Below are 143,301 nucleotides of genomic sequence, written 5' to 3' on the forward strand. Positions count from 1 at the left end.
GCCGTCGCGGTACTCTCAGTGACAGACTATCGAGTATAGAGCTGAGCGGCTCTATAGTCAGGTATAACAAGGAATAGGCTCAACGTGTATATGCACATGACATATGAGTATAGAAAATGGTAAATCATACATCATGCCATATAATAATGCCAAATAAATGCAACATATAAACATGTATACTCGCTGGCAATCTCAGTCAATGTGTACGTACCTCTAGGCTAGTTCAAGTAAAGTAGATCCTAGGTTCCAAGCCTATATTCAAAAGTTCACCGTATCACTACACAAGTTCTATAAGCCTTAACTAATCTAATAAGTACTCCCAAAACTTAAATCGATTCCCGGACCATACCTTCGTTCGAAGTAAGCCCTTTGAAGACGCTAGTCCCGGATGACTATAACCACAACTTGGTTATTCCAGAACTTCGATTATAACCGATAGGGCCCTCAAGTGTATATATCACACTATATAACTGAAGAAGGAAACTCGGAAATTCGTAATTGAAAATGAACTCTGAACGGCCCTATTTATAGCCAAATTTCTCGGCCAGGATCGGAACTTCCGATTTTGGAATCGGAGCTTCCGATCCAGCTCATTGCGTGCATGTCTGCCACGCCAGGATCGGAACTTCCGATCTACGATCGGAGCTTCCGATCTGCTCTATGATCGACACTTGTCAAAACTCGCGACTGAGTCATCGATCATTTCTGGCAGCTGGGGATCGGAACTTCCGTTCCAGGATCGGAGCTTCCGTTCCGATCGGAGCTTACTATCTGGGATCGGAGCTTACTATCCGGCCCAAAATTAAAAAGCCCAAATTTTACTTCTGAAGTCCAATAACACTCCGAAATTGGTTAAATACCAACCCTTAATCATGTTTAACAAATTATTATCTTAAAATGGTATCTGGGTTACTACATTCCCCCCACCTTTAGATATTTCGTCCGCAAAATAACATCTAAAGACAATAAAGATAACAATATGAAACATCAAACCATGGCTTATTACAACAACTGTAAGTACATCTTACATTGTAATCAAAAATACAAAGCAAACAACTCAGGATATTCTGCTCGCATACGACTCTCAGTTTCCCAAGTTGCTTCTTCAACGCCTCGACGCTGCCACTGTACCATCACAAGTGGTATAGTCTTGTTCCGAAGAACTTTCTCCTTCCTGTCTAGGATACAGATTGGTCGTTCAACAAAAGACAGATCTGGCTCTAGCTGAATATCAGTAGACTGAATCACATGAGATTCATCAGCTATGTACTGTCGAAGCAACGACACATGAAAAACATTGTGTATACTGGAAAGAGATGGCGGTAAAGCCAAACGATAAGCAACATCTCCGATCTTTTTCAGTATCTGGAAAGGCCCAATGTAACGAGGAGACAACTTGCCTTTCACATCGAATCTCATCACCTTCCTGAAAGGTGATACTCGCAGAAAAACATATTCACCAGGCTCAAACTGAAGTGGCCTGCGGCGAATATTCGCATAACTGGCTTGTCTATCTTGAGCAACTTTGATCCTATGCTTGATCAAATCTACCTTGTCTACAATCTGCTGCACCAATTCAGGACCCTCGACTTGCCGTTCCCTGACTTCATCCCAGAATAACGGAGTACGACACCGTCGACCATACAATGCCTCGAAAGGTGCCATATCAATACTACGATGATAACTGTTATTGTAGGCAAATTCAATCAAAGGTAACTGATCCTGCCAAGATAAGCCAAAATCCATGACAGAAGAACGTAGCATATCCTCCAGCGTACGTATAGTGCGCTCTGACTGCCCGTCAGTCTCCGGATGATACGCCGTGCTCAAACTCAGAGTGGTACCCAACGCCTGCTGAAAACTACCCCAAAAACGTGAAGTAAATCGCGGATCTCTATCACTGACGATACTCACTGGAATCCCATGTAATCGCACAATCTCCTGGATATATAAACGTGCCATGCGATCATAAGAATACTTCCGGTTATAAGGAATGAAATGTGCTGATTTTGTCAAACGGTCAATGACAACCCAGATAGCATCACACTGACGTGAAGTCATAGGCAAGTGGGTAACAAAATCCATAGTCACGTGCTCCCACTTCCATTCGGGAATCTCAAGATTCTGCAGTAATCCACCTGGTCGTCGATGTTCAGCCTTGACCTGTTGACAAACCAAACATCTCGAAACAAATTGATACACACTTCGCTTCATCCCCTTCCACCAGAATCTAGTTCGCAAGTCCTTATACATTTTCATACTTCCAGGATGAACTGATAATCGACTCCTGTGAGCTTGAGATAGAATATCATTCCTGAGCTCCGCAACATTAGGTACAACCACTCTATTGGATAGGCACAATAAACCATCTGCCTGAAAATGGAATCCAGATGTATTAACTCCATTGGCTAGACGTGCCAATCGCTGAGTCTTAACATCAGATATCTGAGCATCTCTGATCCGAGAATACAATGTTGGCTCAGATAGAATAGTATACAAACGAATCCCATTCCTCCCTTTCTTGTGCTTGAGCGTAAAACTCAATGAACAGCACTCTTGAATCATATGAGATATTTCATTAGTCTGAAGTGCAGACAGTCTCACCTGCCGACTCAAGGCATCAGCAGTAAGATTAGCAGAACCTGGATGATATTTGATTTCACAATCATAATCCTTCAGGAGATCCATCCAGCGTCTCTGTCGCATATTCAACTCTGCCTGAGTGAATAAATACTTCAAACTCTTGTGATCCGTAAATATCTCAAATTTCTCGCCATAAAGATAATGCCTCCAAATCTTGAGCGCAAATACAATGGCGGCTAACTCGAGATCATGCACTGGATAATTACTCTCATGCGACTTCAACTGTCGAGAAGCATAGGCAATAACATGTCCATGCTGTGTCAAAACACATCCTAACCCCTGACCAGAGGCATCAGTATAGACAACATAACCTCCTGATCCAGAAGGTAGAGCTAGCACAGGTGCAGTAGTAAGACGTCTACGCAGCTCGTTAAATGACTCCTCACAATCCGAGGACCAAATGAAGGCAACATCTTTCCGTGTAAGCTGAGTCAAAGGCCTTGCCAACCGTGCAAAATTTTCGATAAATCGACGGTAATATCCAGCTAGACCCAAGAAACTACGAATCTCAGCAACCGTCGTCGGTCGAGACCAGTTCAGCACTGCCTATATCTTACTAGGATCAACAGATATCCCTTCATTAGAAATCACATGATCGGGAAATACTACCCGATCAAGCCAGAATTCACACTTGCTCAATTTCTCATATAGCTGCTTATCTCGTAACGTCTGTAGAACAATCCTCAAATGTTGTGCATGCTCATCCTTGTCATGAGAATAAACAAGAATATCATCTATGAAGATGATGACAAATCTATCCAGATAATCTCGAAATATCTGATTCATCAGATTCATAAAGACTGTCGGTGCATTCGTCAAACCGAATGGCATCACCAGAAACTCATAATGCCCGTATCTGGTCCTGAAAGCAGTCGTAGATATATCTGAGTCTCGTACCCGCATCTGATGGTATCCAGATCTCAGATCTATCTTCGAATAAACAGAAGTACCATGTAGTTGATCGAACAGATCATCAATCCGCGGTAAAGGATACTTATTCTTGATGGTGACGATTCAACTGCCTGTAATCAATACATAATCGCATCGATCCATCCTTTTTCTTGACAAACAAAACAGGTGCTCCCCACGGAGAAACACTCGGACGAATATATCCCTTATCAAGCAGATCTTGCAACTGCTGTTTCAATTCCCTCATCTCGGACGGTGCCAGACGATAAGGTGCTCGGGATATAGGCGTAGTTCCTGGTACTAGATCAATACCAAATTCAACCTCTCGAACCGGAGGAAAACCAGGAATCTCATCAGGGAATACGTCAGGAAACTCGCTGACAATCGGTAGCTGATCAATACCCGAACTACTCGCAGACATATCAACCGCATAGATGAGGTAGCCCTCCCCACCTGACTCCAAGACATGACATGCCTTCAGAGCCGAAACAAGTGGCATCGGAGGTCGCGCACCCTCACCATAAAAGTACCAGCTATCACCCTCAACGGGATGAAACTGTACCAGATGCTGATAACAATCCACAGTAGCGTGATACAAAATCAGCATATCTATACCCAAGATACAATCAAAATCCGTCATCGCTAATATCATCAAATTAGCCGATAACACATTACCCTCAAATTCCAGAAGACAACCCATCACTAGACGCTTAGTTACTACCTCCTGCTCCAACGGAGTAGATACAACTAAATCCATATCTAATGATACGTAAGGTAATCTATGTCTCTTAACAAAGCGACTAGAAATAAAGAAATGCGATGCTCCAGTATCAATTAATACAAGTGCAGGAATACCACATAACAAGAAGTTACCTGCCAACATGCGATCGCTTCCCTCAGTAGCCTGCTCCTCAGACAGAGCAAACACCTGCCCTTGAGTCTGGGGACGATAACCAGAAGAACTCTGTGGTGCTGGCTGCTGACGTGGAAAAGTAGAAGCCTGAGATCCAACCTGGGATCCCGATCCACTAGCAGAACCCATGCGCTGAGGACAATCTCTCCGCAGATGTCCCTGCTGACCACAAATATAACAAGCCCCAGTAGCTCTACGACATGAAGCTGCAGGATGCTTCCCACCACAGTGGCTACAAAACTCCTCCTTCTTATTCTTCTTCCCAAAGCGGAAACTACCTCGTGAACCACGAGAACCAGACGAAGTAGTAGGAGTAGAAGAAGACGTAGGTACAGATGGCACAACAGATTGAGCTCGAGGCTCAACAAATCCACTAGGCTGTGCTGGCATCAACAATTGTGCACGCCTGTTGCTGGTCTCCACAAGACGGCAACGGTTCACTAAAGTCTCAAAAGATACCGGGTCATCACAGACGACAACCTGAGAGTAGATATCTTGGTTCAAACCTTGTAGAAAGATATCATACTTCGATGCATCACTCTCATTAATATGAGGACTGAAAGGTAGCAGATCAAGAAATCGCTGCTGATACTGATCAATAGTCATTGATCCTTGCCTCAAAGTAAGAAACTCCATAGATCGTGCTTGGCGAACTGCCGGAGGAAAATACAATTTCTGAAACTCCCGACAGAAATCCCCCCAAGTCACCTGTCCTCTCTCAGTATGTGCCTGAGCAATCTTGGCATCCCACCAAAAACGTGCTCTATCCTCTAGAACGAATTCTAGAACTTCCAGTTTCTGCTCCTCAGTACACTCGAAAGCTCGGAACGTGCTCTCAAGTTTAGACATCCAGCTTCTAGCTTGTTCAGAATTCTCGCCTCCCACTAAGGGTTTCGGTCCTACCTGCATGAACTTATTAATAGTATAGCGACGTCGACCCTCATGAGGACGATGTTGATCATCCTGATGATGATGGCGACGATGATGATGACCACCTCCCTGACCAACACTACCGTGACTCTCGTCAGCCATATCCAGAAAAGAATTGCACATTAAAATCCCAAATGCGCAAGAATTACTCAAGACTAAACTAAATCCCAAGTACTAATCCCAAAATATAAGCATGCTCTGATACCAAAAATGTAGTGACCCTGCATATAATCACCTACTAACTGGCAACTAAAAGCATCCATTAAACTTAATACAACAAAATACTTAACAGAGTAAAACGTGCGGAAACATAATCCATAATTTACATATCAGCTTAGTAAATTATCCAGGCTTAATACTGTAGTGGTACAACCAAATCGAAAACTTAAACAGTAAACATTATACAACTATATCGAATCCTGCTGTATAATAAAATCCTCAAGGCTCCTGCTCCCTAGTCCTGCCTTGAACTACCAGATCCGTCCATCCTGCGACCTGCCCCATGGAATAGGGTGTCCAAGATATTAACTAGGACGTGAGCGCTAACGCCCAGTACATAGACATGAGTAAACATATGTATATAATGCATGCAACATGATGACTGGTACAGGGTCATCTGAAAAATCATGCTCAGAACCGGTGCCATATGAGTGCTGCCACCAGAGTAGACAGACATAAATGCCCCCACCGTCGCGGTACTCTCAGTGACAGACTATCGAGTATAGAGCTGAGCGGCTCTATAGTCAGGTATAACAAGGAATAGGCTCAACGTGTATATGCACATGACATATGAGTATAGAAAATGGTAAATCATACATCACGCCATATAATAATGCCAAATAAATGCAACATATAAACATGTATACTCGCTGGCAATCTCAGTCAATGTGTACGTACCTCTAGGCTAGTTCAAGTAAAGTAGATCCTAGGTTCCAAGCCTATATTCAAAAGTTCACCGTATCACTACACAAGTTCTATAAGCCTTAACTAAGCTAATAAGTACTCCCAAAATTTAAATCGATTTCCGGACCATACCTTCGTCCGAAGTAAGCCCTTTGAAGACGCTAGTCCCGGATGACTATAACCACAACTTGGTTATTCCAGAACTTCGATTATAACCGATAGTGCCCTCAAGTGTATATCTCACACTATATAACTGAAGAAGGAAACTCGGGAATTCGTAATTGAAAATGAACTCTGAACGGCCCTATTTATAGCCAAATTTCTCGGCCAGGATCGGAACTTCCGATTTTGGAATCGGAGCTTCCGATCCAGCTCATTGCGTGCATGTCTGCCACGCCAGGATCGGAACTTCCGATCTACGATCGGAGCTTCCGATCTGCTCTATGATCGACACTTGTCAAAACTCGCGACTGAGTCATCGATCATTTCTGGCAGCTGGGGATCGGAACTTCCGTTCCAGGATCGGAGCTTCCGTTCCGATCGGAGCTTATTATCTGGGATCGGAGCTTACTATCCGGCCCAAAATTAAAAAGCCCAAATTTTACTTCTGAAGTCCAATAACACTCCGAAATTGGTTAAATACCAACCCTTAATCATATTTAACATATTATTATCTTAAAATGGTATCTGGGTTACTACAATGTGTGCTTGGCAACAGGTGAGGCAGGACCGATTCAGAGATCGCATGGCTAGATGGTCGAGTTGATAGAGTGAGGCCTTGGTGTTTTAGAAGTCGATTATGTAATCGAACTTGTTATGTTTTGTATTCGGATTATAATAGCTAGAACCGATGCATGTTCTATCCTTTTGAGCATTGATCAACTGTAGAACTTCATGTCTTATTTGGAGAGATTGTGATTTAATGCATGATTATGTTTTGATGAAAATTTGGGAGTTGTATTGCTTGATTTCGGCTCTGTAATTGCTGAAGTTTTTCTGGTGTAGCAGAGCACGGAGCCCGTGCCACTTTTGTGTAAGGGTCTGTGCCTACTCGCATTTCAGAATCTTGGTTTTTTTGTGCATGCACGGACCCCGTGCGCTTCATGTGTAAGGGTCCGTGTAGGCTGGCAGAGAATTGGATATTTTTGATGTTTTGCACGGACCCCCTTCCGGACTTGACCCGGGGTCCGTGTGTTCTTGAAATTGTAGGCACGGACCCGTGCACGGATGTGTGCACGGGGTCCGTGCATGTGTTTATAAAAAAAAAATTCATTTACTTGTAATCTTATATGATTTATTATTGTTTATCCTGAGATTAGATGATTAGAATTGAGGTCTCACAGTTTTGATGACTTAAGATTATTAAATTTAAATTCTACATAAATACGTCTTTTAAAACTTTAGTTAACTTTCGAGAGTAATTACTATCGAGAGTTTTTTTTTTTTTTTTTTATAAAAGTGACTTGGTAATTAATCAAAACAACTTTCAATTGTCATCACTCAATCATACTAATATATATAATAAAAAAAGCCTCTCAAAAGTTTAAACAAGGCAAATGCTTTTAAAGTAGGTGAATTGGTGTCTGAATGTGTATGTATACATATAAATGGTCAATTCTAAAATTATGCAAATTTGTTCTAATTGTGCCACCGTGAATTTGCATCTAAATGGTTAACTAATTTAAATAAGAATCACAATACAAATTTTATTTTAGTGTTAAATATTTAAACTGAATATGCTACAGGTTAGTGAATGTTACATTAAATTATTAGTTACAAATTATAGTAAAAGAAGCTTAACTTGAGATCTAGAAAATTTTATAAATATTATATTTAGTGTATGTTTGGATTAGTATCCATGGGAGATAACGTTGTTTATAGATATTGATATTGCTCAATATTTCAGATTTAATTAGCCTTGCCGTCATTTTTCTGAATGGCTAATTAGTAAAGTTGCAGTAGGGAATTTCTTTCACTTTATTTAAATTTGATTTGTCTAAAGATTAATTAGTATTGATTGTTTAAGATTAAATGTTAAATTATGCATAAATATGTCTTTTGAAACTTTAGTTAAACTTTTGAGAGTAACTATCGAGAGTTTTTGATAAAGTTTGATTGAGTGATGGGAAATTGGAAGTTGTTTTGATTAATTATCAAGTCTTAAAATTAATTATTTTGCTGAATGGCTAATTACTAATGAGTTGCAGTAGGAAATTTCTTTTCATTTATTTATTTAAATTAAATTAAAGCTTTGGCGTTCGGGTTATTGATCCTCTGGATTTCACCGTCTTTATTAATTTTATTTATTATTTATATTTTGATTGTAGCAAATTATGAATGTCGATAAGAAAGCCGCTTCAATGTCTAATTTGACCGACTCGAAAAGAATCAGAAGAATACAAAGCACCAACAAGAAGTGCTATGGACATTGGGAGCCTTTTCTCTTACTCCATTGGAGCCACATGTGTTTTCTTTCGTTTACTTTTGGATTTTATTTTATTAATTCTGAAACGGTGAGAACTATAGTGAAACCAACCAATTCTGAATCGGTGAAAACTAACGTAAACGGTGAAAACTAATCCAAAAGACCAAATTAATTCACATTTCAATATCTGCCACTAAAATAATCGAAAAACAAACCAAAAAAATGTGAGAATTAAAGTTCTGGTTCTTAGACAAGGAAATCAAACCTCCACAATGCAAGGTTCAACAACAATCCGAAAGATGATATTCATGGATGATGAAGTAAGTTTTCAAATAATAGAAGAAAAACTGCTAATTGTTTAGCGTGAAGTTATTAATTTTATATCTTTTTAATTTATTTTTTATTTATTTATTTTTTTAAAAAAATTGTATCTTTCTACGTATTGATTGATATTGATTAGGATCAATCACATTTTGTAAATTATGATGATTTGATTAATTCAAATACCAACTTAAGTTTTCTTTTAAATCGAGAGAGGGAGACAAAATATTTAAAAATGACCACTCAATTATGTAAATGAATGTGACATGGTCTGTAGCACAACCAACATCTTTATGAAAATTCCTCGTACGTAAAAACGTACTGAAAAATATCATATTATACCTATTGTATTAAATTAAAATTACTGAATTTTCTTGTGTTTTCTGCTTGAAGGGTACAATGATTCATGTTATAATGTTTTCAAACATTATCCAACTATTTGAAGATCAAATGAAGATCAACAAGACTTATATCATCGAGAACCCGATTCTCCAACCAATAAATACAAAGTACCCAAATGTTAATAAAATCATTGAATTACGGCTGCACAAGGAAACAACCGTAAGCGAGGCACAACCACAATTTACATGTGACAGCTTGAAATTCGAATTTAAAGAGTTTGCTTATATAAATAAAAGCAAATCCAGCCACTGATAATTAATATGGTAAATGTCGCTGCAATTATTCTTTTAAATATATGAGAAAAATTATGAGTTTGTTTAAAGTCTATTCAATTTTATGTGTTATTTTGATAAAAGTCCGACAAGTTACCCGTTATTCAAGAGCAGACAATATCAACTTTGGTTACAAAAGGGAAATAATTCTGATGAACACAATGTAAGTTCGTAAAATATAATTACCTAATTCAACATTATTATTTCTATATATTGTTTTTTTCAGGCTCCAAACTATCATAATAAACTTATGGGATGATCTCGCATTGAATGAAGGAAAACTTCTAGAAGAAATTCGTATTCAGAACTCAATCGTTGCCTTCTGAAATCTTAAAATGAGTTTATATAATGGTATTGCCATAAAATTTTGTATCATTCACTTGTGTTATGTTCATGAATAATTTGAGTCATCCTCTTATTAATAATCCAGGATTTCCTAAGTTACAGTCAACATTTACAAGTGGAATGCTACAGAACCCAAAATACAGCGAAGCAAAAAAAAAAAAAAACTTATGATACAAAAAAATCATTGTTTTTTTTCACTTAAAATTATTTTCTGCTACTTAACAAATTTTTTTTGGCATATGTTGGAAATTATTGTGGGAAAACATGATTTAAATATACTATGGGCGGAAAAATCAATCAAGGAATGCGAGAAAATCAAACTAAAGCAATTGGTGGATAAAAATGATTCTTTGAAGCAGGTACAAACATATTAAAGCTCGGTATATCATTTTCAAAATAGATTTTCATAAGATAATGGTACTAAATATATAATATAAATATAAATATAGTATAAATAAATTAAATATGTTCATGTAAGAGAATTTATGTAATCAATAAATACTGACAGTTTTATTCTTTTTGACAGGCCATGTATTACTGCTTTAAAGAAAATATATGTGATATTGAAAATCAATCAAAACCAAGGTATGAAGCATGTGCCAATTGTCTAAAAGCAATCACTAAAACAACAAATGAAATCAGTTGTGAAAATTGCACAAACCAAACTGTTCAGGTTGTGCAAAGGTAAAATCATACATTCATATGTTGTATTGATGTTAAAAAATATATGCCTATACTTTGATACAAAGTGAATCGCTACATGTATCGTCTAATAATGATTGTGCAAGATAATGACAATTCAGCAAGACTTACGTTATTTGAAGATGTCGTTTCAAATTTTAATGGTTGCTTTATGACGGAATACATTGAATTACTCAATAAGGTATACATAATTCCTACCAAAAATCCAAATCTCAAGTTTCAAATTTAGTGTTTACTAAACTCTCCATTCAATTTATTTAGTGATCTATCCATTGAAATTATATAATTACAGGAACTGGTTGAAATAAAATTATTATTGCTCTTGACAACACAATCAACACAATCAAGGGAGAGCATATGTTTCTTTTCAAGATGGATCAAGAAATTCATAAACAGAAAAAGACCATGTCTATAGTAGTGGAAGGCTCCTAAAAGCCGTTGTCAGAAATCTTCGACACAAAATATCTAAAGTCGAAAAGGTGCAAACCAGTTGCAAGGATCTCAAAACGAAAAAAGAGAGAGATCCATTGAAATCTACAAATAAGCAAGATGATGTGAAAGAATCAAAAGAACCAAGATATAAAACCATTGACATCGAAGATGACAATAACATATTTGTATTTACTCAAAGAATAAGACGGCTATTGAATCAAAGAAACGAAACAGGAGTTAAAGTTATTAATGTGTAAAAGGAAAAATATTGATTTGTTAAATTTTTGGCATGTGTAGTATTATTTTAATAATTCTTTCTGAATAAAACTATTTTAAATAAATGAATGATTCTTTCAAAATATATATTTTTGACATTAGTGGTATTAATGAATGATTATTTCAAAAAAAAAAATTTATTTTCGTCGCATTTCTTTCATATATTTTACATGTGCAGCGTACGTGTTTTTTCTTAGTATCTTAAAAAACACACAAATAAAGAAGCTATACATTTAACATAATTAACAACAAAATTATATGTTTTTTTTCACGTTTTCAGACCTAACCCAAGTACTTTTTGTTTTTAAATCGCCAAACTATATATTATTTCTGTTTGTGCAAATATAAAATAAAATTATAGACCAATAAAAATGAATTTTGAGATCTAATTCAAGTTATTTACAGAAAAAAATTGTATAGAATTATATTTGTCTAACATATTCTCCTATCGTCTTAATTATATCTAGAGTTATTTCTCTTTCACATGTAATTGAAAAATCTAAGTTTACAAATAAACATTTCATTTACCGTCATGTAATTCATTCAAAAAAATAATTTTACATTTTCTAAGAATGATTAAAATTCATTATAGCCTCACCTTTATTTTACTGAATGACTAATTATAACTAAAATTCATTACAGACTCACCTTTATTTTACTGAATGGCTAATTACTAATGAGTTGCAGTAGGAAATTTATTTCCAATTATTAATTTAAAATTTTGATTGATTTGTCTAAAGATTAATTATTAGTTTAGATTGTTTAAGATTATTAATGTTAAATTCTAGTCTCACCGTCATTTTCCTCAATGACTAATTAGTAAAGTTGCAGTAGAAAATTTCTTTCCATTTATTTAAATTTGATTTGTCTAAAGATTAATTAGTTTTGATTGTTTAAGATTATTAAATTTAAATTCTACATAAATATGTCTTTTAAAACTTTAGTTAACTTTCGAGAGTAATTACTATCGAGATTTTTTTTTTTTTTTTTATAAAAGTGACTTGGTAATTAATCAAAACAACTTCCAATTGTCATCACTCAATCATACTAATATATATATAAAAAAAAAGCCTCTCGAAAGTTTAAACAAGGCAAATGATTTTGGAGTAGGTGAATTGGTGTCTGAATGTGTATGTATACATATAAATGGTCAATTCAAAAATTATGCAAATTCGTTCTAATTGTGCCACCGTGAATTTGCATCTAAATGGTTAACAAATTTAAATAAGAATCACAGTACATATTTTATTTTAGTGTTAAATATTTAGACTAAATATGCTATAGGTTAGTGAATGTTACATTAAATTATTAGTTACAAATTATAGTAAAAGAAGCTTAACTTGAGATCTAGAAAATTTTATAAATATTATATTTAGTGTATGTTTGGATAAGTATCCATGGGAGATAACATTGTTTATAGATATTGATATTGCTCAAGATTTCAAATTTAATTAGTCTCACCGTCATTTTTCTGAATGGCTAATTAGTAAATTTGCAGTAGGGAATTTCTTTCACTTTATTTAAATTTGATTTGTCTAAAGATTAATTAGTATTGATTGTTTAAGATTAAATGTTAAATTATGCATAAATATGTCTTTTGAAACTTTAGTTAAACTTTTGAGAGTTACTATCGAGAGTTTTTGATAAAGTTTGATTGAGTGATGGGCAATTGGAAGTTGTTTTGATTAATTATCAAGTCTTAAAATTAATTATTTTGCTGAATGGCTAATTACTAATGAATTGCAGTAGGAAATTTCTTTTTATTTATTTATTTAAATTAAATTAAATAAATAAATTATTAGTGAATATTTTATTTATTTAAATAAAAATCACAGTACATATTTTATTTTAGTGTTAAATATTTAGACTAAATATGCTATAGGTTAGTGAATGTTACATTAAATTATTAGTTACACATTATAGTAAAAGAAGCTTAACTTGAGATCTAGAAAATTTTATAAATATTATATTTAGTGTATGTTTGGATTAGTATCCATGGGAGATAACGTTGTTTATAGATATTGATATTGCTTAAAATTTCAGATTTAATTAGTCTCACCGTCATTTTTCTGAATGGCTAATTAGTAAAGTTGCAGTAGGAAATTTCTTTCACTTTATTTAATATATATAAATATCATACTAATATATATAAAAAAAAAGCCTCTCGAAAGTTTAAACAAGGCAAATGATTTTGAAGTAGGTGAATTGGTGTCTGAATATGTATGTATACATATAAATGATCAATTATAAAATTATGCAAATTCGTTCTAATTGTGCCACCGTGAATTTGCATCTAAATGGTTAACAAATTTAAATAAGAATCACAGTACATATTTTATTTTAGTGTTAAATATTTAGACTAAATATGCTATAGGTTAGTGAATGTTACATTAAATTATTAGTTACAAATTATAGTAAAAGAAGCTTAACTTGAGATCTAGAAAATTTTATAAATATTATATTTAGTGTATGTTTGGATTAGTATCCATGGGAGATAACGTTGTTTATATATATTGATATTGCTCAAGATTTCAGATTTAATTAGCCTCACCGTTATTTTTCTGAATGGCTAATTAGTAAAGTTGCAGTAGGGAATTTCTTTCACCTTATTTAAATTTGATTTGTCTAAAGATTAATTAGTATTGATTGTTTAAGATTAAATGTTAAATTATGCATAAATATATCTTTTGAAACTTTAGTTAAACTTTTGAGAGTAACTATCGAGAGTTTTTGATAAAGTTTGATTGAGTGATGGGCAACTGGAAGTTGTTTTGATTAATTATCAAGTCTTAAAATTAATTATTTTGCTGAATGGCTAATTACTAATGAGTTGCAGTAGGAAATTTCTTTCCATTTATTTATTTAAATTAAATTAAAGCTTTGGCGTTCGGGTTATTGATCCTCTGGATTTCACCGTCTTTATTAATTTTATTTATTATTTATATTTTGATTGTAGCAAATTATGAATGTCGATAAGAAAGCCGCTTCAATGTCTAATTTGACCGACTCGAAAAGAAGCAGAAGAATATAAAGCACCAACAAGAAGTGTTGTGGACATTGGGAGCCTTTTCTCTTACTCCATTGGAGCCACAGGTGTTTTCTTTCGTTTACTTTTAGATTTTATTTTATTAATTCTGAAACGGTGAGAACTATAGTGAAACCAACCAATTCTGAATCGGTGAGAACTAACGTAAACGGTGAGAACTAATCCAAAAGACCAAATTAATTCACATTTCAATACCTGCCAATAAAATAATTGAAAAACAAACCAGAAAAATGTGAGAATTAAAGTACTGGTTCTTAGACAAGAAAATCAGACCTCCACAATGCAAGGTTCAACAACAATCCGAAAGATGATATTCATGGATGATGAAGTAAGTTTTAAAATAATAGAAGAAAAACTGCTAATTGTTTAGCGTGAAGTTATTAATTTTATATATTTTTAATTTAATTTTTTTTAATTTATTTTTTTAAAAAAAAAATTGTATCTTTCTACGTATTGATTGATATTGATTAGGATCAATCACATTTTGTAAATTGTTGATTTGATTAATTCAAATACCAACTTTAGTTTACTTTTAAATCGAGAGAGGGAGACAAAATATTTAAAAATGGCCACTCAATTATGTAAATGAATGTGACATGGTCTGTAGCACAACCAACATCTTTATGAGAATTCCTCGTATGTAAAAACGTACTGAAAAATATCATATTATTATACCTATTGTATTAACTTAAAATACTGAATTTTCTTGTGTTTTCTGCTTGAAGGGTACAATGATTCATGTTATAATATTTTCAAACATTATCCAACTATTTGAAGATCAAATAAAGGTCAACAAGACTTATATCATCGAGAATCCGATTCTCCAACCAATAAATACAAAGTACCCAAATGTTAATAAAAGCATTTAATTACGGCTGCACAGAGAAACAACCGTAAGCGAGGCACAACCACAATTGACATGTGACAGCTTGAACTTCGAATTTAAAGAGTTTTCTTATATAAAAGCAAATCCAGCCACTGATAATTAATATGGTAAATGTCGCTGCAATTATACTTTTAAATATATGAGAAAAATTATGAGTTTGTTTAAAGTCTATTCAATTTTATGTGATATTTTGATAAAAGTCCGACAAGTTACCCGTTATTCAAGAGCAGAAAAGATCAACTTTGGTTACAGAAGGGAAATAATTATGATGAACACAATGTAAGTTCGTAAAATATAATTACCTAATTCAACATTATTATTTTTATATATTTTTTCTTCCAGGCTCCAAACTATCACAATAAACTTATGAGATGATCTCGCATTGAATGGAGGAAAACTTCTAGAAGAAATTCGTATTCAGAACTCAATCGTTGCCTTCTGAAATCTTAAAATGAGTATATATATATATATTGGTATTGCCATAAAATTTTGTATCATTCATTTGTGTTAGGTTCATGAATAATTTGGGTCATCCTCTTATTAATAATCCAGGATTTCCTAAGTTACAGTCAACATTTACAACTGGAATGCTACAGATCCAAAATACAACGAAGAAAAAAAAAATAAACTTATGATACAAAAAAATCATTGTTTTTTTTCACTTAAAATTATTTTCTGCTATTTAACAATTTTTTTTTCATATGTTGGAAATTATTGTGGGAAAACATGATTTAAATATAATATGGGCGAAAAAATCAATGAAGGAATGCGAGGAAATCAAACTAAAGCAATTGGTGGATAAAAATGATTCTTTGAAGCAGGTACAAACATATTAAAGCTCGGTATATCATTTTCAAAATAGATTTTCATAAGATAATGGTACTAAATATATAATATAAATATAAATATAGTATAAATAAATTAAATATGTTCATGTAAGAGAATTTATGTAATCAATAAATACTGACAGTTTTATTTTTTTTGACAGGCCATGTATTACTGCTTTAAGGCAACTATATGTGATATCGAAAATCAATCAAAACCAAGGTATGAAGCATGTGCCAATTGTCTAAAAGCAATCACTAAAACAACAAATGGAATCAGTTGTGAAAATTTCACAAACCAAACTGTTCAGGTTGTGCAAAGGTAAAATCATATATTCATATGTTGTATTGATGTTAAAAAATATCTGCCTATACTTTGATACAAAGTGAATCGCTATAGGTATCATTTAATAATGATTGTGCAAGATAATGACAATTCAGCAAGACTTACGTTATTTGAAGATGTCGATAATGATTGTGCAAGATAATGACAATTCAGCAAGACTTACGTTATTTGAAGATGTCGTTTTAGATTTTATTGGTTGCTTTATGACGGAATACATTGAATTACTCAATAAGGTATACATAATTCCTACAAAAAATCCAAATCTCAAGTTTCAAATTTAGTGTTTACTAAACTCTTCGTTCAATTTATTTAGTGATCTATCCATTTAAATTATATAATTACAGGAACTGGTTGAAACAAAATTCCTATTGCTCTTGACAACACAATCAAGGGAGAGCATGTGTTTCTTTTCAAGATGTATCAAGAAATTCATAAACAAAAAAAAACCATGTCTATAGTAGTGGAAGGCTCCTAAAAGCCGCTGTCAGAAATCTTCGACACAAAAATATCTAAAGTCGAAGAGGTGCAAACCAGTTGCAAGGATCGCAAAACGAAAAAAGAGAGAGATTCATTGAAAACTACAAATAAGCAAGATGATGTGAAAGAATCAAAAGAACCAAGATATAAAACCATTGACATCGAAGATGACAATAACATAATTGTATTTACTCAAAGAATAAGACGGTTATTGAATCAAAGAAAGGAAACAGGAGTTAAAGTTATTAATGTGTAAAAGGAAAAATATTGATTAGTTAAATTCTTAGCATGTGTAGTATTATTTTAATAGTTTTTTTTGAATAAAACTATTTTAAATAAATGAATGATTCTTTCAAAATATATATTTTTGACATTAGTGGTATTAATGAATGATTATTTCAAAAAAAAAAATTATTTTCGTCGCATTTCTTTCATGTATTTTACATGTGCAGCGTACATGTTTTTTCTTAGTATCTTAAAAAACACACAAATAAAGAAGATATACGTTTAACATAATTAACAACAAAATTATATGTTTTTTTTTTTTTCACGTTTTCAGACCTAACCCAAGTACTTTTTGTTTTTAAATCGCCAAACTATATATTATTTCTGTTTGTGCAAATATAAAATAAAATTATAGACCAATAAAAATGAATTTTGAGATCTAATTCAAGTTATTTACAGAAAAAAATTGTATAGAATTATATTTGTCTAACATATTCTCCTACACATATTCTCCTAGCGTCTTAATTATATCTAAAGTTATTTGTCTTTCACACGTAATTGAAAAATCTAAGTTTACAAATAAACATTTCATTTACCGTCATGTAATTCATTCAAAAAAAATAATTTTACATTTTCTAAGAATTAATTAACTTGGGTATATTAATGAAAAATACTAATAATGCTATTTAATTTGAACAATCTAAAAAAATCTATATATATTTAAGACGAAAAGACTAATCCAATGACACGAAAGTAACTTGATTTTTGTCGGTGTATGTTTGTGTGCGCCTACACACATTCACACACACATATATATATATATATATATAATGAGTTTTAATATGATGAACAATTGAACAATAACTATAAACATCTATTTGAGCATCGATTGAAGTGACCCAAGTACTTCGATATGTGGACGTTTACTCGGTCGATAGTCACTATATCAAATCTTTATATATCTTATATATATGTGTGAATATATATGTGTGTATGTATGCATATATGGGGGGTATGGTGTCTGCAAAAATGGAAAGATGCCTGCGTGAATCGGCCACTGAAATTGATGGTATTAATTGAAATGAATGGGAGTTTGTAAGTGAAAGAGACGAGTCCATCGCAACTGTGGCACTGAAAAACATGCTCTCTTTCATTAACATTTATATGCTCTCAGACCTCTTCCCCTAAAGGACTCTTACTACCTCACTCTTTTTTCTTATAAACAATATTTTATTCACATATACTTTGTCTCTATGCATTTGTCTATTTATGCGTACATCTTACATAAGTTCAAATTGGCCATGAATTTTGAACCTTAATTAATATGTATATTTCAATGGAATATCATGAATTCGAACCCATGATAAATATATATATGTACTTGTGGTTAATGTTACAAGAATCATGGGTATGAATTGGCGTGGGGCGTGACACAAATTCTTGAATCAGAAAATTTGAAATGTTGAAGAAATAATTTTGAAAAAAATATGTATAGAAAATGAGTATTGTGTGGGTACAATATATAATAATGAATTATTATGTATCATCATCATATGTATGTGATAATAGTTATGGGAATGCCTGGGGTTGGGACAGGGGGTGTCACCTTCACATTTTTCTGACCACCTCAGCCAACAAAGATCTTCTAATAGTCCAAATACAAAATCTATCACACCCAAAAGTCGAGAGTAGACCAAATAATGTATTCAAACCTTATTCTCCATTATTATTTTATACTAGCTATGGTTCCCACGCAACATATTTGAATTTGTAATATTTAAATTTTACGATGTGTTAGTAAGATATAACATAAATTATATTTATAAATTTTTTTAAAATTATAAAAAAAGATAAATGTTTGCATAATTTTATAAGAAATAAGAAAAATAAAAATAAATCATAATTGGAGTGGTGGGCCGTGGATGAAGGCGAAAGTGGTGGAAGGAAGAAAATGGGTTTGTGGTATTTTATAATTGGTTTTTTTAATGTTAAATTTTTATCATCCCCTTTTTATTTTCAAGAACATGGCAAAACAAATAATGACATTTTTGCCCAATCACATTTTAGACCAAATTCAGTTAGTCTAACGAGTTTGTGCATTATAAAATAGTAAATATATATATATATATATATATATATATATATATATATATATATATAAATAAATATTTTTTCTTTAATTTAACTGTAATTTTTGGTATACCAAAACTATGTTGCATTATAGCCAGATTATTCCGCAGCTAATCGAAAAATTTCATGCTACTCATCTTCAGACATTATTTTAAAATTCTACCTAAGGATAGACATTATATTTGACGGAGTATGATTGTTTAATTGGTTTACTTTTTCTTGAAACCAAAAACAAGAACATGGAATAACAGTTAAAATCCAAAAAGTAAATATTGGAGATTAAATAGCAATGAATGCGGAATCTTTGTGGATACAATGTGAGCTAGCAAGCTTTTCTCCTTGTAAATTGACAAGTAAGAGAAAAGGTAAGAGCCCTTAATTCACATTATTGTTCCTGAAAAAAGCCTTTTGTGCAGAAAAATTAAAGCACACATTTTTGGTAGATAGCCGTCACTAGCATAATGCCAATGTCGCGCAAATTAATTTGAAAGTTGAAACACATGATTTTTGTGAGAGAAAGTTCGTAGACCAACCTATGTCAATTAAAAATAAGGTGGCAAAGTTCAAAAAGTATTCGAGTTAATGAAGTAGAGAAACGTTTGATCAATGAGCAGGAGATTGTTCAGTGTGATTTATCTGATTAGTCCAAGATTTATCCAGTTTGTACTTAAGATAGTGACAGCAGATTCTCACCTCATTAAAAAATTATAAAGGGACAAAGACCTCCAATATTAGAGCAGCTGCCAATGTTAAGTTTAACAAAGTTTTAAGACTTAACAACTAATATTTGAGGGAAAAATAATCAAGTTAGTCTGTTTATTAAAGTTGTTATATTTTCTGTTTTTGTTATTTAACTTGTTAAAGTTGATTTTTAGTCTTATAATTTTGATTTTTATTAGTTTTTAATCCAATTTCACTTATGGCTGACATAACGCTGAGAATACAAGCAATTCACGGTGTTACATTAGCATTTTATGACATTATCAATACTATATATGATCAAATAGATCTAAGAATTAAAAAAAATTACACGACTAAGAGTCAATTTTGATAAAAATCAAAGGAAAAAACGAAAACTAGAAAACATTGTCCAATAACTGACGTGGCGTATTTTGCATTTTTCATATAGGAAAAATTGCTAGGTTTTGTGTCTTAATTACTTCATATAATTAACACGTAGTATTTACTTACTATCACGATACATATGATAAAAAGTGAACGTTGTATATGAAAACTATTTCAAATATAACTAATTGTCATGAAAAGGAAATAAAAAACCGACCAAAACCATAATACATTCGATTACGATTGGACCGAAATATTTGAATAATAGATTTAAAATGTCATCCATATTTAGAATGTATTTCAAATCGATCCTAACTATCGTTAAGTTTACATAAATTAACAACTTTGTAGATTTTTAAGTTCCTCGGGCTTCCATTCATCAAAATTACGTGTGGCTGTGTGGGTTTTCGGTATACCGTATAAAAAATATTGATATGAAAAAAATTTATACGGATATCGATATCGAAATTTCGAAATTTTTGTATAGAAAAATACATACTCATATCGTATAGATACCGAAAAAAAATTTGATATACCAAAACAATGTCTATTAAAAAAATTCGGTACAATATCCCAAAAAATCTATATTTTGGTTCGGTATCTCATACCGGATTCAAAACAATCAAATAGATTCGAAATGATGACATCAGATCCATCGATCCAACCATAATTCCAAACGAGAAACAAAAATTCATGGGTCATACATATGTTCTGATGTTCATACAATTTAAGGGGAAAAAACAACTAATTAATCACATCATAATTTTTTTTTAAAAAAAATTATAGTAAAAACACATCTTTGCCATCATCACGAAACTTCTCTAACTTGAATTTCTTCTGCTCCCATGTCTACTGCAATGTGGAGAGAAGTTAATACACAAAATATTTACCGTAAAATATTAACGCTAAATATATATAATATCACCAAATTAATTAACAGACAATATAATATCATTAAATTATGCATTATGATCATCCACAAAATTCAAAATCAAATTTGGTCGCTTTTCTTGATTTCCCATTCTCGAAGAGCAGCTGAGATGTAACTCAGCCCCAGCAAACTCTCTCGGGAAGAAGAAGCAGCAGCAGCTTCCGCCAGCGGCAACGGCGGCGCCGAACTACTTTGCTTGAATTTAAGCTTGCAAGAAGTGCAAGTTATTTGTAGAACAATGGAGTTCATCTGCCTCATCGCGTGTTCTTTAAGCGCCTGAGCCTTTTCCAGCTCCCCCAAGGCCTGTTGCCGGATCCTTTTCGCGTTGGCGAATTGCTGCTCCGCCACCTCGATCTGTCTCTTCGCCTGCCGCCTCGCCTCCTCCGCGTAAGCTTTCTCCGCCACGGCTACTCTCAGCTGCTCCTGCGCCACCTCCGCCAGCCTCGCCGCCTCCGCCGCGGAAACGGGTTTCTCGCTAGTGCTGCTGCTCCCCCTCGGTGAGCATAGGTTGCCGGCGTTTCTACGGTCATCGGCTTCGTTCTTTTCGACGTTTTCCGACGACCCGATCGATAGCTGCAGCTGCGTGGAGTGATCGTCTTCGAGTTTCGTCGAGTAATGATCGGGAGCGTAGAAGAAGGCGGCGGCGGTGTTGCGTTCCGCCGTGAGGAGCTGGAGTTCAAGATTCGGGTGGCGAGTGCAATTATTGTTATTCATGTTGGCGGCGCCGCCGCCGTTGGATGGGCTGGGGCTCGACGCCGTTCGAGATAAGCAAGGCGGCGGCGCGTGTAGAGGGTGGCATTCCGACCGGAGCCGCCCCATGCTACAAGCATCTTGATGTTCGATGAAGCTCTCCACTCTACAAAAAATCAAGTTTTGAAAACATTATAAATAACATATATTATAACATTTCAAAATGACAAAATTGATATAAAACATTAATACAAATTCCTAAAATATGATTGATATTAATACAATGATTCTACGTGTAGTGGAAAAGCTGAGCAAAAGTCCATTTTCAACACCATATAGTGTTTTTATTCATGAAATGGTCACAAGAAACAAGGTGACATGATAACATTTTGGTATACATATCATGATATTCAAATTAACCTAAGATTTTTCTCTAAAAACATCATTATAATACAATTTATTCACTAAAAGCCAATTTCCTTCAATTATAAAATCTTTCCATAAAAAATAATGGAATTTAAAGCTAACCAAACTCTAAATGAACATCTATCATAATCTGATCAGCATCCCATGTAGGTGTAATAATTAATTAACAGGTCTTGAGTCGGGAAGTGGGGTTTTATTGAATTCTTTACTATTTCATCAGAAACACGAAAATCATACAAAATTAAATAAATAATTAGAGGATCTTCATCATTTTATCTAAACATATCTCAAATTATATTACACATAAACACATCAAACTTCCATGCACGTAAATGTTTCTAATTAAACTCTATCAAATTAATTAAAACTCTCAGGAATCGTACGTACCCCCCAAAAAAAAAAAAAAGAAAAAAACATTCTGCACTGAATACAATGTAAAATCTTTTGAAAAGACACACTACTATCCTCCCAGATTCTGCCACAGAATCTTTTTCACAAACACGTAGTAGTAGATGATCCAAAGTAAATTTCAAGAGAGAAAAGAAAGAGAAACCTGGAAAAGACACGGCCACAGTCGCAAGAATGGCCCCGAGTGCCGCAGGTTTTGAGGTGAGCCTTGTAATCGGACTGCACGGCGTAGCCTTTGGAGCATTTCTCGCAGACCCATTGCTTGTGATTGCTGTGTTTGCGGCGGAAATGCTTCTTGATCCCCACGAGATCTCCGAGGGCGTGGCAGGGATCGTGGTGCAGGCAGCTGGGCTCGGGGCAGACGAAGACTCGCTTCCGGGCCACGGGAGTCTCGCGCTTCAGCAGCTTCCAGGGGACCTTGTGCCTTCTCCTGTGCATCTGCAGATTCTGGTCGCGTTGGAACCCCTGGTTGCAGATCTCGCACACGTATCGGTCGGATTCCAGAAGGGTTTTTGGAGATAGCGACACCACTTCCGCATCTGGATCTATTAAAATAATCGAGAAAATCGTTAATGAAAAACCCTCCATTTGATCTTCTACTATATATAATTAATTATTAATCACCTGGAGTTCCAGCGGGTCTTCGTTTTCTTTTACTGATGCTTCCATCTTCTGGGGATGGGAATGGCTCGGAAGAAGGAGAGGGCTCATCCATTAATAATCAAACTAGCTCCTCGAAAGCGTGGGTTACGTTTCAAGAATGGATTATATCATATATATGCCTATGAAATGCAACTAAAACGTACAGGATTAATATACTAATCAAGAACTGGGATTTTCTGTTTTTTCTTTTGTTTCTTGATTAAAGAAATCGAAGATTGGATGAAGATGGGGCTACTGAATATACACAGCTACAACCATGGGGAGAAAAGAAAAAATAAAGAAAAGGCTCTTTCTTTCGGTAACATAATCAGCTTTAAACTTTCAGCTTCCAGCTTTTTTATAATATGAGAAAAAAAAATTATATTTATATATATGTATATATAATATAAGCTCAAAAAACTTTGCTTTATCTTTGTTTTTATCTTCCCCCTCTTTAGTATAATCTTCAGCTTCATCAGGTATAGTTGTGGAGTCACCCTTAATAAAAGAAACAATGAGAGAGAGACAAAGAGTGGGGGGGGGGGGGGGGGGGGGGGGGGGGGGGGAGAGGGACCCAAGTGAAAATATATGGTTCCAAGTTGAAGAAGTGATTAGAGTGAAGAAAAAAACATAGTTCTCACAAAGGAACAAAAACACATTGATTGTGATTATGATTTTTAGGACAATAGTAAAATTCTGCATGGGATATGTGTATGTATATATATTATATAGTATAGTGGAAGAGGCCAAATTTATATATATGTACACGTTAGGGGTGGGGGGGCTAATTTTTGTCATTTTCAGATATACAGCAATATGTGCTGTACGTACAGGACTAGCATCCTGTGAAATGACGTCTGTAGCCCTGTCGATCATTAATGTTTTCATCACCTATTTTATATAAAAATATATTAATGGCGTGTATTATATTAGGTTGTTTTAATAAAAAAAATTATGAAAAAAATGTGTTTATGTGGACACCATTTTGTTGTTATCTTTCAATAATAATATATATAAAGCTAGATAGAACGCAAAGAAGCAGAAAATACGGTCTTTAAGTTTATGCGTCATTAATTACTCATAACAGAGATGGGTAAATTATAATTTTGGTCATGTTGTTAACCTTTTTTTTTTTTTTTTTCATTTTTTAAGCATAAAGTTTTTAAGTTGCAGTTTTAAAAATCTTGTGAGTTTGGTGTACTTATTATCAATTTTAGTTATTTTACAATTTTTACTGATGCAATATTAGACACATCAATGTTCGATGTCATATCATCGATTTCCGAAGCGTCGCATCTGAGCTATATATATATGATTAAAAAAAATGAATAAAATAAGTACTAACTAAAACTCCAACTTGAATTAAAATTACATATATAGGTAAAAGTAGAAAATGATCGTTGCAAGATCCAAATTGTAATTTTGCATTAACAGGATTTTAAAAAGTTTTATTCCTACTCTTTTTACTATACTTCATCTATAAAAAATAAAAAATATTTAATAATAAAGTACTTAAGCTAAATCTTGGATATGTTTTGTCTTTACAAAGATGAATGTGACTTAATCATGCTTTATCATTACTTTTTAAGGTTCACATGCCTACAAGAATTTTCGAATTTTTTAAAAAATTACATTGTTTTGTCGCCATTCTTATTGAAAAAAGAGTTCAACATTCTTAACATACCCTTTTAATAATATGAACAAGAAATATACAACACAATGTATATTAATTTGATTCTGCCTGAAAAACACCTTTAACACAAAAACATTAGTTTATTTGAATTTTGATATTCATAAAATATATACTCTCTCCGTTCTAAATATAATAATTATATGTCATTTTCATCCATCCCAAATTTATAGGCTAATTTTCATATTTGAGTAACACTTCTGTGAGACGGATCAACTCTACCCATATTTTTAAAAATCGAATTTACATACAAATTTAATATTTATCTTTATAATTTAATTCATTTTAAAAATAGTTTACGTTCCAAGACTTATATTACTAGTTGATACTTGATAGAGATATATTAGTAAAACCAAGAGAAAATGCAGTTAAATGTATAACTGGATTATATATTTAAGACAAACGAAGAGGAAAAAAAATCCTATATTTTACCAATCTAGCTTCACCATTAAATACATGAACTACATCCAACAATGTTTTTATCCTATCAAATCATTCATTAAATAAAGTAAAACCGATATATTAATTTTTTTGTAAAATTTACTTTTTCAATGACTTTCTTAATCTATATAAAAAATATATAAGCTATAAACAAAAAAAAATTTTACTTTTTCAATTTTTTATTAAAGCTTCCAATAACTTTCTTAATCTATATAAAACAGGTATAATATTGAATTTATTTCTTGCAACAAATTTTAGTGAAACAAAGTTTTACGTACGACTAGCTAGAATCTCAAAAAACTAAAAATAAAAATAAATCAATCTTTGCAATTCTCAACAAAATATTTTGTCTTTTCATAAAGACTAATCAAAAATCAAAACGACGCATTAATTATTTATCACTATCGTGGCACGAGCGTTGTATATGTATAACATTATACGTTGATTATTTATAACATATTTTATTTTCAAATATTTGTATATAAACCTGATTATAATATATAAAATATTTTTTAAAAGGAAGTATTTTATGTATATAAGACCTGGAGAAAAAAATATCAAAACCATGATAAAAAGATTTGTGATGCATCAAAAGTCGATAAAAATATAATAATAATTAAAGTTTGTGGATAAATTAAATAAAAAATTAAGATTATTTTTTTTCTTTTTGAATGTGGACAATTGCATCAATATAACAGCAGGAAACAAAAGCATTATCTCATGCAAATGACCTGTGGTGATGGGTTGGGTTTAGGACTGGGCCCTCTTTGCCCAATTTCTATTTTATCCCACTGTCTGCATTATTTGCTAGTCCACTCCAATATTATATGTTTGTTTTTTTTATATTCATAAATATGACAAATATGAATCCTATTATTAATTTATTCATTACAAAAAAATATTTATTATTTTGAAAAATTAATATTTCATTATAATTCTACACCAATGTGTCATTTAATTTCAAAAATTCGATAAAATCAATTTCTTGAATAAATGTGAATTAGTAATCGTACAAACAACAATCATGATTCATGAAGCGCATCCAATGATGATATATGTCGGCTATATTACAAGTATTTTTCTGAATATTGACATTATTTCATTTCAAATTAAATAATATTAAAATATATTTTTATCGCTTTATTTTAAGTTGCTTATATTATATATATATTATATATATATATATATGTATATATATATGTGACACTGATTACTGGTGTTTTAAAATTATTTTCTAATAAAAAAAAATCAAGTGGTGTCAGGATGAGAATTTATATGGAATAATAAATTTGAGAGTATGGTACAGTCGCATCAAATTAAAAGTGTGTGCCTCAAAGCTTCTCCTAATATTTAATTAGAGGACCCTTTCTTTTGCGATTGATCTATCTATTTAGACTTTATAGAGTGAGTGGGGCCGATCTCCTTGATAAAATAAAGATAAATATTGTTCCAATGATATATTTGAATTGTTGGAGTAGAGAACGATTAATCAATGGTCATAATTTTGATTTTTTCTATCAATATTTTTTTGAACAAATTTGTAGTACAGTGTTTGTCAAGTATAGTTTACTTGTTTACATGCTATTGTGTTATTTCGATGATTTTATCTCGGCGTACCCATCAAAAGATAGCATTTATCAGGAAAATATATATATATTGTTATATTTTCAATAATTGGAGAGTTTTTAAAATTTAATTTTTTTTGTCTATACATTTCCATTACAAAAAAATAATAATAATAATCGGCTGGTGTAATTTGATTTGAAAAGAAAAAGAAGAAGAAAAAATCAGATGAAATCAATTTTTAATAATTAGGTCATGTTGTGAGTAAGAATCGACCAATTGAATACCCTAAATCACTCTCGACATTTGTAACAAACTAAAAAGAATTAGGCAATTGCTTTCTGCGTGCATGAACATTCATAACGTGCGACAACAATCATTGTACAGGATATCAAAAATTAAATTAATTAAATCAATCTGCGATTCAATATATTTAGAGTGTTTGACTAAGTATATTTAAGTTTGAGAACCCGATAATCTCATGACTTTATCTTTCTGATAATAGAATTTTCGCATCCGGAAAGTGTTATATATCTTTGTCATCTCGGGTCGAATTGAGATATATTATGTATCCTAGTGATGAGAAAATGTATTCTTTGAATATAATATTGTTTAAGAAAATATTATTTTCTAAGTAAAGGGTAAAGAAATCTAGCTAGGTTTGGTGTGGTGTGGGATTAGGGGTGTTATCGAGTCAATTATTTTACCACTCGATCGAGCTCGAGCTCGAGTTCGGTTGTAGTTTGAGTACTCGAGCTTTTATATTATATATATATATATAATAAATAAATATATAAATAAAATAAATTAAATTAAATATTATAAATAAATTAATATATAAATATAATATTATATTATATATATTATATTTATATTTATATATATTTATATTATTTTTAATATATATATATATATGTGGCTTATCGAGTAACTCGCGAGCTACTCGATCACATAGTTTCAAAGCTCGACTCGAGCTCGATTGTATGCTCGAGCTAATCGAGCTCGAGCTCGGTCAAATCGAGCTCGAGTCGAGCTTTGACCGAGCTACTCGCGAGTTGCTTACGAGTAGCTTGACTCGTTTACACCCCTATGTGAGATTATAGGCTAGCATTGTTTTGTAGGGATAATATATATATTTATATATATACACAAAATATACACACACTATCGATATAACAAAAGTGGTGTTCGTCGCGGATGTTAATCATATAACAAAGTCATCTGAACAAGTAGTGTTCGTCTGAACAAGTAGTGTTCATCGTGAATGTTCATCATATCAAATAAATAAATAAATATATATATATATATATATATATTAAAATATAAAAAGGATAAAAGAAGAATCTAAAGAAAAGGATACTCAATTCCGACACCAAAAATGTGGCCTCCTGTTTGGTGGCTGCCGGAATATAAAAGGAGGGGACCCTCAAGTACAATTCCTACATCAATACCATCATATGTCACATACCATTCCCAATTCTTATCCTTATTTATTTATTTATTAATTATTATTATTATTATTATTATTATTATTATTATTATTATTATTATTATTATTATTATTATATAAGAGAAGTGGTGCTTAGTTACCCTATTTATTTCTTAATTAAGTAATATTTCTATATATATTAAACATGTGTCATTAACAAGTTAATTAATTCATTATGAATTCAAAATGTCAACTCGCTACGACCGTGATTTAATAATCATATATTCGATTTAGTGATGTATAATCTTTACAAGTATATTTTAACAAAAATTGTCATTTATTAAACCCTCATTAATTAAGTAGAGATATTAGTTGTTTATATATTTTTATTTCATGCAACGTCTGACTCGAGTTCGACGAATGGTCAGCGTCACAATCAAGCTTGCATTGCTATTATGCACATTGATTTATCATATATATATTATGCATGTATGTATCATGCATCATTCGTCATCTTGCACACGTGACAAAGTTAAAAGTTTGACTGCACCCATATTTTTTAAAATCTAATTTTATAATTTTAAAAACTATTATTTATTAAAGTAAAAATTGTGGAAATTTTATGGCCCAAATAATAAAATAGAAGTGAAAGAATGAAGAATTGTGGGAGATGATTGCTAAAGACATTCATTCTCATCAGCTAGTGCATGTGTGAGAGAATCCAACTCCCATCATGTCCCCATTCTTTCAACACAATGAACAAATATTTGGTCACCTTTTTATTTTTTGGCCCTTAAATTAATTTCCTTTATTTGTCATTATTATGTATATATTATTACATTATAAGACGCACACACACAAACTTCCTCACACTCGCTGACACACGAAACACGCACATTCACAAGCCTACACGCATAGGATGTTACCCAATGCCTACCATTTTCCAATCATGTAATATAACAGTGGATGACATAAAAATTAAATAATATAACTATATATAAAGAATAAATTTAGGGTAGAATTTTATCATCTTTGAGTTATGGGGATCCCCTCTTAGTCAAACCAATATATTTTTTTTTTTTATATGTATCGTTTGGTCTAGATTAACTATGAGTTTGGTTCCCAGTTCCGATATATATAAAATATATATATATATACACATATATGTATATATTTATATTTATATATACACAAACCGATTTTTTTTTTTAAAATTTTTGAAGTACATATCATGTTTATGAGAATTATTTTAATCTATATGAGATAAAAAAAATTCAAAAAATGGTACATATTGCGGAAGATGATATCGAATACTACAAACCAAAATATGATGATAATTCAAACCAAAATTGAGTTAAATGACTTGTGAACGGTGGAGCTGAAGAATATTTATGAAATATTTGATAAATATTTCATCACCGTACCAAATCGGTTAGTAAACGACCTTTTAACATTAAAGAGTTATATTTATATATTTATTATTATTATTTATTTATTGAGTTCACAGATAAAGGGAAGAAGTGCTCTCTTTTAAAATTGAACTGGGCTTCGGCCCATACATTAATGTGAGTTGGATTTGGAAGATAAAAATAGCAATAACATTTTATTATTATTATTTTTTTTGAAAATACATGTTATTTTAATTTAAGGTAAATTTCAAATTAAGAACTCAAGCTTCCCAATAATTGAGAATTTTAAAATTTTTTAATTATTATATGTTGGATTATAGCATGATATTATAATAGCATTTTAGGTGAGAAATGCACATATGAATTTAAGGTTTTATAAGTATATGTTTGGAGATGTACGTGAAATTCATGATGTAATTTACATTTTTAGAGAATGAGATCCACATTATATATAACGTTTGTTTTTATTTCAGGGATAGAGAAAATTATTTCAAATACGAAACCAATACCAATTTTGATTCATCATGTACGAGAATGTAACATTCTAAATATTTCCAAAATTCATCATCAATGCATGTAAAACACAGAAAAGACATAATATGAAGAGGTATTCGAGTTGGTAGAGTACATTAATTTCGCTGATCAACACCTTCTCAGTCGAGCCTCATGTCGCGCAAAACTTGCTCGGAGTGATCAACACCTTCTCCGTCGAGCCTCATGTCGCGTAGAACTTGCCCTATATATGGTTTACTTGACTTGCGTGACTAGCTAGCAGGCTATTACGTTAACTCGTGAGTTTATCTAGTGTAAATCGGATGGTAGTGGTTGCGTTGTTTCCACGACCAAAAAAAGGAAAAGACATAAAATCCCAGAAATTAGAACTAACCAATCCAATCAATAATTTGCAACATTCTCGTACCACGACCAAAACTAAAACAAAACATAGAAATTGCAAGACAAAACATTCCAAGAACACATTGATCTTGAACAAGAATGCAAAACGATGTATCAGGTGATCCCAACTCTCCCACACACACCATTCCTGATCACACAAAAAAACCGAGACAACGCCCCGAAAACCGGTGAGCACAGAGCTTCCAAAGGGATCAAAACTCGGATCCGCAAGCACGAGCCAAAGCCCCGGCAGCCCGTCTTCAGCCTCTCCCCGACCGTCCCGACCCAGTCTCGATCCCTGTTAACGAGAACGGCCGCCGACTGAACGTAAGCCGAGGCCGCATGCTTCACGAGCTCGTTCCGGATGGAGATGTTCGAGTGACTGAACGAGTGTCTCCAGTACTCGTTGCTACCCGTTGCATGCTGCGGAGATGTGCTCGAGATTATGTCTTTCAAGCTAGTGTACCTCGGAAGGTCTTGTTCCGAATCGCTGCGGCTTATCGACGAGTCGAATCTACGCTTGAAAGAAGGAGATACCTTTAGTTTGAAAAGCTCTTCTTCCATTAGGAGTACTGGTTGATCGGAGGGTTTGAATCATAGATGTTTGGTTGCCATTTGAAAGGGTACTCGATGGAGTTTGAATGTTGTATAGGTTGGTTTTCTTGAAATTCCCATAAATTATTAGTGATGCTAAAATTGATGGAATTTGGTAAAAGCTATTAAGTCCATGTTGAATAATTAAGGGCCAAGTTTTTAGCAAAGTGTATGTGACAAGTGGCATAATAAGAAACAAGGAGGGAAAAAGGAAGTGACCCTTGGCTACCCTAAGATTTAGGATGTTGAACCGGACAATCTTACAACTTCCTTGTTGGAAATTAATCTATACTTTGATTCACGTGGAAATTATCATGTTTTGAGGTGGAAAAACAATTACCACCATTTTTAATAAGATTGGAAATTGACAATTGGAAAAAAAAAATTTAAAAAAATCAGTTCTTTTGCTTCATTACTCGAGATTTTGCTTATGTTTATGCTTAGTTTAATCCAATCCAACGGCCGCTGATATTGATTCTTCAAAAATGATCATGACATTTAGGTGTATAAACCAAAATTTTTTTGGACACTCTTATCCTAATTTTTTTGTCTATGTAAAAATTATCATTCACATTCATTCGTAATTCACAGTACATCATCAAGCCCTACCTTTTGCCAATAAGAATATTTTTGAAATTTTTCGTTAAAAAAAAAAAACAAAAGTATTGAATCACTTGTTTACCAAACAAACACTTTACCTTAAATTTTTTTTTAGTTTTTCACTTTTATTTTCAAAACATTCATCACTTCCTATTTTTTCTCACTTCATCACAATTTATAAATTTAATCAATCGCTAAACAACATAATAGTTTAGAAACACTCCTCAAGATTTGAGGGATGAATCTCATGATCATCGGAAATATAAGTTATAATTATGTAAAACACGTGTTTTCTTTACTTGTTTTCTCTACATATATATTTTTTTTTTATCATGAAACATTTTAATTTTCTTAATAATTTATATCAGCTTTAAACTCAAAAGTAAGTTTGTTTTACTTTTGGGAATGAAAAATGAGATGAAAAGAAACTGGAGTTGCCCGTTTCATCTAGCGACCAATATGAATCTCTCTTAATTTTTAGTTTTTACCCTTCCCGGGATATGATTCAATTTCAATTTGACTGTATAAATTCATATATTTTTATGGATCCCACACGTACCGCACTCGTGCAGGTAACAACAAGGGGTGCAAAAACCATAAGAATCAACAGCAATATCGCATTAGGCACTAACTTTAGCAGCAACCGACAAATGCAACAAGAAAGTACAAGGCTTTTGCCAACTAAATCTTGAAGGGAGTTCATTGTCAAATCTCATCTAATCCCAAACACCACCTAACAAAAGACTAAATGCTGCTTGTTTTTCACTAGTTTGAAAACAACAACCAACATTCTCGGTGCGGAAGAAAAAAAGACAGATGATTAATGTGTTGCGCTAGTTCGAATATCACAAATTCCACACTCCAAAGATACATTCATCTTCCATCTCAGACCCTACCGAATTTTCGAACTTGCACGAAATTAGATTTCCTCGATCAAACATTTTGAGCATTACTTCAAACCCGACTTAATATAGACAATATTCACCAAAACATTCCCCTCATGAAGCCTAAAGGATCTCCATAACCTCTCTAATTAATTGGTTCCAGAATAGTAAACAAATATTTCCTCTACTTTAAAGCCAACGGAATTTAGAAATATTTAGATTCAATAGCCGATATAACCATAATTAGTCATGTTTTCGGTAAATTCCGAATCTAATATTGTGAATCTAGTAACTGTGTCATGGATCAATGAAAACTAATCGCTGTATTTCTATGGTAAGAAAGAAAATTAAGGATCAACCGATCATGCATAAATATTATGTTAAAATAAAGAGCAGCCAAATTGCATTAGAATAATTCTTAAATAGCCATCCTCATCCCAGTAACTAAGACAAAGTTAATGTTTCCTTAAACTACAAAATGTCAACAGTAAAGAACAATTAGTTCAAGGTGCTCCAAAAGGCAAAAACTTTTATGAAAAGAGTAACTCACTTCTGGAAATTTATCAGTTAGAAACTAGCCGAGGAGCCTCTGTTTCGGCCAGACCATCCATTATCTACAGCAGGAAAAGAAATCGTATGCATTTAGGAGCCCTCAGCGACTTCACCACTGACAAAAATTTATCTGATTGTCACGAACTTATTTGTACCATGCCTAGCCCAGTAATTCCTCAAATCAATTGGGTCTGAAAATTCATAACCTTCTGATGCAAGTTTCTCCAAAACTTTCTTAAAAGCTCCAATGCTCATCTTCCGTCCTGCTATCCTGGCACCCCGTCTCTTTGTGCTCATAGGCAGAGGATACAATGACAAGCCCATAGTACAACATGCGGATTGCCACCCACCAGAACCCCACCTGTAACACTGTTGTGGGTTCCCGGTGCATGAGCAAATGGGTATAGGGATATCTGAGATATCCATGTTGATTCCATTGATCACAACTTCAGCACGTTTCTTGGGAGCCCTCGCACGATGGGCCACAGGGGTAGACTCATTTTTTGGTGCCTTAGGAGCTCTAGTCCTTGGTTTCTTTTCCTTTGGTGGAGACTTTGGGACTTTTTCACCTCCTCTTTTCTTAACAACGTCAACACCAACACCAATACCAATACCAATACCATTATCCATTTCCTCACAAGCCTCTTCCATCTGAGGTATCAGATCTTCATTTTTTGGTATATTCATTTGCTGAGGCAGTTGAATGGAATGACTCATTGCCAATGATGACTCAGGTAAAAGCCCATAACTTGGTTGATAATAGCCATTGTGATGATTCCCAGGTAAAACATTAAGATACTTGTCCCTATTGTGATTCATCCAATAGTCCATCGGAATGTGTGTCTCGGGAACCCCACCGACTCGATGGTGATGGAATGGCCCACCATTGGTGGATGGCATGACAGAAAATTGCAAGGGATTGTAGTGATTATCTTGAACACCGCCACCGTAAATGGGCTTTTCAACCACAGAAGACATTAGCTGAAGCCCCAGATGGCTCTTCAGCGAATTAGCCTGCTGCTCGAGAAACCCCCAATTCCTCAAATTTGTCTGTCCATTTCCATCCATCTAATGCCAAGAAACAGAAAAATTCCTAATTTCAGTACAACAACCACATGTACACCACAATCAGCCATAATTTCATCACATTCCACAGCTTCCACAACTATTACATTACATCATAAAATGCTGTTCATAATTATAGCTGTACCATCCTATAAAAAAAACCCCCAACAATGAAACACGTACATAACCCACAGAAGACCACAATGCAGACAAAATGGAACCCGAAAAACCCATATAAAAACACAAACAATAAAAAAAAAAACGAAAAGGGTCTCGCGATTTGATGTCAGATCTCAGTAAATTGATGAATTAAATCATGGAAAGCGAATCATTACACAGTACATATGCAGCAAAAGACTGTAATTGAGACAGTGGATGGAGCGAACTTACTGAGAAAATGAAGGGTCGGTCGGCTTGTTAGGGTTTTTTCCAGATTGGAAGCCGTTTCCTTGGAATGGGAGGAACAAAACTGCGCACATAAATAGAACTAGATGTCATGCATGACAAGTACACATTTGCGAGAAGCCATATATTAAGGTTTGTACCTTGATGTACAAGGACTTTAACTTCTTATTTTATACAATAATATTAAACTTTTATTATATTTTCAATTTTTGACGTTCTTGATTTTTGATGCTTTGTTAGTATTTTTTTAATCAGAAGAAGGATTGCGATATGTTATTACATCATTCAGAGACCAGAGTCACGTCAATATGGTATTGGTTCTACATAAATGTTGTATTGAAAAAATAACTAGAATTATAAATAAAAAAAAGATTAAACAAAACTAAAATGTTACATCATACATAAACAAAATCGCAAAGAGCTAAAACTTATAAAACTAAGAATACAATAACATATTTTTTACGAATTCGAATCAACATAGAGTTAATCAATATTTCAAAATTAGTGAGTAAGAACTGAAATAAATTAGAGTTAATCAATATTTCAAAATCAGTGAGTAAGAACTGAAATAAATTATTTTGATGGACTTAATACAAAATAATTTTTATATTATTCGAAATTCAATTATAACAATTATCACATTGTATTTTTAATAAAAAATTGTATAGATTGCTAAACTTAACTTTAGGTTATGTTATAATTATAATTATAATATCATATCCAAACAGCATGAATGCTTATAATTCCAATATTCAAATGCTTTTGAAGGAAGGGGCCACGCAATCTCCTTTGCGCACCTCTGCCTCTCAAGTCTCACCTTTGTGCTTGCTCATCTCTGCTTTCTCACTTCCCTTCTAAAAGAACCCAAGAATCATTGACGATGGAGCTCAAGATTCTGTGACAGAAGGAGGTTTATTCGTGCTGAGAAAATGCAAGTTCTGGCTTTGATTCAGACGCCCCAAGTTTTAGTTTCTTCAAAGAAGAGTAGCAAGAAAAGGGCCCCCGTCGTTTATGATTTGATTGGTCCACTTCCCTTCTCTCCTTTGGTGCCCAGAAGGATTTTTACGCGATGTAAGTTCTTTAGTGCTTTACGATCTCGAGCGTGTTGGGAATTCAAGTTATGTTTTTTTTTGGTCAAATGGGAGTGAAATTATGATAAAGATTGAAACTTTATGGCTCCTAGTGGTTTTTGCATTCGCTTGAATTTGTTCTTGGCTTATAATTCTGCATTCTGGTGGCGACGATGTGTCTGCTTATGTACGAGTTCTGAAATGTACTTTATATTAGTTATCATAGAGTTTAATCTGCAATCTTGTGCTTTTATGTTTGTGGGTGGAGTCCTTCTTGTTATTTTATTCTTTTCACATCCGTGAGTTGCTTAAAGAATCAAAATTACAGTTCATGTTTTTGAATCATATACTGCGATGGCTGCCAAAAATGTATCATAACAAGTTAAAAATCCATCCATGAATTCCTGTTTTTTCACCGTGGTAACTGGTAACGATAGGTCCCTTAGAGATTGTGTTACTATGCTCTAAGGTTTAATGCGATCATACGAAGTATAATTTACCTGCGCTTTTATATTGTTGCTCATGCTTCTGTTGTTAACTATGTTTTGAAGCAACGGTAATGACAACTTACATGTGCAGTTCAATGTTGGGAGGTTCTCGAGTCGGTATATAAAGGCAGAGCAATCAGAACACAAGCATTAAATGTTGGAACAGGATCTGGTGGCTATGAAGAGAGACATGAGAGCGAGAAACACAATCTCCCTGTTGACAGACAACATATCGATTCTTCATCTAAATTGTATGTTATTTTCAAAAAAAACTCTTTGAAAATATTTTAAGTCTTTATTTATAGTTTGTGTACGCGTTGAAAGATCGAATTGAGTGTACTAGTATGATCTATGAAGACATGACTTGGAAGTATTTATACAGACTTGAACTTTCAACACAGCATTTCGCTCCCATGTTCTCTTTAAAGAAGTATTCCACCATTATTAAAACAACATGTTTTAATCTTTTTTCAAAACGGTGTGCATAGTTTAATTTTTGCTCTCTTGTCAACCATTTTGAGTGTGCTAGTCCATATCGTATATATCATCTCATAACATCATCTGGCTTGTTAACACTTGAGGCATATTTACAAGAAATAACTTGATTTGCTTGCTCCAATGACCAATCGCACAACAATGACGATACAAAGCATAGGGGCATTATTTTTTTGACCCTTTATCCTCAATGGAATATTATATTCTTGTTACGTTATTCAAGAATAAATGTTCAATTTCCTCATATGAAAAATACTTTTTCAAACGCATCGTTCAAAGTCATTCATGTGGCACACGCTAACCAGCAATCATCAAGTTTAAGGTACAATTATAGAGATATCCGAAAGTCCATGTTTTCATCTGTTGCTTAAAACGCTATACAAATAAAAAATGACATTTTGCAAACGGCATGATTGCAGCACTTCATTTGTTCAGTTTGATGGAGATGTGGGAGTTATTCAATAGTGTCAGACACTGTTACACAATTGTTCCTTTTCCCTCTCTATTCTTATGTTTTTTTGTGTTCATATGTGTAGAATATAATCTAGTATTGTATTTTTTTATGTTTTTCTATTATCAAATTATTGATTGTACCACCTTCCACAAGTTTGAGGTTTGGGGACAAGAGGTTTCAATATAGAGCGCATTCCTTCAGCTAGATCATAAGAGACATGGGAAATATAGAGTTGATAGTTTTGATCTACTTTTTCTGTTTTTCATACATTAGTCATTATGTTCATGTACATTTTTTACTTGTAGATGTTGTATCACTAACTGCAAATAGACCAATTAGATGTTTTGTCTGTCCTGACCAGGGCATATTTTTGTGAATGGCAGAGAGACATCTCATCATCAATTTCCTTTGCCATTGTCCATAGCTCTAGTTCTGCTTGCATGTGGTTTAGTATATTCGCTGATTGCCTTTACGGAAGGACCTTCATCACTCTTAAAGGCACTTGCAAAGTCAGGCTTCACTGCTGCATTCTCTTTGATATTTGTTTCTGAGATTGCTGACAAGGTAATATATTGCAGAAAGATGAAAAAAATAAGTATTTTTATTTCCCTGTTCATATATATACATATACATGTCTTCCAGTTTTAGATATATTCCTTTTCTGATGTGGCGCTTTGCACCGTATAGAGATGTATAGCTCTCAAAGACTTTTATGTCGTCAAACCTTTTTTATTTATGTTGTTCAGCGTAAATAGTTGTATGCCTTTCTAACTCTTTTCATGGACTATGGTGTTTTGTTTCAGAGACACATAGTTGTTTCATTTGACTTAGTTGATGTCAAAGTTCAAGCCTAAGCTTTCTGTACATAGATGTATTCCCATTATTAACTGCAAGTTTTTCTTTATTTCTTGTTCGAGATGGCAGATCTAGCAGAATTTAGATTTGGCTAAAATTTTATTTAATGTGACAGACTTTCTTCATTGCTGCTCTGTTGGCCATGCAACATGAACAAATAATGGTATGATGCTTTTTTCTCTTTCTCTCATCAAAGCACGGACATGCTACATGTGAAAATTGCTGTTCAGGCATTTAATGCTAGTGATTTCTGATTAAATGAACCAATGCATTTAAATGAAAGAAATATTAACTAAAAAATTGAGAAAATCTGTATCAAGAGACCGAAGTTTGGTCTCTAAGCCCATTTACCTTTATATGTGGTAGAGATGTTTGTCAAAATGTGTTTGCAAATCGTCTTTGGTCTGTGTTTAATAAAGCTCGGTTTCACAAAATTCGTGATGTTAAGCTATCAATGTTTTATGGATTAAGAATTCAAAAATGAATGAGTATTGTTGCATGGAGTGGAGGATACAAGCTTTTCTCAACTCGACCAAAGGTAACTTATCTTTCGTCGAGGGCAATAATTCCCCTATACTTCTATATGGTTGTGTTATGGCATAACAATGAAAATGAAGTGTTCTCCAAGTTGATTTGCTCTTTAAAAGATTTGAGGTGCACTATTAACATTAATTATAACTGTTTTAAAACCAATCTCCGTTGCAGCAGCCAATGGAGTTCAATTTAAGATGATAAATTCATTTAATTGGTTTTTCTCAAGTTGGTTGTTGGGGAATGTTTGGACCTTTATATGAGAAGGTGCAAACTTTTCAACCAATTTAAGTTGTCCATTCATTATGATGAGAGGAACCAGTTGATGATCAAGAATTGGCCACTCTTGGAGTTGGTGATTGCGTATTTATTCACAACTTAAATTTTGTCGAGAATATGTCTAAAACTAGAGCAGCAGAAAGTATACCATTGATTGAGGAAAATTTATGGTCTCACAGCGGTTTTAATGACATACAGGTTCTTTTGGGATCAATGGGCGCTCTGACAATTAAGACGATAGTGTCCATAGCGATGGGTCGAGTATTTCAGTCAGTTCCTGCTCAGTTTCGAACAAGTAGTAGCATTCATTTACTGCAGGTCTTTGTGTTTTGTGTTGAAATATGTTTTCAATCATTTCTTTCCATCTAATTTTGTTATGTAATCTACAGCATTGCCAATCGGAGAGTATGCAGCAGTAACTCTGTTGCTGTTCTTTGGTCTTCAATCAATCAGAGATGCATGGAAGCTTCCGCCAAAAGCGGCCAAGACTCATCATCCAGGCAGCCAGAAATCTAATGAACCTTCTGAAGAGGTCCTATTTTTGTTGCATTTTGTCACAGATACATATTTCTTTTCTTTTTGGAATCTTTATGGTTTCTTCAATTTTTTCATTCCTTCTGCAGATGTCGGTGAAGCTTTCTCCAATCGAAGTTTTGGGCGAGTCATTCAGCCTTGTGTTTTTCGCGGTAAGCATTTTTCTTGAGTCACCATGAAATTTTAGGCATATTTCATGCGCAATATAATGGATAATGAAAACTTTCATGAATTTGACTCTCCATTAGCCATTTAAGCACTCAATGTGCAACTCAGCGCTCGCTTATTTATTGATTTTAGGAATGGGGAGACCGCTCGATGCTGGCCACAATGGCTCTTGGTGCAGCACAAGTAATATTTTCTTGAACTTGAAACGCCAAAAGTTTTTCAAAAAATTGAGCAACTAAGATTGTTTCTTGACTGAATCCATGCTAAAGTCTCCACTGGGAGTAGCAAGTGGAGCCATTGCAGGTCACCTGCTGGCGACGTTCATCGCAGTACTAGGAGGGTCGTTTCTCTCGCACTACATATCCGAAAAACTGGTAAAACAAATCAATTCTCTCCTGTCCAAGAAGATTAACAGTTCATGTTCATATTTGTCTAATTTCTATGGATGCTTTCAAATCAGTCCGGATACATCTGCGGAGCTTTGTTTCTGGTGTTCGCTGTTGCCACATTTTTCGGAGTATTTTAATTACCTGAGTGTTAGAAGACATCAATCAGCACCAGCCAAAAGCCAAACCAGGAACTTGCCCGAGCAAAAATGGCGCAGAGTACTTCCAAGTTAAGACTCTGTCACAGTCAAATTCTTCATTAGTCCATCAGGTTTGGAGCTGTTTTTTTTTCGTCTTTGTACTGTGTATCCATCTTGATCACATCTAGGGGTTCGGATGTCGAAAGTTGTAGCGTGAGCCAGGATTCAGGAACATCTTCTGTTAATATGTCTTATTTATGGAAATGTAAATACTATTTCATGTTCATGAAACTCATCTAATTGGTGACATGCATGTTTTTTAATACTCATGAAAGATCCGGGAAGCGGGAAGCTTTTCGTGCATGAAATCTTCAAAATTCTTGCGCTTGATTCAGTTTGTCTTATCACTAGAACATATATTTTTTCTGGATTAAGAACCTTTCATGGTACATAGCCAAGAATAAGTATCAAAGTTTTCAAACAGTTTTTCATGTTTTGTGGCTATTACGGTTGATGAGATCCTAGCATATGAGTAATACCCAAATCATGTATCAAATGGTTCTTATTTTTACACGTAGGCGTAATTAATGTTATATTATTGACGTGGCAAATCATAGGACGTTAGATCTATCATTGAGCTAATACTCATACGCTAGGTTGAATTCTACCGACTGTTACATCAATAATTGGTACCAAAACAAACGGTTGGATTTCAATTGCGGCTGAGGCTATCTTGTCAAGTGGGCTCTAACTTTGTAAATCATGATGGTATATTGGTATTTACGAAACTGCAACTCAAATGAAAATGTCATACTTTCAATCTTTCTTCGGCAGGAATAAATCATTGCTAAAAAAAATACCGAAAATTAGTCGTATGAGTCGATCTGTTACGGGGCCTCTTTATTGTCTTATTAATGAAATTGTAACTCAAATAATTTTAAACCATATAACAGTTAAAACGTCATATTTCAATTATTTTTTAGCATAGATTAATCATTGCTAAAGAAAAATGCCGAGAATTAGTATCATGTGCCGATCCGCTCGGGACCTCTTTGCATCACCCTAATTGATCTAATTTTACAAAATTTGCAAGTTGCAACTTTGGGGAAGACCCTACACTCTAGATCCTACAAAACAAAGCCTTTCAATTGCATGTGGTTGCTGAATTATAATGGCTACACAATAGGAGACAATGGAATACTTCTCAAAGCCCTTAACAATATAGAGACATATCATGGTGTGACCTTTACTTTTTCCCTTTATTTCCCCCCCTATCTTCTTATCTTATCTTTATTATATTTACGTTTTTATTTATCAGTAGGTTTTGGTGAGAACGCCTCACGGAATTATATTTGTGAAAACGAACGATCCAGTTCATATTTAAAGTTAAAAATGATATTTTTAATATAAAAAATGTTAATATAAAAAGTAACATTTTTTATGAGTTTGGTCGAATAAGATATTCGTCCCACAAATTTGATTTGTGCGGCTATCTCATATGAGTTTTTGTGTTTATTTATTTATATATTATTTTAGTAATTCATTAAGAAATTGGCATACTAAAATATTTTATATATGCACCAAACGTGCATCAATATTGAATTCAAATTCCATACTTGTATGATTCGATGAGTTTTAAAAAAATGTTTGTAATGATATTCCATACCGACACCACGAGGCGAACAAGTAAATACTTCGCCAAATTTATTTAATTTATACATTTTTTAATTATATAATTTTTATAATTAAGTTTTAAAATATATTAATTCGTTTTTTTCAATTAAAATTGATATAAATTATATTTGATTAAAATATGTGTTAACTATGTGGTTTACAATTAACATATATTGTGTTCATGAACTGGGACAAGCTGACTCTCTCCAATCTATCTGTTCTTAGTCTTTTAATAGTAATAAGTAATGTAAATTACCATAGATGCATTGGTTTTGCACATATATATTCTCATTCATTTAAAATCAATTTAATTTCATGTGCCATGTTGTTTAGCCTTTATGATAATAATTGTACTATTTTATAATTTTCAAAATATATATATATATATATATATATATATATTTATAGCTTATTTGACATTAAAATCTTACGATTGGGACGATATTTTTGTCGAGATTATATATATACACATGTGTGTGTTAATTTATTTAAAGAAATGGTTTCAAAAATAGTCTTTTATCTCTACTTTTGGTCTCATAAGTTTTATATATTTATTTATTTATTAATTATGTGAAGCTCAAATATGGTGGACCAAAGTCCGACTGACCAAAATTTGATATAAAAAATGGTTATAATTTTTAAAATTGAATTCCCACTTTTCTAAAAAAAAAAAAACTATATTAGATTTATTTATTTACGTTTCCTCCGACCAGTTAAACCCGATCAAATAGTAGTATATCCCACAGTTCCACCTTTTTGGATTGTGTCTAATAAATAATAATGACATTAAGGACAAGTACGTATAGATCCATAAAAGGAAATGTTAATATTAATTTATTAGTAGTTAATAACCATGTAAGAGTGAGTTTTTCCTTGTATCACATATTGAAATTTATAATTGTTAGTAACAATGTAATTTAAATATTTTAAATCGTACATATTTGTTTAACTCTCAAGTTTTAATTGTTATACTCAATAAAAATAGATATTACAACAAATTATTTTTAACATGTATATATATGAACATGATTCATCATAATTAGTAACATATATATCATCAATTGAGAAAAATATCTTAAACTATTTATCATCATAAATATAGAACTCAAAAGCATCTTATATTTGACACACTCAAGTATATGGTTCTACATTTTGATTTATAAATAGTAAATACGCAACTCTAAATAATTTTTTTTAAGATCAATTGTTGTGTTTATGTAATTTACTTCATATATATGTTATCAATGCTTTGTCCGATCCATAGAAAAATCATATTATAAACATCGTTTGACTCGTAAGATAAAAACGATAAAGTATATATATGATAAATCAATATATATAACACAAGTTCTTTGAAGAAGTTGAGCTAAAACACATACAATGTTAATTATACCCCCATATGAATTCACCAAGTAAAAACATATTTAGCTTATTATATATATTGATTTTACTTTCTTAGATAAATAAATAAATTAATCATTTAAAAGAATATATAGAGATTTGAATCAAAATTTTTAAGGAACCTTATCATAATCATAACAAAAAATAAAAGAGTTCTATTTTTTTTTAAATGTAGTGGCTACAATAAAGCCACATAGACTATATACTAATAAATATGACATAAATAAAAAAATAAACTTATACCGACGGCTGCAACAAGTTACACAACACAATGGGATATTGATTCTGAAAAGTCATGTTTTCTATAATTAGAAAATTACAAAATCTTGCTGTCCATTGTCGATTTGTCGTAGCATACTACAATAAATGCATTTTTAGTGAAGATATATAAAAATAATAATAAATCCCACTCCTATTATATAATAATTTATTAATTATTAACCCCCGAAAAAATCTTAACTCCGACATAACAGCACAGGAAGAACTGAGTTGGAAACTTTAAGCAACAGATCGAAACATTTGTATTTTTGGAATTATAATATAAAAATTAGATGCGACCCCTCTCTCATTTCTGTTTTGATATATATAGTTTTTTAATCATATAATAATGAAGAACAAAGTAAATTCATTTGAAAATGTTCGAAGGAGTAAACAACTAAAGTTTAATTACTTAGAAAAATGATTAGCCTTATCCATTGATTTTTGTTGAAGCATTTACAAAACTAACCTTGAAAATCATATTAAAGGATAATTTTTTTTTTCTACGCACAATTTTAAAAGGTAATGCTACATGTACACAGAGTCTTACACGTTGGGTTACATATGACATTTAAAATTACATGATTATCCCTCCACTTGATTTGGAATTTTTTTAAAAAAATGGGTAATGCTACATGTACATGGAGTTTTCCACGTTGGGTTACACATGACAATTAAAACTACATGATTATCCTACATACATTTTTGAAAGATTTTTTCCAAATCAAGTGGAGGGATAATCATGTAATTTTAAATGTCGCGTGAAACCTAACGTGTAAGACTCTGTGTACATGTAGCATTACCCATTTTTAAATATCATATAATAGGTATCTTGTGAGACGGTATCACGGAAGGGTTGTTCACAGGGACGGAGCTAGGATTTTTATATGAGGAGGGCGAACCTAGTATATGTAATTATTGATTATTAAAAAATTTAATATATATATATACACAATAAAATAAAAAAATAATTATTGATTCATATCATTGAGAAAAGTTTACTAAAATTTGAAAAAAAAAACTGAATTTCTTATAATGAAATTTAAAATAAAAATTAAACAAGTGTTTCATATTAAATTATGTAAAAGTTAAAAAAATTATTCAAAGTTTTTCAATATTTAAATGCTAAAATTAAAACTTTAATCACTGCAAAGAAAATATTTAACATGCAGACTAAAAATTAAAATAATATGTAATATTTTTATTTACATGTATATTATATTTAGATAAACTACAATACTCGATTTTTTAATACAATTTCAAATTAAGTAGTGATTAAATTTATTATGCAATTTTGAACAAAATATGCATAAGTGTAATATCAACGAATAAATGTTAAAACATTAATCTTTCATATTTAATTACAAATTTAACACCTAAAACTCCATGCTCTATGAAATTAAAATTGAAATATTTAAATTAATCTAATTAATATATCTATGACATACTAACATATATATTATTTTTCAGTTTTTAGAATAGTGATTATAATTTTAGTAGTTTGATACATTCAAAAATTGATGGTTGTACAAGAAACCAAATTAAAAAATATAAAACTTATCTAAAGGTAATTGTTTTTTATTTGTTAAATCGTCGAATACATTTGTTTCAAAAATTTTGCAATTAAATATGATTCATATTATGTGAATTTTTGTATCAGAGTTTGTTCTTGCGGGATTAATAAAAAATATACATTAATCTCACAAATATAAAAAAGCTCATTTTAATTGTTTTTTATTTAATTAATTATATAATGATATATATATATATATATATATATATATATATATATATAATCTCTGGTTGCTCATATTTATAATAAAAATAATATTTTTTTTATATAAAAAGTAATATTTTTTATGGATGACCCAAATTGAAGATCTATCTCACAAAATAATAAAATTAACTCTTGAGACCGTTTCACAAGAATTTTTATAAATATCATTTAACCACTCAACTTCATATTTTCACATTCCTCTTTCCACCTCTAGTAGGTGTAATAATTGTCTTACTAAGTATAATAATCGAAAAGTGGTGTTTTAGTTCCTATACGATATGAAATATTTAAGTTACATTGTGACCATCAACAATATTTTGAGTAAAGAGGTAAAAACTCGGTCTTTCAATTTCTTATCTATTTCTATTCTACGGACACACGATGCATCACATGTACTAATTAATTCAAAGCTAATGGCCAAGTTTTTTTTATTTTTTTTTATATAATTCCAAAAATATTATTTAACCTACATTCCTCTTTCCATCTCTTTGGGTAGAGTATTCAAAACGTAGCACTTGAGTTGCTAAACATTTTAAAAGATTTAAGTTACATTATTATTTCGAGTATAACTTTGATAAATCGACAAACATTTAATCCTACAACTCTTTTTCAATTTTTTTTTTCTGTAGACATGTGATGCATCGCATGTGCTACATCGATCCGTTAAATATCACGCGTGCTACAACCCTTTAAATATCATTCTGCATCGCGTGTGCTATGTCGACCCGTCAAGTATCACGCATGCTACAACCCTTTAAGTATGATTCTGCATCGCGTGTGCTACGTCGACCTGTTATGTATCACTCGTGCTACAACCAGTTAAATATCATTCCATATCACGTTTGTTACGTCGATCCGCTAAATATCACGTGTGTCAAGATCCGTTAAACAACTTTCCCCACGAGTAACATGGTTTCATGGTATCTAGTTTCCACAATAGAGATGTGAATAAAGGTAAAAAAAAAAAATGTAGAATAGTTGGGTCAACAGGAACAGTAGAATTCATTGCAACCACGTTTATCCTCTCATAAAATCATTATATACCAACACCACCATCTCCACTGTCACACCACACAAAGAAATTATACACTGTTTCTCTCTCTATCTCTGTGTGTGTGAGAAATACATTATACATACACATTACACACACATATATACATATATATATATATTTAAAGAGCTAGAGCTAGAGCTAGAGCTAGAGAAAGAGATGGATGGAGGAGATAACAGTAGCAATGAAGTATACAGAGAATGCCAAAGAAACCATGCAGCCAGCCTGGGGAGCTACGCCACCGACGGCTGCGGGGAGTTCACGCCGGACTACGCCACCCCGGGAGGCCTGCTAAGCTGCGCTGCATGCGGCTGCCACCGCAACTTCCACCGGAAGGTGACCTACAGCTCCACCCACCGCAGCCAGGTGGCGGAGATCATAGAGTACGGAGGAGGAGGGGACAGGCAAATAATGGCGACCGCCGCCATGCCGTGCTCGCCGGAGTCTGCGAACAACAAGAAGAGGTTCCGGACCAAGTTCACGGAGGAGCAGAAGGAGAAAATGCTGGGGTTCGCGGCGAATCTTGGGTGGAAGTTGCAGAGGAAAGATCAAGAAGAAGATGAGATCGAGAGGTTCTGCAGAGGGATTGGGATCAGCCGGAAAGTGTTCAAAGTTTGGATGCACAATCACAAGAACTCTTCCTCCTCTCATTCTGCTGGGAATGCGTCTTCTCTTACAGATGAACAGTAGATTTTCATTTTCATTTTTTGTTTTTAGAAATTGTTGGGGATATTATATTTATTTTCAAACTTTTTTTCTTTCTTGCCGATGTTTTGTAGATTAATTTTATGTTATGATTCCTGACAATGTTATTTAGTGATTAATATCGGGTTTTAATTTGGGAGTTATTGTGTTCGTTTATTGAACGGAATTCAACTTGGGACTTGGAGAATTGTTTCGTTGGCTATTTATATTTTATTATATCACTTACCCAGACATCAGAATGAGTAGATATCATTTTGGTGCATAGCGGGTAAAACATCGGATTTAATGCAGTAGTCGATAAACTATGTCGATCGAATAAACTATATTAGATAAGTTGTGTGCGACAAGTTCAACAGAAAATTAAATATGAAATTAATGTGTAATTCTCTACCGAGTATATAAAGTTTAGGATTAAAATTCACATAAATAATAACGAAGAACCACATAATTCGGGGATAAAGGGACATTTTTCTCATATTTCTTTACTACACTTTAAAAAAAATACATGGGGTTGAATAAGTATTAAAAACAAGGAAGAACCACATAATTCGGGGATTAAAATTTAAAAGGACATTGTTCTCATTTTTTATTAACTACACTTAAAAAAAAACAGAAGGGGTTGAATAAGTATTAAAAACAATTGCAAGAAAAAATATTTGTGTTCAGACAAGTATAGCTACGTGACCATGCTGGTAGTTGTTGAAGCTCGACGTGACTAAAAAAGATATTTTACAACAATAAAAAAAAACAACACGTGTATACAAGTGGGTATGTTAAATTGATAAATTGGTCGTATTGAATTACTTATTTTTGCATAAAGGAGGTAGCATTGAATTATCCGATAAAGGGTAAGAACTCGTTTTTATTTATTCTTATTGATTGATTGATTGATTGATTGATTTATTTTTCATTTTTTTTTCAATATGAACTAGATTCAAATGAAATGAGCCCACTTCAAAAATGGAAAAATTAATACCAAACGATATTCATACTTAAAAGTTAACAGAACAATGTTTTTCGAAGGAACAGATATTGAGGTTGGATATGTCCTTAACAATCTAGACTAGAATCACTGCTCAAGTTCAGAATAGCACAAACGATATGCCGTCTAAAATAGTTTGTAGGTAGATAGATGGATTTAACTCCAGATTCAACATAATCTCGAAAAATCACTTGGCAAGCATCATTCTAACAAACTCCTCGTAGTTCACTTGGCCATCACCATCCACATCAGCTTCTCGTATCATCTCATCGACTTCCTCGTCTGTCAACTTCTCCCCAAGGTTTGTCATAACATGACGAAGCTGCAAGATTGGTAAGATACAGTAGGTGCATGTTCAGAGATAATGATAAAAGAATCAAGGGACAGAAGCTTCGTTTGATGGGTAAAGTTGGACACAGATGGAATGAAACTGTGGGGTTGGATCAAAGGGTAGAAATAGTGAAATACCTCAGCTGCAGAAATGAAGCCGTTTTGATCTTTATCAAATACCTTGAAAGCTTCTTTAAGCTCCTCCTCTGAGTCGGTATCCTTCACAAACAAAGAAGGATGTTTAGTTTTGAGTTGGAAAGAGCTATAACAATCATAACAGGCAGTAAAGACCAGTAACAACCTACTTATAAAACTAAAAAAGAACTGAAAATGCAACAGCTATCCAAAGTGATAATCCGTGATAGATAATCATATACATAAACATTATCCACCTCATTTTGAATCAGCTTGGAGCATATTAATACACACAACAAAAACAACCTCTACAAAAAGTTGAGCAAATTAAAAAACAAAAAACAAATTTACCTTCATCTTTCGAGCCATCAAATTCAAGAATTCGGGGAAGTCAATGGTACCATTTTGATCAGCATCAACTTCATTGATCATATCTTGAAGTTCAGCCTCGGTGGGATTCTGTCCAAGTGACCTCATCACTGTTCCCAACTCCTTGGTTGTTATACAACCTTCAAAAAGATTTAAGTTTATATGAAACATGAAAACACTACACGATTTCAATAATCATAGAGTTAAAAGGCAATTAAGTTCCATAACATACCATTTGACAGCTGAAAATGCAATACTAGAGATAGGTATGAATACGAAGATCTCTCATAATTAGAACTAGAAAAATTACGAACCAAGAACATTATTGGGCCACTTACGTTAAGAACACGTGTATATAGTAAACATCATACTATTGAAACTATCAATTCTTATGAGTTTTGAATGAATAGAATTGTATAGTCGCTCATATATCCAATTCCACCCAGACCAAACTATGCGAATTCCAACAACAGTAAACACACATAAATCCAAAATCCTGAGCACTTCATACATCATAAACCTGTCAACGGGCTAAGAAACCAGACTAAAAACCGGACTAATAAAACTAATAACAGAATGTGCATTAGAAGACCTCGATACATCTACCAATTAACCCATTCGATGAACATAGTCAACACAAATCATTTGCCACAACTACTTAAACCGAGAAGTCATTCTATTCTAGGGATTTATTTCCATCACCAAAAACATATGAACCAAAAGAAGCTTAACCTACAGCTACATCCGTATTTCATTGCCGAAACAATAAACTCACATCTCTCATACAAACATCATTCACTTCACCCATGAAACATACAGAAACGAAGTCGTAGAAGCATTCAACTCATGAATTCACACACACCGAGCAGAAACAGAGATCTAAAAACATAAGAACCAATCTAGAGCAAAAAATTCGCGAACAGAACCACAAAAAATAGATCGATCAGGAAGCAAAAAAAAAAACAAAAAAAAAAAAGTATACCATCGCCATCCTTATCGAAAAGGCTGAATGCCTCCTTGAACTCGGCGATCTGCTCCTCCGTCAACTGTTCCGCCATTCACTTCCTTGCAAATTTCTCCTCCCGAAAACACAATTGCGGAGAAATTTAGAGATTACAGTGCAAAAGGTTTTCTGGAACTTAGCTTGTGCAAAGGGTCTTTATGTAGAGCAGAGTACAATTTCTTTATAGCGACTTTTCTAAGTGGGATTGGCATAAAATGCGATTTTAGTTAGATTATCTTCCTTTCAAATGGAAATGGAGGAATGCGACTTTAGAGGAAATGAAAAAAAAAAAAATAAAAATTGAAAGGGGAAATGAAAATTTTATAAACCATATTATTCGGATGTGGAATTTAAAATAGGTGTAGTAATTTAATTTAGATGGAAAGATTTAATTAATTTGTGATAAATGGATGTGAAATTTAAAAGAGGTGTAGTAATTTAATTTGGAGGGAAAGATTTAATTAATTTGTGATAAATTTTTCCTCAATGGAAAAATATGCGAGAGATATTAATAGGATTTTAAAAAAAGTTTACCTTTACTTTAAAAATAAAAATAAAAATTTCACCTTTATATTCTACGGGTTTGACTTTAATTAATAATATGAATATATATAATGCTCATCACTTTATTTTTCTTTTCCAGAGTCTCGTTGGGAAAGAATCAAGAAATACCATTTTTGTTCAAAATTTAGAGGTACAAATTTATGAGATGAAAAGGTAGCTTAAAATTGGATTATATTTATATTTACATGTAAGAAAAATAAGGATGTGTAATTTGAGTATAAAAAAATTAAATCTAAAATAATGATTGTGTAGTATTTTGGTGTAGAAATACGAAGATGTAAGATAATAATATTTGACCTTCTCAAAAAGATTTTTTTAAAACCAAACATAAAAAATTCAGCACTTCGTTCGACTTTATAGACCAGAGGTTAAAAAATATTCAAACATCATAGGTTATAATGTTTGAATAAATTTTTATACGTGTCAAAACAGATTAACGGATAAGTATGCCTACCTAGGTCTAAGAGGTTAAGAAATTGTCAACCAAATCTACCGATTTATATAGCTAAACCGGGCAGCCCGACAGTTTAGGACATTTTTAAAATTTCGTGAATAGAAACTTTGTTTAAATAAGTACTTATAGAACAATTTTATAAATATGTTTTTTACAAAAAGTTTATAAAATATTTTAAGAAATTGTCAACCAAATCTACCGATTTATATAGCTAAACCGGGCAGCCCCAACAGTTTAGGACATTTTTAAAATTTCGTGAATAGAACAAGATAAACTTTGTTTAAATAAGTACTTATAAAACAATTTTATGAAAATGTTTTGTACAAAAAAAATTATAAAATATTTTAAGAATTGTTTTAAAAATAATCATGTTAACAACTATTTTATAAAAATATTTTAACATTTCAAAAATAATTTGTTTTGATTTTCAAAATTATCTTCCATTCTACAGACATGTAAGAACATGTCTCAATTGTTTTTTTTTAAACTATACTTGAAAAACATTTTTTAAAAATATTATTGAAAAACATTTCACAAAAATCTTGTCCAAACCCGTGCTTAAAATTTTTTGATGTTAACATAAAAATTTTAACATCACAAACTAGAACAACTCAAGTAACGGAGACAAAATAGTTGGTTATATGAAAATTTTTTAAGTCAAAGAGTACACAGTTAGTCTATTACATATCTTTGTACGACAATGAAAGGTACTGCTCTCACGGCTTTATGCAGTAACTGCATAAGCGGAAAGCTTCATAGGTTAGAACAGGACACAGTTTCACGAACAAATGTATGCTCATCACAATTTCCTCCTCGAGAACAAAAACGAGACCGAAGGACATAACGCTGGAGACCGAAAAGAATGGCACTCACGACGCATGGTACTTATCCTTGACAGCTAAGGCTGCTGCTTGATACCAAGAAGCTGCAGCCATCGCCCCTGGATCGGGAACTGATGCAAGAATGTCTGCCGAGACATATGATGAACGACCCGCCTGAAAACAAATCACAAGTTGTCAAGTTGATTACTACAATTTAATTTTCACTGGTAAAAGTGCTGATCAATCCATTTGTGTAATTAGAACTGCTTATTCTGATCCACCAATTTCATTCCGGTGTTTTTTTCAAGATGAAAGATAGCTGAGGACTGCCAGTCTTTTCCTAAATTTTGCAGCCAAGCTTTTGCATCTAGTAAATGTTTTTTTCTTGCATATAGTAAATGTTATGTTAATCATCAAATATATTTGTCTAAAATAGTTTCTCCTTGAAACGTCTTTATGGCATCCAATGATAAAAAAAGGCACATGCGGAGAATCAAGAACGTCACCTGTGCTTGCATGCCTTTGGTTGACGCAGCACCTGCAACTGCTGCTTCAGCTGAGACGACAAACGCACCGAGAGGATCTTCTCCAGCAGTCAATTTCTGTCCGTGAAGCTTACAGTGTTAATTAAATATTAGTTTTAAAAAGGGCACGCCTAAAATTGTCGGCTCAAACCTCCTTAAGTACAGATGATGCCGGAATAAGAGCATCCAATAGCGTTCGGTAGCCAGCACTGGCACCTCCATATTTACTGACAGCAGCTATAGCAGCTTCAAGAGCATTTGCCCCTAAATCACCAGTTATGGTTAATGATAGAGCCAGATACACCAAAGTCACAAGTAAAAGCCCAACTAAATTCCAGATTATCTTACAATGTAGGGGTGTAATGGTTGAATTACAATCCGCTTTCAACTGAGCATACGCCGCCTTAAAGAATATGTCATATCTGTTTTTGAGACAGAAGAATTGCTTTAACTAGAAGTCTTCGGCAGAAATAAAAAATAAGTTGCACAAATAGCTTAGATGAGAGAATGAGGGTGGGTGTCATACAGGATGCCACTAGTTCCTCCCATGACTTTTCTAACAGAAGAACCAATTTCTTTGATTGTCTCTGCAGGATCGTTCAGAGGATAACTGGAACAGTAAAATTACAAAAGAAAGGTAAGAACATGGTCGGATTAAGGGCGGCAAAATCATATTTAAGAAAACATCCTTCGACCAAATTTAGAATTGTTCACTCTTTGTCCATATGCTAGTATATTAATAACTGAGTGAAGGAAAAACATTATGCTTCAAATTACAGACCACATGCACAACCACCAATGGTAATACAAGAAATAAAGATTGCCGGTCATAAATATAACAAAAACACAATCAGTGAATTGCATAATTCAGCGTCAATCACATTTCAACATCTGTTACCAGAGGACCATTTGAAATAAAAAGAATAACGTGCAACAAAAACTAGAACAAAATTTCAGAGGCAAAAACCACATATCAAATATGTCACTGCAGCACCGTTCAAATGAAAGCCAGAAACAAAATAAAAGTAGAAAACATTCAGGCGCATCACAAGTTCAAGAGGGTTTGGATACTTTCAGTTCTGGAATACAACTTCAAAGAACATTTTCGTAGACCAAAAACAAAGAAAGGTCATATTCTACAGTACCAAAATGTTTTTGCAGTTGCCACCTATTATACTTTCCTTTATCCTTTTTTTTACATGAAACAAATTTCCCCTTACATGTGATCCAATATTTCCCATCACATGTTATACCAGAATTACCAACTCTTTGATGTATAAGCATGAGTTCCCGACAGGCCCATACCTTAATCTATTTTATTTTTCCATAGCTGCATATGATATGGGGTTTGAACCTTGATCATGTCATGAAAAACCATCAAAATAAAACAGCATATTCATAAGCATGAAATCTTAAAAAGCAGAATCAATTATGAGAAAAAATCCAATCGCCTAAAATACAACAGCAACAAAATGTAATGTTTACAGTCGCAGTCACTGCACTTATAAGCAAGAAAGGTAAAAATGACTAGGGGCGTGGAAACTCACTATGTTTTCATGTCTTCAAGAATGGCTGATGCACCTCTTAAAATCTAGTACATGACAAGAAATCAGACTAACATACAAACTAAAACCACCTTCTGAAAAAACAACAGGGAAAAAATCTTCCTGCACTTACAGTTGATCCACAATCACCATCACCAACTTTGCTGTCCCATTCATTTAAGCTATCTTTGAGATTGATAACAGCAGTAGCTGCTGCTTCGATGGCAATTTCAAGAATACAACCCTGAGGACTTAACTGTTGGGGACGAATCAATGACTGAGAAAAAAGTGAAAGCAATGAGAATCAATGAAGATAGTTCCAAAGACCAAGTTTTGCAAGACTGGACAGCATAGAATAAGACAACTATGAAAACCACAGTTCACTCAAGAACAGGTTATACACAAAGGAATCAGTGCTTTGAATTTAATTCTAGAACAAAATTCATCATTTCATAAACCTAAAATTAAAGAATAAGAACTCATCAATTTAGAACAAAAGAAAAATATTAATGTCCCATCTCTCATATCATAAAATTTTTTGATAACAAATAGAAATTCTGCATGTAGATCAATATATAAATATATATATATAATATAGAGTTTTGTTATGCTGCCCACCTCCATGCCCACCTATAGGTGACACTCATCCATTGGATGAACCATTTGTATATGATTCATCTCATCCATTGGATGATTGACACCTCATAGGTGGCCATGGAGGTGGGCAGCATAGCAAAACTCTCTATATATATATATATATTGGTTATCGTTTGCTGGTTTTATAAGCTCCAAATGATGCCCAATGAATACGGACACAGAGGCACAAAATGCAAGAATGAGGGGGAAAGATTTACTTCAGATATGGACATTAAATCCAGGAAGGGCTACCCTATTAGGTGCAGGCAATATCTTAAGAACAGTTCAATCATTCTGGCATTGTATTTATCAATAGATACGCATTACAGACCTCATCATTTTTTTTTGAACGAGATTGAGGAACAGGAACAGGAATTTTAGCTGGTGGGCGGCCTACAGGAGAAATCGAACTTCATAAGAAATATAATAACTTTTCCAAAGAAGGGAAATGCAGAAATATTGACAATCGACAATATTGTCCAGCAGCAGTGAAAATCTAGAATGGCAAATCCACAATACAATGACATGATACTAACCATCAGCGCCAACAGGCCAATTTGGGGCCTTCGTTGGTGCATCCAATCGATTCAAAATCTTAGTGTCAGCCTTCATCACTGTGATTGAAAATCCTGCCAAAGAACAAAATAAGACGTGGCCTTTTTCATAACAGTGAACTCTGGCGAGCTGAGCATGTACATACCTGCCATATCCAAAGAGGTCATAAACGACCCAGTATAGACCCTAGCGACAGCCAATCCATGTTCCAATTGCAAGACAGGAACAGCCTTTCCAGCTGCGATCATAAGTTCCATCAGAGGAGTGGCTCCTAATCTGCCATCCAAAGAAATGGAAAAAGAAAAATCAGAAACATAAAAAAATGAAAGAAAACAGGTATTAATTTGAACCGGAAAACATGAAAAGATAAGCAGAGTCAACAAGATGCTCGTAAATCACATAGAGAAATAAGTCACATAGAAAGTATAGACTTACCCATTAACCATGAGAACAATTCTACTGCCCCGTGTAATAGGAACATAGTTTGTTTCCTGTCAACATATAAAAACTAATCACAACCAAAGCAATAAAAAGTAAAACAAAGTTATTCATGAATTCAAAGTCAGTTAAATTGCATAATAAACACACACACACATATAACAATCTCAACCTTAATACCCACTTGATAAGAGGAAAATGAGGTCACCCAACTGGAATACATACATTTCATCTTACGTGATTTTCCAAAAACTGTGGCAGAAAGTTACGGTAACGTGGCATGTGCCTGTGATAGATGATAATTATAAAAAATGTTTTCCCTATTTACTCTATGTGAGAACCCTCTCGTATTGTCTAGCAATGAGTGCTCAATGCGGAAGCTGGATACTTGTTGATTTGACAAATGACTTGATTTCAATGTTTTATGCATAACATAGCAACATACAGTCGACAAAATCTGCTTCAGGACATGAGAGACCACAATGTCTACAGGTTGGAAGTCAGCCACAGCAGCACCTGGTTCCCCATGCTGAAAGAAATGTACAGAATAAGTAACATCAGTTTCCAGCGACATGCAGTAACGGATATTTGAAAGGAATTTCTTTCAAGTGAAAATGTTTAATAGGTATTCAATTTGACAAATAAAATAAGCATATGTGGAGTCATACTAAGAGTTACATGTCATACGACGCCTCATCTTTTAAATTAGCACATCGGTGATGAAATAATTGCATAATAACTTTTAATAATTCAACACACACCTTGACATCATTGCATTACTGAATTATACAATGATAAGTTAAAAATAATAAAAAGGCTTTCCATCTCAAGTAACACACATTATTACGTATAATCAAAGTAATCCCTTACAATTCCAAGACCAAGCTCCATTTTTCCAGGGCCTAAACGATCTGACGTGACTTGACCTGGCAGTGTGCAAACTGACAATGCAACACCCATTGTGCCAACCATTTCTGATGCCCGTATAGCTTCAGCAGCAACTTCAGCTAAAGAGAGACCAGCTGCTGCCGCCGCCCCAGCAACCTGTAGTTTGGCATAAGATTTAGTTTGCGGGAAAGAAAGGTCATTTTGCTCCATTAATGCCTAAACTTATCTATGAAACTTGAAGAGGGCGTGGTTCAAACACACTTAAAGAGGAAAAAGAAGAAGAAATCTGCAACAACTTAATAGGCATGGCTAAAATACATGTGCTTGATGTGACTGGTGAGAACGATAGAGGATGGAAAAATGCAAACAAAAAACGAATGAAGTGTTATACAGACAACATAACTGAACTTCACCCACATAAACAAACAGTGGCATACTAGACAAGAAATGTGTAGGTAAGCAAATGCTACTACAGTATAGGAAAATAGCACAGGCAGGATTAAGGGAGGGGAGTGGATCAACCTTATGAACAAAAATAGTTCCGGCTAACCCTCTTCGCCCAGCAATGCCTCTTGGAGGTGGTAGAGCGCAGTCATCACCAACAATAACCATCTGCAAAAACAAATTTGAGTTTGTTTCTTAATCAGATATAATCAAATCGTAAATCCAATGTTTAGATTGAATGGTCATAAGTAGTGAGTTCACATAAACACATACCTCCACTGCATAACCTTCAGATTTTGCTTCCTCAGCGGCCAAACCAAAATTTAAACGGTCGCCTGTGTAATTCTGTAACGGACAGAAAGTTATATGCACGCCCAGTTAGTCAAAAATGTCAAACTATGTACCAGATTATTTGTATATTTTGAGAAATTAAGCATAGAAAAATTTTGGAGTATTTTTCAGGTAAAATGGATTTATAATATCATGATGAACAAAGCTCAATTGTGATAAAAGAAAAAAAACATAAAAAACAGTTTGAGTAGAAAAAAGATGCAGCAAAGTATCAAAAAGTTAACAAGTGAGATACCTTGACGATCAAAAGGCATCCCATAGAACCAGTCACAGCTCGAATTCCCTGGCGCGAACAAATGTAGTGTGTTAGTCTAAAAACTATCACAGAAAGAAACCACCTGAGTAATAAAGCTTCTTTTCAGTTTATGAATCATTAGAACTCTGTCATACTGCAAGAATGGAGTCAACAGGAGGAGACGCGAAAACATCCCCACAGATTGCTGCTGTCAGCATCCCTTCTCCAACAAATCCTGCGTGAGCAGGCTCATGACCACTTCCACCTCCTGTGCCAAGAATTTAGCAATTTTCATCTGGTTTATACATTTGACTAGAAAGACGAGAATCCAAACCCACGTGTTAAGATGTTGATCAACATGACAACAATTGAAAAACAACCCAAAGTTCCAGCGAAGCTGTCAAAATTTTCCAACAGATAAAAAACTTACTGGAAAATTTCCCTTCATAAAAGCATTATTTTATTATTTGGCCGCCTGACAAGGCACAAAATCACGTGTTCCACCCATGCTATCATTTTCAACACTAACACAATCCAGGCATGACAAGTGTTTAGAATGGAAAATCGGTCGTTTTCCTGATATCATAACGGTGCCAGAACATCAACTATAATAAACAAAATAATTAGCTAGATCTAACCTGATATAACGGCGACTTTGTCGTATGTAGCAGCAGAAACATCCGCACGTAGAACAACTTTTACCTACATTTGCCACACGCACAAGTCGTTAGATTAGTTAAAGCTGAAAGCATGTAATACAACAATTCAAGCTCGCTATTGCCAAAATAGAACAGAAATTACTTTGGGAAAACCATCCAAATACTGCAACCCTGGATAAGTTTCCGCCAAACCTTCAATGAACTCTGTCACCACATCTGCAAATCAAGAAACATGAATCACATTTCCAAATCCTACACTCTCATAAACACATTTCTAATGTCTAGCAGGCATGCATTATTTTTTGGATGAACACGGACATGCATTTGATTATTCCATCATCATACTAAAAAAAAGGTGGGGATCAAAAGAGTACCACAAACTAAACACACAAAAACATGATTATTCAACACCGCCGCAGTCATCTCATGCAAAAGCCTCTCAAAACAGATGCACCAACACATCAATGTCGTACCACAAGTATCAGAAGTAGTACATAAACCCAGCAGAACAAAATAACAACGAATCAAACGAAAGGCCACAGAGAACAAAAACAAAAAACGAGAGATCAAACAAAACACATCCCACAAATTCACTTTCGCCGCATAAACAGAAGTCAAAAGTCGATAATCCTTCTTCCGAACGCACGCCGACAACCCAAATCCGTCCACAGAAGCAAATTCATCGAAGAAACGACGAACAGAAATCGAAGGACGAATCAACAAAAAACGCAAATGCAGGGAAAAACACAAAACGCATGTAATTTTCCGTTACCGTTGGGGTTGTTGATGAGTTTTTTGCTCCGGAAATCCATTGCAGAAGGCGAAAGAGAATCGAGAGGATCAGAATCTGTCAATGATGCATCAGAAAATCAAACCCACCCCTCGGAGGAGAGAATTTTGAGGGCTTGGGATTTGGAGTGGGCTCTAAGGGGAAAATGAAGTCACATGGATGTTGAATAGTGGTTGATTTTAATGGGTTTGCTTGTCCGAAACAACCAACTCATTAGTTGAGTTTCGATTTCACAGTCTCGTGTTTCTCGCGCTTGTCTCTTCACAAACTCGCATTTTTTTAAGGAAAAATCGCGTGTTTTTTACCTCGAACAATCTCGTGTGATCGTTTCGCTTATCGATTTATCGAAATAGATTTACGATACGATTCGAGCCATAAAAATATTGTTGATTTAACGTTAATGAGATAGATCTGTTGTCCGACCTGAACCATTTTAAATTCGTGAGATCGACTCGTAAAAAATCCGCTCTTAAAAGTTAAAAGGCTTTCACACGCCTCAATTTCGTCTCGCTTGCCGATTTATCGAAATAGATTTACGATACGACCCGAGCCATAAAAATATTGTTAATTTAACGTTAACGAGACAGATCTGTTGTTCGATCTGAACCATTTTAAATTCGTGACACGGACTCGTAAAAAACCCGCTCTTAAAAGTTAATAGGCTTTCACACGCCTCAATTTCCAAAAATTAAGCTTATTTAATAATGTTTATATGCAAGTGTTTTTCTCTTGTGATATGACTAGATTTTAACTTTTTGATCACACAAATTTGTTGTCAAATTTCATTAAAGCGTAATGTTGATTTTTATTAAAGTGTCTTTTGTATGTAATGCGTGTGTACATAGATTTTTTCACGTTATTTAATTTTAATGTTATTTTCTAATGTGATGAATTAGTTTGGGATAAGAGAGATTAAGATAAAATAATATGTTAGTAATTAAAATTTTTAAAACATATGAGATAGGATAATTATAGATAAATTACCATTAGTTACTTTAGATTAAGATAAATAATATTTAGTTATTAATTATTAAAAAATTAAAATAAAAAAAAAAACTGATTTTTTGAAACTGATGAAATATGAGAAAAGTGACGTAATAAGATTCCTTATCATTATGTCGACATCCACACATCATATAATGTAATATTGTAATTGACGGTATAATTGAAAATTGGGATTTTGCTCTACGCCTAATGGCTAATTATTTATTTCCCAATAAATTTTATACCGTCTTGTGGTAACATAAATGTGATGTCATTAATCAATTAATTAATTAAATGCAACTATTCATCATTCTATAATATTGTAAAAATGTTTCTCTGATTTTACCGGATTTATTTATGAGATCTTTTTAGGAGATATTAGTGGAAATTGGCTACTGAATTATATTATAAATAAATAAATAAATATTTTTTTACTTAGAAAGTGCATATGTAATTAAAAAAAACTTGAAGTTTATTTATGGATATTAAATTGAAATAAGTTGTGGGTAATTTTGAAGTGATAAAGAAATGGATAGTTTATGAATAATTTGTATGAGATTTATGAGATATAAGAATAGATAGATTTTACTTTTACAGGAGAAAAATCCCATAGAATGTGTAGTATAATGACTATAATCCAATAAAAATATACTCAAAATGCAAGATAACAAAAAACAATATATTTATTTTTAAATAAAATATTTGTTTATTATTAAATATAGATGATTATCAACCTTTGTACGTTATAGGCTGAATCGGGTCGGATGGGCCAATCTAGAAATCAAAGTTTAGCCCACCTGGGAAAATTGGGCCACACAATATATTGTTTATTTGTTTTATGGTCTTGTAAACACACCACCCCAGCATATCATATGGGCTATGGCCCAATTACATTTATAAAAAAAACTAAATATTTTTTTTTAAAAAAACAATATGAAATATGAAATATGAAATCATGATCGGGATTTCTAAAAAAAATCTCAAAAATTAGGATAACATCCGAAATAATCGATTTTAAATCAATTCAGTTGGTTTTTATGGAATTTTTTTTTGTAGATTTCGGTTTGATAAAAAAACAAAACAAAACAAAAATTGGTTCAATCTTCAAGAAAAAATTAAAAACATTACAATTTTACTCAAAATAATATATATAAAAATGGAATGTAAAAATATGGAATTTATTTAGAAACTCGCTCATTGAATGTAAAATAAACCGATTCAAATGTTGATTTGAAAATAAAAAATAAAAAATCGATCATTCAAACCAAATTTTGGAGTGAAATTTTCTCCATATCATTTCGATTGAACCGAAATTTGGATCATCCATAATTTTGGTAATATTATTATTATTAATTATTTATTAACTTTTGAAATTTTAAACACCATTCTATTATGAGATTATTATAAATGATTTATTATTATTCTAATTATCAAAATAATTATTCAATTAATTAATTAATTAATTAATTAATAATAATAATAATAATAATAATAATAATAATAATAATAATAATAATAATAATAATAATAATAATAATAATAATAATAATAATAATGCCTTCAAAAAAAATTAATAATAATAATAAATAAATAAATATAAATAAATAATAGAAAGTCCTGTGTACGAGGTAGGGAGCTGAACTTGGCCGCGAGATTGGCAATGGCGGCAAAATCAACCGATTATGGCAGCGAAAGAAAGGTTAAAAGAAGAGAGGTACGCGCAAATCTTGCCCATTATTTCTTTGTTTTATATATAATTTTTTGAAAAAAATTGGTGATTTAGTTTCATATTCTTGATTTTCATAATTGGTTTCCGGGCAGGTGCTGGAGAGGAAGAAAGCAATCGAAGGAATTATCAGAGCTGCTTCGTCATTGAAGGACCACCTTTCTTACTTCCCACAGCTCCGCCACTACCATAAAAATGGTTCGTTTATGTATCAATGTATATTTTGAATTTTTATTTAGCAGCTCAAAATTATTCATTGGGTTCAAAGGAATTCGACCTTGAAATTCGGTGGGATTTTTAAGAGGGGTGTGCTTGCATTCGTTTCTATCTTTTTCGGGGGAAAATATTTGATAAGCGTGATATCTGGTTGGGTAATCTGGACTTTAAATGTCTTGTGATGTTGATGGCACATTGATGAATATAGAAACATTCCATGGAACAGAGCATTTTTTGCAGCCACCACAAGGTAAATAAAAATATGGAGTATGGTGGGAGATGTGCTATTTCTTGGGAAGAGAATAAAAACGAGGGTGTTATGTCTGGTTTCGGTTTTGGAAATGGAAAAGAGGGGCTGGAAAATGAAGCCATATATTACTCGAAGTGTTTGGCATATCCATTGAAATGGTTTATAAATGGAAGGATTTTAGTGACTAGAAGTTGAAGAAAAGTTGGTTGGCTTTGGCCCTTTTACGTTCTATCCTTTTCTTGAAGTGTGGCGCCGATGTACGCATTCACTGATCTTGTGAATGGTATTTTCTCTTGTTTTCCTGCACCCCTTGTCATTTATGATAGATATCCTTGCATTTTGTATCTACATTGCTTTATTAAGTTTAAATATCATCACTTCTAGGCTTGTATATACATTTGGAGTCCGGACGTGGCAATAAGCTTTCACGTCATGCGAAACGATATGTGCAAGACCTTCTTAAGGTGGCATAGCTGACATATACTGCGTATCCTTCTTTCATTTTTTTTAAGCATATCGAAAATGATGCTGAATTTATCTCTCTGAGTTTTAATGAATATATATAGATGTATATTTTTCATCTTGAAGTTAAATATGGAGGCACCCTATGGACCTGAATGGCCAACAGAAGAAAAGATTAAGCGGAGGGAAATGGTTTCACAGGAAGCTCGATATATCTTTGTGCATGAAATCTCAAATAAAGATTTTAACGAAGTGTCTGAATTCATGGGCAAGAGCAGGACATGTAATTGCCGTGGCCCAACCATTGGTTTCGTGCATTACCGATTTATTATGGAGGAAGAAGTGCCCGTTGTCTATGTTTACGAATTACAGCTCGAGCCTCGTGTTCAAGGAAAGGGACTTGGGAAAATCTTAATGCAATTGGTAGAGCTTATTGCTTGTGAGGTGTGGTTATGTTTTCAAATTTCTATTTTGCCAAATCTTACAAACATTATGTCGAGAATAAAGCAGAAGATGCGTACACGTAAAAAGTATGTGTTTTTTTTTAATCATAGTAAAAGCACGTGTTAGCATAGTACGATGAATACCAAAAACAATGTCTACAAAATGCCCACTCATTTTTGTTGCTCTAGGCATGTGCCTGTCCTGATTTGACCATTTTGGAATTAATTGATTCAATCTTTTTTGTAGAATAAAATGGGAGCTGTGGTGTTAACTGTTCAAAGAACCAATTCGCTGGCAATGAACTTCTACCTTAGTAAACTTAGGTAGGTATTGTAATCGTTTGGACAGTTCTGTTACCTTTGTTTTATATCGTCATGCTAATCAAACTTGACGAGTTTTGGAATGGAGTACCTAGTATGGAGATGAGAATCTTGTTTCACCAGTGTTAATGGCTCGTTTATTATTTAGGAGAATTCACTGTAGTCTGTAGGTGGCTTTGTTTTGCAACATCACTAGTTCCACAAACAGTAAATCACAGTGTATCCCCCTATGTGCAGTGCTTCATCTGGTCCTGCGTACCCAAATGACTTTTCGAACCTGATATTTTTTTTACTCCTGTATTTGCGCCCCGAACAAAAAACTTGCAGCAGCTGAAGCTCAAGTCTCAACAGTCCTGCTCTCCTTGATCGCATGAAAATCCACCTTGCCACTATTGAAAATTTGCCATTTTCATTTCCAAAGGATAGCTTTGAGATCTACATTTTCATTTCATGAAAGTCATTCTAGTAATTATTTGTGAGGCCGACCTTGTTTTTGTATATCTTTATATATAATTTTGGGAAATTCATATCCACGTGCAAGAACTAGATAGATCAGTTCCCTGAAGGAAACGAGGATCCAGACTTTGAATAAAGTGCCTTTATCTATGTTCAAACTCAATTTAAAACATAAATTATATGCTAACGGCTGACCATGCAGGCCACTAAGTCTCATGCTCAGGCCATAGGCCCCAACTGATTGTATGTATGTCAATAAAAATTTGAAATATCCCATGAGAAAATCTACTAACTTTAGAAGCATGAAAAATTTGTATTCCTTTCTGTTTTCATTCTTGCACTACTGAAGATTTGCTTGTTTCTTGAAGCACGGATTTTCCAAGCTTGTCTTTCAACAATCATCAATCCTTTATGTTTAAATAGATTATCATGGTTCTCGCAAGTTCTCAACTAGTTCGAAAACTCATCCTCTGCAGATACTCCATCTCTGCAATTTCACCATCAAAGGTTGATCCATTGGTTAGCACTTATCATTGTGACTCCAAGTTTTTTCATCCAACTTATAGAATATATGTCGGATCATTAAAACTATTTCCTGCAGGGAGTACGGAAAAGCTATGAGATTCTTTGCAAAACATTTGATCATGAAGCTCGAGTAACATTGGAGGTACTCAGAAGCACATTTATGATGCTCATCAACTCATTATAATCTTAAATTTACACCACTTACCTTGTAGTTATAAGATTTGATAGTAAAGCCAATGATGCATTTTACATTATTATTTTTCAGGCAGCGCACGATCCTGGTTGACGCGTGAGACTCTTGGATGACTGATACAATCACTTCTCTTATCGTTCATTACGCCGAAATATATATTCCTACCATTTGTTTGTATATGCATTCAAATTACACGTACAGCTTGAGTTTGTGGAACCGAAATGTGTTTTAGAGGATAGTTACTGGATATTAATCACCACCTTTTCTTTCCTATTTCATTCAAACTTTAAAATATTAAATGAGCTCAATGTCAATTAAGTGAGTTTAATGTGATATTAAGAAATAACTTTTTAAGTTTTTATTATATTTTTTAAAATTATTTTGCATATTAATGTCACGTTTTTATTACATCTTTGCCGAAGTTAAGATTGAGATTGATTTTTCTCGAAATAAAATTTTAAAAAATTGATGGACCGGCAAAATTGCTCATGATACCATAAAATTACAAGATAGGATAAATCCTTATCCAATCATCTGTGTTTTTCTTGCCATAAGCAAAAACTGGAGCAGAAGTTTATAAACAGCAACATAAGCCATACCACGAGCAACCACAACATCACTTTTAGAAAGGATCCATAAATTTAATTAAAAAGGCTATTATTATCAAAAGTTGTATCATGCCTCTGATTTAATGTGCAAAGTTTTATTACATTAAGACAAGCATTTCGCTGCGCCATCGTGTTGAGTCGACGCCAGGCTGAGTGGTTGAAGCAAGTGAATCATAACTAGCTCCCTCTGTTCACTCTGCTGGCTACACCAACCTCACAATCTACTATTCAACCAGGCAGTTATGTCATCCATGATTTCTTCTTTTTCGGGCTCGAAAAGTAGATCATGCAAGAGCCCGTCGTAGAGCTTGATCGTTTTGTCAGTCGACGCAGCCTCCTCATGTAGCTTCTGGGAGGCTGTGGGATCTGTCACTGAATCTGCTGTGCCATGAAGGACAAGAAACGGCACGGTTAATCGGCTCAAGTTCTGCTGCAAGTAGGTAGTTATGCACAGAATTTCATAGCCGGTTCTTACTCTGATGGAACCAGTGAACACTAGTGGGTCGGAATACTTAGCCACCAATGCATCTGGATCCCTGGACACTGCTATACCCCTCTTGTTTGCTGCACTGAATTGATATCTTGGGAACAGGAAGGAAAAAACAGGAGCCAGAACCTGAAATCGAGGAAATCGAGGTCATCGATTCATTCGATCTTTTCAAATCAAACGATTTGAAAGAAAAAAAGAGAGATTTGTACCGAAAATATAGGATGAGATGGCTGAACACCTACAGCAGGTGAAGTCAACACCACACCAGATACGCGTTGTCTCACCTTTGGATCAAGTACTGCCTATTTAACACAAGAAAAATCGTTGAGAAATGGGGCGTAAGGTCGTGATACTGCAAAGGATAGTCTTCTTTGATATTACCTTCAAGATTATGGCTCCGCCGGTTGAGTGGCCAAAGCAGAAGCAAGGAAGTGCTGGATTTTCAGCTAAAACCTTGCTGAGGAACATTTTCTGCGCACAATATACGAGAGGATATTTAAATATTTTGTGCTATCTAGCCATTCTTAAAAAAGTACTCGTTCTGTATCATGTGCACCAATATGGGAGGACACCCACCATGTCGTTTACAGCATAATCGAGAGAATGCACGTATGCATGCAGTCCATCACTCCCACCATGTCCTGCAATAAGGCAGAAAGATACAATGAGGAAACAATCTTTCGTGAAGTAAAAATGTCATAGAAAGAAGAACCATGACTAGCAACTAAAGGTTTCCATTATGATGTCATTTTATTCAACTTAACTAAATGCCAAAGAATATTAGTATGTTGTAATAATTACATTCAGACAGAACACCGGAATTCGTTCCCACAACATAGAAGGAGGTCCTTTTTGCTGAAAAAATCAGGTTCATACAACTAATGCCTAATGGACGTCAATACAAAAACTTGCTGAAAATCCCAAGACAAGGAATCAAGCTCCATTTTCCAAGTGCCAAGTTTTCGAGGATGTTCGAAAGATTATATGCATTTTGTTCAAAGATGTGGTATCTGCTTCCTTTTAGGATTAAGTGGTTATTTTACACAATCAGATTTTCGGAAGCATGCCTCCTCCTCGACCATACATTATTTGCAAGGTACACATAATCATGTAATGACACGAATGATAAGCTTACTTATAAAGGAGGGCTTCAAATTACTTTTATGCACCAATGACATCCAGATTGATATTTATTAATGCCCTGCAACATCCAAATATACATGCATAGTTGAAGATTGAATTTCTACATTCTAGACTGCAAAATAGCATACAGAATTGGTTGTCTCCTGATGATCATCAGATAGATGAACAAAGCAGAAGGTTTTGCTCTTTTACATGTTATAGAAAGTCTGTCATTGTATACTGTTCTTTTCTCAGAAATTTTGATCTCTCTTTATCCTTTCCAAGAGGGGAAAAGCATCACTCATGTTTCAGGATTACTCAAACTAGTAAGCATGCTTCGTCGTGCGAACGCACTAGCATGAAACTTTTTCTCCAAAAGAAAACAACAATTGTCACATGCTCTTGCTACATGACTAACAAGTGATACTCAAAATATGTGAAGATAGATACTATTATAACTTACAAAATGGGTTGCCCGCCAAAATTTGGACAAAACAAATATGCGGCAAAGTTAAAAGTATAAGCTATCGCTATTATTTTTCCTTCTTTAGAATGCATGAAACACCAAAGTATATTATTTTGTAAGAACACAACACTTGAATGACCAAGGTTCACTACTTATAGCCTCATATCGTAGACTGTAACAACTATTTCTGAAAATGAAACATTCGAAAAGTAGAGTGGTTTTGTCACTCACCGATCCAATCCATTCCATGGACCTTGAAGCCATTTGCATTCAGTTTCTTTGCAAAATCACTATATCTACCACTGTTAGACAAACACACACGATAAAAGAGCTTTAGAAGACACAGAAAGTTAAACAAAATAGCATCAGATGCAAAAACAAGTACAATGCATATACAGTAGCATACCTGTGTTCGTTCAAGCCATGCAAAAGGACAACCAATCCCCTATGCACCAGAAACAAATAATTAGCTTTAGAGTAATCTCAAGGCAATCATGCTTCAGAAAAATGATGTCAAACTAAAGCAGGTAAAACACAAATGATCAAAGCATAACATGAATTGATATCCCTGTTTCAGCTTAAATAATGTAAAAACCCCTCAGTAGGAGAGCCAGTCAAAGGAAAGAGAGACTATGCAATTTGAGCCTAGACCAAAAACGAGAAAAACCACCATATTGATTTAGTTTCCAGAATTACTAGCAAGATTTGTCTCATCGTGAAGACCAGAAAGGCATCTCACATGTCTTTTCTTTTGTTTTGTTTATGGTCTAGTCTTACTAAATCAACTGTGATCTAAATTATCCACAAAACACTTTCATTTGTCTTTCAGTCAAAACATGGAATATCCTGCTGACAGTGGTGAGAAGCCGATCTATACACAATCCAAATCAAAATGACCGTGCAATAGCATTCAGTTCTTGTAATCCGGTGACTGATCTATAATTGTGTTTGGATCAGTTCTTTAGTTTTGACAAGTTGAATAGAAGAAAATAATTAAGTTCCTTTTTTTTTTTAACGGCTCAATAAGTTTATCCAGTCTTCAGGACCACATCTCATGAAGATTTTGAAATTTAATGATACAAATACAGCAAAAGGATATAAACTATCACGAGGATGACAAAATAGCAGGTTTGGCCAAACCTAAGATTTGTTAATCAATTAAAAAGGTTGCATCAAGAAGATATTGGACCAAAATATACCATATATATTTAATTATGAAAGCTACACTATTCATTAGTTTTAGTTCTTAATTCATCTTTCTATATGTACGCATTGTGACTCAAATGCCAAGAACCGAAGACACCGACCCCATCCCTCATGGCCTTTTTCCATGCTGCACCGGTGCAGCCATAACCATAAATCTGACCCTGTATATGGTCTATATGACAGTCCTCCCTCCAAAACACGAGCGATGTCGCCCATATTTCGTGGACTTTGAGAGCTACGGGTGATTTGCACACGGTGGAGCATCTCTCTCCCATCCCTATTCCCTCACTACGGCAACGTCGTCTTTTTCAAAAATCTAAAATAACAGAACTGATTTCTTATCTTCCTACCTACCCTACCACAGAACCCAAGAAGAAAGAGTCACCATCACTAAATGCCACTTGGGTTTTTGCAACTCTTGGAAAGCGGTCCAATCATGAGGCAGAATTGTAGAAACAAATTATTTATTTTATCCCTATTCATGCTGGAATATTCCTGTTATATTTTGATGCACATGCCTCGAATATCTAGATATGTTCGAATGGAGTTAACCAAGAACATCGACTTTATGCATGTGGACAAAGCATAAATGCTCCAATGAAGGAATTGTCTATGTCACGTTCAAAATCTTATCTTTTACAGCCGGTGAAAACAAGAGGAACAAAAAAAGTTGTAAAATTTGATGGGATTCAAATTAGTAGTCATCTGTGATTTTTGCTTCATGATTTCTGTTTTTAAAACAAACTTCAGTTCATTGAAACTTAAAGGAAAAAACCCAAAAAATGTCAATCATTTGAAGAAGAAATATGCATCCCATTTCAAAGAACTGACCATGAGTAGATTTCAAAGAGTTCATGAAACAAATTACAGTAATAGCCAAGAAAATATGTAAACTATGAATCTAATATACCTGACTTTAACATTAGCAGGTGTCCACGACTGTGTGAAAATGGTGTCACCTCTGGATGAAACCAATAGTGAAAAATCCCTCACACTCTCCTTAACATTATCCTCCACCACCCTCTGAATGGCCAAAGTCCGCCGCGCCGCCACCTCCTTGTCAACAGCCGCGGCGGCGCTCTTCCTTGGCACCATCGCCGCGGGCACCCTCACTACCTTCCCCTGAGGCTTCTCCTCCTTCCCTCCGCCGCCGCTGCCACCTTTCTCCGCTGACCGCCTCCCCCGAAACGGCAGCAGAAAAATCAACAAAAAAGCGTTAATCAGCAGCCACAGGCTTTTCAACAAGCGTAAGGATAGGAAAGCATTAACCCTCCCGCTCGCACCCGACGTCAGCATGACGGTGTTCGCCGCATCGCTTGCGTTCTTCACCATTGCTGACGACTTAAACAACGAGGAAAGATTCAACCTTGACGAAATCTGAGATAGATAGACCTCTAAAGGTAACTTTTTGTACAATTTCGATCTGGGTTTTGTGATTATATTAATTCTTGCTCGCAAATGACTCCGATTCACGCAGAAAAATTTTGGGTCTGGGAATGCGAAGCAAATCATGAACCAAGGAAAATGGGAAAAATATATAGGCTGTGAATATTGATAAAGATTTCTCTCTCCCCGTCTTATAGATTAGACTGAAAAACGCAAAATCAAGCTACGTGCAAATCAAGAAAAGTCAGCATCGAAATCCGCCATTTCAGGAGCACCAATAGATCACACGATTCACTGATTTAGGCAACCGAAATTAGTCAAATAAGTAAAAATTCATTCCCAAGAATTCTCCAATTCCAATGTATAAAAAATCAGAAGATAAATGTGATTTTTCCTTTTTTTTTTTTTTTTTTTTTCCTTCTCTCCCTTGCTTAGAGGAAAATTTGAACTGAAATTGATTTCTAATCCACAAGAGAGACAAGCTTCGGAGGAGTATAAATAGAGGTGCGGAAGCAACGCTGGCTTGGAGGTGGCGGCCGGAGTGCCACGTGTCGAGCTGTACGAGCTCTTCGATTTCGAATTTGCGGCGATTCGGATACTGTATTGTATATTATAACTATATTATAATTTTATTTAATCGAATGATTATTTTAATGAACACGTGGCATTGTGACTGAGGATTCGATTTGGGGACGTGTTTGGAAGTTGCTGGAATATTGGATAAGCATTAAAACTGCCCGTTTGCCGTTGATATTTACTAAATTTGTACGATGTAAACAATTGATTCCATTAGTTTAAAAAGATTTTACTGTTTATAGTTTAAGGTATTGAATTTGGTTCTAATTTCGGATTCGTTGGAATATACTTCTATCTTGTGTTGATATAGTTCTTTTTTCTTTTTTTTTAAAGAGATATAATTCTTGTTTTTAATATGACATAGTCGGGTTAAACTTGCATGCGTTATAGAAAATAACGAGATGAGTGTTTCCTGAGAAACTTGGTATTATATTGTATGATTTGGTTGGTTGAGTGAGCTTCAAGATTATAAAGACATCCAATTTTTTAAATTAATATCTAAGATGATATGAGAAACATCAATAGTTTGTCACTTGTTTTTTCGAACCGGACTCATTGACGTCCAATTAGGTACATCATATCATATCTTAGAGCTCTACGCTGCCATATATATAAACAAATTAATACGCGTCTTGGCTAATCGTTGTAGTGGGGAGCTTTATTTAAGTAATAATAATACATTTTTAAAAAGCAAATTATTTGATGTATTTTGAATTAAATGATTGATCTGTTTTTTTTTTTTTTGAGGTTATGTGATTGATCTTATATTCATGCATTTGAGTATGAGATACAGTACACTTGGTCATGCATGTTGCACTATAATAATAATTAGAAATATATTGTTAGTCACACTAGTAACGTGATGATTATTTAACTAACAACACTAAACTTCTATTTATTTTTGAGTTATAATAAGCTATATAATGCTTGTATTGTACTATCCAATAAATTTTCTCGAAAGATTACTTTGCACTATCCAATAAATTTTATATTGTAATCATAAAAAATATTCAAATATCATCGTTATCCATTGATTCCCACGTCAAAATAATATGTTTTATACTTAATTATATTTTAAAAATTATCAATTATAAAAACCTAGAAAGTGGCGGGTTGTTGATGCATCATGCATTTAAGTTTAATAAAAACTAACAACCATCGCACGTAATTTTCACGTGCTAGATAATTTAAGTGGGTTGTTGATGCATTTAAGTTTAATAAAAATTAACAACCGTCGCATTTGATTTTCACGTGTATGACAATTTAATTATTTTTAAAAAATATTAAAAATTATCACGGTGAAAAAATATAGAAGTATTGATATAAAGTAAAGAGTTGTAAAAAAATATGTAGATAATTTATTAAGAATTGATAAATGATGAAATTTGAAAAATGAGATAAAAATAAAAGGAGATAAGAATGTTTGAGAAAAGTGATAATAATTTTGTCATTTAAAATTCAACATAAAAAAATATGTGTGTTAAATTTAGGGATAAAATTGGAAGAATTTTTTATGTGATTTGACACACCAAAAACTGTTAATATAAGATGTGAAACTATTATATAATAGTATAAGTATAGATAAAGCCCAATTACTTTTTTTTTTTGATGTGAGAAAACCCGCAGCCAGGGACGGAACCAGGATTTTCTTTTGGAGGGCTAAAAATTTATTTGATAAAAATCGAAGCGTTAAAAATATACATATATATAATATGAAACTCGAAATTGATACACACATATATATAGCCAAATCACAAATATACAGTACTATGATAATTGATTAAAACTATATATAGTAATATATTATCATTTGAGTTAAATTATTAATTATACATATTCAACACCTTAAATAAAGTATCATTTTGACTAAGAAAGAAGTCGATTAATTCATTTTATTGACATGATTTAATATCTTTAAAGTAAAATCATAAAAAAAAACCAATAATATTTAAACCCGATCAATTTGCTGATTTGAAATCTACACATCATTTACTCTGAATCATATATATCAATTTCTAATTTCACATATAACATGGGAAAACCCAATCTCACATATATATATGTTATAAAGTAGGGGCCAGCCTGGGCTGAAGCCTAGGCTAGCCCCTCAAACAAGTCCGTCCCTGCCCACAGCCGTTAATTTTCGATTCGTACTGGGTTATCGTCTTCGAACTAACATAAATTATAATAGTCTGTAAATCACATCAATCAGGTAAGGATGGTACTTGTTTTAAATGTGATGGATAAAGGGCAATTTTTGCCTTGGTTCAAGCCCATTGTGATTAATTGGCTAAGCAGTTGAGGGTGCTCGTGAACGGCGGATCTAGGATTTTAAAATTAATCAGACTTAAGGGATTGAGCCAAAAATTAGTTAAAAGTTGGCTTTGATTTTTGAAAAATCAAATAAAAATTCATACCTATGTATTTGGGCCAAATTAGGTTAGGCTACAAGCCTACAGCCCATACCTATTTGGGCCAAGTTGATTAAGAGTACTCTTTTTGTTCTTCTATCATCCATGCATTGAATCGAACTCATTTTATTTTCAAAAATTGGATCACAGAATTATTGACGAATTCACTAAACTTAATATAGTAAAAATAATAATCGGAATTTTTTTTAAAAAAAACCAAGACACTGACCCAAGCTGCAAGCCAAGTTCGCTAACACGTGGCTCCGACTTTTAGTCTTCGCCAATGTTCTAAAAAACATAGAGATTAAGCTTCAAGTTTAAGCAAATTTAATACAAACTTAAACGTGAAAAAACATTTTTAATTTTTCCTGTAATTGTAAGTTTTTTAAGACAAATATTAAATAAAATGACAAGACTCACAATTAATAAGATCTAACTGATATTTCAAGTTCTAAACTATAAATATACATATTTATTAAATTGTTTTCATTAAAAAAACAAATGAAATCTTCCGTTTTAAAAAACGGTCGCTTAATTGAATTTAAAAATATTAAAATTTAAGCGAACTTTTAAAAACATTGATCCTTGTGATGTTCATGCTTGGATAACGAGATTCTAGCTTTAAGGGCCGGACTAGAGTAAATTAAATTAGGTCCTTTTGGTATGTAATAATTAATTAAATTATAACATTAATTATAACATAGTTCGCATTTGCTCTATAATGATTATGTAAAATCTCGTGTAAAAGTGGTTCGAAGTTAAAAACTTGTGTACGACTATTTCAATTGTTACTCACGGCAAGTTATCAAATCTTCAAAGTTATTGATTCCGTATAAGATTCGTTCGTGGACCTCTACACACACACACACACATATATACATATACATATATACATATACATATATATATATATGAAAATTCAAATTATTTGATCACTGCATAAAATGGGTCAATACTTGATGATGCTATGTTGTTTATGGGTGACTTTAGCGACCTGTTTGGCTGAATTTCCAAGAATACAACATTTGACGAGGAAAAGTAAGAGAAATTCGATTGAGTTTTTGGTGGTTGGAGATTGGGGAAGAGGGGGCCTATTCAACCAATCTAGAGTTGCCAAACAGGTCTTGATTCAATAATCTCTGACCATTCAATTTTGATCATTTTTCTGACCTGAATACCAACTTAACTTAAATGTGAGCAAACTTAAACGTGAGCATGCTCACATGTTCAGTATCATATCACTAAAGTTTTTTTTTTTTTTTAAATATATGTTATTAAAGCATGAATTTTAACAATATAAAAAATCAAAATAGCAACGAACATATATAAATGACGAAACTTACAATTTTTTTTTTTAAAAAAAAAATTGTTTACTAAGGTTGTATTGGGATGAAAAAGATTTCAAATTCACTAATATTTAAAATATATTTTTATTGTTTAAAAAAATAATATCATAAACTTCAAATCCATCATTTTCATATTGATATAGTGTCATGTTAATTAAGATGAACTTCAAGTCTCTACTTTATATGCATAATGTCTAAACAAATAGTGTGAATTTATAATTTGATTCATTGTTAACTATAAAAAACAATTGAAATCCATGGATTTGAAATTATTTCCCAAACGCAACCTAAAATGTATTTCGAAGTCGATTTTTCATCGAAGAAAAGATGATATTATAATATACCAAGATCAGTTGATGTAAAAAATATACATTTTAATTTTCATGCTGCAGATGGGAGTTATAGGAAAGAAACAAGACATTGATTTTATAGTGTCTACTGGCGACAATTTCTACGACAGTGGACTGATATCTGAGAATGATCCCCTCTTTAGAAGATCCTTTACCAACATTTACAAGGCCAAAAGCCTTCAGAAGCCATGGTACACAGGTAAAATCTCGTACTCAAAACCTCAGTCATCACAAGACCAGTTCATTATCAGCTCCGAGTCGTTCCCGCATAATTTCAAGACCTATGGTTTGGCACCTGATATATGATGAACACTTGAATATAGCATGTGAAGTGCAAGTTCAATAACATGTATGCTGTTTTTGTTCATGGAAAAAGTGTTAGGAAACCATGATTATCTGGGCAATACAAAGGTGCAGGTGAGTGGGAAACTCAGGAAATTCGACAGCAGATGGAACTGCAAGAGAAACTTCGTGGTGGAAACAGGGATGGTTGACATGTTTTTCATCGACACAACTCCCTTTGTCGATGCGTATTTCGAGAACCCCAAGAAGAAGAACTTCGACTGGAAAGATATATTGCCACGGGAGAGATATCTCTCAACCGTCGAACAAGTAAGTCTTCCATCAAATGATCCCGAAAATCTGTCTCATCAAGATCATGTATAACCTCTACATATATATATGTGGGATTCTTGAAATTTGTCTTTGGAAATAAGTAGCACCTGGATTTGGGGCTGAGCAAATCAAGGGCTCCATGGAAAATTGTGGTTGGGCATCATACAATAAGAAGCATCGGACACCATGGTGATACCCAAGAAATTATTGATCACATTCTCCCAATTCTTGAGGTAAAATCCCAAGTTTTAATGTGGTTTATGAGTTTCAGAATATATTTGCCATACAATCATGTAATTTGTGCAACTAAAGTTAGAGCTGTCAAAACGGGTTGACAGGGTAGAACGATCCAACCCGACAGGCCCAACACACTTTGACATTTCTATGTAAAGTGGATCAAAAGGGGTTGGGTACATTTATTGTCCACATTCAAATAAAAATATTACTTTAGTAACAAAATTTAACTTTACCTCTCAAATGGTATTTACTTGACTAAATTGTGGAACCTTAATTTAATTAAGGCACACAAAGTGGATATGTACATCAATGGACATGACCACTGCTTGGAACACCTTAGCAACTCAAAAGGGTAAAACACAAACCTAATCTTTGTCAAGATTAACATCAAACAAAGTCCAGAGATTTTCAACACACTACTGTAACTGATTCTATATTCACAAGTTCTGATGCAGTTCGCCGCAGTTCTTTACAAGTGGAGGCGGTTCAAAGGCTTGGAAGAACGACATTCATCACGGAATCCATGACGACATCACACACTTCTATTATGACGGGCAAGGCTTCATGTCTGTGAAGATTACATATGAAAAGGCAGAAGTAGTGTTTTATGATGTTTCTGGGAATCCTATGTATCACCTAAATCTCAGACCACAACCAAAAACACACCACAGCAAAGACACAGATGTATGAAACTATTTACCTCTTATGGACAAAATACATAATGTGGTATGTTGTGGTTTAGTTGCAGTTCTGTGTACATGATACATATGTTGCATGGGCTTTGGCTACAAACTCAGTAGTTACCACGTTACTTTTCTTCCGGCTTCATGTTTCGAGGTTATTTTGGCATAAATTTAAGTATTCCTAATTAGAGTTATTGAAAACCCACAAGATGTAAGTCTAGGCTTAAGGCTAACTCTTGCACCTCGACCCAAGCCAAGCAGCAACCTTCCATGAAGTTTGTGCCTCGAAAATGAAGCTCGTCTTTTGGGATGTTTTAAGCCTAACACTGCCTTTTAAACATAACATAATATGCAAGGATTACAAAATAAAACTAGTAAATTATTTTCACTTGTACACTGATGAATATGTACTTTATTATAATATAACAGTTCGATAGAGTAAAATATAACAGTTTGATAGAGTATACATTGAATAAATGATGTTGGTCCTGATTAATTATTTTAACTATAGTAAAGAATAATGAAAACCCCTACTTTCTGGTAGTCTACGTAACACATGAAATAATTAGGGGATGTGATAAATCATGTTATCTTGAACTGTAAAAACTAAAGTGGAACTGAATGTCTTTTTCTTTTTATTTTTGAGAGAGAATTGAATTTCCTTTTCAAGAAACAGATAAAATGGTGTTTGCATTAATTACATATATTTGACTCTTTTCGACGAACATTTACTGCAAAATGCCAATAAAATTCATTAATCATGAACGATTTCTCACTATATATTTCCCATTAAAAAGCGGAAAATTTCATGATAATTGCTACCTTTAGGGTAGTGCTCTAAGGTAGATTCATTAAAGCAAGCAAGCTCTAAATATTATACCACAATGATGAGAGCAGATATATATTGGACTAAATACTTCATAAAATTTGAACGCAAACGAGAGATTCCGATGAATTTAACAGGCATTCCAGTAACAACAATGAATTCCAACTCAACTATACCACAACCATTGCATAATCATTATGTACACGTATATCAGAGGAAGGGATATTAGAGTAATAGTTTTTCAAAGATTCTACATTTGTATATAGTCTACCAGATAACAAAACTATAAAACAGATTTCCCCGCCCAGGAAAATAGGAGAAACACTGCCTAATTTGCAACAAAATGGTACCTGCTATCAATATAGCTTTCAACTTCCCAAAGAAAGGAACCAAAAGTCACAGCTTCCAGAACGAGTCTTCTCAGGCCACCCAAACTAATCTTGATTAATTCATCTTTGGAAGAATCAACGGTTCCTTGAGGCGAGATGAGTATGTCAGGCCTACCAAATAAAGCTTCTGTATGTCTCTCAATGATACCAATAGCTTCTTTGGATCTGATGGTTGCATACCGCTGAAGTGCCTCACCGTCACATGACATGACATAAGTTCGCAATCTGGATTGCTTCATCCCGCCGAAGCCTCGAGCGTCAGCACCGCTGTCCCATGATGACACTTCCGGGTGAGTTTGACCATTTCCAAAAGACTCATCTATGCTTGTGCCACCAGGTTTCATCTCCTCTGTTATAATCTCTTCATTATCAATACCCTGTGGGAGAATTCTCATTGTCTTTTCCAACTGAAACCTCTGATCTATCCGTTTGAGGAAATATCCATACATAACCGACGCTGCATAAACCTGACCAATCCTTAGTTTGCTTTGTTGAGTTATCAAGTCAGAATCACCAAGTCGATTTCCAAGCACTAGAACCAGATGGTTCTGTATCATCTCATAAGCTTCAGCAGAGTGAAAATGTTCCAGCTTCTTTTCTTGACTGCGACCGGTATCAACTTGACCAGTATGGTTAGGCGACAATTGGTCAATTGAAGGTATCAAAGGCACATCAGCATCCATGAATTTCTGTACCACCAGTGCATACAATATCTCTTCCATAGCCTTTTTCCTTTCATTGGATTTCACCTCTGCAATTCTCCTAAGCACATACCCAAAAAAAAAAAAGTAAACCTTGATTCAACACACATGAAACACTTACGGAAGGTTAGAAACACCCAAAAGTTTCAAACTTAACCAAGTTTAAAGGTTTGCTAACTAGTATAAATGCAACTGTTTCTAACCTGTACAAAACTAATTCAGTGCCAGATGTAGATGGCTTTTTCTTTTCTTTCTCAGAGTCACACTGAAGCTGTTCGATCTGCTGCTCCGCTGCTGCAACTACAAGATGTGGGTGATTTCTTAAAACCTGACAGAGAAACTGACCTACTGGAGACTCCATCTGAAGTGGAGCAACAGGACAATCTGAACTGTCAGAATTAGAAGGTTGCATAGACGCTCTAATTGCATTAAACCTTTTATTCACAAAACCCAATTTTCTGTTGCCACATTTCATACTAGAAATCCACTGTCTTTGCTGCAACACATCAACCCAATATGAATAAGTTAAAGATAAAGATATTGGAATGAGTAAAGACTGTAACTTTATACGTTATAACTCCCTCCACTTTCCCAACCTAAGAAAATCAACCAACAAATTACATCCTATCTATAGTCGAGTTCAACCTAACTTACGGGTGTTATCTAATTGTCTCAACGAATAAATTTATCAACACACGCGGGGTTCAATTCAATACTTTTCGGTGGACCCACATATCGCCATAAATTTTCACCATTAGACAGATAGGGTGAAATTTTCTCATTGCAAACAGTATATAAACGACAAAGTGAACGGTGAAGGAAATAGGCTATCTAAAGATTGAACATTTCGCAATCCACAGAGTCAATCATGGTTCCCTATGATTCAAATCTCTCAAAACAAATAACCAAACTCAGAAAAATAACAATAACACATGATCAAACAAATCAATTTCAGCTCCTACTCCAGCATACAGAACAGAAGACAAAAAGAAGATCACCTGAATCCAAGAAGAGCCGGCGAGCATGGGTTTGGACTCAACCCGATTCGACAGTGATCGAGCAGCCCAATCACGCGGCATGAAAGAAACAATATTGCTGCAAGAACACTGAAGAGCCGCCACCGATTCCATCTTCAACCACTAACCCCGCCAGAAAAGATAGATCAACGACGCTCAGCAGTCAGCAGCAACCAAGAAACGAACAACAAAAAGGAAATGAACAGCGAAACACAACGTTAACCAAAGAATCTCGAATCAGATTAAGCAAGATATATATATTTTTATCAGCTGGTTCTATTGAATATAACAAAATCAATGCACGCAGGATTTTTTGAAGTCTGAAAGTTGAAACGAATTTGGCTTTCTCCATCTTTGAGTCGGTTCTACACGTGTCTTGACTCCTGATCAATGTTTTTTTTTATATGGTGAAAAGCATTTCAATTAAAAAACACAAAATCACTTGTTACAACTTTGCCTACGATCAATGTTTTGACATATCTTCGATAATATAAAATAGAAGAATAAATATAGAAGAAAATACATAAAATAGAATAGATATCTAGATTAAATAAATCCATAAATTAAAAGTGAATTGTCCTAAAATTTCTAATACATTTCTTAACTTTATTTTAACTCCCTAGACAAAAGATTCTTTACTATAACTCCCTAGGACCATCAAACTTGAATATTTTAATGTTTAATTCTTGTACTAGATTTATGCTAATCTATGCTTTTATGCTTAAAATTTAAAGGTTTTATGCTTGAATCTGGAGATTTTGTGAGGATCTGCAGTATTAAGAATTATCCAAAAAAATGGTATCAGAGTCTTAGGTTAATTATTCAGACTTAATATTATTCATTAATTCATACTTTTCTTTGTCGAGGAGAAGATATATTCAAAAGATGACTTCAAACGAAGGTTTGAATCAAGAAGATTTTATTCATATGAAATCCTATAAACAAGTTAATCTATTCACAATAGATTACTTACAACAGGTTGTGATTAATGCTCTTAATTTTGAAAAGATAAAGAAAAATTATTTTTAACTCTCAATTTTTAGAGATTACCACAGATTCCTCTAAACTCTTCAGAGATCTTAGAGAAATTCAAAAGACAGTATAATATTACAGCAATCAGCTGTATGAAATACCTCGGCAGATTGAAGGAATCCTTAAGAAACAAGAAGAAATTCTTGTAACTCTAAAGGATCTTCAAACTAAAATCACAAATCGAGAACAAACTTCTGGTTCTAGAAAAGGAAATACAGGAGAAAGGTTATCACTCTCGTTTGGTACCGAACCTTTGTTACATCAGAAAGGTAAAACCAAAATGGTCCAAAAATCTTTAACTGATGATGAAATGATGATTAATCTTATAAAAACAGTATCAGAGAAAAACACTATCTGATGACTACTTTAGAAAGATTAAATCTCGAGAATCTACAAGATCTTGCGGATTTTTTTACGAATCTCAAAGTAGTAGATTTAAAATGAATTCCCATGAGGGCGAACAACCCATAGGGAATCCCCCAAGATATGTGGTTAAAACAGAAGAACCACATAGTGAGTTCCAAGTTGGAGAAAATTCACATCCAGCAAGAACCAGATCAAGAAGGAGTAAGATACCACTACATCAAACTCCTTATGAAAAAACTGTTTTAGACCCGATGCATCCTTATGGGGTTATGTTAAACCTAGATGTTCTGGACTTCAAAAACAGAGAAGATCTTATAGATGATTGGACGTTAGCTATGAGAATTGCAGCAGGGACATTAGATCTCAATAAAGAAGGATTCATTAAACTTCTAGAAATGAGTCTAATGGGATCTGTTAAGATCGCATGGGAGATGACTATGCCAGAAACTAAGGAATCAATCTTAGCAGGAGAATCCCTCAGCGAGATTGGAGGAAGAATGGCCATCCTATTTAAAGCACAATTCATAGGGGTAGACTATTTCAATAATCAAGATACAGAGAAAAAGAGAAGATATACTCAAGCTCTGTATAGCCTCGAATTACATGATATATGTTTAGTTGATGAATACATTATGTTATTCACTAAATACAGATGGAATTCGGGAGTCGAGGAAAATGTAGCTATTCAGCTATTTTTCGCAAAAATGCCAAGTCCCTGGAGAGAAATGCTGATCAAATAATACGTTCCAGGTAATCTTGATATATTGGCAAGACGCGCCTCCTTTTTGAAAGGAAAATTGGCAGAATGGTGCCATATGACAACATTACAGAAGAACTACAAGAAAATAAGGGGTATAAATAAACGTACACCTTTATGTTGTAAAGAAAATGATCTTCCAACGATCATTGGAAACAGATTACAGGGATTTAAAAGGAAGAAATTCAGAAATAATCCCTATAATAAAAGAATGAAAAGTTCTTGGAAACCAAGAACATTTTGGTCCAAACAAAAGGCCAGATCCTATAGATCGGGTAGAAGAAGTGGACCTACAAGAACATCCCCAGCAACAGGCTCATCACAAAGCAGGGGAAGAACACCATCAAAAATAACTTTCAGAAGAACTCATACAAGAGCAAGTGAAAGTTTCAAGGATTGCAACTGCTGGACATGTGGAGCAAAAGAACATATATCTACAAATTGTCCAGAAAACGAGAAAAAAGGAGTTAAACTCTTTGAAGCAACACCAGATATGGATGATGCAGTCTTTTTTCAAAATCTAGTCCAAGTATATCAATTTGAGGATATCCCCTCAGATGAAAGCATATACGAAGAAGATATATTGTTTAGTCAAGAAATTTCTGAGGATGAATCAGAATCAGAGTAAAGAGGAAGTGTTTCGGCATGAAACACATGAAAGTTTGGCTGGGTTTTTTAGTCAAACCACGATATCTCATAATATGGTCCAAAGGATTATGAGAGAAAATCCAACATTACAGAAGTACCAAAGATTTTCGGCAGGACAAGTTGAAAGAGTCTTAGGAAACCTAGGGCTAAGACAAAGAATACATAATTTGATTTATAAGGTATCCAGAAGGGAAATGGCAATCCCTATGGAATTAACCAGTAATCAAATTGAGATGCAGTTAATTCCCTTTGAAGAAATTCGAGAGGAATTACAGAAATTAAAAGCAGAAGTAGCAAAGACAATGTCTTGGATTCATATTGGAGCAATCCAGATTATGATCAAAGCTACTTTTAAAGAAGGAATAGATTCACCCATAGATATCGTAGTATGCGATAAAAGAATGGGGAATATACAAGATGCGGTTCTAGGAATTATCTCGGGAAATTTGTGTGCAGAAAAAATTGTGGGAGTTATTTATCCAAGAATAGGCTACAATTTAGCTGATAGAGATTTTAGTCGAGCCTTGACGTTGCATCAAAACTTCAAGGAAAAAAGACTAATGAAGGAAGGTAATAGGTCATATTCTATTACATATCAAATTTTATATGCTCTTTCTAATACTCACCATTCTGAATTATTTATTAGAAATGAGTTCATTGAAATTCCAGAGATCTTTGGGAAAGTTGTTCAAGCAATATACCCGGAAAGGATCGAGTTTCCTTTAATTCAGGAAACAGACATTCAAATTCAAGACAACTCAGTTCTATACAGAGACCTTAAAATAGAACCCCGAAGGTTATCTTTCCAAGGAGACCGAATGACAAGTAGGAGATGGGACAAATCTCCTATTCAAGAGATTCCACCAGAAGAAAAGGAGTTTTCTATAATAGGAAAACTGAGATCTCCAGAAGGATGGAAAGAAGTGAAAATAGTATTCGAAATTACAAGTCATCGGAACCAGTTTCCTTGTAACTCGATCTACTATTTGGAACAACAGGAAAAAGGAACTTACCAAGGAGTGATAAATATTGGAGAATTGGAAGTTCAAATATGTGGAATTCCAGGAAAAGAAGTGGATCAGCTCATTCTTGGCCTAGAGTTTCCGGAGGACCATAAACCATGGAAACGCCTTGAAAGAGGAATAAAGTTCATGGCAAAAGAAAAGACTTGGAGGATTCAATAAGAATTCTACGAGATGGAAAACCAAGAGAATTGGATAAGGGACAATCCCTTAATCAAATTCGAGAACTCTGTTTACAAACAGAGGAAGAAGCAACTGTTAAAATTAGTAAGTCATGAACATGATTTACTAGAACGTATTGAAGAAGTAGAAAGGAGTAACCATACTCTACCTTCTGAGGCCTTAGGAAAACTAAAGGTGAATAGTCTTAATCGGATTATTGAGTTACAACATAGTCTGTTAAAAATGGCGGGGTCATTTAGTAATCCCTTTAAGAAATGACAACAAGTCCTTTCTCCATATACATTCCGATAGAGATGTTGTATGAACAATATAAGGCTGAATACTTTGCAGCTTATATTGACTCAGGAGTAGGAATTTGTACAGCAAAAAGAGGAGTCTTTCCTGAAGAATGTGAAGAAGAATTGCCAAAAATTGCTGGACGAGATTTCTCGCGAAGAATTCTAATTCTTTGAAAAGGAATAAAACAAGCAGAGATCGTTATGGGAGGAGCAGGTCAAACACCTTGGTACAAGGTAAAAACACCACCAATATATTTTCATGATACAGGAGTTGATATCCTGTTAGGAAATAACTTCTTACAAATGTTTAAGAAGTACACACAAGACAATGAGTCAAGAAGACTTATGTTCACTAAAATTTGTGATCATAAAATTATCGTTCAAAGACTCAAGGTTGCTTTTTATCGACAATTACCGATAATATTTTGCAGCCAGCGTGGTGATAAAGGACAACTTTTTCACCCAAAAATGAAAGATCCAAGAAGGTTTGGAGAAACCATGTTGAAAATAACAACAGAACAAGAACTCCAAACAGAGGATATGGATCTTTTCAAGGTAAATCTACATCACAGAGATATAGAGTTAGAAAATAAGGTATCCCTTGAAGATGTCAAAAAGAGGCTCAAATGGTGGGATAGAAATCAACTCAAAACCAGTCTTACTCTAAAGGAAGGCAAAGAGTATGAATTCGTCAGATATAAGCCTATCCCGATGAACATAACAGATCAAAGGGATATGAGAATGATTATCAAGGAACATTTGGACCTTGGTCTAATCAAAGAAGGAGTTTCACCATATAGCAGCCCAGGTTTTCTGGTCAGAAATCATGGTGAAATAAAAAGAGGGAAACCCAGGTTAGTTATTAACTACCAAGGTATTAATAAAATCCCGGAGTTTGATGGGTACTTCATACCGAGGAGAAAACATCTAATTAGCTGTGTACGAAATGCTAGAGTGTTCTCAAAATTTGATTGTAAGTCTGGATTTTACCAGATTCGAATGGAAGAAGGCAGTAAGAAATTCACAGCCTTCTCTACTCCACAAGGACACTATATTTGGGAAGTTATGCCTATGGGATTGGCTAATGCACCCAGATATTTCAAAGAAAGATGGATAACATTTTTAAATATTATTTCAACTTTATGTTTTTTTATATTGATGATATTCTTATAGCATCAAAAAACATAGACGAACACGTTAAACACTTAGAGATTTTCTCTAAAATCTGTAAACAAGAGAGACTGGTCTTATCTGAAAAGAAAGCAGTCATAGCAATAAGGAAAATTGAATTTCTTGGTATTGAGATTGATGAAACTGGAATAATTCTACAACCCCATATTGTGGAAAAGGTAAAAAAATTTCCAGATAAACTCAAAGACGTAAAACAACTCCAGAATTTTTTGGAGTAGTTAATTTTGCAGGGATGTTCATTAACAACCTAGCAATGTACAGAAAGGTGTTCAGTTCTTTGTTAAAAAAAGATGCTAGATTTATATGGAACGATGACCATACTAAAGGGGTAAAACAATTAAAGGAGATATGTAAGAATCTCCAAAAAATGGCTATACCCGTAGATGAAGATGATCTGGTATTATTTACGGATGCCAGTGACAATTGATGGGAAGCAGTCCTTACCAAGATCACTCCAGATGGAGAAATACCATGCAGATACTATAGCGGTCTTTTTTCAGAATCAGAGGCCATCAGATGACATATCAACGAAAAAGAATTTTATGCAGTTAAAAGGGCTTTCGAAAAATGGCCATTATTTTTACTTGCTAAAAAATTCACGCTGAAGGTTGATAACACCCAGGTAAAAGCTTTCCTAAAAAATAAGATTGAATCTAAACATGAAAAAGCTAGGTTATTAAGATGACAAGCATTATGTCAAAATTATATTTTTGATATTGTTATTATTAAATCTCATGAAAATATTCTTGCAGATTTCTTAACAAGAGATGGAAGGCAGTGACGTGGATTCCATCATGAAAATGCAGAGGCATCTCAGGGAACACTTTGGGTTGCTTCAAACCGAGTTCAACCAGTTAGCCATTAATGCTGAAATGGCCGACAGGTTACAACAAGCTGATCGGATCAAAGTATCCAATCGAATTACAGGATGTGTGCAAGCTCAAACACAACTATGGGCTGTTATTCAAGGGCCAATCACGAAGACTATAGAGAAACCATTGGTTTTTCATAAACAAGATATGCTAAAACCATTGGTTTTACAAAAACAAAAAATACAACCACCGGTTGTGAAACAAGATGTTGAGGAATCTAAAACTCAAGAAACAAGTGCTAATATATCATCAGCCTTTGATGATCTAGATGAAACAACAATTACTTATCAAGTCAACCCTCCGCCTCTGGGGTAAAAGAGGAAGAGATTAATCTTAGGCCCAACACAGACAAGGGCAAATCTAAGATCGATACTAACCCAGCCATTATTTCTCCATTTCAGGTTTATCAACAGAGGTGGGAGAAATTAAGTACAAGAAGTAAAATTAACCCTAACACTTGCAGAGTTGATACTGCAGGGATATATCCAAGAGTTTGGCTACAAAACAATGTCAATCCTAAGGATGTAAAGCTCTGGTATGAATTTGGGGCTTTGGCCTCAGTTTATACAATGTCACCAAGCTTCCCGGAGATATCACAGTTACCGAAATGGATTCAGGAAGCAGCCCAAGAAACATGGGCAAATAACGACCATTTGTCCAGAGGAGATGTGCTTGAATTATATTTCTTTAGTGCAGCTCCAGAACCAACAGGAAAAGGATCACACGAGCCCTTTCATTTCATCAAGATAAGGAAACCTGACATGAATAATCAAAGATTCATCAAGGATCCAATATCTGAAGAAATACCATTAGTGTCCACTTTTGGAGAAAATGAAATTTCAACCAGAAGGGCATGGGGTATTTGGGTTTGTCTCACCGAGATGGACAAGGTCAAGTTTTCGTTCAAATTTTATCAAAATTCTGTGAACGGATCATTCCTGTTAAACACAATGACAGGAAAAACTAAGGCTTTCGCGAAAGAACTCTTCGAAAAGAAGAGAAACTTTTTGTAGAACAACAAGCTGCCGGGGAGTAAAGAGACTCGCCGAAAATTTTGTAACATGGCTCACATCGAAAGATGGTCAGAGAACATCTGCCCATAATGTCCAAACCAGAAGGAGCCAGAATTCGAAAAAAACTTCAGACCCCGAACGGATCGAAAAGATTTTTCCGAGACAAACAAAGGTGGACAGAGACCACCAATGATGCGTTTTCCCAGGGGACCACTGCAAAAGCAGAAGATGCCCCGACAACAATAAAGAAGACATGTGAGGAGGATAGAGCCAAAAGAAAAAGGATGACACGTGATTCCTCCACCAAACGATGCCATCAATAATGGCATAACAGGACAAGGTGGATAACGGATGACTCATCCACTAGTTGAAGATGTCATTAATAATGGCATAAAAGGACAAGACAAAATAGCTGTAAGATTCCCTGAAGTTTCTCGGTGAAACGAGTGGAGCCTCAGCTATAAATACAAGCGTTCAAGAAAGCTGAAGACATCGATCATTCCCTTCAGTTTTCTTACAAATAAAATCATTGTAATATTTATCTTTCTATTGTATTAAATTTTCCTTTTATGTATTTCAAGAACAAGGCTACTATGAGTAGCTAAACAAGTTGTCTTCTCCTCTTCAAAGGAGTTGATTTATGTAATAATATTACGTCTGAATAATTTCGTTAAAGCCTCTTGTTCTTTCATGCTCATTTTTTATAATTAAATTTATATACCATACGCCTTAAGGTAGAAAACGAATTAAGGCTGTGCTGGGTGTCGTTGAAGGAACTTGTGCAGAAACCATCTGTTGCGACTGCGTGGTTGGAGTGTGAGGAGCACTTCGTAAAACTCGGCAGGTATGACCCGACGACATTTTGGTCAAAGAGGTATTTGAATTTAATTCATCTTACGGAAGCATGTTGGACCCTAATTCGGAGTATATCGACTGAAAACCTTGCGTAACTGATAGTTTGGCATAGCCGAAACTAGTTCGATAAGTTAACAATGTCACGTACAAAAGATTAGTTACTAATTAATATTTAATTCAAAATTGGGGACCACTAGGGAGTTGGAATAAAGAAAATTATGATTAGGGAGTTAAGATAAAGGTTGAAGGGTTGGTAGGGATTTTTAAATCATTTTCTCATAAATTAATAACTTATTATTTTGACTAACACATATTTAATCATATAAAAAATCATTATATTTATTCGAAGAAAATTGATTTTTTTTTTGTAATAAGTGATACTTATTATTTTTAATAATTATCACTATACTGATTAATAAAATTAAATCATATAAATAAAAACAATTATAGAATTAGATTCCATGAAAAAATAAAACAACAATATACATACTTTAATAAATTGCATTAGGTATTTCTAAAACTTTAATGAATTACTAATTTATAATTTTGAGTTTATATAAAGGGTCTTCTGAAAAAAATTATTATCTAATTAATTTTGATATTATTATAAATAATTATTATTTTAGATACATTATTAGTTTATCGACTATTAAATCATAGACGCTTTACAATAGTTTTGAGTTTTGACTATGGTGGAAAAAGGATTAAAATCAAAATTTGAATAGTTAAATCAATTTCGCAATTTGGGCTATTTCCATCAATCCAATTTGGTTTCAATGGGTATCATAGTGATTGTGGGCTCGATCCTTGGTCCCAGTCCACTAGGCCTGCTAATTCATCTCCATCCCTTCCCTCGTCTTCTTTGTTCTTTCTCCCTTCATCCGCGAATCTCAACAGGAACTTCACTCCCATTTTGCTCCGAACAAATTCAGAATTTTACTGAAAATTAATCGAAATATTCTGTGATTTGGGGAGATGAAGCTGCGGTACGCAATGGTATGCTCGTCGAATCAGAATCGAAGCATGGAGGCACACGCGCTGCTGAAGAGGGAGGGTTTCGACGTGGCGTCTTACGGCACTGGGCAGCACGTTAAGCTTCCTGGACCTTCTATCAGAGAACCAAATGTGTACGATTTCGGAACCCCTTATAAGCACATGCTCGATGATCTTCGTCGCAAAGACCCCGAGTTGTAAGACTAACAACACTAATCACTTGCTGATTTCGTTCGATTTTCTTATCGTTGATAATCTTTGTAGACATTTTGTTTGGTTTGTATTTGACATTGTATTCTCTTCTTGTGTTCGTTTTGAGTTATTGTCTGGAATTTTGACATTTGGTTAAAAAAAAACGTTTCTTGAATTTTTTATGGAGCTAAGTTATTAGGGCAATGAGAAAACAAGGATGCAGATGTTGCCATTCTGGTATTATTGAGAGAAACTGCATGCCCTTTTTTGAATTACATTGGGTTAATACAGTTGAATCTTCATATTAGTTTTGAATTTTGTCACTATTTTTCTCATGGAGTTGCATAGATGAGCAGGTATCGAAGAAATGGAATACTGCCAATGCTCAAGAGGAACGTAGGAGTAAAAACTGCCCCTCAGCGTTGGCAAGAGAATGCATCTGATGGTGTCTTTGATGTCGTGCTTACATTTGAAGAAAAAGTTTTTGATATGGTTGTTGAAGGTTTGCTTGTCTACTATCTTCGTTTGCTGAAATTCATTGATATATTACATATGGGTTTAATTGTTGGATTTCGTTTGCTGGAGACTTGTTATGTCTTTGTACTGCTGAATTTTAGACTTGCATTGTTTCAATATCCAAGTAATGAGAAAAAATTGTGGTCTAGATTTGCTTTGGCTTTGTTGCGAAGTAGTTTTGCTATTCCTTTTGGGTAAACCGTTGCCACTTTGGATATAAAATCTATCAGATAGAAAATTTACTATTTGCATCATTTCGTTTTTAAGTGATTTTTTAAGAGCTGATTCAGGTTTGTGTTTGGATATGAAAATAATAGTGAGAATGAGTTTTTTTTTTGGGTTTTTTAAACAAGAAGTTCAAACCCTAAAAGCTACATTTTGTGACTTCAGAATTAAACATGATTTTTTAATCTCTCTATCTAAATATACTCGAAGTTTGTGTTGATTTACCGGCCATTTGCAAGTAAAATCTCCAACAAACATTAACTGTCAATGACGTATTATTCTGTCCAAAATTAGTAATAGAAGTGACAGTGTCAGTGAGATGAGATGAGATCAAAGTATCAAGGTTGAAGTGGATCAAAACATGACACAAGGCGATTTAGCTCGTATGATGTAATTGCATCAAGTATGGAGCAATGGTGAAATGTTTATGACACTGAATAAAACTCATAAACTAGCATTATGAATACTGGGCTATAGATAATGTTCATGTTCAACCAAAGTCAGTGTATTAGCTCTCAGCTGACGTTAAGTTGCTTGCTAGTTAATATGGTAGATGTTATGCTTTTCATGGTGACTTGGGTTAATATAATCTTATAAACGATATATATTTATGGACAGCACTTGCATGAAAGACCCCCCTTGGTTGCAAGCTTGCTATTATTTAGCTGATCATTTTCAAGTTACATGTTTAATTTTTATGAAAAAAGTGAGTTACCCTGATACACCAAGTTGCTCTTCATTAAAATTTCTCTGTCTTCTTCTTCCAAAATATGTATTATATAACTGGCTGTCCTTGAAAAACACTGCAGATCTACATAACAGAAATCATGTGCTTATGAAGCTTGTTTTAGTAATCAATCTAGAAGTAAAAGATAACCACGAGGAGGCAGCTACAGGTGGTCGCCTTGCTTTACAATTATGCCAAGAGGTATGCATACTTTTCTGATCTACTGATAAAATCGTCGGTCTACTGAACGGTTCGACTGCTTATCAGTAACAATACCATATGTATGCAGTTTGATATGACAGAAAACTGGGAGGATGCCGTGGACGAGATCATCGTAAATTTTGAGAGGCAAAATCACAGAAAACTGCTGTACACTATCTCTTATTACTGATGCTTGCATTTTATAGCATGTTGACTATGAGAATGTATGGATCTTAGTATTGATCATTTCACTGTATCAACGGATAATATAATTGAATGATAAATATTTATGTGACACATATTTCTCTAAAGATGCTATCTTTGTAGATGATATGTAGAACTGTACACCAAAATTATAGTTTTCTGAAATAATAACAATGATTGTAATAATATAAACACTATTATGAAATTATTTGACAATCTTTTTCACTTGTCAATAATTTCGGTTCTTTGAATAAAGGTACCATTGGTATGAATTTTATGTTTGGCTTGTTTTATTTTGGGTTTAAGCTGGTGGTTGGAAGTGCTGAAATAAGTTTTTTCCCTAAAAAATTGATATTCATGTTGATGGAATTTAGTGAATGTGTGTTTTTTTGGAGGAATTGGGACACTTGGCATGTGAATCTAATTGGGCAAACACTGTTGATATTATATATATACGTGTGTGTGTGTGTAAGATTTTTTTTTTAAAAAAATATTGATCTATGGCTTGGGTACACTATACATGTTACTTGTTAGAGGCATGCTATATCTTTAGAAAATAACACATCATCAAAAGAAAATTAATAATTACTTTTAAAAATTTATAATAGTCCATCATTTTGTTAATTTATTTACTGATTCATTTCGATAGATTTTGATGCATAATTTTTCTCCGGCTCTTATTTGGGTTGTAAGATAAAAAAAATATGGAATTCTCACATTTAAATTTTATATCCACTTAGTCTAGTTTTCATGCACGTTGTTATATTCAAGTGTTAAGATAATAATATTGAATAAAAAAAACTTAAAATACTGCATTATTAAATATGCATCTTTGAAGAAGAAACTCATTAGTAAAATATTCATTTTTCTTTTAAAAAAATTATTTTTAACAATACGAATGAAGTTAAGAAGAGGATAAACAAGCAAGTTAGCAATCGAAATTCAATGAGTATAAAAATATATCTTACAGGATAAGTTGTTTGTGAGACGATCACACATATTTGTATTTGTAAAATTAGTTGACCTGATCTATTAATTTTTTTTACACAAAAATTATTTTTTTTACACAAAAATTTTTTTTTTTTCATTAGTCGAATTGAGTTGATAATCTATCTCACTAAATTAACACATGAAAAAACGATCTCATAAGAATTTTTAGCATCGTGAAACATCACCAACATATTTGTAGCATTTCAAATCTTTGCAAAGTTATTCTTTTAAACAAAGTTATTTATTTAAAAATAAATAACGAGTATTTTAAGTCCAACTATGATATACTAAATTAAACCAAACAATCCTTTTCAAAAATTAAACCAAACAAAGCCATTGAAATTCTCATTTGGTCCCCAAAAAAAGTAAATTTGATGACGTAAAAAGTCATACGATATGACGTCATGAAAATCACCTTATATTATTAGTATATTTGCCATTACACTCAGTTGCCAACATTTTCTCAACCAAACCAACCTACACAGCACGTAACGTATACTGTGTCATCTCCGTGTTCATGTATCTTTTTCGATCGTTTCAAAACCTCCATTTTCACGCGTAACGCTCGCTTAATGGCGGCTCCCGGAACGGGGGAACCGGAGCCCAATTCGTGGGAAGAGCTGCTAAGAAAGATGCTGCCGGAAGGTGCTCCATTGCCAGACGAAGAGCACCTCGACTACTCCATATCCGTGGATTATCAAGGCCCTTCTCCGTTTTACAAGCGGCCGATCAAGCCCATGTATCCGAAAACGAAATTCACCGCCTTCCCGAAACGGGCACTCTCGCTCACTCCGAAAAATGCCGCCTTTTGGAAATCCCATTCCAGTTCTGACTCAACGGACGTGTATGAATATGATAGACGGATGAGTGTCAGCTCTGTGGCGTTTGATGAATCTGAGGACGAGAGCTTCGAAGATAGAGCTGAGATTTTCGATGAGAGCCATGATCCTGAGAATCCCGCGTGTTCTGATGATGGGGAAAAGGAAATGGGACGCAAAGATTGCGTTTTGCGTAGTGGAAACAGGGGGAGAGGGTGTGGCAGATGTGGGAAGAGGAAGAATGGGTTGTTCGTGGAAATGGAGGAGTGCATGGTCTGTGGAGCTGAATACTGTATGAAGTGTGTTTTGAAGGCGATGGGGGTCATGTCTGAAGGGAGAAAGTGCGTGGGTTGTATCGGGAACCCGATCGACGAGGCGAATAGGGGGAAATTGGGTACTTGTTCGAGGGCTCTGGCGAGGGTCTGTGGTCAATCGGAGATCAAGAAGATAATGCAGTGGGAGAGGGAATGCAAGGCAAATCAGGTGAGGCCAGAGCAGGTGATTGTCAATGGGAGGCCATTGAACGAGGATGAGTTGATGGAACTGTTGGCATGTAGATTCCCGCCTAAGGATTTGAAACCGGGGAGGTATTGGTATGATAAAGAATCTGGGCTTTGGGGGAAGGTGAAGAAAACTGTTTCTGATGCTTGATTGTTTGCAGTTTTCTTTCTGTTCTTCTTCTTCTTCTTCTTCTTCTTCTTTCTCCTTTTTTCGGTTAATTTTTTTTGAAGTTGAAAGCTTTATGATCGTCTGTTTGATGGTTGTTTATTGTTTTGTGCAGGAAGGTGAGAAGCCGAGCAGTATCGTTGGTTCGAAATTAGATGTTGGAGGCAAGTTACAGGTTGATGCAAGCAAAGGTAATACACATGTTTACATGAATGGACGTGAGATCACCAGAGTTGAGCTCAGAATCTTGAAGGTAGAGTTTTAGCAAAGCGCAAAAATCAAGTTCATATAGGCATCTCAATTATGTTGCATCTTTAAATTATCGATAATTCGATACACACATTAAGCACTTCTGTGGACTTACGGTTAAGTGAATGATATACAATTTTCATTGATATTTGTTATATTTTGCTCGGTTGTTCGTGAAGTATTGTATGATGTATGACATGATTTTTGACTCAGAGAATTTCACATCAGAATGTGGCTCCAAGGCTGTCGTGTTTGTTAGGTAGTGTTTGGTAAAGCTTCTCTGTTTCTTTTCAACTTTTCCATAACAAAGTTTTGAAATTTTGTTAAGGAAAAGCAGAGCTTCCTAGAAGGTCTACCAAACACTACCTTAATCTCCTAATATCTTTAATAACATTGATTATGGTACTGAAGAAGATTTTTCTGAATGAACGGAAAAAGAACTGGATACATGCGGATTAGACTTGATCCTTGTAGGCTGTAAAATTAGATTGATGTTGCCAAATTGATTTCAGTGTGGTTGAGTTTGAACCGAAGGAAGACGAAGTTAAAGGAGTGTAGAAAAGCCTTTCATTTGGAAAATTGATAAACCTATGATGTGAACTTTCAGTCTGCCAGAGCTAAACCACTTCAACCAGACCGCAAACGTTTTAACCGATGTCCCAGGCAACTGAAGCCAAAGTATAGTTGGAAACTTTGATCTATGGTGATCATATGCTGTTATTCATACTACACTACAAGAAAAAAAATAACCCGGCAGATGGCGACAGTTTTGATAGCTATCTACCTATCCATAGTGTTCCTCCTGGGAAATTTTACATGCATGTTCCCAGTACCTTGTTGCCAGTGGCTAGCATCATTTGTGTATGCTCTCTATTTTGTAAGTTTCAAGTAAGAAAACTATGAATTCATTTTTTAGTCGTAGCATTTATGATATTAGCAACAATCTCAGTGAAGTTGAAGGAAACTTCTTTTTCTAAAAATAACATGATTCATTTGCGTCTTTCAAAAACAACCACTGATGAGTCTGCATTCTCTTTGTTCAAGGTGGCCAACGTGCAATGCCCTCGTGATACACGGTTTTGGCTCTATGAGGATGGATCCTATGAGGAAGAAGGTCAAAATAACATTAAAGGATGCATATGGCGAAAGGTTCTTCTGTACTAAAAAACATTATTTACCTCGTTTTCCTATTTGGTGGTTTATATCTTGCTTCATCTGAAGAGTTTGAATTGGGTTTTTTGTTAGGCAGGCATCGATTCGTTTCCTTTGCTCGGTGTTTTCACTGCCTGTACCATCTAAAAGCCTTCATTGTGCAAAGGGACAGGCTGCTTCATTTTCAGCTAGGTTGTTGTCTAAGAATATGGAGCAACCTAATGTCCATAAACTCCTTCTTCTTGGATTAGAAGGTTCTGGGACAGAAACCATTTTCAAGCTGGTAAAAAGCACGGACTTTTATCCTTATTCTCTAAAAAACATCGTGTGATTACCTCAATGAACACTAATGTTTGACGCCTTTCTTGAAATATGGATTTTGACCAAAAATTTTATATAGATCCAATCATAGTCTGAAAATCCCGTAACCTGTGGCATGTGATTCTTTCTTTGGATGAATACTTGCAACTCAAAATTAACTTCACAAAATCCTGTGTTTCTTACATATGTGCATGGGTCCATGTAAGTACACTTGCACACATTTGTTGTACATGCATGCCTCTCTACTTCGTGGTTCTTTTGTTCTTTGCCTTGAGGCTAGAAATATATGTCTGGATTCTGCTGCATGGTTCTTTTATTGTTTGTCATCGTCTGGATTCCAGAGATTGCATCATTAAAGTGTATGTCTTCATGATTCTTCTCAAAACTGTTTACTGGAAGTTGGTGATCGCAACTAGGCGAGTTTCTTGATGTGGTTAAGCATTTGTGATAATTTTTATGAGCCTTTTTGTTTTTGCTTATAGCTTCATGACTACTTTGGAGCATCTACTTATTCGAAGCTTAAGTCGATAAGTTATTACTGGCCAAAGGCATATTAAAATACCATCTTTTCTCAGCAGTCCAGTAGTGGCATGGTTCAGTCCTCTTCCTAAAGATTACGCATTACATTTTAATCTAATTCACTCTATTATTGTATGTCTTCATTTCCTGTGGCAGGTCAAGTTTATATACACAAACAAGTTCAGTGCTGGAGAGTTGTTGAACATGAAGTTAAAAATTCAAAGCAATGTTTACACATATCTCTGTATCTTACTTGAGGGGAGAGAGCATTTCGAAGAAGATGCCCTGAATAAAGAGTCTTCTGGTCCGGCTGCTGATAGCTCTGCGCCAGGTTGGAACTCTGGTGTTACTAACTTCTTTCTTAGGCTGGCAATGAAAATTTGTATATAAAATATAATTTAGGTTCTCAAGGGAATCATTGTCTAGGTTGAACAAACAGCTTTTACAATCTCTCAAAAGCGCGATTCTGTACACTTGACGACTCCCTACGTACCAAGCTTGTTTTGGCTATTTTGTTACATTTTCAGCATGTGCACGAGCTGCAAAAAAATATAGCAATATTGCTAAGTGAGAAGATGTTTAATTTGAGCCTTATACATGTCTGTTGAACCTTACAGAACAAAGAATGGGCCATACTTCTAACTGCATCAAACATGAGGTCTATGGTTTTCAATTTTATCTTAGATAGCTTGTCTGTGTACAGAACTCAAGTCAAATTATTGTGCTTGTTATTGTTCTTCAAGACCTGATTTTCGTCGTCGTTTTTATGGGTGCCTGTTGTTTTAAGAATGGATTTCAATGGCTGTCAGGCAAAAGCGAAAATGGCATGAGCAGGGAGTGCATGTATTCTGTTGACCAGAAAATCAAGCAGTTCTCTGATCGGTTATTAGATACAATGGCTGCAGGAGATATAGAAACCAGTTTCCCCGCCTCTGCTCGCGAGCATGCTTCTATCATAGATGAAATTTGGAAGGATCCTGCCATTCAGGAAACTTACAAAAGAAGGGAAGAACTACAGGTTCTTCCTGATGTTGCTAAATATTTCCTAGACCGGGTACGACTCGCTCGATCACACTAACATACTCCTCTTCACTGTTATAATTCGGAAGGTTGTATATCACACGTATCCCTTGAACGCATGGTCCTTTCCCGGAATGTATACTAACATATGTTCTGTTAATGCCGTAGAACGAGTTGTGTGACAACATTTAATTGTTTTTATAGGTCATCGAGGTGTCGAGCGATGAGTACGAACCTTCAGAGAAGGACATATTGTTAGCTGAAGGTGTTACTCCCAGTAATGGTCTTGCATGTATTGAGTTCTCATTTGTTGATCACAGTGCGATTTCTGGAATTTGCGATGAAAACTCAGTGATCCAAAATTATCTGCCAAAGTAAGAATCAAGAAACCCAATCATCATTTTGTTTTCGCAGGAAAATCTCCATCTTACTTGATTCCTGTATTCTCAGGTACCAGTTGATTCAGCTTAGCTCCAAAGGACTCCAAAGCAGCCAAAAACTGCTGGAGATGTTCGAAGGCATCGACGCCGTTGTCTTCTGTGTTTCGTTAACTGATTATCATCAAGCATCGTCGATCCAGAGAACTGGTATTCAACAAAACAAGATGCTGGAAAACAGAGATTTCCTGGAGAAAATTGTGCGGAATTCTTGTTTTGTGGGCACGCCCTGCATACTTCTCTTGAACAAATACGATCAATTCCAGGACAAAATCAAAGAGATCCCACTAACAGTTTGTGAATGGTTCAAAGATTTCAATCCATCGAAGACTCGTAGCAAGAACCATACCTTGGCACATCAGGCATTTTATCACGTTGCAGTGAAATTCAAGAGGTGGCACAGTTCCATCACAGGTAGAAAGCTCTATGTTTGGCCTATTCGAGACCTTGAGAGAAGGTCGATTGATGAAGCCTTTAGACATATTCGGGAAATAATCGATTGGGAGGAGAGGAATGGAGAGTTCTATGCCTTGAGTACCGATTCACTTTCAAGTGCAGAATTGAGTTGTTAATAATTTTTTGGTTCGGAGTTGAGAGCCCTAGAGGGGCAACTGGGGTTTTTTCACCGATGCAAATGTACAGATGCTTTCATGTGCATATATAGAATTATTAAGCCCATATGAAAGCTTTACACATGATCATGCGTACACGCACACCTAACAAGACAACCCCTTGGCCATTTTTATCAACTGCTAAACTTTGATAGTATTCGACACTGTTGAGCAATTTCGACAATGATGCTCATTAACAGAACTTTAAATTTGGATCATGTCGTCGTGGAAGTAATCTTGCATGAAAATAAAACCATCAAAGAACAATTTCAGACATCGACAAACTATAGTAAATGTCAAGCAGCTTGTAGTTAATTTTTTTGGGAGAAAAGTATGCGTAGAGATTCTAGCAGTAAGGATATCAGAACTGAAATTCATAGATGCAGCACACAGAGAAAAGTGGTATACAGGAATCAGACCAGTGTGGTAAACATGAGTACAAGAGTTGCATCAACACATAAAAACTTGGGTCAAAGAAATTATAACTTAAGACAAGTGTACTCTTCTATGTAGCTACAGACATAGCCTCGCATCCACTTTATTTGGTAGAAGAGAATGAACGGGGAAGCTACTGGTCCTTGTACCTCTTCTCCACTTCCTCCATGCTTTGAATCTCCCTATAATACTTGCAAATACGGTAGATGCACCTGCACAACCATTTGGAATTAGCGTGTAAAAACATTGAAAGGAGATGGCTTGAAGACAGTAATCACAGACGAGTTGAAATTCCTGTCATTTACCAATAAAGGAGGCATGCACCCACGCATAGAACTGCATTCCTCTGAGCCTTGTAGATCTGCATGTTAACATCAACAGATGAGATATGATAGCGCTCTGCGTAGATGGACTCATGCAACAACTCAAATATAACAAAAGGTTAAATGGTGAAACAGAAAATAGAAGGCGTAGGTGCTACATATCACCGAGCGAAGATGCCATTTTGCACCACCAAAACATTACCAAGAACAATGTATAATGATTTGACTAATTGAGTGGAGTAACTTCCCATACAAAGCTTTAGATGATCTATTTCACAGTAGTGAAACTGTGTGACTTGAAAACTAGCCTCCTGTTACGCGATTTTTGAAGGTAAGGTAACTTTACACACATACAAATTAGTATCATCTAGCTTAAAATTTGAAGTGGAAAAAAGGATCGTCTTTTAGGATATGGAATACTCCATGGCTTGAGGCTGTTTAATGTCACCCAAGCTCACAATAAACTGTAAAACTAATGGCAAAACCAGTCAAAACATGAAGAGGAAAAAAGAACAAAATAATAAGACGACACTTTCAGAAAGAGACTAAAAACAAAACCTTAAAATGGAGGGGAGAAATATACACAAAAGGGAGAAAGCTAGAACTATAGTAAAGTAGCCACAACATAACAGTTCAGGTGCATGCACGTGAACATAAACAAGGGCATTAAATCACATTACTTTCTATGATTTGCAACAGTAAAATGTTGTAGGCATAATATCTTGGCAATTTTCTTCTCACTTTCTTGGAATTGGCACATTAGCATATTAGCACATAAGCATTCGAGAAATCATCAAACATATATGGACGATACTCTAATTGGCTAAAGCAAAAATGGTAGCATAAGATACAGAAAAAACTTTAAAATATCATCGCCAATGACAAGTGAAGGTATTAAAATTGATACATACTTTCGCAACTTTTAACAGAAGAAATTTAACAGAAGAAATTTCGCTACAGCTTCGAGAAAGTTAACAAGCAGATGCAGAAAAACAGACACTGAAGCAAATGATTAAATAGGATAGCAAATAGGATAAACAAAGGCATTAACAACGATCATTCAGACTCTCTTCATTTCCTTCCATCATCTTCGAAAGGAGATATATAAACTAACCACCCAAAACATCAAAATAATTAACAATACGACACTGAGAACGAGAAGAAAATAAATGAATTACCGATTTCTCATAGCGATCCCTCTCAGCAGCAGTGCACACCTCCCCCGTACACATCAATCGATGCTCCTTCTTCCAGTATATATCTAGCATCAATCAAAACATTATCAAATACCCTACTTTAAATATCAAACATTCAGAGCTAAAAAAAACTCAAATTCGATCCATAAAAACTGAAATCATCCGAACTAAAGGCCAGAAAAGAGAAGAACACCTCATACCTAGAAGCTGAAAAGCAGCGAAAGGAACAATAAAAAGCGATGGCTGAAGAATAAGCGCGATTAACGATACAATACGGGATTTTATAGCCTTCGGCGTCGGTAATGTCAGGATAACCGCAACGAGCGCCTCGGCCGCCACCACGTACGCTAGAATCACCCATTGCAACGCCATTTCGTCTTCGATTCAGTGATTTTCAATCTCCAGATTCCTTCGTGTTCGGAGAAATTTTGAATTTTTCCTGGTTTCTTAGGTGAAAATGGTTCAAAATCAGACTGTTCTTTCTTTCTTTATTTATTTATTTTGCTTCATCGGCAAGGTGAAAGAAGATTCTAGCTTATAGGACAGTTGGGCGTTCGATGACAGTACTTCTTCAAAATTACAAAAACATCCTACCAAATTCTTTTATTTATGACTAGACCCTTTTTTATTTTTATTTTTTTAAAAAAAACCGAGATCGAGCTTTTTTTTGTTTATGAATTGTCTCTTGATTTATTTATATATTTTTTTTGTTTTTCATTTTTAGTGATGAAAAAACCTTAAACAACTTTAAATAATAAAACATATATAAAGAATACTGAACTGGAAGAATTTGAAGTTCATAATAATGAATTGAGTAAAATTCATTTTGATACACAAACTATTGATAAAATGTCAAATTGGTATATGAACTATTAAAAATGGTTTAATTGGTACATAATCAACTTATAAAGTCAATTTACACTTTATCTATATTATTTTAAAGTCTACTATTTTTGTTAAATTAAAATAGATACACATTTATAAAATTATTTTATTAATACAATTATAAGTATAAATTTATATTTATTTAAATTTTATATTATAAACAAAAGATCGTACTTATTGTATGAAATATTGTAAATATTAATTAATATTTAATACAAACATGCACACACACACACACACACATATATATATATATATATATATATATATATAACAATTGATAAATTATATATTCAAAAATAATATATATTAAAAATATATAATAAAAGATATTTTTTGTTTATCTATGTTATAATATTATTATTTATAGTAATCAAAATAAAAATGATATATATGTGTGTTTTTTTCATTTATGATCTACAACTTTTACGTTGAATATTTTTTCGTATACATGATATATAATTTTTTTTTTATAGTATAGTAATTAGTAAATATGAATTTATATTTAAAATTATAATTAATATAATAATTTAAAAGACAAAATTGAATTTTGAGTTTGATCATATACCAATTAAATCATTTTCAATAATTCATGTACTAATTTGATATTTTATCAATATTTTATGTACCAAAATAATTTTTACTCGTAATGAATTTCAAATATATCATACAATATGAAATTTCTCAAAAATCCCTCTAACCGATCGAACCAAACCGATTTTCACTATTAAAATCGAATTTTTTTTTTAATAAACCTAATTTCAATTTCAAACTGCACACCACATAATTTGATTAATTTATATTTTAATCAATAATGATTAAAAATATATTTTTTTCAGTCTAATTACCCTAAGTCTAAATTACTATTGTTTAAAAAGTTTTAAGTCACTGAACGATACCTACTTTTTCCTTGCAAAACTTATTTAAAATCTTAACTTCACCTCTAATAATAAGTGATATGATTATTAATTTTTTCTTAACAAATTTATTTTTTTAAAAAAAATTATAATCACTTATTTTTAAAGATTGTAAATATTACCTAATTTTATCCGTTAAATACTATTGAAATTAATTGCAGCACTATTTAATTTTATTCTTATATTATCCAAACTCATCCAATATATATGGGCTATCACTTTTAACATATATATGTCATCCCCAAATTACGGGTTTAAATAAAAATAAGAAAATTTTGATTATATATGCTTTCACCTTTACTCATAAAAAGGGTTGACCCCGAAGGGGATCCCATTCCACATGAGTCAGAGGCCCATTGGCTCATGCGAAGGGTAAATCGAGGGATGTGCACAAGCGGCAGGGACCTGAAGGAAGGAGCACATGACCCAATCCCCAAAGCATACCCCACAATATTTCAGTAGGTAATATGCTCCACACGAGGATCGAATCCGCAACGCTGAGAAATTTTTTCCCACGTCACCTCAAGCCTTACCAACTCGTCTATGCCCCTGTGGGCGGGCTATCACCTTTACTATTGTCACTTTGTACTGTTAGATTCTATAATTAGAAATCAATTTCAATTATTAATAGATCATATAAATGACTTTGGTTATGAATTAACTGTGCTTTAATAATTAGATATATCGAATCCAAATCATACAGATGAATATAAAATTCATACTTTGACACAATACTACACACAAGTCTGCCGACAAGGCCCAATAGCAATGCACTAACTATTACTTTTGGGCCCTCTAAAAAACAAACAAAACTATTACCTTTGGGCTGTATAGCAATCCATTTTAAGTTAGTCTAATTATTTGTAAAATTTCCAATATATATTGGAAAAATTCATTGTATAGTTGAATATGAAAGTTGACAAAATTTTTATTTTTTTGTTAAAAATATATGTATCTATTGAAACGTATAGTAAATTTTATTTTTTATTAGCCAATTAGATAGGTAGGGTTGCAAAAATATACAACTATGGATTAGAGTGATTGATATATATATGATGTTTGAACTATTGTATGACGTAAAATGTTTGAGTTAAAACTTTGACGTGAGATATCTTACGAAAAAAAAGTAAAAACTTTTATGCGAGATAAGTTGCACACATCATCATCATATATAGTTTCTCAACGAACGTTTGAGATATACTTTTTTTATATTGTCAAGCTACTAGGTGGAGTTGTGATTCATAATCCTCTCTATTCTCCTGATATTTAGGATATTTTTATCTGATTCTATCCCAATAAATAATTGCCACATTCCCATGGATATTGATGTGACATAATTCAATTCGATAAATATATATAAAATTTACCTGAAAACGATTAACATGATAAATTGTGATTTAGACAAAGGTCGAATGTAGCATTCCATTATTGAAGAGGGCTATTATTAGTGCATTAATTAATATGGACTAATATTGTTTCTCATTTCATTTTCTTGGGCCATTAAAGATGGAATGCAACTTGATGCTACTTCTGTCCCGACGAAGTTACATGGGTGCAACCTTTGCAGCCATATTCATATATATATGTTGTATAAAATATATATATATTTTTTATACAACGCACCTAACTAGTGTGCAAGATTTTGGTGAACGACCATTAAAAAACAATGAATTATAATGTTTCATTTTTTAGAAATAAGTAGTTTTAATGGTCGCTCACGAAAATCCTGAACATTAAGATAACGTGATATCAAAATTATATTATATGTATATGCTCCATCGTATCTATCACGTAACTTTGATGAAATGAGTATATTAGTAATTCTCACATATTGTGACGCCCGGGGTTGAAGAGGCAGGGAGTGATCGCCGGTGCCAAGAGGTTGCACGGACAATGAGCGGCTCCTGGTAGGCTTCTAGGCGGAGGGAGACATGCCGTGCCGGAATGAGAGGGGATTCTGAGACTGTGTAGGTATGGGACTACATAGTTGAGGAGGGCTTAAAAGATTTCATATGTACTGCTCATATCAAGAAGGTGTATCTTCTTTTCGGAAGCTCATCACATAAGAACTTCAAAGTTAAGCGTGCTTGACTTGGGGCAATTATATGATGGTTGACCCCCTGGGAAGTTTCTCAGGGTGCGTGTAAGTGAGGACATAAGCACGCTGAAAAGACCCGTCTTGATACAGTGGGTCGTTACAAATGAAACATCCTAAAACTACTACTGAATTTTTTTTTTAAACTCTCTGATAATAAAATAATGAATATAAATATATATATATGTCCATACATATATATATCATACTTAAAAATAACTTTACTTAATTTAAAATACATAAACACAATAAATAAAATAAAAGTACACACATTCAATTAAATACTTAAAATTAATTACTAAATAATATTTCATAAAAATTTCATAATAAAATTCCTAATTAATACTTCCTACACAAAAATTCATGCAAACTAAAAATAAATAAATAATTAAATCTAAAATCCAAGCATACTCTCAAAAATCTAAAAATAATGAAACGTGTGCAGAAATACGTATTTTAAATCTCAACATAAATATCATAATAGAGCGATGGTCACGGGTTCTAGCCGCCTGAAAACTCATACGCTCTCGCCGCCAGTCGGGAACACATTATCCTTATTGACATTTTGCTCACCTGCACCATTTAAATCTAGTGAGCCTAGAGGCTCAGCACGTTCTATCCTTACATAACAAAATGAAACCACACACAAGCACACATCATATAAAATACGTGAATAATAATTATACGTGCATGATCTTAAAATTATATGCATATAAACTTAAAATAAAATAATTATACTGATTTATCATAATGCTAAACATATATCATCATACTTAATAAATCTCATAAAATAACTTATCATGATTTCTTAGTTCTCAATAGGTCGTATCCATGTCGGTGACATCATACTAAGCGATTGATCAATCTATAAACCAACGTACGTGGCGGTGGGGTTTCCACCTCTGTGTGCCACTTCACCAGCCCTCTCAGCTGGATCCATAAGCTCATCATACTTATACATCATTAGGAAGGTCACCGGGCCCAGGTATCCCGGCCTCCAACCACATCACTTTCCACCTTCTTCATAAAAAAATATATTTTTCTTAACATACATTTAAACTTATCATAAAAATTCTTACATGATGCATGAACTTAAAAAAAATCTCATTTATTTCTTTATTTCATGAAAATTTGTCCGTAAATATATATTTAATTTATTTTCTTAAAACTCATACTTATATATCTAATAAAAATGCATGCATGAATTAAATATATATTTACGAACATTTATTTTTCCAAGGACTTGTTCGAGCTGCTGACCGCTAGACTTAAACTCAAAAATTCTTAGACTGACCCCAAAAATCCAAAAGCCCAACCTGACCTGGCCCATTAAACTTCATGGGCCCCCAAGCCCATGAGAAACTAATGGGCTCACTTAAAATATAATTTAAGTCCATTATCTAATTAACTTAAAATTAAATTAATAAAACTTATTATTTAACCATTAATTATAAACTAGATCGATAAAATTATTAAACCCATCACAACTTGGCCCGATAATTCTCATGGATCACACGGCCCATGACAAATTAATGGCCTCACTTCCATAATTATTAAAGCCCATTAAATTAGTCTAATTAATTAATTAAACAAGTCCAACCCATTAATTAACTACTTAAATTCTTAATTAATTAAAATAAAATACCCAAGCCTAATTATTAAAAATTTAGACCCGGACTAAAAATTAATTTGACCCACCAAGACGTGATCTGACCCGGACCCAGACCCAAGCCCGGTCCACCTAAAAACCCCTAACCCGAAATAAAATAAAAAAAAAAAACCAATTACCCAACCCAAATTCACGTACAGACTTTTCTTATTCCATTCTTTTCTCGGCCGTGAGCAGCAGGCCATTATGGCCTGCGCCGGCCAGATCCGGCCACCCACCGGCCGGATCTCCACCGCCCAGACGTATCCCACATTTGGGCGGTTCCAACGAGCCATGACTCGACTAAAACTGATCCCTACTCAGCCCTAGCGAACCACGCTTCCGGGAATCCCGAAACTGCCGCGCAAGTTGCGCAGTCCACACACCGTGGATTTTCTGACCAGCTCCGGCCACCACCGGCCGAAGCTCCGACACCTGGACCACCCCTGAACCCAGACACAACCTAAGTACTAGGCCTGGCTCGAGCCAAAATCCAGCATGAAGAGCCCGACCCCTTCTCCTCCAACCGATCTGCGCAGGTTGCTTCCGAGACACAACCCACGTCCAGCCTTGTTCCAGCTTAGTTCAAGACCCGACCACCCTCCTAAACTGACCCTAAGGAACCCTCCTAGACTCAAGAACCAATTGACAGCAGACTCGATCAAGCCATGAACAGAAATATCATCAAACTTGAGTCATCTTGCTAAAAAAACGTGAAACATGCACGAACAATAAAAATCTCCTTCGAAACTGAAAAACGCATGCAATAATAGATCAATCATGTAAAAATCAGTGTACTATGATTTAAACGGTGAGCAAGAAGGGATTCGAAACGTGTCTCGATGATTTCTTGATCCAAAAAGTGATAACAACACGTATCGGCGCACCAGGACGATCGAGACGTCAAACTCTTGATTTTTATTCAAGGAAATCGTGTTGTGTGTGCTGTGAAGTGGAGGATATTTTTGATGAATGATGGAGGCGGCTCAAAGGTGAGTTTACGTAGGTAATGGGTAGGTGGATTAGGGTAGAAAATCTTAGGATAATATTTGGGTAGTCTAGGTTAAATATTTAAATAAATACTTTGGATAGATAATTACTATAATTTAAACTTAAAAAAATACATGATAATTTGCTAAAAACTTAATAATCTCGAAATAATAAAATAGGAGATTTTTTTTTAAAGATTAATAAAAGTCATTAAAATGACTTATTTTGGGTAAAAACGGACATTTAAATATATATATATATAAATATCATAATTTTTTTCAAATTATACCTTAAAATAATATTTTAAGGCTCCTAAAAATTCATAAAATATTTTGGATGAAAATAACATCTCGTCCGTCCACAGCCCCACCTACGCGATCATAAAGTAAACTTTCTCAAATAAATTCATAAATCACATCAAACAGATTTAAATGCCGAAAAACAAATATTTAAAACATTCAAATAAATCATATAATTTAAATAATCACTCATAAAAATAATTTGACACATTTTCACATTATTTTAAAATTATTAAATCCCCTAGTTATGCATGCGGATTTACGTGCCGAATTTCTGAACGTTAGACATATACATCAACTTTTTCTTAATTTTAAAATTGCTTACGATAAGGATATGTATTTGTCTCTTTCCACTACTTTTAAATTGTGTTTACATGTTTAAAATTAATTAAAGTATATAAATACATCGGGGCATGCAGTGTGGCACATGATATTCCTCCACAATTAAAATAATCATTACGCTAAGATCGTATCTTTCAAGATATATTCACATAATCACATCCTCTGGATTTTTAATAAAAGCATAAATGATTATCTTTTTACGTTATATTGTAGATCAACATATTTATTTTAAAAAAATTAATTATTATATAAACTCATTGAAACACTAAATATAATTCACATGTTATCATAATTCCAACACGAAATATTTCGAGACGATTTTTCTCGACCTTTAGCTAATATTTTTTGTTATTTTGTTGTGATAGGATAGTATTTAAATAAGTCATTATTTGGATGTGACCTCGTGCACATTAAATTTTTTTAAATATATATTTAAGCCTCGATTATTTCTATACTATTTATTATTATTATGAGAAAATGAAGCAAATCGAGCAGATTCGATGAATACCTCAAACCTACAATCACTGAGAACAGCCGCCTTTGTCTTTTACATATTACCCATTTTGGCGTGCTACACACATTCTATTGTGTTTAGTGCATTTAGCCACGTATATTTTTCCATTTTCTATGTTGATAAACTAACTGTCCGTCGTTCGAAAAAAAACAAAAAAAAACTGTCCGTCATTAAATTTTTTTTTTTGTGCGCCTTAAAATAAACTATCGGCCTGAGACGGCAGCATTTAAATCAAATTGGTAAACCAAATAATATAAATGTTGTTCAACAAGGAAATGTCGATGCCATCCATGCGGATAGTATTCATGGATGGTGTGTCATTTTTTTATTGGTCAATTTTGTGGATCCCACATGGATGGTCAAGAAAAAAATGACACGTTACCCATGAGTACTATACGCATGGGTGACATCGACACTTTCGTAGACCAATAAAAAAATGACACACCATCCATGAATACTATCCGCATGGATGGCATCGACACTTTCGTTCAACATACTGTTCGAGAAAATATTAGTAGAAATAATCAAAATCATAATTATTTTTAAATTTTTAACTACTCCACCAATTTGAACAATATTCCGCGAATGTCTTAGCCACATATCTCATGGTCGATACTCGAGTGTCATGGCATGAAATAAACACGAGATAAGTTGAGATAGAGATTCAATTATACATAAAACTTTAACACGAGATATCTGAACAATTTTTTTTAATTGGGGGAGGGGATTTGGGTCTCGAACTCGAGCCTCGTTTACACTTAAAACTTTAATGTCAGATGAGTTATACGACAAATATCTGAACATTTTAGCTTAAGCGAATGATCTTTATGGTTCAAACTTATTTAAATCATATATTTCATTCATTATTTAAATTTTAAACAATTCAATAGAAACAATTGGAAAATTGCTACAACCGAAATTAGGTGAGTTTGTTTTCGAAATTAAGTAGGATTATCTTCCTAACCCCCGAAATAATAATAATAATAATAAATTCTTCAAAAAAAAAAATTAATAATAATAATAAATTATAATGCATCCCAAGGCAACTTGGGCGTCACTAGAAGAAGATAATGAAACGCCCACTTGCACCACAAGTCATGAATATCATTAGGTAGGAAATGGCCCCCTACACTAAACCCATCAATTTTTTTTGTACATCCCACTCATGTTATCAATTAGTCCAATTAAAAATCGAGTAGTTTAAAGTTATATTTACAAAAATAATTACATTATTTGTGACGCCCAACTCGGGATATACTGATATTTTCTTTTAAGGACACTAGTATTTTTAGAATAGATTTCATGTGAGATGGTCTCACGGATCTTTATTCGTGCGACGGATCAATCCTACTCATATTTAAAATAAGAAGTAGACAAAAACTCCTATGAAACGGTTTCAATGGTCATTTTTTTAGACGAATCTCTTATATGAGTTATCTATTAAAAATTATTACATTTTATATAAAAAATATTACTTATTATTATAAATATGAGTAGGGTTGACCCGTTTAACGGATAAGACCGTCTCATAGGAGTGTTACTCTAAGAAGTAATAATTTTGGCATAAACAATAATATTTTTTTTATGATTGATCCAAATAAAAGATCTGTCTCACCAAATTAACATGTGAGACCATCTCTCAAAATTTTTTCGTGTTTCTAAGAGTTGTTTTGTAGATCTTTATTCGTGAGACAAATCAATATACTCATATTTATAATAAAAATAATAATTTTGATATAAAAAATAAATTTCCCATAGATGACCCAAATATAAGATCTGTCATCTGACTCACAAAATTAATCCAAGAAATCGTCTTTTTTGTGTTTTTTTTCGTATACATGACAAATATCCAACATATGTAATAACTTGCAAATCATCGATAAAACGAAACGAGTTATTTTATATATACAATAAAAGTTAAGCACAATTAGTTTATAATCTAGAGAAATTCGTTAGTAAATATATTTTTTTATTAAAAAAAATTATAATATTTAAAATATTTATAGAAGGAGGGCCCAGGCCCATAAATTTTCCGTCTTCCACCTTCCTTCCCACTCGATACACATGCTCCACTTCTAACCACTGTATATATATACACACACCTTCGATCTTCATTCCTTCTGAGAACAATCTAATCCTACTCCCCATCTGCGCACGTTATCATATGGCCGTCGTCCGTGAACGCCGCCACCTCAATCTCCGTCTGCCGCTCCCTGAACCCTCCGAGCGCCGCCCTCGCTTTCCTCTCCCACTCCCTCCCTCCACCACCAGTTCCACTACAACAACCACCACCACCGGAACCACCACCATCTCCGCCGCGGACCTCGAGAAGCTCCAAGTCATCGGACACGGAAACGGTGGCACAGTCTACAAAGTGCGCCACAGACACACCTCCGAGATCTACGCTCTGAAAGTCGTCCACGGCGACAGCGATCCCGCCTTCCGGCGGCAGGTCCTCCGAGAGGTCTCCATCCTCCGCCGCATCGAATCCCCCCACGTCATCAAGTGCCACGGGGTGTTCGATATCCCCGGTGGCGACATCGCTATCTGCATGGAGTACATAGACATGGGAACACTCGAAGCTCTGGCTAAAAACGGCGTATCTCTCAGCGAACACCTCCTCTCCAAAATCTGCCACCAGGTGCTTAGCGGGCTCGAATACCTTCACTCTCACAAAATCATTCACCGGGATCTAAAACCATCCAACATATTGATCGATAGCAAGATGGAAGTGAAGATCTCCGATTTCGGAGTGAGCAAAATCATGCAGAGGACTTTGGACCCCTGCAATTCGTACGTCGGGACATGCGCGTACATGAGCCCGGAACGATTCGACCCGGATACATACGGGTCGAACTACGACGGGTACGCCGGAGATATATGGAGCCTGGGATTGACTTTGCTTGAACTGTACATGGGCCACTTCCCATTCCTGGCGCCGGGGCAGAGACCCGACTGGGCGACGCTGATGTGCGCCATATGCTTCGGAGAGCCGCCGAGATTGCCGGAAGGTGCGTCGGAGAGTTTCAGGAGTTTCATCGGCTGCTGTTTACAGAAGGATTCGAGTAAAAGGTGGAGCGCGACGCAGCTTCTGTCGCACCCTTTTGTGAGCAGCATCGGCCGGAAATGAAGTTTCTCCGATCAGTCGCTGGGAATTTTGGAACCTCGCGGCGGATGGGGTGGCTGTTTAGTGCATAGTGAAGCAGACTTTTCTTCTGCTTCAGTGTATATTCTTCGGAAAATCTTGTTCTTCTGCCGAATCTCTCTGTTCAACAGAGGATTTCGATCCATTTCAGCAGACAAATACTGTAGAAATTGGGAGGAATAATAAAGTAATAATTCAATCATTTCTTTAATTTTCTTCAATTTTGGTTAAAATTGGGAACATTAAAACAAAAATTTGAATTATCTAGCAATATAGATAATCATTTTAAGATTTGAACTTGAAAGAAAGATTAATTATAAATTCCCATTTATAGATTTCAGAAGTAACAAATAGTTAGATTAAAAAAAAAGTAACAAATAATTTAGATGGTACACAAAATCAAATGACTAAACTTGTATTTGGACTCGATTTGACTCATGAGATTGTTAGTAAAAGATGCAAAATGATATTTGGACGTTAAGATTACTCTAATTTTCGTGAAATATGAGTTAAAAATTGAATGGAATAAAAATATGTGATAAATCAATATCTTATCGTTAGCATCAAATATCTTCTATCATTCGCTTTAACGAAAAATAAATGTATATGAAATTTCTACCATGATGCACATTAAAACTTTTATATTTTTATCAGATTAATTCTAATTTCTAACATTACTATTCATTGAAAAAATATAGTAATTATATGCACGGAATGGTTACTAGATCTTCTAAACCAATAATTTAACTAACTAATCAGTGGTCATTCGAGTTTGGTGCAATATTTTATATCTATACATCATCTCATGCATCATTCACTCAAATTTAATAACAAGTGTAGTTGGAAAACTAACATTTTCAATTATATATTTTTATTTATCGCTCACACGACAAAAAAAAAAATAGAATAAACCAAGGACAAAAAAAAAATAGAATAAGCACGAATATTTTTAATTAAATGACAAAAGATTTGTTCTAGTTCCTCATTTGATTTTCTCCGCCCAAATTGAATTTTACCAAGAACTAAAATGGGAAATAATTTTGAATAGTTGCATATATTAAAAGAATCCAATTTGATCATCATCTCATGACTAGGTGGATATATATATATATATATATATATATATATATATATATATTTGAAATGGGTGGATATTATATTTTAATTATATTTGAAATGGGTGGATATTATATTTTAATAATAATACGTAAAAAACACCACTGAAAATTCCAGCTTAACTAGCTTTAGGTGATTTCTAAGCAGATTCCGATCCAATTAACCGGCGCCGGCGGTAGGCGGCGGCCGCTGCTGGCCCCACCTCCCAACCTCAATTATTGTGTGCCTTAAATAAAATATTAATTAAAATATGACCCACGTGCTTTAAAAAGATAAGCTTGTAGTATTCATTGTTGCCAGCTTGCTTGTTTTTTTGTTTTTTAAGTGAATTATTTTGTTGTTACTATCGTCAACCAAGTGTCCACTTGTATGATTTCCTAGAGCCCTCTTGGGGTGAGCTTATTTGTAAAACACACAAATTGGATATTAATATTTTGGGACAACATTGTTTGGTGTGAATAAATTAAGAGTGAATTATCCTAAAATTCCTAATACTCTTCCTAATTTTATTAGAACTTTCTAGGGAAAAGATTCTTTACTATAACTTCCTAGGACCATCAAACTTGAATATTTTAATATTTAATTCTTGTACTGGATTTATGCTAATCTATACTTGAAATCTATAGGTTCTATGCTTAACTTGTAAAGGTTTTATGTTTGAATCTGAAGATTTTGTGCTCATTTGCAGTATAAAGAAATATGTGAAAAAATGGTATCAGAGCTTTCACTAGTAGAAAAATCGCATAGGATTTCGGTTAATAACCGAAGTCGTAGGACTTTTTTTTTACCGAAGTAGTGTCACGTGAAGTAATAGGGTACTTTTTTACTTCGTTTAATCGCCGAAGTCTTACACGTTAAATTACCGAAGTCTTTGGTCATTTTTTGGAGGCAAAATTGGACTGATGCCGAAGTAAAAACATATATTTTACTTCGGTCATTTTATAATTTACGAAGTCAAAAATATACTTATACTTCGGTAGTTAATGAATTTAATGAAGTAAAAACTATGATTATACTTCGGTTTTTATACGAAGTGAAGTTTATGTTTTACTTCAGTAATTTTTTTTATTACCGAAGTAAAATCCAATATTCTACTTCGCTTATTACTGAAATTGCTGAAATCATAGAATAGCTTTTACTTCATTAATTTCGTTAACAGACGAAGTGATATAATATCTTTTACTTCGTTAATTCCCTATATTACCGCAGTAAAATGCTTTCTTCTACTTCGTCTATTAATAAAATTGCTGAAGTAATAGAATTTTTTTTACCTCAGTATTTTGATTAAAATACGAAGTAGAAGATAACGATTTACTTCGTTTATTCTAAAATTTCCGAAGCAATATAACACATTTTCTAAATTAAAATTTAGATACAATAATGCCATAAATATATTTTTGAAACTTAAAAATACACTAATATTAATAAATCCATCCCAAAATGACACATACATAAATCAACAAGTACTCTATCCACCAAAATAACCCGAAATTAGATGCACATATCCACACATATTTTCTCAAAACTATACGTGTACACATCCACACGTATTTTCTCAAAAAAAAGTATTATCCCAATTTTAAATGACATATTCAACCACCTAAATATGTACACATCCACACGTATTTCCTCAAAACAAAGTATTATCCCAATTTGAAATGACATATTCAACCACCTACATGCGAGTAGACAAATTCACTCCATTCACTTCTAACTTCATCAAATTGTTCTTGACTGTACGCCTTATTCTTGACGCATCCTGCAAACTGAAATTCAAAAAAAGATAGGAATATCACGATAAACCAACAAGGCAACTAGTTGCAAACTGAAATTCAAAAAAAAAATAATAAGCAACAACCTATTTGGTATGCATGCTGACATGTATGATCAGCTTAATTGTTATGGGTTTTAAAACTTGCCACAAAAAATGTTGTTCAATAATACCTTTGCTGCCAAGATCAGTTCTCAACAATTAAAATTTTGGGGATACCAGAATTTAGCAGACTTGTGTTAGCATATGATGCCCAATTTATCAAGCCAAGCCAAATACAATACATACACTGTTGAAATTAAATGATTATAGTGACACTTTAAAATAGATTTGTTCAAAACATAAACAGATTCTTAGCAGATTGTGTTAGCATGCTGACACTTTAAAATAGATTTGTTCAATCCATATGCATGCTGACACTGTTGTTCAAGATCCTCTTTGCTGCCAAGATCGATTCTTAGCAGATTGTGTTAGCATATGATGCCCAATTTATCAAGCCAAGCCAAAAATAAAATGTAAAACCTAGAGAAATCTGCAGCTACTCATGACCATACTTGATTTGAGTCGGTAATGGACATGGTATATGAATCTGACATTAAAATAAACTGACAATCTAAATTGCAAAAAATTTCAAATGCAAAACTTACATACAATCTAGAAACTAAAAATGAAAAATAAGAACCTCTTCATAGCCAAGGATTCTCAAACATCGAAACCATGTAGCATTTAATTATTCAGTTCATGAGAAAGTAGCTAAAACTCACACACAATCCTAATTTATTCTCATAGCAAGTAAAAGCATGCAAGTGCATTGAAGCCTAGACTCAAGAGACCAGGCAAGAGACAAAGCAAACTACCGCATTATATTAAAAACTCTAATGCACCTTTAAATTTTGCCATATAAAAACCAGGAACGTTTGAAAATTGTGCCTCGATCCTTTAGCACATGTGATTCAGAAGCTATAGTGCTGAAACCATCACTAACAGAAGCTATAGTGCTGAAAACCCATCACTAACAGAAGCACTAACAGAAGCACATGTGATTCCTTTTGCCATATGGTAATAAAAACCATCACTAACAGATTGATAACGTTATGCTTAATTGGCAAGCATATTTTGAAAGAAACCAGAGCATAAAATAAAATTTGAAACTCACCATCGTTTCCACCCGTAGAACTTCACATTCAACTATTTCCTTCATATACCTCATCACATATTATCCACATTCAACACCACCACTTTGTTTTAGGTTTTCCTATAATAAAATTGAAACTCAATTGCATCAATCACAATCCAAATAATATTTCCATATCAATTAATGTCATTCATACGTAAGCACACCACATACCGTCAGTTTTTTAAAACCTGGCCACTTAGGAATACCCCTAGATGCATTGTACAGCTTGACCCCACTACATTTAAAAAGTAACAAGTTATTTTTTTTCATCTGTATAAGTGACTGCATATATAATATACTACCTACTTCATCACTATCTTTTTCCATGCATCGTCTCGGCATTTGTTTGTCATAGAGTCCAACAAATATATCATATTTTCAGCTACATTGACGATGGTCAAGATCCAATGGTACCTAAAAAAAATGTGATGTTGAAAAAATAACTTACGAGTTTAGAAACAACATAAAATAATTGACTAGTATCCATTATATATTTATAAAAAACTAAAATCATACCCAGTGTTGTATGGGATGAGGCATACACTGTCTCTACAAACCGCTTTCAACTGGTTAGCGATATGTTGTGACAAGTGACTGCCATCGCTGTCAAGTGGGCATGTAGGTAAGTGGCCAGGATCCACAAATGAAATGCAATCTGTTCGGTCTTCTTCCTTCAAATATTTGTAGAGGTGACTGCACTCAATATTACATACATGGGTGAAAAATTTATCATAGAGTGGACACAAACCAAACAAAATATTAAATATGCAAACAAAAAAATTAAGTGCAACATAACATACCCCATGTAAACCAAAATCTGTCTCGCACCTATCTCCCTCATCTCCATAAGTGGAACGATATCTTCTCTAATCAACCGTAGGCTTTGAGAACGTCCAAACATAGATTCCTCAAACTCTATGAGAATGCTGTCATCTTCGCCCATCAATCTAACAACATATGAGTAAATATATTTGCAAGCCATGGGTAACTTTTTTTCAATTTCCCTGAACTTTTCACGCTTTCCAGCAACATCCATAATTGCAAATGGTTGAGGTTTCTCTTTCTACAATTTAGAATATTCGTACAATTTAGAATAAAGTAAAAAATTACCCAAGAAACATATATGACAATTGCAAACATATAATACAGCAAAGCTTTTAAAATACCTTTGTCCTTGGAAAAATTACCAACACTTTTGGCCAACCAACGATGGCTTCAAGTGAATCCTTCATGACTATTGGTCCACAATTCATTGGGATTAGAAGCTCTGCTGCTTCATCTAGGACAACGTCAATCAACACCTTGAAGTTCTTTTTCCCAAGTGGAAGATCTTGAATCGTAACATTTGGACCTCCACTTGATACTATTGTGCCATATGCCTCCACATCTCCACGTGTTTTCACGACAAGATGGCATTTTTTCCCCTTCAAGAACAATAAATTATCATATATACATATATAATTCAAGAACCGTGCAACTTGGTACACCCACGGTTTTGGCCAACCAAAGTGGTCGACTGATTCATCTGGTACTGCACTAACAACTACCAAGTAAGCCATGGCCAACATGCAGATTATGGTTGAGGGAGTTAGGGATGATGCAGGCCTTATATAGTGATATATATGGAATGCACTTATTATTGAAACTAACTTCAATTATTTAAGCTAAGGGAAATAAAACAGGCTGGCTATGTAACCTTCCAGTCAACTAAACATCCAAATTTGAATTTCAGCCAGCGCTTGGGGAAATAAAACAGGCGGGCTATGTAACCTTTCCCATACACGCACTGTTATATATATATGCATTATTTTATCAGTCCCTTGGCTTAAAGTCATTATCAATGATCTATGAATTGGTCCTCAAATAATCTATACCAAATTTAAATTCACGTGAAATCGAGTAATAAATAACCTTCATGTCTGGAGGGCCACATTCATAAAAACCTTCAAAATCATCAGACAGCTTTAGGTTCAGATTTTTGGATGCATTTGGGCCCTGAATTTCGGATGAATTTTTTGATGCTACCATCTCAGAAGCTCGATCGGTGATGATTGGCATAACAACAGCAAGTTGCGCCTTCAATTTCTCCAACTCCTCCTTCAAAAGTTTAGTCTCTTCCGCCTGTTTTTGGGAGATTTCCATCGTAGTTGTAGGGACTGATTCCCTTTTCTTTCTAGGAGTTTTAAAGAAAACTTGAGGTGTTACAAATCTTCCGACACCTCGAAACCTCCCATAATGTTCCTGGCTGCCTAATGCAATGGTTAGGACATCATTCATTCCAGAAACTTTGAACTCTCCACTCTCATTCTTTTCCAACAAGTCATCCTACATTTTTAAACATAACAAATCAATCCAAGAAATATATATATGAAGGCATTATGTAAATCGATAAAGTTAAAAATTTACAATTTTTGTAGCGATTTCTGATGTCTCTGTATTTGTAATTTTTCCAGATTTGTCTTCCCGAGCTTTGCGCCAAAGAATTGATCTGTCAACTTCTTCATCTTTGGCAATTATATTTTTCTCCTTTTGCAATTCAAAAATTCAGAATCTTAACTGAAGGGCTATCAAAATATTTTCAAAAACAACATAGAGAAGAATTATGGACACCAAATGTGATTAACAGATAAATATATACAAGTACGTAAATTAAAAAAATAAGACAGTATATTATACACGAAAAAATGACAAACGAATGATCAAAAGCTTACCAGCTCAGCCTCCAAGCCAATGTAACCTTTTCGAGACAGTCTATGGTGATATTTACAATGCTTGGTCCTGTCCTTTTGCTTTTCATGAGTAATCTATATCATAATTTACTTCCGTTAAGTACGGAAATTAGTAATTCTTAAAATAAACATGGAAATTCTTAAAGTACCTCCCATGATGGATCTAGTCTTGCATCCACAAATGCCTTACATTCAGCTACTGGTAGCTGATATTGACTTGGTGGAGAAATCAACGTTTTAGGATTATCTCTGTTGGGCCAGACATATCTACTAGTCAATTTATTTTTGAAATCTCTCCATTTTTGAGCTGCTGAACTCATCACAGCTGACTGGCTTTGTGGCGCTACTTCAAAGACATTCTGAAACAAAATATGTTAGTTGAATGATTGAATCGAATGGATTCAATCCCATAAAGAAAATTTATGTGTACAGACAAGAAAGCAGTCAATCTAAAGAGTAATACAACAATGAACCAATTAATGTTCATATTTATTATGTTTGGAAGATAAACTTACCGATATCTCTTTCCAAACCTTTTGTTTTATGTTTTCTGGAACATCAGGCCACGACTTTATATTGATTGGCACCATGGATCTAGCAATGAAGCCAATGTATGATTGAAGTGCCCTCCCATTTGCGTTGTATGTTGGCCTCCCCAAGTCATCATAGTTAATCTTTGCTTTTTTTCCCCATCTTGCAGCTGCAGTTTGCTTAGCCATCATTGTACGACCTCGCTTGTTCTTTTGCACATCTACATGTTCTTCTCCATTAGTAAGTGCATGTGGCTCTGCATCTCCACGAGTCTTACCAACACTTAATCCATGCATCTCCTCAACTGCAGCTTTATTTTTCTGCCTTCTCTTACTCATTATATGTGCTGTCCACTGCATAAGAATATTCAAACCACTATTAACATATAATGATAACATAAATATAAATATAAACATGATAAATAATAACAAAAGACATAATAACATATACATAAACATAAGGAAGGGACAGGAGATGTAAGACCCGAAAATATTAAATTATTAATTATGGAATTTGAGAATTTAATTCCATATTATGGGCTAATATTGATTTAAGAAGTGAAAGAAATTATAGATTTAATTTTCGAGTTGAAAATATTTAATTTGGAATTTTCTGGATTTTAAAAATTAAATTCCGAGAATTCTTAAATTAAAAGAATAAATATTCAATTTGAATATTTATGGAATTTGAGATTAAATTCCATATTTCGGAAATTAAAGAATATTAATTTTGAAGATACAACCCGATCAGGAACTGATTTGAGAATATCGAAGATTCGAGGACTAAAGAGCAATAGGCCGGGATTATTGATTTAATCCGAATTTATTTAATTTTAATCCGAGTATATTTAATTTGGGAATATTTAGAGTTTCGATTTAAATTCTAATATTCTTAAATTATTTTGGATTGAAATTGAATTAAAACGAAGGCCGAGGACTGAATTGCAATTAAAGAAGACTTGAGAGACTAAATTGCAAATATGCAATACATATCTGATTTTACATTAGATTATCAGCATGAAACGTGTTTGTAGCATAGGAAATTCAGAAAAGGAAAGGGAGAAAATCGAACAGAGGCGAACCCTCTTCATTTTCTTTTGAGTTCTTGTTTTCAAATCCTCGTAACTTTTGATCCGCTCGTCCGATTTCAATTCAGAAAGATGTTCTGGAATCCTTGCGACGAGAACTTCAATTTGATGTAAGTATTATGATATGTTTGATAGATTTCAAAATCAGTTATGAGCAGAGATCAGAACTTGATGTTAGTTTTGTGTTCATGCATGTTCATTCAATTTGATATTGAAACCGAATCGACGATTTGATGTTGAATGAACTTGTCATGATTTCCAGCATGTATATAAAGAGTTATATCAGCTGATTGTGTTTAATATGCTGGTTTATGAGGTTATAGTGATGATATATCACACGTTTATGAAATTAAAGAAGTTAACGTCGAATTCGATATTTCGTCGGTTACCGATATTTAATCGCTACGCTGTTGATTGATGTTTTGAAGCCGTTTTGATAGCCAATGACTGAGATAAGACCTTCTTTGAAATGTTATTGATGATATAGCTTTTTTATTTCTTAGTTTCAGATGAGTTTCAAAGGCTAACGACTCACGACTCCGAGTTGTATCGAAGAAGAAGACGTTGAGGAATGAAGCGATATGATTGATGACATATTGATGATTTTGAATCGATATTAAAATGATTGAATAGAATGAAGATTGATATGAATGTTTGACGCTTTGTTTCAGATTTGAAGCGTTCAAAACAGAAGAAATACGAAGGTATAATGACGACATCACGAGTCAGGAACTTTGAAACTCAAGAACGACTATTATTGAGTTATCCCGCCAAAATCACATACGTATTTATTGTTTTGATTTGATTTTGATGTTGTCGATCCATCCCAGGTAGTGGATCTTTGATTTGAGTCGATATGATTATGATATGAGACTATATTGAATTGATTCTATGCCAAGGTTGCGGTTAACCTTATTTTCTAGCCCAGAATGGCTACGTTAGATGAATATTCATGTCAAGATCGGATACGAATCTTGATGGCAATGAAGTTGAATGAATCAATTCTCGATCGATCGAAAGAAGCGTTATTTACTCTATTTGTTGAGTCGAGTTAAATAGAGTCGATATGATTTATTTAACGCTTTTGATATGTTGCTTATACTGAGATGATTTGTCACCGGAGTTTATCCGGCTGTTGCTTTGTTTTGTATGTGTGCATTGCAACAGATGGGGCAGGAGCTAGTTTGAGAGGACGTTGATAGCTCGGGAGCGAGATTTAGCAAGTGTGAACTCGGGTTTTAAGTTGAAAAACTTAACATGAAACTTATGTTTTAGAAGCTCACTTTTGAGACTTGGCGTAGCTTGTAGTTTCATGCCTTTTGAGCTATTTATTTGATGTAATAAATGCATGATTTGATGTTAGAAACTTGATATATGAATGTATGCATGTTCTTAGCTTTTATAACATGTTTTAGACTTTAATTTGATAGCTTGGAATGGATGGAAATGATCAAGAATGGCTGCTGAAAAACAGGGTGAAATTCTGCCCAAGAAGCGCCCGAGCTGCAGTTTTTAGCAGCCCGAGCGCGAGCCTTCTGTTTTGGAAAAGATCAGGGGCGCCCGGCGGTAGTTTTTAACCGCCCGTGCCCACCCCTTTTTGAAAAAAAATAAATAAATAAAATTTCTTGATCCTTATTCTTTCCTTATTAGATTAATAATGCTTATTTATTAATTGCCTTAAGATTTGAGATTAGCAACCCGAGGCTCTCACAACAGGTGGTATCAGAGCGATAAGTTTTGTGACTAAGATAGAAGTTGAGCGTGGTAGATTGAGTCACATGCATTTATAGTATTGCATGATTATGCATTTCTTGATTCGATGATATGATGAATTGCATGTGACCATGATCTACTTTTGAAATGAAACTACTTGATTTACTGATTTGTAAATTTTTGAATTTCTTACTAATTTGTAAGTAATTTCTGAATTTCTTATTGATTGTTATAAGATTTTCCCCGGGTGATGTAAGCACCCAAAATTGAATAAACCAGTGTTCTTTGGGTGACGTAAGCACCCCAGACTGACAGAATTGTATGGCCAGAAGAAACAGAATGGTATGGTCAGACTGAATAGAACCGTATTGCTCAGCTGAAAGAAGTATCTCTAATTGATCAGAACAGAATATCAGCGAATGAATAGATGTTATTGCAGGTAGAAGTTGGCCTGAAGTACTTGATCAGTTGTTCAAATACCTGAAAGATACAGATGAATATCGTATCAGATCGACTGTCTACCAACTTCAAGACCTAGCAACCAGCTGATAGATTTTGACGGAGAAAATGATGAAAGAACAGAGGTATATTAATTTGTTGGTAAGTGTTTAGAACATGATTTTTGTTTATAGTTCTTTGCCACAACAGATAGAAATGATGAGAAAGAAAAATATACCATCTCGAAGTTGAATATTTTGAATATTGAAGAATGTTTTATTAGAATTTTCAAGCCTACTATAATTCTTTGAATTGTAGATGATGAAAAAGCTCAAGATTGAGTGAAGTAATTAATGGCTTGAATTTGAAGATTATGTCTGATTAAATGTTGACGACTGAAACATTTTATGAAAGACATAGACATGACTAAGAGAACAGAAATTGACTGATGAAGTAGAATGAATGAAATTGTAGATATGCCACAGTGTATGAGATAATCACCATTGGCTGCAATTTTCCTTCCACAAGAGATATGAAAGTAGTTCTTTACCTCTAGTAGACCGATACAGATAACATACATTGTAGAGGGAGTTATCTGGACAAGCAAATGTGGTAGATTATATTTGAAGCAAATCAGGTTTTAAGTTGATTTGAATGAAGAACAGTTTCAGAAATATACAGAGTAAGAGAATGAAAATGCACCCGAGAATGAAATTGCAGGTAACAGATTTATTTTGTTTTAACCTGTTTATGTTAAATGGTGTAAGAGATATATGATAGCGGAAAGCTTATTATATGATGATCTCTGTATCAGAAAAGAGAATTTGTGAATTGAACTGAAGAATGGAACTATTGCTTCGATGAACTGAAACTGAACATGATTGTGTTCATATTGAAATATCTGTTTATGCTGCATGATAGATGACGATGCACTAATAAAATACAGATGAGCAGAAGAATTGAGGATAAGAAGCTATAAAATTAGATCAGCAAGAACATAATGTGCATATGAATATGATGATATGGAATAGAATCTCGAATTAAGATTCTGTGATTTCGGTTTGATATATTGTAACACCCGGTATTTTTAAATACGTAAATCCGCCTGCATAATTAGGATATTTAATTATTTAAATTTATGATTTATGGGTTAAATAATTATGTGAATTAATTGTGCATGATTTAATTTATTTTTAAGCGTTTAACCCATAATTAGTGATTTTTATGATTTTTAGTATTTTAATTATTTGATCGCGTAGACGGGACCGTGGACGGACGAGATGACAACTTTCCACCCAAATTATTTTATGAGCCTTTTTTAGAGCCTTAAAATATTATTTTGAGTTTTATTATCTCAAAATTTTAAGTATTTAATTTTTATTTAATTTTAGGGGTCATTTTTATCCAAAATTAGCCAAAATAATGATTTTTAATTATCTTTAAAATTCCCCTAATTCTTAATTTCGGGATTTTATAAATTTTTAATTTAAGTTTCCGATTTAAATTTTTTAGAATGTTTAAATTTTATATTATTTTATTTATCAACCTAAAAACCCATTTTCTTAAATATTAAAAACCTAAATCTACCCAATCCCACCCAAACCTCACGTCACTCCTAGCATCAGCCGCCACCCCCCCACTCCTTGTTCTTCATCCTCTCGACCCAGCAGTTCCAGAAAAGCCATAGCCAAGGTCCTCGAAGCTCCGAAGTTCCTTATTTTCGTCCCGTCGTCCCGGAACCGTCCCACGTTCGTGTTTCTCGGCGTATATCGGTGAAAGGCATGAACTCTTTTCTAATTTTCGTACAATATCAGTGATATAGTGTGTGTGGGTATGCATCGAAATATTTTTTTCAGAAATCTTCAAGAAATTCTATCGGTTTATTGAAGTATGCGTATTGTGTTTGAAATGGATGATCATGTTCACGTTTTTTTTTTTATTATTTCCATGGATGTGTACAGCTGATGGCTCGGTCCAGAGGGGTCCTAAGGTGCCTTAGGGTCGGTCGGGGTCAGTCGGTTTGGGCTGGAATGAGGCCAGGACCGATCTACACCACGTCGGCTCCAAGGTAGGCGCAGATTAGGGTTTAGGATGAGAGGCTGCGGCTTGGTGGTTGGGGCGTGCATGGGGCTGGGGCTAGGCTCAGGTTAGGTCCGCCCGGACGTGGGCTACGTCCGGGCGGCGGTGCTTCGGCCAGGGGCGGCCGGAGCCGGCCGGCAGTAGCCATGGAATGGCTGCTGCTCACGGCCACAGCCGAAGAAAAGGAAGGGGTTCGGGTCTAGGGTTCTGCAGGGTACCGGGTCGGGTTATGGGGCTTGGGTCGGGTCGGATAGGTCTAGGGTCGGGTCAGGTGGTTCGGGTCCGGGTTTGGTGGGCCGGGCTCGAGTCTTTTTATTTTTAAAATATTTTATGAATTAATGGGTTATTGAGTCAATTAAATTAAAATAAAATTATTTGGACTCCCAAATAATTTTATATGGACTTTTAAAATTTTAATTAAGTTAGTCCATTAATTTTATGGGCTTTTGGGCCCATAAAAGTTATTGGGCCAGTCTTTGAGTTTTTGGGCCCATTAGGCCAGTTTAAGTTGTTATTGGGCTTAGTGTATTTTAATGGGCTTTATTAATTTAATTGGGCTTAGAATAATTATTTGGGCTTAAAGTTTAAGATATTGGGCTTAAGTATGTTAATGGGCCAGATTTAAGTAAATGGGCTTGAGTGTTAGGGCCAGCAGTCCAGAACCATCCATGAGAAAATTGCTTTTGTGTCCTGATTATATATTTAATTATTTTTATGCATTTAAGTTATTTTAATATTTATATGTTAGTAAGAAAATTTAATTAAATATATATGAAGGACACACAATTTATTTAAGTACATGCATTCATGAAATCAATTTTTATGCTATGATTGAAATTCTATGGTTGAGCAAATAAAATATTTTAGGTGGAAATTGAAGTAGTGTGGCCATTTATGGGCAGTTTTCTGCCATTTATGTATGGGCAGTTTCTGCCATTTATGTATGGGTGGTTCGCCACCAGCCTCGTACGATGGTTTCTTAGACTGATCAGTCGCACTATAAGTATGGGTCACACTTACGGATAGGACCATTCGATGTTAAGAAAATAAATGCTCAACAACTCAAGTATGTATGTTATGTATTATGTATTTATGTTTATTTAAGTAAGTTATGTTATGTAATTTTTTAAGCATGCTCATTCATGTATATGTATGTATTAGTACTAAATTGTTTTAAATTATTTTGAACCCTTGTTAGTATGCATGTTGGGCCTCTAGGCTCACTACACTGATATGGTGCAGGTGAGTACGTAGAGGAGCAGGTTACTCCTACCGGTGGTGAGGATGTATGAGCAGCGCTGCAGTAGCCCCGTGACCGTGACAGCTTCTGAGTCACCGTGCTTGAGTCTTAAGATACATTTTATTATTTTTAAGGGTTGAGGTGTTTGGAATATTTTATTAAATATTTTAGTGCATGCACACTTTTTATTTATTTTATTTATGCAGTATATTTTGAATTATAGGGGTTGACTCAGATATTTATTTAATTCAAAGAATGCATTTTATTTAAGTATTTAAATTGTTTATTTATTTAGTCCTGAATTTATTTTAAGTATTTTAATTCAGTGCATATATGTATGGGCATATATTTACATATTTTATTTAGTAGTATAAAAAAAAAAAAAAAAAAAATTTTCCGCATATTTATTTATTATAGAGTTAGGGTCGTTTCAGTTGGTATCAGAGCACGGTTCTTGGAGGGGTCACTACTGCTTTGCGAGCTCAGAAATCCACGCTACCGGTCTGTAAGTTTTAATGTTTATAGTATGATTTAATTTCTAGAATTTAAGTTAGCCTTAATTTTAAACACTTAGTTATGTATGGCGATTTACGTAAATAAATATGTGGTGGTGCAGAATGCCTCCCAGACCAGTGAATCGACGTGGGAGACCTCCACCTCCACCTCCACCGCCACCTCCGCAGCACCCCATGACAGCACTGGAGCAGGCCAGTGCCACGATGATGGCGGGTATTACTGCCTTGCTGGAGCAGCAGGCTGCCCGTCCCAGACTTTCCCACGAGGAGGACGTCGCAGAGAGGTTCCAGAAGAAGGGGCCTAAGGAGTTTGTGGGGACCACCGATCCGTTGGTGGCTGAGGGATGGATTCGCTCTCTTGAGTCCATTTTCGACTATATGGGGATCACAGACGCCGACAGGGTGAGCTGTGCTACGTATATGATGCGAGGCGATGCAGCCCTTTGGTGGGAGGGTGCAGTCAGAGGAGTCCATCTACCTACACTGACGTGGGCTGAGTTCAGGCGTATCTTCTACGCCAAATATTTCACTGAGGATGTGCGCAGTCGCATGATCCGAGAGTTCATGAGTCTCCGTCAGGGGGACAGATCTGTGGTGGAGTACGTGAGCCAGTATGAGAGGGGCTGTCATTTTGTGCCCATGATTGCTGATAGTCCGCAGGAGAAGCTGCGACAGTTTGTTGAGGGCTTGAGGGCTGAGATCAGGCATGACGTACGTATGGCAGACGTCTTTACATATGAGTCTGCAGTCAGCAGGGCCTTGCGTTCCGAGGAGGGACGGAGGGAGATACAGAGAGAGCAGCAGGGTAAGAGGCAGTTTGTGCAGACAGGGTATCAGCGACCATCTTCGCAGCCACCTGCGAAGAAACAGTCTACAGGGCCATCTAAGGGCCCGAATCAGCAGAGGCCGCAGGGGAAGCCACAGCAGCAGACTAGGGGCGGGGCCCCTACTCCAGGGAGATATCCAGTGTGTCCGAAGTGCCAGAAGATGCATTCCGGGCAGTGTCTATTGGGAGCAGGAGTCTGCTATCGTTGCAAGGAGCCAGGGCATCAGATTGCCAACTGCCCGCAGGGGCAGAATGTCAGTGGGCGAGTTTATGTGATGCAGGCTGAGGAGGCAGACCCAGATACCTCCTTGATCACCGGTATACCTAACCCCTAGAACTTTTTCAATTCTTTGCTTTTGTTTAATTGCGATTATATCTGAATGCCTGTTACATGAGTTTAATTATCAGCATGCTAGAATAAGAATTTTGTTTCTTTGTGATTAGAATTAAGGATTTTAGTGTTTTAACCTTGGGAGCATAGTGGTGTGAATTGTTGGGAATCTTCTGCGTGCAGGGAGAATTCTAGTTGGAGGCAACTCCACGTTTGCGTTGCTAGATTCAGGAGCCACGCATTCGTTTATCTCCCGAGATTTTATCAGACGGATAGACATTTCACCGGAGGTTGTAGACAGTGGTTACGATGTTACCATGCCATCCGGACAGATTATCACTACCACTAGTGTCATCAGGGATCTGGCATTGGAGTTGCAGGGACACTCCATTCGAGCAGATCTAGTGGTTCTTCCATTGACTGGGTTTGACTTGATTTTGGGTATGGACTGGCTATCAGTTAATGGAGCTTCGATTGATTTCCGACGTAGGACAGTGTCAGTGAAGCCAGCAGGAGGTGAGATGTTTACTTTCTTTGCATCTCAGTCTAGCAGTATTCCTCAGATGATATCACTTGTTCGTGCGAGGAAACTGTTGCGCCATGGATGTCAGGGTTTTCTTGCTAGTGTGGTCACTACCTCAGATGTTTCTAGCAGATCTTTATCAGACATAGAGGTGGTACGTGACTATCCAGATGTTTTTCCTGACGGTGTTGCAGGAGTTCCACCAGTGAGAGAGGTGGAGTTCAGTATTGAGTTGTTGCCAGATACTGTGCCTATCTCTAAGGCACCATATCGACTTGCTCCTACAGAGATGAGAGAGTTGAAGGAGCAGATTCAGGAGCTGTTGGAGAAGGGCTTTGTTCGTCCTAGCTTTTCTCCATGGGGAGCTCCAGTGTTGTTTGTGAAGAAGAAGGACGGCAGCATGAGATTGTGCATTGACTACCGAGAGCTCAACAGAGTCACAGTGAAGAATAAGTATCCGCTACCGAGGATAGAGGATTTATTCGATCAGTTGCAGGGAGCTTCGGTATTCTCCAAGATCGATCTGCGATCTGGTTACCATCAGTTGAGAGTCAGAGATTCAGACGTGTCTAAGACTGCCTTTAGGACACGATATGGGCACTATGAGTTCTTGGTGATGCCCTTTGGGTTGACCAATGCTCCAGCAGTTTTTATGGATCTCATGCATCGTGTCTTCCAGCCGTATCTAGATCAGTTTGTCATTGTATTCATTGATGACATATTGATCTACTCGAGGAGCATTGAGGAGCATACACAGCATTTGCATACAGCCTTGCAGATTTTGAGGGAGCATCGACTGTTTGCAAAGTTCAGTAAGTGTGAGTTTTGGTTGGAGCAGGTGGCGTTTCTAGGCCACATTATTTCTAGGGATGGGATCGCAGTGGATCAGTCCAAGGTGCAGGCAGTGAGGGATTGGGGGATTCCAAAGAATGCTTCGGAGATTCGTAGCTTCTTGGGTATGGCAGGATACTATAGGAAGTTCATCAAGGGTTTTTCCTCTATTGCAGTACCCTTGACTTCCTTAACCAAGAAGAACGCGAAGTATAGTTGGAGTCCAGATTGTCAGAGGAGCTTTGATCAGCTGAAGGATGCAGTTACTTCAGCACCTGTGTTAGCTATGACAGTGCCACATGAGGAGTTAGTGGTGTACACCGACGCGTCCAAGCTTGGTTTGGGCGCAGTACTTATGCAGAGTGGCAGAGTTATCGCATATGCGTCGCGACAGTTGAAGATTCATGAGCAGAACTATCCGACGCATGATTTGGAGCTTGCAGCAGTGGTATTTGCGTTGAAAATATGGAGGCACTATCTTTACGGCGAGAAGTGCAAGATTTTCACCGACCACAAGAGCCTCAAGTACTTCTTCACCCAGAAGGAGTTGAACATGAGGCAGCGCAGATGGCTTGAGCTTGTTAAGGACTATGACTGTGACATTAGCTACCATCCGGGTAAGGCTAATGTAGTGGCAGATGCTTTGAGTCGGAAGTCGTCAGTGATATCATGTTTGACTGTACAGTTACCACTACAGACCGAGATTCAGAGATTTGGTTTGGAGTGCTATCCGAGTGGCCATGCACCGAGCTTGTCAGTGTTGACGGTGCAGCCAGTTCTGCGAGATCGGATTAGAGAGGGACAGTCCACTGATGAGGAGCTACAGCGATGGAGACAGAGAGATGAGGCCAGAGGTAATCTCTTGTATACAGTGGAGGATGGCATCGTTCAGTACCGTGGGAGGATGTGGGTACCGAACGTTGATCAGTTGAGAGCCGAGATTCTAGCAGAGGCTCATGCATCTCCGTACTCCATTCACCCCGGGAGTACGAAGATGTACCGAGATTTGCAGTTATTGTATTGGTGGCCTGGGATGAAGAGTGACATCGGGAGAGTGGTGTCAGAGTGCTTGACTTGTCAGCAAGTCAAAGCAGAGCATCAGCGTCCAGCAGGACTTCTTAGACCTCTCCCTATTCCGGAATGGAAGTGGGAGAATATTACGATGGACTTTGTGGTTGGCTTGCCGAGGAGTGCCAGAGGTTGCACAGCGATTTGGGTGATTGTGGATAGACTCACCAAGTCAGCTCATTTCTTGCCGGTGAGGACTAACTATACTTTGACACAGTATGCAGAGCTTTACATTAGAGAGATTGTTAGACTGCATGGCATACCAGTGTCTATTGTGTCAGACAGAGATCCGAGATTCACATCTGCGTTTTGGAAGAGTCTGCACACGGCTATGGGGACTAGGCTTCTGTTCAGTACAACATTTCATCCCCAGACAGATGGTCAGTCTGAGAGAGTGATCCAGGTTCTCGAGGATCTTCTGAGAGCTTGTGTCATTGATTTTCGGGGCTCTTGGGAGACTAGACTGCCATTAGTGGAGTTTACCTATAACAACAGCTTTCAGTCGTCTATAGGTATGGCTCCATATGCAGCACTTTATGGGAGGAGATGCAGATCTCCGGTGCATTGGGATGAGGTTGGTGAGCGGATTTTGTTGGGTCCGGAGATTGTGCAGCAGACAGCTGACATCGTGACGCAGATTCGAGAGAGGATGAGGACTGCGCAGAGTCGGCAGAAGAGTTATGCAGATGCCAGACGACGCGATTTGGAGTTCGCAGTAGGTGATCACGTATTCTTGAAGGTGTCACCTATGAAGGGAGTAGCGCGTTTTGGACGGAGAGGCAAGCTTAATCCGAGATATATAGGGCCATTCGAGATCTTGGAGCGAGTTGGCACGTTGGCCTATCGTTTAGCTCTACCTCCAGGGCTAGCGGCAGTGCACAACGTTTTCCATGTATCCATGCTTCGGAGATATGTCTCCAACCCGTCGCATGTGTTGGATTTCGAGCCCTTACAGTTGCCACCAGATCTTGTGTACGAGGAGAGACCAGTGCGGATCTTGGCTAGGGAGGAGCGGAGGCTTAGGACGCGGGTCATACCGATGGTCAGAGTCCAGTGGCTGAATCACTCGGAGGAGGAAGCTACTTGGGAGACCGAGGAGGATATGAGGACTCGCTACCCGGAGTTGTTCGGGTAAGTACTTTAATTTCGAGGACGAAATTCAATTTAAGGGGGGGAGAATTGTAACACCCGGTATTTTTAAATACGTAAATCCGCCTGCATAATTAGGATATTTAATTATTTAAATTTATGATTTATGGGTTAAATAATTATGTGAATTAATTGTGCATGATTTAATTTATTTTTAAGCGTTTAACCCATAATTAGTGATTTTTATGATTTTTAGTATTTTAATTATTTGATCGCGTAGACGGGACCGTGGACGGACGAGATGACAACTTTCCACCCAAATTATTTTATGAGCCTTTTTAGAGCCTTAAAATATTATTTTGAGTTTTATTATCTCAAAATTTTAAGTATTTAATTTTTATTTAATTTTAGGGGTCATTTTTATCCAAAATTAGCCAAAATAATGATTTTTAATTATCTTTAAAATTCCCCTAATTCTTAATTTCGGGATTTTATAAATTTTTAATTTAAGTTTCCGATTAAAATTTTTTAGAATGTTTAAATTTTATATTATTTTATTTATCAACCTAAAAACCCATTTTCTTAAATATTAAAAACCTAAATCTACCCAATCCCACCCAAACCTCACGTCACTCCTAGCATCAGCCGCCACCCCCCCACTCCTTGTTCTTCATCCTCTCGACCCAGCAGTTCCAGAAAAGCCATAGCCAAGGTCCTCGAAGCTCCGAAGTTCCTTATTTTCGTCCCGTCGTCCCGGAACCGTCCCACGTTCGTGTTTCTCGGCGTATATCGGTGAAAGGCATGAACTCTTTTCTAATTTTCGTACAATATCAGTGATATAGTGTGTGTGGGTATGCATCGAAATATTTTTTTCAAAAATCTTCAAGAAATTCTATCGGTTTATTGAAGTATGCGTATTGTGTTTGAAATGGATGATCATGTTCACGTTTTTTTTTTTTATTATTTCCATGGATGTGTACAGCTGATGGCTCGGTCCAGAGGGGTCCTAAGGTGCCTTAGGGTCGGTCGGGGTCAGTCGGTTTGGGCTGGAATGAGGCCAGGACCGATCTACACCACGTCGGCTCCAAGGTAGGCGCAGATTAGGGTTTAGGATGAGAGGCTGCGGCTTGGTGGTTGGGGCGTGCATGGGGCTGGGGCTAGGCTCAGGTTAGGTCCGCCCGGACGTGGGCTACGTCCGGGCGGCGGCGCTCCGGCCAGGGGCGGCCGGAGCCGGCCGGCAGCAGCCATGGAATGGCTGCTGCTCACGGCCACAGCCGAAGAAAAGGAAGGGGTTCGGGTCTAGGGTTCTGCAGGGTACCGGGTCGGGTTATGGGGCTTGGGTCGGGTCGGATAGGTCTAGGGTCGGGTCAGGTGGTTCGGGTCCGGGTTTGGTGGGCCGGGCTCGAGTCTTTTTATTTTTAAAATATTTTATGAATTAATGGGTTATTGAGTCAATTAAATTAAAATAAAATTATTTGGACTCCCAAATAATTTTATATGGACTTTTAAAATTTTAATTAAGTTAGTCCATTAATTTTATGGGCTTTTGGGCCCATAAAAGTTATTGGGCCAGTCTTTGGGTTTTTGGGCCCATTAGGCCAGTTTAAGTTGTTATTGGGCTTAGTGTATTTTATTGGGCTTTATTAATTTAATTGGGCTTAGAATAATTATTTGGGCTTAAAGTTTAAGATATTGGGCTTAAGTATGTTAATGGGCCAAATTTAAGTAAATGGGCTTGAGTGTTAGGGCCAGCAGTCCAGAACCATCCATGAGAAAATTGCATGTGTCCTGATTATATATTTAATTATTTTTATGCATTTAAGTTATTTTAATATTTATATGTTAGTAAGAAAATTTAATTAAATATATATGAAGGACACACAATTTATTTAAGTACATGCATTCATGAAATCAATTTTTATGCTATGATTGAAATTCTATGGTTGAGCAAATAAAATATTTTAGGTGGAAATTGAAGTAGTGTGGCCATTTATGGGCAGTTTTCTGCCATTTATGTATGGGCAGTTTCTGCCATTTATGTATGGGTGGTTCGCCACCAGCCTCGTACGATGGTTTCTTAGACTGATCAGTCGCACTATAAGTATGGGTCACACTTACGGATAGGACCATTCGATGTTAAGAAAATAAATGCTCAACAACTCAAGTATGTATGTTATGTATTATGTATTTATGTTTATTTAAGTAAGTTATGTTATGTAATTTTTTAAGCATGCTCATTCATGTATATGTATGTATTAGTACTAAATTGTTTTAAATTATTTTGAACCCTTGTTAGTATGCATGTTGGGCCTCTAGGCTCACTACACTGATATGGTGCAGGTGAGTACGTAGAGGAGCAGGTTACTCCTACCGGTGGTGAGGATGTATGAGCAGCGCTGCAGTAGCCCCGTGACCGTGACAGCTTCTGAGTCACCGTGCTTGAGTCTTAAGATACATTTTATTATTTTTAAGGGTTGAGGTGTTTGGAATATTTTATTAAATATTTTAGTGCATGCACACTTTTTATTTATTTTATTTATGCAGTATATTTTGAATTATAGGGGTTGACTCAGATATTTATTTAATTCAAAGAATGCATTTTATTTAAGTATTTAAATTTTTTATTTATTTAGTCCTGAATTTATTTTAAGTATTTTAATTCAGTGCATATATGTATGGGCATATATGTACATATTTTATTTAGTAGTATAAAAAAAAAAAAAAGAAAAATTTTCCGCATATTTATTTATTATAGAGTTAGGGTCGTTTCATATATGATGTTTGATTACAGAAATATTTCGAAATCAGTATATTCGATGCACTAGATATGTTCAAGATCTAAATCAGCATTGATAGATATGTCAATGAATAGAGATGACAGATAGATTCCAATAAGAATTCGACTTTAGTTTAAGTTGTGAATTGGAATTGTATAGCGACTTGATGAATTGATGAATTGAATACTGCTTTTGAGGTTTATAGAATAGATGATGATATGAAAAATCAGTTACAAATGAGTCTTTTCTGATATTACTGAAGTTATTACATCATAAGATCATGATTTTTGAAATTCTTAATATCAATTCTGAGGTTTTTTATTCGATCTTAATTGATTTTGATGGACTCTTATTCTTTGGTAGAGTTTGACTTGTTTTACTCGTCTTGAGTTGGGATGCTAGTGAGTTATTTTCACTTAGCAGATTGTCATTCATACTATTGTTCTTTGGATGACCTTAACTTGAGTGAGTTCCTTTGATTATGAATTTCAAGAATTGTTTATTGTTTGATGTATACATTCAGTATATTTTGATGTTTTGGCTCGTAACTGATAGAATTTCCAATTCTGATTATCGGCAAAATTTTGAGTTGATGATATAATTTGCTGAGAATTGGAAAATAGAACGAAGAGACGAGATGAATATTTGATTGATTAATCTTTGATTTATGTGCTTGAGTGTCGAGATAGATACTTACACAAGCAGAATTACTGTAATTCAAGCTCAGTTAGAATTGATTGGGAAAGATTAAAGCATATGGAGATGAAATCACGTGATTAGAATTCGATTGAGAAATAGGAATGAGGAATGAGATAGACATTTGATGAATTGATTTCAGATTTATGTGTATTCTGGTTTGAATATTCTGATGAATATATAACCAATTAGAATGATTTTCAATTGGAAATGCATCAGAATTGATACGAAGATGAAAGAAACACAGAAAATAAACTGAAGCGATGAGAATTCAGTAAAGAATGTCATATTGAGATATGAATTAAAGTCTCAGACCAGAATGGATGAATTTTATTATACTTGATTATCTGATTGTGCTTGATATTTTCGAAAAGAGATATCAGAATTTTAAGAATTGCACAATAATGAATTCAATATTCGTTCACTAATTGTTTTATCATAAGATAAAGCAAACAGATGTAACAGAATTAGTACGTTTTCGAAGTTAAACGTATAGAGAGTTTTTGAAGAGGTTGAAAATCATTGACTAGATTAGTTCAGGATAGTTTAGAAACTCCAGAAATTGAAATGATATTATGATTTGAAAGAATATTTTGCGAAACTACCATGATGAAACAGTATAGATGAGGTAAACAGGTGGTAGTTATGAACAGATTTATTGAAATTACTGTATACGATGATTTGTCTGTATGATCAAATCACTGAATTGTGATTAGATTCGTTGCAATAAGAACAGTAAGCCACGAAATAATGTTTCAGATTGAAACATTGGGTTTACTATTAAATTGTAATACAGATGATCCGAAGACTTTGAGTACTTTTTGAGGTAAAGGTACAGTTTATTATCCTTGAATTGGAAGAATAGTCAGAGAAGATGAATCGAATTTCGAGAATGAACTTCACTTGATATGGTACCGATTATCAACAGTTCTGAATACTTTGAAATCTGTGAATATAACACAGTATTCTATGATTAATGAATAGTCCGAATAGACTAATCAGATTTTTGCAGAATACACTGTATAAGATGTGAATAAAAGTTATCTATTCAGATCTGTGAAGAAGATAGAGATATGATGAAAGTACAGGAATGATTAAAATCTATTGTCAGGATTAAGACTTTAGATTTATTTTACAGAATGTGGCATTGATTGATTGATTGATGTTATGAGAGTTGATTATATATGATTACATTATACCATTCTTCGATTGATGGATTATCCGAGTTGATTTTCCAGATGTTGAGAATATTATCAGAACTTTAATACCTGATTCGGTATTACTTGACTTGATGTGTTGCCACTTGATGATTATAATTCCTGTAACAGCTATTGAGCCGATTTTGAGATAATGCTATAAGGATATGATGAAAGAAAATCCGTTTTCTTTGTGTTGAAATGATACTACTGAAGTATATGACATCAAATCAGACATGATTTGTCGATATCAGATCAGATTTGATTTAAGACACACAAAGATGATGAATATGAATCTGTACGAAGTGAGAACAGTGAAGAAGAAACAGAATTAATAATTGAATGATAGATATAACTTTGAAGCTGAAACTGATTAGTTAAGCGGAAAAGTTATTCTTGAAATATCATTTAATTCAGAATTGAGAAAGAGCAGAGGTTAATTTACAGATTCAGAATATGAAGTTGAATACTGATCTTGAAGCGATGAATAGAATGACAGTATAGACTTGATATATCTTCTATGCAGAGCATAGAATGATATAGAAAAAAAACAAGTCGTTACTGAAACTGAATTTCACTGAATGAGATGTCGGACAGAATTGATAATTTTATTGAATGAATTATTCTTTCCAATTTGATATGAAGGATCAGATTGTTCCACGTATCTAGTATACGAAAGTGTCAGTTAGCTTCTTCCCATGTACTTTAATCAGATGAGTTAGATATTGAAAATATTCTGAGTTAAGTCGATTATTCGATAGATCCTTGATTTGGGAAAAAGACATCTCTGAAAGATTTCTTTTCAATTATTTAAAGTACAACTGAATAGATATCGAATACAAGAGACTAGAAGCAGATTCGAAGAAAGAATCTGATAAGAGATGAAGAGATGAGATACGAAGTTCAGAGCTATATGATTGAAGTGATAACTTCAGATAATTATTCAGTCTATTAGATTGAATAGTTCGATTGAATGTGATTTCGAGGACGAAATCATTTCTTAGAGGGGAGGAATTGTAAGGCCCGAAAATATTAAATTATTAATTATGGGATTTGAGAATTTAATTCTATATTATGGGCTAATATTGATTTAAGAAGTGAAAGAAATTATAGATTTAATTTCCGAGTTGAAAATATTTAATTTGGAATTTTCTGGATTTTGAGAATTAAATTCCGAGAATTCTTAAATTAAAAGAATAAATATTCGATTTGAATATTTATGCAATTTGAGATTAAATTCCATATTTCGGGAATTAAAAAAGATTAATTTTGAAGATACAACCCGATCAGGGACTGATTTGAGAATATCGAAGATTCGAGGACTAAAGAGTAATAGGCCGGGATTATTGATTTATTCCGAATTTATTTAATTTTAATCCGAGTATATTTAATTTGGGAATATTTAGAGTTTCGATTTAAATTCTAATATTCTTAAATTATTTTAGATTGAAATTGAATTAAAACGAAGGCCGAGGACTGAATTGCAATTAAAGAAGACTTGAGAGACTAAATTGCAAATATGCAATACATATCTGATTTTACATTAGATTATCAGCATGAAACGTGTTTGTAGCATAGGAAATTCAGAAAAGGAAAGGGAGAAAATCGAACAGAGGCCGAACCCTCTTCATTTTACTCTATTTGTTGAGTCGAGTTAAATAGAGTCGATATGATTTATTTAACGCTTTTGATATGTTGCTTATACTGAGATGATTTGTCATCGAAGTTTATCCGGCTGTTGCTTTGTTTTGTATGTGTGCATTGCAACAGATGGGGGCAGGAGCTAGTCTGAGAGGACGTTGATAGCTCGGAAGCGAGATTTAGAAAGTGTGGACTCGGGTTTTAAGTTAAAAAACTTGACATGAAACTTAAGTTTTAGAAGCTCACTTTTAAGACTTGGTGTAGCTTGTAGTTTCATGCCTTTTGAGCTATTTATTTGATGTAATAAATGCATGATTTGATGTTAGGAACTTGATATATGAATGTATGCATGTTCTTAGCTTTTACAACATGTTTTAGAATTGAATTTGATAGCTTGGAATGGATGGAAAGGATCAAGAATGGCTGCTGAAAAACTGGGTGAAATTCTGCCCAGGAAGCACCCGAGCTGCAGTTTTTAGCAGCCCGAGCGCGAGCCTTCTGTTTTGGAAAAGATCAGGGGCGCCCGGGCGGTAGTTTTTAATCGCCCGTGCCCACCCCTTTTTGAAAAAAAAAATAAAAAAAAATTTCTTGATCCTTATTCTTTCCTTATTAGATTAATAATGCTTATTTATTAATTGCCTTAAGATTTGAGATTAGCAACCCGAGGCTCTCACAGGAGAGTTCATACATAAACATTAATAATAACAATAATAAAACTAATAAAAGTTCATAACATAAATTTTGAAGTACAAAGAGTGTCTTCACTCATACATAACAAAAAATGATATAAAAGTGCAAAACATCATTTTTTTCTGTTCGATTCCCAGACACCCTCATGTTCTGTTCTAAAGTATGTTCCATGTACGGGAATCTCATGAGTAACAACGTTGTCAATTGGTCGACTCTTGGGAATATTAGTCGAACAATCATCCTCCCCCTCATGACACCTATTTGGCACTGGGAGCACAATAGACCATCCTTTTCTTGCTGGGTCATCAATATAAAAGACTTGATTGACTTGACTTGCAAGGACAAATTCATCATTCATGTGCCCTCTTTTGTTCAAATTGACCAAGGTGAAGCCACATTCGTCGTTTTTTATTACTCCTTTGTCATTCGCAACCCAAGCGCACTTGAAAAGCGGAACTTGAAATTGATGATAGTCCAACTCCCATATTTCTTCAATCACTCCATAGAAAGACACATCAGCCATCAAAGGATTTTTATCTTTGGCACTACTAACAAGCATGATGTTTGCAACTAGAGAAACCCCACTATTTTGGCAAACTCTCTCATCATCTCGCGCCTTTGTCTGGTATAAATTGCTATTTACCACATAACTACTATACTTGATGCATTGGGAGCGTGGTCCATGAGCCAACCAAGTCAATGTCGATGCCGTTCCACCATTGCGGCTGTCTATTTCAGCAGCCACCTGAAATTTATTTAATTTGAAAGAGTGATTAAAATAGTAGATGCAACTTACCGCAAAATGCTTCAAAAAATATTTATTCATCCACCCAACCTTTGCACGAAACCAGTCAATGAACCTCTTATTGTGGGCATCTTGTATCCATCTTTCATCTTTCTCTTTTTTCGGAAATATCGATTTCAGAAAGGTCTTGTGTTCACTGTGGAAATATTTTTCCATTAATTTTTAAAAGACAGCAGATATTGACAGATAAAAGAAGGGCAGAACTAAGTGTTAATGCAATAACTTACATTATGTAGGGAAATACTTCTCCAGTATTTTCCAGCACAGTCAAATGTGCTTGTAGCATATCACTTTGTCGCACTGTCTTTGGTGTGTTACATGCTAAGAAGCCAGGAACGTTTGAATTGGGGTCTCGGATTGATTGAGGGATCCCAACAGGATCAACTCCATTGAGGTATTCAGAACAAAACTCAATTGCTTCTTCTGCTGAATATCTCTGAACAATGCAACCTTCAGGATGTTTTCGACTGCCTACATAACTCTTAAACACTTTCATGCATCTTTCGAATGGATACATCCAGCGAAAGCAAACAGGTCTACATAATCGGACTTCTGGAAAAGATGGACTATTAAGTGCACCATAACATCAAAGAAAGAAGGGGGAAAATACTGCTCCAATAAGCAGAGCTTAACAACCAAGTCAGATTGTAGCTTATCTAACTTGGCTACATCTATAACCTTACTACAAATATCTTTGAAGAAGAAGCATAATCTTATGATGGCGTATCTAACATGTTTTGGCAGCGCATCACATATGAGTATTGGCAGAAAATGCTGCATTAGAACATGACAATCATGAAATTTCAAGCCAGACAACTTCAGCTCAGACATGAACACAAGATTCTTCATGTTCGATGAGTAACCTTCTGGAACTTTTATATCCATTAACGACTGGCACACTTGTAACTTCTCTTTTTTTGTGAATGAGCATGCACTAGGAGGAAGATATGTTTTTTTCTCACCAAATTTAGGTCTCAATTCAGGCCTAACTCCCATTTGAAGCATGTCCAATCTAGCTGCCACATTGTCCTTAGTTTTTCCTTTAACATTCATCAAAGTATTAATGAGGGATTCAAAAACATTCTTCTCGATGTGCATCACATCGAGACAATGTCTAACATGCAGGTGTTTCCAATAAGGAAGATTGAAAAAAATTGACTTCTTCCAACATTTTCTGAGATCTGTTGCTCCTAAATCCTTTTCCTCTGTACTGCCTTCCACATTATTCTCCTTCTCCTTCTTTCTCTTTTTACCTTTCACAATGATCTTCTTTCCAAACTCACACTTTATGTTCGAAAGCTTGTCATATAAGGTAACCCCAGATAATGGTGTAGGTGTTTCTCCATGTTCTTCTACGCCATTGAACTCCTTAGTTTGCCTCCGATAGGGATGAAACCGTGGTACCAAAAAAATGACATTTTCCTCCCATTTTTCAAATGCTTTGCATAAGTATTTTCTCCGCATACTGGACATGAAAAATAACCATGTGTAGTACATCCACTAAGGTTACCATAGGCAGAAAAGTCATTGATGGTCCATAATAAAACTGCTTTAAGAGTGAAAAACTGTTTTCGATAAGCATCATAGACACCATCAACTCCTTCCCACAATCGTTGCAAATCTTCAACTAGCACATCAAGGTAGACATCTATATCGTTACCTGGCTGTTTAGGTCCAGAAATGAGCATAGTTAACATGATGAATTTCCTCTTCATGCACATGTTTGGAGGCAGATTATATGTGGCCAACATGACTGGCCAGCAGCTGTACCGGCTACTAAGGTTGCTATGAGGATTAATGCCATCAGCTGCAAGTGCTAAGCAAAGATTTCTTGGCTCACTTTCAAAGTCGGGCCACATATGATCAACCAACCTCCAAGATGGTGAATCAGATGGATGAAATAACTGACCAGCAACTCTTGTGGTTTCTTTATGCCAAGTTAAATTTTTTGAGGTCTCTAAAGATTTATACATACGTTTGAATCTTGGTATGGGGGGGGGGGAAAATACCACATCACCTTGGCAGGAACACCTTTCTTCTCAATGTTATTCTTGGTTAGCTTCCAACGCGACAAGCCACATTTAGGGCAGCTTACACAGTATTTATATTGTTTTCTATAAAGGATGTAATCATTGAAACAAACATGTATCTTTTCATGACTCAACTACAAACAACTCAATGTCTTTTTTGCATCATACGTTGAGGATGGCAGATTGTGATTATCCGGTAGCATATCCCCAAAATCTGTTAATAGATCTGAAAATAGAGCATCGCTCATCCCATGCCTTGCTTTGGTATTGTACAGTTTCACTAGTGCACTCAACTTTGTGTAACGCTTACATCCATTGTACAATGGTTTCTATGCGTCCTCCAAAAACTTCACAAATTCTTCTGGATTTTCTGTGTAGTTCTCGTATGCTGCCTCACACATATTAGTTGTTTCAAAGTCTTTGTGATAATCATTAGTTGGATCCTGGTTGGTACTCCAATTTACTCTATCATTTTCGGCAGACTCGCCATGCCAAATCCAATTGACATAATTTTGACTAAAACCATGAAAAAAAAGATGCTCTCGAATCAACGTAACCGGTCCTTTTTTCAGATTTATACATTTGCAACAAGGACAATGAATTAAATTGGGGTCAACGTGGAGATTTTGCAAACAACTGCTGATGAACTGTTCAACACCCTCCTCATACTGTTTAGATCTTCTATCCGAGTGAATCCAAGATTTATCCATAATTCACAACTTATCTTCGACAAACAATTAAATGTATGAAATTTATGTATAAAAACAAATACTAAAATATTAATATACAAGAATCATGAATTATTTCCACTTCAAGCACTAGTTACTTGGTTTTTGAAAACCAAAGGGATTTTTAAAAAAATGGATGGCTTACAACCACCTCTATAACGCAAAACATCAATGTGACTCCAAAAATCAATGCTAGTTTTAGGAATAGTTCCAGAAAACAATTTTAAATTCAAATATGACCGAGCCAAGCTCAAATACAGGAAACTGTTTTCAAAATAAAGAATGAATACTTTTGGTTTCAAAGAAAAAACTGGAAATTAATTTTACTAGTGAACATAAATAAAAAATGCACTATGACAAATATTGTAAGCACAGGGAGAAAATATTCAGAAAATGCACTGCCACTAAGATTAACAGGGAAGGACCACTAAAACATGATTGATACAAGAAGATATTCACTACAACGAAACTTATAACCACTATGACAAATATTGTAAGCACAGGGAGAAAATATGTAACACTCGGAAATTTTAAAGCGTAAATCTGCATGCATAATTAGGAGAAATTAATTTTTAATTAAGAGTTAAATGTATTTATGTGATATTATGTGATTTATATGCATGATTTAATTTATTTTAGCATTTAGCCTATAATTATGGAAATTCTATATTTTTAAGGAATTTATTATTTTTGATCGCATAGACGGGACCGTGGACGGACGAGATACCAAAATTCTTAGCCAAAAATATTTTATGAGTTTTAAGAGCCTTAAAATAATATTTTAAGGTATTTTGTCAAAAAAATTTTAGTATTTACTTATATATTTATTTAAGAATGGATTTTTGGCCAAAATAAGTCATTTTAATGACTTTTATTGATCTTTAAAAATCCTTTAATATTATATTTCGGGATTTATTATTATATATCAGATTAGTAGGTATTTTTAAAAGTTTAAAATCTTATATTTATGTTATATTATCTACCTAATTAATTTATATTAGTTATTATCCTAAATCTACCCAAAATTAAACCCCAAAATCATTCCCTACCCTACGACTGATCTGATCAGCCGCCTCCAACCCCTTTCTCCAACCTTTCTCACGCCTCTTTTCCAGAAACACAGCCTCCATAGCCAATCAAGCAACTTCCTTTGGTGATTTTGGTCCGTTCGTCGTCCCGGAGACCCGTAAACGCATCAATCTTCATTCAAAGATTTAAAGACATGTCTAAAACTTTTATTTGGCCACCATATAAGCTATTAATCATGCATGACGTGTTTTATATCAGACTTTTCATGGAAATTTCAAGTTTATGTATGTATGCTTTGTATTGATGCATGTTCTTGCTTATTTGGGTCATGATTCACGTTTTTTCCAAGCATGGTATGGTCCAGGGCTGAGGGCTCAAGTCAGAGGGGTCCCAGGGTGTCTTAGGGTCGAGTTGGTTCAGAGTTTTAAGGTGTCATAGGCTGGAAACGAAGCTATTCACTTCTAATGCACGCAGACGCGCAGGTTAGGGCTTTGGGAAGAGAGGGGTCGTTCTCCTTCCTCAAGCCATGGATTTGTGCGTGGTTTGTTGGGCTTAAAAGATTTAGATGTTGGCTAAAATTGAGAAGTGGTTTCATGGTCTTTGGTTGTCGGAGGAAGCCGCAAAAAAAAAAGTTTGGCGACTGCTCAGTCTACGCGCGAGGAGGAGGAAGGCGTCTGGTGCAGAGCTTCGTTCTCACTCCTCGGGCCATGGTTTGGTATGATTCTTGTTGTGTTAGAACCCCGTGGATGTGGGCTATCCATGGGCGGTGGTTCTCCGGCCTGGGGCGGCCGGAGCAGGGCGGCAGCAGCCATGGAATGGCTGCTGCTCGCTGCTGAGAAGAGGAGAGGGAAGGGGTGTCGGGTTTTGGGTTAGGGGGTGGGTCCCGGGTCGTGTTAGGGCCTGGGTCGGGTCTGGGGCTTAGTGGGTTGGGTCAGTTTGGTTTGGGTCTGGGTTAGGTGGGTCGGGCTCAGGTATTTTAATTTTTAAGTATTTAATAGTTTAAGTGCATTTTGGGCTTTAATAATTAGTTAGAAAAATTATTTGGGCTCCAAATAATTTTATTTGGGCCCTAAATAATTTATTTAAGTTAGCCCAATAATTTTTATGGGTTTGGGAGCCCATGAGAATTTTTGGGCCAGTCCGTGAATTTTTGGGCAACTCTAGAGTTTTATTGGGTTTAATTAGATTAATGAGCTTAAATATTTTTATTTAGGCCCAGTTAAGTTTAATCAAGTTATTTGGGCTAAAATATAATTATTGGGTTTTATTTAAGTATTATGGGGTTAAAGTGAGTGATCAGCAGTCTGGACCAACCCATGAAAAATAACGAAGTCCGGAATATATATTTAATTATTTTATGCATGAAGTTTATATTTTAAGTATAAGTATATTTATTATGAAAATAAATTAAATATATATTACGAACATATTTTCAGTGCATGCATTCATAAAAAATTTACATGTTATGATTATGATCAAGTGTTGAGCAAAATATTTTTATGATGTGAATTGAAGTAGTGTGACAGCACAGAGGTGGTTATCCACTATTTATGTTAAGAGGTAGTTTACTACCAGCACAGATGTGATTTATCACCGCTACGTACGTTGGTTCAAGAGACTGATCATTCGGCACAGATTTAGTCACACTTACTGATAGGACCATATTATGTTTCAAAATGTCATGCTCAACTATGTTAAGTATACTTATGTTCAAGAATAAGATCAGTGATGTTTATGGCAAGATGATGAAATATTTTTATTCATGCATGCATGTACACCTATATGTATTAGTATGATTATGTGATGCATTATTTTTAACTTTGTTATAAATGATTAGACATGTTGAGCCTCTAGGCTCACTACGCTTATATGGTGCAGGTGAGACATATGACTTTTATGTAGCTCCTACCGGTGGTGAGGACGTATGAGCTCACGGAACAGTGGCCCCGTGACCGTTGCATGATTTAGGATTATTTCAGATACATTTTATCATGTTGTTGAATTTTAAGAAAATTATATTTTTAATTTAGTATTTCAGCACTTGGTGTTTTTGGAACAATGCAAAACTTATTATTTTTATTTCATGCATGATAATATTTATCTTTTATTTTGAATTACATATATGTATGGGCATATATGTATAGTATTATTTTTAGTATTTTATTTTTAAAAAAAAATTCCGCATTTATTAGTAGTAGACGTTTCAATTGGTATCAGAGCACGGTCCTTGGAGGGTGTCCATCTGCCACGTGAAGCTCAAAAATCTCACTATCGGTCTGTAAGTTTTAAATTGTTTTTCTTATGATCTATAAGGAGCATATGTAATGATTTAAGATTTCATGTTAGCAATGTTTTAAAATACTTAGTTATGCATTGCGATTTACGTGAAGAATATGTGGTGATGCAGTATGCCTCAAGACATGTTATACGACAGGTTGACCTCAAGGAATTTTGATTTTGGGAATTTGGTTTTATTTTGTTGAAAATAATTTTGATATTTAGGTTGTCACTTGAATTTTTTTTGTAGTAACTTATTGATTTTAAGTTAGAATGATTTCATTGGTAAATTATTGGGTTGGTGATGGTAAGAGGTAGCAGGCCTATCAAGAATATTTTTTTATGAAGGTGTAGCGATAAATAGAACAATAAAGGTAAATTCCAATAAGAGGCATTAAGTTTTTGTGATAGCAATAGAATTATTGCTTGAGGCA

At 34.5% G+C, this 143,301-nt stretch overlaps 15 protein-coding genes and 1 long non-coding RNA gene across 22 annotated transcripts; 7 read left to right on the forward strand and 9 right to left on the reverse strand.

The window, feature by feature from the left end:
- Positions 1–21,161: 21,161 nt before the first annotated feature.
- On the reverse strand, positions 21,162–24,115 carry LOC140864411 (protein indeterminate-domain 14-like). The gene is made up of 3 exons (XM_073268583.1): positions 23,552–24,115; positions 23,073–23,472; positions 21,162–22,259 (listed from the first exon to the last, which is right to left on the reverse strand). Exons 1-3 carry the CDS (start codon positions 23,640–23,642, stop codon positions 21,464–21,466), a joined length of 1,287 nt encoding a protein of 428 aa, XP_073124684.1. The 5' UTR covers positions 23,643–24,115; the 3' UTR covers positions 21,162–21,463.
- Positions 24,116–33,496: 9,381 nt separating this feature from the next.
- Positions 33,497–35,210, reverse strand: LOC140866282 (protein BASIC PENTACYSTEINE2-like). The gene is made up of 2 exons (XM_073271243.1): positions 35,081–35,210; positions 33,497–34,693 (listed from the first exon to the last, which is right to left on the reverse strand). Exon 2 carries the CDS (start codon positions 34,691–34,693, stop codon positions 33,752–33,754), a length of 942 nt encoding a protein of 313 aa, XP_073127344.1. The 5' UTR covers positions 35,081–35,210; the 3' UTR covers positions 33,497–33,751.
- Positions 35,211–35,861: 651 nt separating this feature from the next.
- Positions 35,862–40,825, forward strand: LOC140860145 (protein PAM71-homolog, chloroplastic-like). Its single transcript, XM_073262977.1, has 10 exons — positions 35,862–36,166; positions 36,745–36,904; positions 37,986–38,166; positions 38,573–38,620; positions 39,466–39,562; positions 39,657–39,799; positions 39,891–39,953; positions 40,102–40,152; positions 40,239–40,343; positions 40,430–40,825. Exons 1-10 carry the CDS (start codon positions 36,025–36,027, stop codon positions 40,493–40,495), a joined length of 1,056 nt encoding a protein of 351 aa, XP_073119078.1. The 5' UTR covers positions 35,862–36,024; the 3' UTR covers positions 40,496–40,825.
- Positions 40,826–46,732: 5,907 nt separating this feature from the next.
- Positions 46,733–47,517, forward strand: LOC140860146 (zinc-finger homeodomain protein 11-like). The gene has a single exon (XM_073262978.1). It carries the CDS (start codon positions 46,816–46,818, stop codon positions 47,344–47,346), a length of 531 nt encoding a protein of 176 aa, XP_073119079.1. The 5' UTR covers positions 46,733–46,815; the 3' UTR covers positions 47,347–47,517.
- An 813-nt stretch (positions 47,518–48,330) lies between these two features.
- LOC140860147 (calmodulin) lies at positions 48,331–50,336 on the reverse strand. Its single transcript, XM_073262979.1, has 4 exons — positions 50,160–50,336; positions 49,160–49,317; positions 48,812–48,892; positions 48,331–48,665 (listed from the first exon to the last, which is right to left on the reverse strand). The coding sequence occupies exons 1-4, from the start codon at positions 50,233–50,235 to the stop codon at positions 48,531–48,533; spliced, it is 450 nt and encodes a 149-aa protein (XP_073119080.1). The 5' UTR covers positions 50,236–50,336; the 3' UTR covers positions 48,331–48,530.
- Positions 50,337–51,823: 1,487 nt separating this feature from the next.
- On the reverse strand, positions 51,824–59,350 carry LOC140863236 (putative 3,4-dihydroxy-2-butanone kinase). Its single transcript, XM_073266522.1, has 20 exons — positions 59,066–59,350; positions 58,436–58,509; positions 58,273–58,336; positions 57,790–57,902; positions 57,635–57,682; positions 57,322–57,393; positions 57,127–57,216; positions 56,587–56,760; positions 56,162–56,245; positions 55,714–55,769; positions 55,424–55,554; positions 55,260–55,352; positions 55,055–55,116; positions 54,221–54,364; positions 54,091–54,134; positions 53,070–53,153; positions 52,892–52,965; positions 52,695–52,807; positions 52,526–52,621; positions 51,824–52,193 (listed from the first exon to the last, which is right to left on the reverse strand). Exons 1-20 carry the CDS (start codon positions 59,103–59,105, stop codon positions 52,068–52,070), a joined length of 1,782 nt encoding a protein of 593 aa, XP_073122623.1. The 5' UTR covers positions 59,106–59,350; the 3' UTR covers positions 51,824–52,067.
- Positions 59,351–61,708: 2,358 nt separating this feature from the next.
- On the forward strand, positions 61,709–64,953 carry LOC140865616 (uncharacterized). 5 transcript variants are annotated; one of them, XR_012144656.1, is made up of 8 exons: positions 61,709–61,781; positions 61,889–61,991; positions 62,644–62,723; positions 62,848–63,165; positions 63,412–63,488; positions 64,365–64,460; positions 64,543–64,608; positions 64,732–64,953. XR_012144656.1 is itself a non-coding variant. In XM_073270301.1 (8 exons), the coding sequence occupies exons 1-8, from the start codon at positions 61,728–61,730 to the stop codon at positions 64,750–64,752; spliced, it is 762 nt and encodes a 253-aa protein (XP_073126402.1). In that variant the 5' UTR covers positions 61,709–61,727; the 3' UTR covers positions 64,753–64,953. The 5 variants fall into 5 exon arrangements, 3 of the variants coding, with proteins under 3 accessions (XP_073126402.1, XP_073126403.1, XP_073126404.1); XR_012144657.1 differs by having other exon boundaries at positions 64,365–64,448; XM_073270301.1 differs by having other exon boundaries at positions 64,418–64,460.
- A 253-nt stretch (positions 64,954–65,206) lies between these two features.
- On the reverse strand, positions 65,207–70,578 carry LOC140864084 (uncharacterized). 3 transcript variants are annotated; one of them, XM_073267999.1, is made up of 8 exons: positions 69,462–70,578; positions 67,752–67,790; positions 67,577–67,647; positions 66,334–66,398; positions 66,139–66,228; positions 65,967–66,059; positions 65,743–65,883; positions 65,503–65,645 (listed from the first exon to the last, which is right to left on the reverse strand). In XM_073267999.1, the coding sequence occupies exons 1-8, from the start codon at positions 70,061–70,063 to the stop codon at positions 65,637–65,639; spliced, it is 1,110 nt and encodes a 369-aa protein (XP_073124100.1). In that variant the 5' UTR covers positions 70,064–70,578; the 3' UTR covers positions 65,503–65,636. The 3 variants fall into 3 exon arrangements, with proteins under 3 accessions (XP_073124098.1, XP_073124100.1, XP_073124099.1); XM_073267998.1 differs by having other exon boundaries at positions 65,503–65,648; XM_073267997.1 differs by having other exon boundaries at positions 65,207–65,883; positions 69,462–70,575.
- Positions 70,579–73,883: 3,305 nt separating this feature from the next.
- On the forward strand, positions 73,884–76,869 carry LOC140865832 (purple acid phosphatase 3-like). The gene is made up of 6 exons (XM_073270623.1): positions 73,884–74,045; positions 74,663–74,819; positions 74,997–75,232; positions 75,340–75,468; positions 75,757–75,824; positions 75,928–76,869. The coding sequence occupies exons 1-6, from the start codon at positions 73,884–73,886 to the stop codon at positions 76,160–76,162; spliced, it is 987 nt and encodes a 328-aa protein (XP_073126724.1). The 3' UTR covers positions 76,163–76,869.
- Positions 76,870–77,055: 186 nt separating this feature from the next.
- LOC140864716 (UV-B-induced protein At3g17800, chloroplastic-like) lies at positions 77,056–79,444 on the reverse strand. Its single transcript, XM_073269042.1, has 3 exons — positions 79,070–79,444; positions 78,275–78,567; positions 77,056–78,132 (listed from the first exon to the last, which is right to left on the reverse strand). Exons 1-3 carry the CDS (start codon positions 79,199–79,201, stop codon positions 77,310–77,312), a joined length of 1,248 nt encoding a protein of 415 aa, XP_073125143.1. The 5' UTR covers positions 79,202–79,444; the 3' UTR covers positions 77,056–77,309.
- An 8,723-nt stretch (positions 79,445–88,167) lies between these two features.
- LOC140866448 (uncharacterized) lies at positions 88,168–90,455 on the forward strand. The gene is made up of 4 exons (XM_073271434.1): positions 88,168–88,494; positions 88,846–88,991; positions 90,040–90,158; positions 90,247–90,455. Exons 1-4 carry the CDS (start codon positions 88,280–88,282, stop codon positions 90,346–90,348), a joined length of 582 nt encoding a protein of 193 aa, XP_073127535.1. The 5' UTR covers positions 88,168–88,279; the 3' UTR covers positions 90,349–90,455.
- Positions 90,456–91,821: 1,366 nt separating this feature from the next.
- Positions 91,822–97,793, forward strand: LOC140863831 (extra-large guanine nucleotide-binding protein 3-like). Its single transcript, XM_073267554.1, has 8 exons — positions 91,822–92,794; positions 92,952–93,089; positions 94,130–94,234; positions 94,335–94,520; positions 95,234–95,408; positions 95,887–96,131; positions 96,302–96,471; positions 96,548–97,793. The coding sequence occupies exons 1-8, from the start codon at positions 91,925–91,927 to the stop codon at positions 97,104–97,106; spliced, it is 2,448 nt and encodes an 815-aa protein (XP_073123655.1). The 5' UTR covers positions 91,822–91,924; the 3' UTR covers positions 97,107–97,793.
- LOC140863832 (uncharacterized) lies at positions 97,527–99,619 on the reverse strand. Its single transcript, XM_073267555.1, has 4 exons — positions 99,300–99,619; positions 99,082–99,164; positions 97,886–97,941; positions 97,527–97,792 (listed from the first exon to the last, which is right to left on the reverse strand). Exons 1-4 carry the CDS (start codon positions 99,469–99,471, stop codon positions 97,714–97,716), a joined length of 390 nt encoding a protein of 129 aa, XP_073123656.1. The 5' UTR covers positions 99,472–99,619; the 3' UTR covers positions 97,527–97,713.
- Positions 99,620–108,917: 9,298 nt separating this feature from the next.
- Positions 108,918–110,136, forward strand: LOC140865804 (mitogen-activated protein kinase kinase 9-like). The gene has a single exon (XM_073270578.1). The coding sequence runs from the start codon at positions 108,954–108,956 to the stop codon at positions 109,917–109,919; it is 966 nt and encodes a 321-aa protein (XP_073126679.1). The 5' UTR covers positions 108,918–108,953; the 3' UTR covers positions 109,920–110,136.
- Positions 110,137–114,299: 4,163 nt separating this feature from the next.
- On the reverse strand, positions 114,300–114,927 carry LOC140860122 (uncharacterized). The gene is made up of 3 exons (XR_012143600.1): positions 114,799–114,927; positions 114,515–114,691; positions 114,300–114,412 (listed from the first exon to the last, which is right to left on the reverse strand). It is a non-coding gene; the product is annotated as an uncharacterized lncRNA (long non-coding RNA).
- A 21,183-nt stretch (positions 114,928–136,110) lies between these two features.
- On the reverse strand, positions 136,111–138,776 carry LOC140862060 (uncharacterized). Its single transcript, XM_073265065.1, has 5 exons — positions 138,370–138,776; positions 137,319–138,268; positions 137,031–137,274; positions 136,834–136,939; positions 136,111–136,743 (listed from the first exon to the last, which is right to left on the reverse strand). Exons 1-5 carry the CDS (start codon positions 138,774–138,776, stop codon positions 136,111–136,113), a joined length of 2,340 nt encoding a protein of 779 aa, XP_073121166.1.
- Positions 138,777–143,301: the final 4,525 nt, after the last annotated feature.

The sequence above is a fragment of the Henckelia pumila genome, chromosome 4, assembly GCF_033568475.1.
Source record: "Henckelia pumila isolate YLH828 chromosome 4, ASM3356847v2, whole genome shotgun sequence".
NCBI lineage: Eukaryota > Viridiplantae > Streptophyta > Magnoliopsida > Lamiales > Gesneriaceae > Henckelia > Henckelia pumila.

What these genes read in the sequence shown, in the direction of transcription:
- LOC140863831 (XM_073267554.1), top strand. Translation starts at nt 91,925, where the DNA reads ATGGCGGCTCCCGGAACGGGGGAACCGGAGCCCAATTCGTGGGAAGAG. An exon ending in TTGAGCTCAGAATCTTGAAG is followed by an intron (nt 93,090 to 94,129) that starts GTAGAGTTTTAG and finishes TCTTTGTTCAAG; the next exon opens with GTGGCCAACGTGCAATGCCC. An exon ending in CTAAATATTTCCTAGACCGG is followed by an intron (nt 96,132 to 96,301) that starts GTACGACTCGCT and finishes TTGTTTTTATAG; the next exon opens with GTCATCGAGGTGTCGAGCGA.
- LOC140865832 (XM_073270623.1), top strand. Translation starts at nt 73,884, where the DNA reads ATGATGCTATGTTGTTTATGGGTGACTTTAGCGACCTGTTTGGCTGAA. An exon ending in TCAGAAGCCATGGTACACAG is followed by an intron (nt 74,820 to 74,996) that starts GTAAAATCTCGT and finishes TCATGGAAAAAG; the next exon opens with TGTTAGGAAACCATGATTAT. An exon ending in CACCTTAGCAACTCAAAAGG is followed by an intron (nt 75,825 to 75,927) that starts GTAAAACACAAA and finishes GTTCTGATGCAG; the next exon opens with TTCGCCGCAGTTCTTTACAA.
- LOC140860145 (XM_073262977.1), top strand. Translation starts at nt 36,025, where the DNA reads ATGCAAGTTCTGGCTTTGATTCAGACGCCCCAAGTTTTAGTTTCTTCA. An exon ending in ATCGATTCTTCATCTAAATT is followed by an intron (nt 36,905 to 37,985) that starts GTATGTTATTTT and finishes TGTGAATGGCAG; the next exon opens with AGAGACATCTCATCATCAAT. An exon ending in TGCAACATGAACAAATAATG is followed by an intron (nt 38,621 to 39,465) that starts GTATGATGCTTT and finishes AATGACATACAG; the next exon opens with GTTCTTTTGGGATCAATGGG.
- LOC140865616 (XM_073270301.1), top strand. Translation starts at nt 61,728, where the DNA reads ATGGCGGCAAAATCAACCGATTATGGCAGCGAAAGAAAGGTTAAAAGA. An exon ending in GAAAGGTTAAAAGAAGAGAG is followed by an intron (nt 61,782 to 61,888) that starts GTACGCGCAAAT and finishes GTTTCCGGGCAG; the next exon opens with GTGCTGGAGAGGAAGAAAGC. An exon ending in ATGTGCAAGACCTTCTTAAG is followed by an intron (nt 62,724 to 62,847) that starts GTGGCATAGCTG and finishes TTCATCTTGAAG; the next exon opens with TTAAATATGGAGGCACCCTA.
- LOC140864411 (XM_073268583.1), bottom strand. Translation starts at nt 23,642, where the DNA reads ATGGATGAGCCCTCTCCTTCTTCCGAGCCATTCCCATCCCCAGAAGAT. An exon ending in AAGACCCGCTGGAACTCCAG is followed by an intron (nt 23,473 to 23,551) that starts GTGATTAATAAT and finishes TTATTTTAATAG; the next exon opens with ATCCAGATGCGGAAGTGGTG. An exon ending in TGTGGCCGTGTCTTTTCCAG is followed by an intron (nt 22,260 to 23,072) that starts GTTTCTCTTTCT and finishes GATTTTTTGTAG; the next exon opens with AGTGGAGAGCTTCATCGAAC.
- LOC140865804 (XM_073270578.1), top strand. Translation starts at nt 108,954, where the DNA reads ATGGCCGTCGTCCGTGAACGCCGCCACCTCAATCTCCGTCTGCCGCTC.
- LOC140863236 (XM_073266522.1), bottom strand. Translation starts at nt 59,105, where the DNA reads ATGGATTTCCGGAGCAAAAAACTCATCAACAACCCCAACG. An exon ending in CTGTTGACTCCATTCTTGCA is followed by an intron (nt 57,683 to 57,789) that starts GTATGACAGAGT and finishes TGTTCGCGCCAG; the next exon opens with GGAATTCGAGCTGTGACTGG. An exon ending in GATGCCTTTTGATCGTCAAG is followed by an intron (nt 57,394 to 57,634) that starts GTATCTCACTTG and finishes TGTCCGTTACAG; the next exon opens with AATTACACAGGCGACCGTTT.
- LOC140862060 (XM_073265065.1), bottom strand. Translation starts at nt 138,776, where the DNA reads ATGTATAAATCTTTAGAGACCTCAAAAAATTTAACTTGGCATAAAGAA. An exon ending in TATGATGCTTATCGAAAACA is followed by an intron (nt 138,269 to 138,369) that starts GTTTTTCACTCT and finishes TTTCATGTCCAG; the next exon opens with TATGCGGAGAAAATACTTAT. An exon ending in GAAGTATTTCCCTACATAAT is followed by an intron (nt 136,940 to 137,030) that starts GTAAGTTATTGC and finishes ATATTTCCACAG; the next exon opens with TGAACACAAGACCTTTCTGA.
- LOC140860146 (XM_073262978.1), top strand. Translation starts at nt 46,816, where the DNA reads ATGGATGGAGGAGATAACAGTAGCAATGAAGTATACAGAGAATGCCAA.
- LOC140863832 (XM_073267555.1), bottom strand. Translation starts at nt 99,471, where the DNA reads ATGGCGTTGCAATGGGTGATTCTAGCGTACGTGGTGGCGGCCGAGGCG. An exon ending in GGGATCGCTATGAGAAATCG is followed by an intron (nt 97,942 to 99,081) that starts GTAATTCATTTA and finishes GTTAACATGCAG; the next exon opens with ATCTACAAGGCTCAGAGGAA. An exon ending in GGTGCATGCCTCCTTTATTG is followed by an intron (nt 97,793 to 97,885) that starts GTAAATGACAGG and finishes ATGGTTGTGCAG; the next exon opens with GTGCATCTACCGTATTTGCA.
- LOC140864716 (XM_073269042.1), bottom strand. Translation starts at nt 79,201, where the DNA reads ATGGAATCGGTGGCGGCTCTTCAGTGTTCTTGCAGCAATATTGTTTCT. An exon ending in CCGGCTCTTCTTGGATTCAG is followed by an intron (nt 78,568 to 79,069) that starts GTGATCTTCTTT and finishes GATGTGTTGCAG; the next exon opens with CAAAGACAGTGGATTTCTAG. An exon ending in ACTGAATTAGTTTTGTACAG is followed by an intron (nt 78,133 to 78,274) that starts GTTAGAAACAGT and finishes GTATGTGCTTAG; the next exon opens with GAGAATTGCAGAGGTGAAAT.
- LOC140866448 (XM_073271434.1), top strand. Translation starts at nt 88,280, where the DNA reads ATGAAGCTGCGGTACGCAATGGTATGCTCGTCGAATCAGAATCGAAGC. An exon ending in CGTCGCAAAGACCCCGAGTT is followed by an intron (nt 88,495 to 88,845) that starts GTAAGACTAACA and finishes ATAGATGAGCAG; the next exon opens with GTATCGAAGAAATGGAATAC. An exon ending in TTTTGATATGGTTGTTGAAG is followed by an intron (nt 88,992 to 90,039) that starts GTTTGCTTGTCT and finishes AAAACACTGCAG; the next exon opens with ATCTACATAACAGAAATCAT.
- LOC140866282 (XM_073271243.1), bottom strand. Translation starts at nt 34,693, where the DNA reads ATGGATGGAAATGGACAGACAAATTTGAGGAATTGGGGGTTTCTCGAG.
- LOC140864084 (XM_073267997.1), bottom strand. Translation starts at nt 70,063, where the DNA reads ATGATTTGCTTCGCATTCCCAGACCCAAAATTTTTCTGCGTGAATCGG. An exon ending in GCGGAGCCATAATCTTGAAG is followed by an intron (nt 66,060 to 66,138) that starts GTAATATCAAAG and finishes TGTGTTAAATAG; the next exon opens with GCAGTACTTGATCCAAAGGT. An exon ending in CATCTCATCCTATATTTTCG is followed by an intron (nt 65,884 to 65,966) that starts GTACAAATCTCT and finishes CCTCGATTTCAG; the next exon opens with GTTCTGGCTCCTGTTTTTTC.
- LOC140860147 (XM_073262979.1), bottom strand. Translation starts at nt 50,235, where the DNA reads ATGGCGGAACAGTTGACGGAGGAGCAGATCGCCGAGTTCAAGGAGGCA. An exon ending in TTTCGATAAGGATGGCGATG is followed by an intron (nt 49,318 to 50,159) that starts GTATACTTTTTT and finishes ATCTTTTTGAAG; the next exon opens with GTTGTATAACAACCAAGGAG. An exon ending in GCTTCATTTCTGCAGCTGAG is followed by an intron (nt 48,666 to 48,811) that starts GTATTTCACTAT and finishes CCAATCTTGCAG; the next exon opens with CTTCGTCATGTTATGACAAA.